Source organism: Gymnogyps californianus, chromosome 7, assembly GCF_018139145.2.
Source record: "Gymnogyps californianus isolate 813 chromosome 7, ASM1813914v2, whole genome shotgun sequence".
Classification (NCBI taxonomy): Eukaryota; Metazoa; Chordata; class Aves; order Accipitriformes; family Cathartidae; genus Gymnogyps; species Gymnogyps californianus.
Window position 1 is genome coordinate 27,439,065 of NC_059477.1, and position 121,896 is coordinate 27,560,960.

The 121,896-nt window shown below is 46.8% G+C and overlaps 3 protein-coding genes across 11 annotated transcripts in view; all 3 read right to left on the reverse strand.

Moving 5' to 3' along the window:
* The window catches only part of IGFBP2 (insulin like growth factor binding protein 2), a 63,487-nt gene extending 39,649 nt beyond the window's left edge, over positions 1–23,838 (reverse strand). Inside the window, exon 1 of one of the 4 annotated variants that reach the window (XM_050899654.1) lies at positions 23,436–23,838. In XM_050899654.1, coding sequence (XP_050755611.1) covers positions 23,436–23,838 — 403 coding nt within the window. Of the gene's footprint in view, positions 1–5,344; positions 5,439–23,435 lie in introns of those variants that run through there. The other 3 variants (XM_050899656.1, XM_050899657.1, XM_050899655.1) reach the window with 3 other exon arrangements.
* A 35,893-nt stretch (positions 23,839–59,731) lies between these two features.
* On the reverse strand, positions 59,732–63,275 carry RPL37A (ribosomal protein L37a). The gene is made up of 4 exons (XM_050899659.1): positions 63,215–63,275; positions 62,420–62,548; positions 61,124–61,206; positions 59,732–59,878 (listed from the first exon to the last, which is right to left on the reverse strand). Exons 1-4 carry the CDS (start codon positions 63,215–63,217, stop codon positions 59,815–59,817), a joined length of 279 nt encoding a protein of 92 aa, XP_050755616.1. The 5' UTR covers positions 63,218–63,275; the 3' UTR covers positions 59,732–59,814.
* A 4,049-nt stretch (positions 63,276–67,324) lies between these two features.
* SMARCAL1 (SWI/SNF related, matrix associated, actin dependent regulator of chromatin, subfamily a like 1) lies at positions 67,325–107,067 on the reverse strand. 6 transcript variants are annotated; one of them, XM_050899647.1, is made up of 17 exons: positions 107,029–107,067; positions 105,058–106,018; positions 104,328–104,378; positions 101,358–101,618; positions 100,092–100,142; positions 96,049–96,229; positions 94,941–95,091; positions 91,978–92,136; positions 90,105–90,170; positions 82,000–82,140; positions 76,168–76,386; positions 75,288–75,358; positions 72,952–73,054; positions 71,060–71,242; positions 70,455–70,555; positions 68,813–68,909; positions 67,325–68,424 (listed from the first exon to the last, which is right to left on the reverse strand). In XM_050899647.1, the coding sequence occupies exons 2-17, from the start codon at positions 105,926–105,928 to the stop codon at positions 68,218–68,220; spliced, it is 2,913 nt and encodes a 970-aa protein (XP_050755604.1). In that variant the 5' UTR covers positions 105,929–106,018; positions 107,029–107,067; the 3' UTR covers positions 67,325–68,217. The 6 variants fall into 6 exon arrangements, 5 of the variants coding, with proteins under 5 accessions (XP_050755604.1, XP_050755602.1, XP_050755603.1 ...); XM_050899645.1 differs by lacking the exon at positions 107,029–107,067 and adding an exon at positions 106,462–106,512; XM_050899646.1 differs by lacking the exon at positions 107,029–107,067 and having other exon boundaries at positions 105,058–106,067.
* Positions 107,068–121,896: the final 14,829 nt, after the last annotated feature.

The following is a 121,896-nucleotide window of genomic DNA, read 5'->3' on the forward strand; positions in this document are numbered from 1 at the left end:
CATCCCCAGCTCTGCCAATGTTGCCAGCCAGGGGCAGTTAATGTCAGCTCCAGGAACATTCCCTGTGCTCATGACAGATGTCCTTTACAATTTCTGCTTCACTGCATTAATTCATCACGCAACAAAAATCCCTCAATTGGCTTGTTTACACAGGGGAAGCTTAATCTGAATTCACTTTCACAGGAGAGTAGCTAAACTACATTAAGCATGCCAACTCAATACAGAGCATCCCTCCTTTGAGTTTGCCTTCTTATTTGCAGGGAGAATTCTGCTTACTTCAAACAAGGAGCATTTAAATTCTCAATAAGCATTAAACCTTCTATAGATAAAACTAATCCAGCCTATATACACATCATTCATTCCAGAGAGTCCCTGGGCATCCAGACTCAGCAGCCTCCCATCATGCCTAATCCAGCAGATCCCAGATGGGTTTGGTAAACTCCCCGTTTCCTTGCTGATGTGAAAGCACCCCAGCAGGTTTGACCAGGAGATGCCAACAGCATTGCCCATCTGCAGCAGCCTATGGAGGGTACTCAGAAGACAAAATAAGCATTTCTTCTGGAGCCCATCATTTCTCTAAGCTATGTTCTTTGTTAGGGTGACTGGTCACCTAGACCTTTTCTACTGAAAGCAAAGAAATGGTGTCCATTGAAACTGTTTATACACATGTAAAATACTAAAAAAATATTTCTTTTGCATTGCAGGGGTCATAGCACGGTCTCTCCATAGCCAAGTCTGGACAACCAAACCCAAGCAACACACCACTCAGGACACAGAGCTGTTATATACCTCTGATCCTAGCAGCAGTAGGAACTAGTTTCACCTTCAGACCTACCTCCTTTCAGGTAAGCTTTACAAATTCTTTTAACAAATGCTTAACAAAATGCTTTGAAGAGTATTTGGCATTTCAAACCCCAGCATACAGCATGGAGGCCTTCACTTGGCCATGCCATATTCCACTCCTGCTAAGGGCAATTCTGAGCTTCTCAGGACAGTTTTGCATCAGTACAAGGTCCTGGATCAGAGGCTACAGACCTCAACTGCTGTTCCTCTTTGAAAGAAGTTGAAAAACTCTCCCTTGCTGTATCATGAGCACTCTGCCTCCGGCCCTCCACTCCCTGGTGACTTTCGATGAAGACCACCCACAGACTCAGCATCCTCAGACTGCATCACAGCATCTGGCTGCCTAGTGAGGAACATTGGGGAAAAACCTCTTACAACAGCATGTAGGACCAAGACAGGCCGCAGTCCTCCTCTCCAAAACCTTGCACAGGACCAGCCTCACAAGCAGGGGACAGTCACAGCCTGGCAACACTCAAGGAGCGGCTACATTTGATGGCAACCACAGAGCCATCAGCCTTGGGAGCCCACAGGGCCAGCACAGCCCTTCTGCCACGGTGCAATGGGATTGTCACAAATCCAGCCACATCGATGCACAGAGACATCTCAGTGCACATAGGGGTATAGGTGGCTGTGTGTCTGTCTGGACATATGACCTTGGTAATTTCATGCCAGATGCTCTGAAAACAGGAACACAGGTATGACAGACACAAAAGCCACATACCACAACTGTGTAACAAAGAAACTTCCCTAATCCTCCTCTGATATACTTTGGGTCAAATCCAACTGCAGGCAAGGATGATGGAAAGGCTCCCACTGACCTTTGGGAGTTGGATATGATCTTCATGTAGATGCACTCACACAGGGCACAGCTAGTTAAGCATAAGGCTGGTACGTTCAGTGAGTTTGCAAGCTTGGCTAGTGAAGCCAAAGGGTTTGCAATTTCCATAAATCAAGCCGCTCCCAGTTTTTTCACCCTTGCTCTTTCAGGTCTTAAAGACAAAAAAAGAAAAGAAAACAGATACACACAAAAAGCTCCTACATTAAAGTAGGAAAAATCATGGAATACAATAGACTAAAACAACCATCACTCATTCATATGGATGACATATCCATAGCATTTGCCTTTGTTTTTCTTTCTGGTTAAGTATCTAACTTATATTCCTACTGTTGACAATAAGAAATGCAAGTCCTAAAATATGCAGGATGACAAGTATCCAGCTAGGGTTAGTGCACATGGCTGCACTGACTGAGCTGTTCAAATTTCATAATTATTCCAATAATACAATTTTGTCATAGACACTACAGTTTCAATTTAAAAGATATCAGAAATTAACTGTGAACTGCAGCATATAAAGCTAGAGAATAGCTAGCTGCCAAAACAAGACAAAAAAACCCCAAAACATATTCACCAATAAGACCTTTCAGGAGAAGATTAAGATTTCAGCAGAGTGATACAGCCAGTAAGTGATAGAAGGAAATTGCACTTAAAAAAACTCAGAAACTAAAACCAACAGCTTTCCATAATTTTTGTGACCCTACATTAGATGACTTTTTGTTGTGGCTCATGATCAGAGACAACAGTGACATATTTTCAACTTTTTTTCCATTTTGGTCTGAAAACTTTGAATTGTAGCAAAGACTTTAAATAAAAAGAGAACCTGCAAAAATTGAGACACAACGCAACCAAAGGCTTAGCTGTATTACAGAGCTGGCTTTGCTCTGTAAAAGTGTTGTTTCAGCAAGAAAACTAAAAGAAAAGATAATAAGACATTTATTCTGACTACTGGAAAATACAGATGTTAGTCCTAGATTATATCCTGTTAAAAACAAAAGCTATGGGAGGTGGAAAAACTTTTTAAAAGTATTGGAGTCCCAACAGCATTTTCACAGAGACAGAGAGAAGCAACTTGAATATAAATAAGTGTCCAAAATAGGTCAGCTCTATTTTCTTGGCCACTGAAGTTTGATACTTTTCACTTGAGGTTAGCCTGGACGGTGGTGGCACACACGCTGCAGGGATGGAAGTTGAGCCCACAGGCAGCTCCTAGCTTGGTGCGAGCCCCAGTGCCCCAAGCACAGCCATGCGGTGATGGGTCAGGGCTCACACACCAAGCATCACCAGGCACACTCCAGGCAATGGCCACACACTTTGCAGCGGTACCTGCATTTCCCCCAATTGTACAGGTTTCCAGTACAACCTCACTCCCGTTCCAGGAGGGTTTTGAAATGATGTGTGTCCACAGCCAGTTTTGAGCTTATCAAGCAAGAAGCATGATAAGAGACAGGGGGGTTTCCACAGCCCCCGCCAAGACCTACCAGCTCCATGCATTCAGCCCGAGCGTCCCAGCTGCAGCCTGGCAGGGAGCAGCATTTTGTGCCAGGGCAGGATTGGGCCCTCCACGATCCAGTTACGGTAGACAACACCATCACCTCCCTGCCAGAGGTTACAGCCCCTTAAACCAAAGCAGAGAGCAGTTTTAGACCCAAAAGTCAGGCCATGAGGTGCAGAGCATGCACCTCAGCTGCTCTGCCGCTGGTTCCATGGGGGAGGCTGGTGGGAGCAGTAACATTAGGCTGCAGGAGAGCCACAGGTTTGTTGGTTGTTTTTTTTTTTTTAAAGGAAAAAAGTGAACAAGTTACTTCTACAGCACTGAGAGGCAAGCCTGCCAGTCCAGCCTCGCCAGCATTCCTGCCTAGCTCGGCTTGTTTACCACCAATAAAAAGCCCATTAGTTGCACAATGCGCCTGTTAAAAATAACTCCAAAAAAATCATCACTGGCAAATTAGTAAGACAGCAGGACGCGCAGACACCTCAGCGTGGTGTTATGGAAACCACAGAGGAGTCAGACTTCCCTCAGGAGCTTTTCCCAAGGAAGATGAGCCCAAAGATTTCTCTGCCTTTGAGTGGACCCAGCTAATTTGAAGGGCTCGGGACCAAAATACAGCAGTCACCCAGCCAAGCAGCCCAGGGTTTCCGATCAAGTGACTTCCAGAGAAAGTAAACTCACCAGGCTCAAATGCCACCAGTTTGTGCTAATGAGAGCACAAGGTCCCCCTTGCACAGGGGCAGCCAGCGGAGGAGGTTACGATGATCTGGGGCTTCCCCAAAACTTCACGCCTCTGCCCAGGGTCTGATACAGCAACAGGTGCTGACTCAGCACACCCCCTCCCTGGCCACCCAAGGACCCTGCTTTAACAGCATCGCTGTATAAAACCAAAAGGAGGCATGGGGTGAATCATAAGCTGCCCTCCTTTAGGGACTGGTCACTTCTCACCAGACTCCTGTGGGCACTGCTGGCACAAGGAGAAAGACCTACATTTTCCCCATATATTTTAACATAACTGCTTTAAAAAAAATACCCAGCTCCCAGCCCAGTCCCTGACCAAATGAAACACAAAACTTAGCCTTGCCACCTGCCACACACACCATTACTCTCCAGCTAAGGAGCCCACAGCGGCACAGCTCAGACCTTGCAGACAGGGCTTAGAGTGCCTTTTCTGACCACTGCCCCCAAATTTGGGCAATTCAGGGGTCACTCCAAAGCTGACCTGGGGGTTCACGCAGGCAGTGGAAAGAGTGGAGGCACTGCCTGGCTTCCCACAACCCTCCTCAAGCACCCAGAGCCAAGGACATGAGGGGACAGGTAGAGCAAGTTCAGGAAGGTACTGCCCTGTGGGTTGCAGGCAGAAGAGCTGAGGGTTTTTACAATACTGTCCGCCTTAGCAAACCCCTCCAGAGTCTGAGCAACCCTGGGAGTTGCTCTAAACTCAAAAGCAATGTTGCTTTTCCTCTTGAGCCCAGCCAACTTACACGGAGGCTGCCCCAGCCGAACAGCCCAAATCCCTAGCATTGCTGCCAACCCCACTGTTAACTAGTTAGGGAAAACCTGAAGATACCACTTTGCAAGGATGCAACCTAATTTTATTCACTGTCTCTCCCCGCAACAGTGGGGTGTCTGTGACTCCTCTGCAATCAGGGTGTTTCTGCCTTTCCTCCACGTGAGCACTCACAACCCTTCCCACGAGCCCAGCCCCTCCGCAGCCCCTCAAGAGGAAGCTCCTTTGGGAACATGCCAAGTAGAGACACACATTGAGGACACTGCATTTGTGAAATAGGATGAGGATCCCCTTCTGCTCACAAGGTGATGAGAGGGGACTTCAATATCAGCTGCAAATATTCAAGGTGGTGATTTAGACTGACCTTTTCACAAGAGAAAACTTTCTCTTTCAATGCCCACACAGGAGAGCAAATGTATTTTTCAGACATGCACTCAATCCTCCAGATTTGTAAGAATGAAAATGGGGTCACACAAGCAGGTGAGCAAGCACTGGGCTAAAGCCTGGCTGAAAATATAATCTCTGGATATAAGAAATAAAAACATCCATCAGCAAAGAGAGTCCACAGTATCTGCATTACTACTGTTACTAACAATTCTCCTACAGAGCCCTGAATACTGAAAATTCCCAAGCAAGACCCAAATCCCATGCCAGAAACACTCACCATTCTCAGACTGGAGGATAACAGTTGGATAAACCACACTAATAGACTTACATCCAGAGGAAGAAGAGCTCCTCTCAGCCTGGGAAGGAGAAACAAACAGCCAGCTTTACTCCCACCTAACATTTAAATTCAGGTGGGACTCAATGGAGACAACAGAGGGATAAGAGCTACAACCAAATTAGTAGCTGGTGTTTTGGCCAGGATGATGAAGATACTCAGCTGCTTCAACTGTGACCATCTCCAGCTGGAAATGGGTGAGAGCCACTCCCCTCACAGGGTCTCTGTTTCTGAAACCTGCGTTATGATTTTAAAGCTATGCTCAGGAACAGCTTTCCCACTGCCGACAAGCCCCTACCACAATGACTAAACCAGTAATGCCAGTGAGGTCACGCTGAGGAAGAGTTTGGCCTGTTGAGGTCCCTACCAGATATGTTTTTTAACAAACAGCAAAGGAACTTCTTCAAACTGAGCCACCAAACCGCAGTGTGCTTCAAACGCCTTGCAGGGATGGAGGTGGATGTGGCTACGTCAGAGCAAGCTGCAGCAGAGCTCTGCTGGACCACTCTCTGCATGGAGATCTCATTGGCCATGGCTCGTGCTGGAGTGCCATCACCTCCAGCCCCACTAGAGTTAAGTATTCCTGCATCATTTTAACTAAATAGCTTATGTCAGGGTTTCTGAAGATGCTAACTCCATCCTGAGGGTGCTTAAAATCAGACCCAAACCACGATGGCCAGTGACCTGCTCCGCACTCATCCCTGCTGCATCCAATGCGTCCAAAACAATTTTGGGGGAGAGGGCAGGAGGTGTGACTCCGCTCCAGCAGATTTCACGCCAGATAGAGTATCGCATCGTCTGCGCCACTGTAATGTGACGCCGGCAAGGTACTGTCAGCCCTGCTGCTGCAAGGCAGCGTGCCAGCACAAACACCGTGTCGGGTGCTCCGGCTCGTTCGACAGCAACGCAACCATATCCTCGGGCCGGATCCAGACTGCGGCCTGCCAGCTGAGCCGGACACGCATATCTCCGGTGCCGATGGCCACGGAAACCGGGCATCGGTTTGCCCTCCTTAAGCCATTTCTGGGTGTGGGGCCGCCCTCCAAGCCAGCGCAGGGGAGGTGGGGGTGCAAGCCCCGGGAGTTTGCAATAAAGCAGATCTGTGTGGCTGGCGAGTGCGAGGTCTCCTGGGAACGGCCCTTTTACTGGGCTCCAGATGCTGTGGAGTGATTGCTTATATGAAGGCGGGGGAGGCCTCTTTACTGTTTCTCATTTCCTCCTTTTTTGCTTAACCCCCCCCCCCCCCGATTTCCTGGTTTTGTTCAGAAGCACAAGAGAGTCATTCATCATTTTTCTTCCAGCACAAGGAGCGCTCTCACCTCCCCCTCACCCCTAAATCCCTCCCCACCAGAAAAGGGCACGCGTTCGCCAGCCAAAAAGGCTCACAGTGGGGAAGGCAAAGCTCGCCGGCTCCTGCAAACAGCTCCAGCACAAAGGGCCACATTCTCAGCTGAGTTCAGTGGGTGCCAGCCCCCAAAGGGTGAAGGCCAAAACTCAACGACAGCAGAAACGCTAAGTCAGAAAACGGATATCAGCGGCCGAGGAAAGCAATTTGCACAGGTTTGAATTATGGGCGATGCAAAGCAGAGAGGAGTTTGCATGCTGAGGAGACAGACAGCGCCTCAGGCAACTGGAAAAAAAGAGCTAAGAGATGAAGGTCTGCTTCCTTCTCAGCCCATGTGCCCTGATGGTCACTCGACTCATTGAAACCTGGGAAAGCTTTCCTTGTGGAGTTGCCCCCGCACCCTCTGGAAACTGGATGGGCACCAGTCCAAGTGCAGTCCAGGCACTGGATTTGCACTGCTCTGTGATAGCAAGCCACCAGCCCCAGCTTTGGGATGGGCTTCCAGGAAAGCCCCATTCAGTTTGCAGGAGGGGGGAAAAGGGGTGGCTACAGATGCAGACCCTCCCCCATACGGAGGGTCAACAACACCCCCAGGAAAACCTCATTGTAGGGTTTTGCTCCAACACCTCCAAGGGCCACTTGGGTTCACAGTCACCCTGCGCTCTCCAGAACTTCTTGATGGCCTTCTCCTTGCCCCATCTTGGAGGGAGAGAACCAGGACTAAAACACCTCAGTACAGCTGCAACGGAGAAGAGAAGCTCTCTCCAAATGCCCTTGAGAAAGAGGGCGAGTAGGAAAACTCCAAAGTAGTTAAAATTCTTGCACACGTTTTTATAAAGCAACTGTTCGTTTGTGTGAAAACCAGGACTGTGCAAACACCTGGGGTCTGTTTGGGGCCTTTGGGTTTGGCTGATGACCTGGAAAAACGGAAACAAAACCGAACATATAGAAAATGTTCCAGGTTTTGATTTTGTTTGGGTTTAATCACAGCAATAACAGCAACCAAGTCAAAAAGGTCTGCTTATGGTCAAACCCAAGACTTCCTTTTGGTGCTTTTAGAAGGAAAAGAAATAGAAGACTGTGATCAGTACTGGGGCCAGTGGGGTGGAGCAGAGCCCATGTACCAGCAGCTCCACCAAGGAGGTATAGTTATGGCACAATTTCAGCAAGAACTGGAAGAGCAATGAAAACACAAGCCACCAAGAGCCTGGCCATTTGGGACTAAACTCTTCCACACCCACTGAGCCAGAGATCCTGGGACTCCCGCAGCTGCTGCTCAGGAGGCTCACCAAGCCAAGCGGGATCGCTGCACTCCTCCAGTCTCTCCCTCAAACACCACCACCTGCTTAGCTTGAACTGAGATGTCATAGTTTGGAAAGACCCAAGCGTCACAGTGCAGGAGCCCAGATAGCCTGTGTTCACGTCTCGGGCAAATGAAGAGTTTGGGGCCACTTTTCCCACATCCTGGGTCACTGGGTAAACTGGTGGCATGCTCTTTGGGGCCACTTTTGAGAGTTTGTCTGTTCATTCCCTTTGCTTTCTTTAAAATGCTCAAACGGGAAACTTTTTTTGCCGGTGGTCTCCCTTAACATCTTTGCAAATTTGTTCTGAGGTTCCTTTGTGCTCCCAAGGAGAAACACCAATATTTCAGAGTTATCTGAATAAAACCTTAGATTTTGCTCTTTTTTCTCTTTTTTTTTTTTTTTTTTTAAAGGTTTGGCAGCCAAACCAAAATGATCAGTCCCAAGCAGGAACCAACACGTGGACTCCATCATACTCCAAACCCAGAGCATGTCACCTCCACAGCTCCCAGACGTGCTCACGCAGAGCTCTACGCCTGACCCTCCTACCCCGGCGGGATAGCCCCTGATGGCTCCTCTCTCTGGAGCAATGGCAGGTTTCAGCAGGTCTTCACCGAGCCAGACAGGTCAAAATGAGCCTGCTACCACCCTGCTGAAAATATGCAAAGTAAATCTGAGAGCAGGCATGGGGAGAGAAGGTGAGGCTGGCAGAAATGCAGCAAGAGAAAACAAGAGGAAGAAAGAGAGCACAGCACTTTATTGCAGGAAAAAAATAAACCTGCTGACCAAAAAAAGCAATGGGAAAAATGTACAGGGCTCTAGGGGAAAAAAAAACAAAGGAAGAGGGCAAGTGGGGCTGGGGTGAACACCCTGGCCTGAATGCACATGGTCAGCATGGCTATAATGGTGCATATGTTCTTCTCGGCACCAAGGAGATCCCAGAGGGCCCCCAAAAGCCTTTTGCAAATCAGGACCAAGCTCTTGACTTCTCCTGGGTGCAGCAGCTGCTAGATCATTCCTTATCCATTGGGCTCTCGTCCCACAAAAGTCCAGGCTTCTGCTATTGGAAAGAGTATTAAAATAAACTCCAAAAAATCCCAGGGGATTTTGCATTGGAGCCTTTTCAGTGTTGTCCCCACCCTGGCATCTTCAAACTAGGTGACATGTGGCACCATCATGGTTTCTGTAGTGTTCATCACTACAGATGTTGCAGAACCACCATCAGGGAGGGATGAAATTAATTACACAAATAACAAAAAGCCAGATGCCAGCCCCCACCTCACGCAGCTCAGACAGCAGCACAGGGGATGCGGGAGGGAAGCGAGTGGCTCAAAACCCAGACGAGCTCCCAAACAAGGCCAGTCTTACCCTATTCCAGCTACAGACCTGCATCTTGGCCTTCACAAGGGCCAGGAAAAGTCCTGCACATTTTCTTTAGAAAGGAGCACAACAGTGAAAAGCCCCCAGTAGGAGAGTTTTCCTTTCAGCCTGACCTGGACCGTCCTGTGTATCCGCCACAAGGGCACGGCCACCGGGAGCCAGCTTGCCCGCTCGGGGAGGAGAAAAGGGAAGTTAATTTTTGCAGCCAAAAGAAAACAGGGAGTTCTTTTCAGATGGCAGGAATGTAACCGTGACGTTTAGTCACTTGCTATTTCTGCTTCCCGGGTACATCTCTCTACAGGAAAGCCCCTGGATAGAAGTCTCTACAGGCAGCATTGCAACATGTGTTTGCCCAAACTTTGGTGTCTAAACCCGCTCCGAGGTCCCTGCGCCGGCTTCTTGGGGAGCTGTGGGGTTTTCAGGGAGGTTCAGTCTCGCCCGCTCTGTGCCTTGGCTGCCTTAAAACAGATGCATGTGTCTAGCTGGAAAAAGAGCAAACCTGCAACCCTGCCCTCAAGCCACTCAGGGTCTGACTCACCAGCTGAAAACAGCAAAGCCCCGCTCTCCCTGCGACATGCAAGCCAGGACACGACGACAGCGCTGCACTGCACCAGCCCCTGCGCTGCGCGAGGCCGGGTTCGGAGCAGAGGGGAACCAATGCTGCGTCTCCAGCTCTGAAATGCAGCCGTTCACCCCTGTCATGATGGGGAAATTGCATTTGCTCCACGCTGAGCTGCGACAGTGAGTGACCCTACCTCATGGCATTGCTCCTGCAATGAAGCTAGCACCCCTAGCCGAACTCCCCAGCTCCATCACGGGGACAGTATCTGATCTGCCATGTCCCAGTCCCTGCCAGGCTGTAGCTACATGCCCTCCAGGCACCGTGCATGCTTCCACGGTTGGAGAGAGAAGAGAGCGACCTGTCTCGGGGTTACTCCAGTACAGGGCAGACTGCATACCTTGCACAACAAGCCCCAGGTACCAGCGTCAGGCAGTCAGCTCAGCTCGCGTCACGCTGCTGACACCGCTCAGCCCGTGACTTCAGGGATTTCCAAAGCACAGCCCAGTCTGCCAGCTGCTCACAGAGGTACCTTCTTCGTTGTGTTACCGCACTAATTGCAGTCTTGCATTGCAGATGCTTTCTGCCACACAGCCTGAAGTCCCACCTATTCACAGCTCTTTCTTGGACAAAATTTTGGGAACTTCCCCCATTAAAAATTTTTGTAAATCTGATGGGAGTCACTGCTTCAAGAGAAGAGCTGCAAAAGCTTACTGCAGACTCTGCAGAGTTTCTCAGGATGTAATTTGTATGGCAGTGGGCAGCCCACAGTGGGTTGTAAACACTCGCACAGGAGCATTCACACACTTAACACTGAGCTCGATGTCAGTCTTGAACATGGGTAACGATGACGGGAGACAAGCAAGATGCATAATTTAACTGCCAAAAATGCAGCTTCATCACAGGATGTCATGGAGAGGATATGCATTCAGTTGACTATCCCCGCATAGGCAAGGAAAATAAAAGAGAAGAACTGGAAAAAAAAACCCCAAACACAGACTCAGTTAAGTACTTATAGGGGGCTGCTGCATTTCAATTGCAAGCAGTTTTTTAGGTCAGCTGGGACATTTCAGCTCTGCTAGGGCAGATCAGTTCCAGGGGGTAGGACACTGCCGACAACCACAACCCGGAGGCTGAACTCTCCTAGCACGTAACTCAGGGAAAAAACAGACCTGGGCAGGGTTGTGCTTCCACCGGGCACAGCCCAAGTGATGGGACCTGCCTTCTCGCCACGGCTGTTGCTCCCGGATGCACGAGGCGGCAGGAGATGGGAACAGGTAGCAAACTGTATTTGTAAGAGCAATCCCAAATTGGTCTTATATGTAGAGGTGTTCCTATCCCGAAGCCTCGAGACACTGCAGCGATGTACACAGACAAGGGTTTGCTTGCCTCCCCCAGCGCTTGAATCCCCACTGCTAGAAGCCAGGAGGGCAGCTCACACAACAAAGAAGGTACCTGTGTGAGCAGCCAGCAGACCGGGCTGTGCTTTGGAAATCCCTGAAATCACGGGCTGAATGGTGTCGGCAGCGTGATGGGTTTCCATAGCACTGTTCCCACCTCGCAAGGCTCACTCCATACTCTTTTCATAAATTCCCAGTCTGTGCACCACTGGCTACCCCCTAAGGCAGGATTATGGGCTTGATGGACCTTTGGCCAGGTTTGGTCTGCTGCCCGGTCATATCTGCACTGCCCAAGCACTTTCAGCGTGGTCTGAATTTGCAAAGGTCAGTTTCAGCACGTTCAAGACCAGCCTAATGGCTAGGGGTTAAGGTAACAAATCCTTGAAACCAGTCTGATAAAACGAATAAACAGAAAAATGGAGGAAAGCAATGACTGAAATCGATAACAAACATTACTAGAAAGACGGAAGCTTTCCAGCTGTCTGAGATTAGAAGAATCTATGTCTGCGTTATCATTTTTTACTCTTTTTTAGCAGGCACATTTTGTTAATGCTGAAAATTTTGTGTTTCCACCTTTTGTCAGCTCAGCTCGCCTTAGTCCCTGTAGGACGACAGTCACAGTTCCCAAGAGGGCTGAGCACCAACCAAACCACGCTTTGTGCAGTGGGACCTGCAGGAACTTTACCACCTCCCTGGTCAGCTTTGCCATGTTGAACTCACTTCATCCAAAACAAGGGGAAAAACCAGCAAACAAGTCAAACCCTGGTTCACAAAGGTGGGGTTGAGCAGAAAGGAGAGGTTAGATTCAAAAGGAGAACCCCCTCTCCAAACACAACTATCTGAAGCAATATTCGTAAAGCAAACACTGGAACGACCAGCAAACAGTGTGCTTTTTGCACACCTGCCCCTTACTAGCAGGAAAATCTCAAGATAACATCAGCGCTTCTAAAAAGGATTAAAATAAAAGCACACTGGGTCCACGGACAATCTTTGTTTAAAAGCCACGTGAGAGGCGATAAGTTTCTACAGGCTGACTCCCCACAAACGTAAGCAAGGGAAAGTTATCACCTCTGGGCTCCCAAAATATTTACTCAACTTAACGTTATTCTGACTACTCCCGAGCAGACCTTTCCAAAGTCCCATGCTGTCATTTTTATGGCATACCCTTGACCAAAAGTCGAATGCAGAGCACCCTTTCCCAAGGGTATTTCCAAGCACTTTACTACCATGGAAGCAAACAGTGTCCTTGCAAGGTAGGAACAGTGCTATGGAAACCCATCTATGGGGAGAGGAGGCTGAAGGTGTGCAGCCTCCACAGTGCAACATGCAAGGGTCAGATCTGAACACTGCATCAAACTGAAACTGTGGGAGTAATTAACAAGCCTAGATGAATGGCTTAAGCTGAGCAGGGTCCAAGAGGCTGAGAGAAGACACCACTGTGGAGCAGGCTGGGGCGTTTTAGTGGCTGCAATTGATCTAAAACTTGGGTTTAGATCTCATCTGGCCAAAAGCCACAGCTTGGGAAGCACGTCTGCTGGAGGATGTCAGTATACTCTGTGTGTTTCCTCACAAAGGCTTGGGATACCAGTTCTTATTTTTAGTACTATTTTCATTTCTTCATGTAATGAGTTCAGTGTTTCAGGCAGCCCTGGAGGAGCAGGAAGGACATGTCCCGTAATAAAACTAATTAATTCATGTGGAATTTCTAGCCCTTATTGTGAAAGTGGCCAAATTCCTCACTCCTGAAAAGCTGCCAAAACGGCCATTAATCTGGCTGTGGTCACGAGCAGGATTCCTGTGGCCTCCTGCAACACCCAACTGGCCCCCGGGACAGAGACTGCAGAAACCAAAGTGGATGTTATTATTTCCTCACACCGACTCCCACAGCCCAAGTTTTACTAAACAAGACAGTTGCCTCAGAGGGCTCCATGCCAAATTCCTCCCAGTGCCCCCAGACCAAGCATGCCCCAGACACGTGCACAGAGGTCTAGACCTTCCTAGACCTCCAAAATCAGCCCGAATCAGGCATTTTGGCATTATTCAAAGCTCTGCGGGCCAACCGTTTCCACCTGCCCAGCCTTGGCCATGCTCTCAGTGACAGGTGCCCTGAAAGGCGCAGGGTACCGAATTTGTCCTGGAGACGTCAGAAGTTGTATTCCCACCACCCAGCTGGGCGTGCTAGGAGGCTGAGCTTTTTGGGTTCCATCTGCAGGCAGTGGGAAGCCGGGCTCCTCCACAGAGAAATTCCAGGCAAGAATCTCATCGACCGAAATCCCTCAATAATGCACAAGAATTAATGGAATCTGTCTCACTCCCTGCAAGCTGGGGGTGACAGGGTCTGTGGAGCCTGGCAGGGAAAAAAAGCATGGAATAAACTTATTTTAGTCACTAAAATCAACAACAACAAAATGACTCAGAATACCCACAGGGAGCTGACCTGTTGTGTAAGAAGGTACCATTTTGCCATAGTCTCGTTTTTCTCTCCCAATTCTGGACTGCTTTTTAAATTCAGTGATGGATTAGAGGGTTAGCCTCTAAACAGTACCTCTAGTGCTGTCCCACCATCCAGTCCTAGGAATGGCAATATTCCCTGAACACCACTAGAAATCCAGACCTTCTTCCCCAAATGTCCTGTGTAATGGACTATCTGTAACAACCTGGATTTCTAACACTCTAAACAAAATCCTCCCCAAACCACCTCTGCATAAGCCGTGGAGGCAGCACTGTTCACCACGGCCAAAGGAAGAGGTCCCCTACCATGGCCAACCATTGCTTTAGGCCTCCTCATCGCAGTTTCCATCATGGTAGATGATTTACCCGTCCATTCACACCACAGTCAGATCAAGATGGTGCAGCAGTGATTTGCCTGCCATTATATCAATCCGGCTCATATGATGTTCAGAAGAAAGGAAAGTGCCCTCTACACATCAGGGATTGTATCAAACTCATGGCCCTTGGTTAGTGGTGGGTACTATGCTAGAAAAAGAATGGCTGATGGAGCCCAGTAGTGCAGAGAGAGAGAAAGGTTCCACCACAGGAACATTGTCCTTGACCAGCTGGACTAAGAGATGCCTTGTCAGAGCCTGGGATGGAGCCTGGAGCAGTTCTTCCAACCTTCAGAAAGCAGTGGTAAGACTCATTATAGTGTTATCACTCAGCATTTTCCTCACACTGGTTCAGCTGCAAACATACAACAGCAAAGCAGCTACCGTGTGGATGGTGGATTGCAGCACCCCTGACAAGTGTCCCCAAGAAGCAAGACGTAATTCACCAATATAACTGGAATTTGTCTTTAGCACAGGCACTGCAGGGTGAGCGAGGAGGACCAGGAGGAACAAAAAACAGCCACGGAAAGCCCCAGGGTGGTTGGGTTAGCCTCACTGCGAACAGAAACACCATGGTGGCCAACCACTCCAACCCTACAACCTCCACACCAAACTCTCCCAGTGGCCAGGACCCAGAGGACACAAACCAGGCACCCCGGGGAGCCCTCGAGCCAGCCACCTTGGATTATCCACAGCCTCGGTAGCTACACATCCCTGCCAGGGCTATGGGGCAGAGCCCCAGCGCCAGCTCTTGGCTCCAATGGCGTGGGAGGATGGAGCCCCACGCCGGCCACCCCTCCCACTCCTCCTCCTCATGCCATTCCTCTTTGCTAAACCTGAGTTCCTCTCCCCATTTCTGCTTGCTTTTGAAGTGCCAGATGAAACAGCACCAGATGGAGGCGAGCCGCTCGCCCGCTGAAAGCAACGGGAGGCGAGCGTTTCCACATGGGCTGCGTGGGAGGGCTGCCATCGCGCTGGTCGCAAACCCTGCGTCTCCCCCCAGCTCAGCTTGCAGCCGAATGGCGCGCCGAGCACCACAGACAAAACCTCCTGGATTCAAAAAGAAAATGACCCCCGAGCAACTTTCCAGATGCAAAAAACGTCAGATTCCGGCCAGTTTCACTGCTTCTGCTCTTCTGCCTTCACTGGGACTGCTCAGGATCTGTCCTGCTCCCCTCGAGAGCAAAATTTGGGACTTCTAAAATACAGGGCACTCCCTACCCTACAGGAGACAGGTCACACTGGGACACACACACCTGATCTTTGCAGGTATCAAAAAGGTCTTGGAGGACACTCAAAACCACAAAAACACCTTCAACAACTCACTGCACCTACCAGTCCCCCCAGCCTGAACAGCAAGCACTCCTGAGACATGGACATCAGGTGCCCACCCTTTTCTAGTTTTAAAACAGCAAGAGGAAAACGTGGGAAGGTTATCAGACAACCTCCTCACCAAGCCAAGAGAAGTCCATTAGCATGGACTGGGTCTTCTACAACTAGCCAGAAGAGCTGAGAACAGACTGCCCTGGCTGAAGTCTGAAAAGCAAAATCTTACAAGGAAATCTTGCTGTGGTCTCAAGCAAAAATACTGGACAAAGCTTCATGAATTTTCCCACCATTACAGGACTACAGGACTTTCCCACAGACGACACCATGCAAATCTCTGCAACAGCATGTCACTGTTGTAGGCATCCTGCATCACCTGGCTACAAGGACAAGCTGCAAGGAGGCACAAAAACTCCTCTCTAAAATTGCCTCCAGCCAGTAAGGTGTTGGAAATGTTATTAATTTCAAGGGCAGAGCATTAGAAATCCCGTCATCCCACCTGAGCTGGTTTATCTGCAGAAAATTGTAAGGAAAAGCAGGGATTTCAACACGGTCCAATTCCCACCAGTGCTTTGTGTCACTCTCAATTACAGTTCAGAATGAAATACCAAGAAATCGTTCCTTGCGGCCGGCAGAATTAATGGGATCTTTGACTACAGAGAGCACCAGGCAGTGAACTTGTTCCCTTACCAGCCAAGAGGCACAGTGCAGCTTTCTTCAGAATAAAAGCTGCAATGTCAAAGGATAGTTTAAGGCTTATAAAAGTGACCTGATGTTTCCCAGTATTCCAGTCCATAAGAAAGGCACATGATTACTGACCCTTTCCTTTCTAAAACAATTTATTTCTACCATAAGCTGATGCAGCAAGAGACTTTATCTTCCCACTGGTATCTAACTAAATTACATGTGGGGCAAAACACTGAACAGAAGACAACCAATAATGCAGTTACAACAAGCTGTCAAATGCTGGGCTGCAGCAAAGCTCTGGTAACTGTGCACTAACCCCTTTCTCTTAAGCCTTTGCCTAGGATAGCCACCACATCACGTTTGCTTGTAATTAGATGTCAACTTGCACGTTCAATGAGGTCATGCTTGGCCAGTTCGTGAATGAGAAACACCCCCCAGCTTGCTAGCAGTGACTGCTGAAAGTAGGCAAAGATGTTTCAGTCAGGCTCAGTCTGCTGAAGGTAGTTTGTCTTTGTGGACATAATACTAAGACTGGATTTGCAATCTGCTAAACTGGCAGAAAACTCATCCTTCCAGAAAAGTGAAGATTTGGTTGGGTTAACTCCCTACCATGGCTCACTTGCGGTCCAGACAAAGACTAAGCTCTGTATGACGGAGCACGAGGATGTGCACCAGGACAGGGAGGGAGTGGGGCACGACTGCCACGAGATCAGCTCAGCAGGGATGAAAGGCAGCCAAGAATAATCTGCACAACATGTTAGGACCCCCAGCAAGGATTTTTCCTTCTCTCTCAAGTCCACAGCAGGAGCATGCACCATGGTTAGCCTCCAAATCCCATAGCACACTCAGCATCCATGAGGCAGCATGTTGTTGCATGGCACACAGCAAAGGGACACATAACACAACTCCCTCCCCCAGGCAGACACAGGGCACTAATGCAGCTTTCTCCGCAAGGCTAATGCCATCAGGTAAAGCCTCACTCTTCCACTGAGGACAAACCTGCCTCTTCTGGCAGATGCAAACAGTCAGCAAGGACAAGTTGGAAAGCCAAGCCCAATGTGTTCAGTATGTGCTGCTAAAGGACACCCTCAAAAGCGGTCACACACGCACCGATTCAGGCAGCACCTCCCCAAGGAAGAGCCAAGGGTGAAGATGGGTGGAAGCGATAGTGGAAGCGCATGCAATGGCAATGGCTTTGCACCCCTCTGATACGGAAGGGGTCTGCTAAGCAGCCACTGGATCGAAGTTACGTATTTCACTCTGATTCAAGGAAAAACATCAGGAATTCTTACACCTGGAAACTCAGTACACCACCAAGCTCAGCCCTCCTCCTGTAACAGAAATGCTTTAAAAGCATCTTTACCTTTTACCTTGGCCTTCCTCTTACTCTGTCTGCCTAGAGCAAAAGATCCTCCCTGAAGGAATCAGAGCCCCAGCAGGGAAGGCAGATGTGACCATGCCCAGAAAGCTGGAATTGCCCAATCCAAGCAGAAACGCAAAAAATCCACCAGCGAAACTGCTGTTCCTCCTAGCTCCTTAGTGCTGAACACGCAACCAGGAAAAGCAGGTACAGGAGTGCTGCTGGCCACTGGGATGAAACCCTGCCTTCACAAATGCAGTTGTGTTTGTGGGTAACAGCGACAGCTGCCCATCGGGCAGATAAATTAGCCCCAGCTAATACTGCAGCCAGGTCTAGTACAGAGCCATATACAAACACACCTCTCACATTCCAGTTTTCACTGTTTTGCCTCCCAAATTGTTTATCTCGGCTCAATTCCTGGATGTGGATAAAACAAACGACATGGACTTTCTCACAGACGGGACTTCTTGCTGTTCCCTTGACAAATACCATGCTCAGCGAGTATGAGCCTGAAACCCAGAGGAAAGGAAACAACTGCAAAGGGCAAGAAGGAAACAGATCATTTGCCAAGGGACAGCATGAAAACACATTTCTCCTTTGGGCCAGAGCCTTGAAATCTTCCCAGGCTTCCCCCTCCCTCCAAATTACCATTTTCACACCACCATCACCCCCACCACAGCAAACTCCAGTGGGACTGGGGCAGGGGGTAGCATTATTTTCAAGAAGCTGCTCCACAAGGTGTTATTTATTGTCGTAATACTTAAAGATGACAGCCAGCCCAGGGTCCGACCAGGTTAGGTCTTGACCAGACACAGCTGCCGCGAAGGAGCTTGGAGACCTGGTCCACCTACCGGCAAAGCCCCAGAGGCAGCGAGGACAGATGAGCTGTGTGGTTTTTTCATTCATGTATCATCCTTAGAGCTGTTATTAATTGTATTTCACTTTTAATAATTTCTTCCAAGGCAAGGAGCTATGCAGATGTTCTGTTTATCCCGGGCAGAGCCACTGTAGTGGCTGTGGACATACTAACATGCTCCTGTGGATTTGGTTCTTGCAGTTGGCTTCTCTGGTGTCTAGTAATGTCCAAGCTTGCATAAGCCAGGCTGAACACCTGGCTGCAGCACTCATAACTAACCTCTCTCTTGCTCATGTGCTTCTGCCTCAAAAGGCGTCTAGCACAGGATGAGGGGGACATTCATAGCCTGGCTCTCCTCTGCCCCTCACCCACTTTTTAGCAACACAGTGCCTTCAGGACATCCACTGCTGCGTTAGATGTGGCCGACTTGACTGACAGGGTCAGAAGTTGTGGGGGCAGAAGGACAGATACACACATGCACATGCAGATCATGACGGATGCTTCATTTCCTTATAAAAGCAGGAGAAAAGCAGAAGTCTTCCTGGCAATTCAGTGGACATGAAAAATGCACTCATAGCATTACTGGCATGGTTTTCAAGTTGCCGTTAAAATTCCACTTACATTATGCTACCTCCAACCTCAGTCTTCTGTGTTTTGGAGCAATACATTAAATTGTCTTTTAGCAGCTGCCTGCCAAGGGGAAATGGAGGTTTTGACATTTGACCCCTAAGGAAGGATGTGTGGTATTTGGGGCTACCCAAATAAGGATTTTAGTTGGATGCTAAAACAAGCTGCGTTTTTAACAGTTAACTATTTTGACGCTGTTTTGGTATCATGGGAGTACAAAGTGGAGTCCCTGACCAGGTGAATGAGGCAACCCCAGCCCTGCAAGTTCACGTTTGCCTGGGGCCGCATTCTTTGCACAGCTCTCTTTCCATTTGGAAAGGTTACTTTGCACTGGCATGGACTAAAAAAACCACATTTGTTTTAATAAAGAAGTGAGATTCCAAAGCAGGACTCAATAGCCAGCAGTGGGTTCTGAGGCAGATCCCACGGAATTAGTACAGATATCCCAACAACAAAATAAAACAATACTACAAACCCAACTGAACTGCACTGGCAAAGGGAAAAAACATTCCCTTAACTGGTCAGCTTTGAACTGTGGCTCAAGAACCTTTTTTTCAGAACGGAACAAGTTTTATTCCTAGGACCTTGTCTCCACTAGGAGAAAATAGATGTTCTTCAGCTATTCTCATAACTTGGGCAAGACAATTTAGGACATTTGCTGACATCGCTAAGATCTGCCCTGCTCCACCTCCTAGCACAAGTTCCCACCTTGGAGCAGCACTGGCACCATGCTGCACCTTGAGCCAGTTCAGGTCATTGATCTGACAGAAAACCATTGACTTGTTTCCTGGGGCTGGCTTTCTGCAGGATTATCTCCTGAACCAGCCGACTCTGGCACAAGGTGAGAGCTAAACCCAGCAGAGGGAAGGGAGAAGGACATTGCAGCTGAGAGCTGGACAAGACCACGCAAGCCCCTGATTCCAGTTAATGATGGCCAAAGCAGAAGGCAGCATCCCCACCCTCCGGCTGAGATTGGAGAGGTTGAGAGACCCTAATGGTACCTGAAATGCCTCTAAAGCACGTTGTGTCTCCAGGACCCATTCGGTCCTGGGCCACCCTAGACCTGCTTGGAGAGAAGATGGCTATCGGGGACTGGGACGTTATCTGCCAGGACACAGACTGCTAACACGACATACAGACAGCCCTCACTCTGCTCCCTGTGTCCTGGTGGACCTCGGGCACATCGTTTAGTCCATCTGCAAAACAGCGTGCCGATCTCGCTGAGATGCTGAAAGAATAAACACACTCGAGACTGGCATGAACTCTGCGAGCTTTGCGTGCACAGTAGCAACCCTCTGTCCCCAGTTCAGGCAGTTCCAGTCAGCAGTACGTGAAGTTTGTTATGTGATGACCTGAAATAAACTGTAAAAGAGTGTGGTCCAGTGGCATCGAAACTATTTCAGAGGCCCTGATCCCCGGAGGTGCTGAGCCCCCGTCTCGCTCCCACCATTGGTGGGAGTTCATGCACTCGCCTCCCCAGGGGGGGTAGAAGTTCTCAGCCTGATTTCCACAGACTGTTGCTATTTTGTTCCAACATTCCCAACATCTTCAAAATACCCAAAGCCTCTTGTGCAATGAGCAACATCCCCTGCTTCCTAGCTACATGGTGGTTTATGTTACTTTCCGCCTACAACCATTTCAGGATTGGCTTTACAGACCTAAGTGGAAGACTAAACAATGCTGGAGCCACAGCAGGAGAATTTGCAGAGTTTTATTCCTTGTTTCATTTGGGCAATCCTTCTGCCTCTCATCAGGGACAAAAAAACTTGCCAAACTCTTAATTTAGGAATAGTACGAGCTCTGCATTCCAGTCCTGAATCAGCCAAAGGAGCCTTTTCAAGCTGGAAAGGAGAAAAAGGGCAAATACCTTTAAGCACATTAAAAAAAAAAAAAAAAAGCCTCAACACCTGTCTTTTGCAGGCAAAAACCTGCTCTCGGGGCACTCTTGAAACTAGCTTGACATCAGCATTTGAAAGGGAATTCCAATCCCTGCTCTTTCTGTGCCAGACTGCTTTTCCTGTCACTGCTTTAAACGAAAAGCAAACTCTCCCTCGAAAAGCAAACTCTCCCTCGTATATGTTTTGCAGGCACGCTGCAGATGGAGGTGACAATGTGAGTCTGAACAGAAGAGTATCAAGTGAAGCTGGCAGATTCGGGTTTTGTTTTTGTTGTGGGTTTGGTTGTTTTGTTGGGTTTTTTTTTTTTCCTAGTGGCTACAACAACCTGTTAAAAGTTTTGTAATCTGAAGAGAGCAAACCCTTTTCTGGATGTCCAAGCTCCTCTGCCAAGACATGCTCGACTGTGAATATTCCAGCTACATGTTCCACATCATGCTGGTTAAGGATGTGCCAGTATTTTTATTATTCACCCCCTATGGACATTACAGAGCACCACATACATTAAAGTGTTCTTAAACTATGCTATTTACATGTGTGTGTATTACACACAGCCATACGGCCAAATAAATCACATCCACTGTAAAGGAATAAAGATAAAAAAATCAAGCAAAATACCCAGTGAAGTAACATAATTCTGAAATAAAGACCATAAAAGCAAAAAAAGCAGCATTAACTCAGAAAATCATCTCTCAACCCATCACTGCAATGTTCTCCTCCCCACCCCCCAACTTCTTGTGAAAGCATAAGCCTGGAAGTCAGCGCCAGATTCCTTAAATCTAAATGCCCTTGGCTTCTTCTGGAGAGTATAAAATTAATTCCCTTGACACTCATATTCTGTAGTCAAGCAAGATTTCTCATCAACGTGTTCTCCAGACTCCCGGCTCTCCACAGCCCTTCGCAGCTGGGCAAAGGAGGGGGGACAGGAGTGGGGACAGGAGTGGGGACCACAGCAGCCGCAGCCTGGGTGCACGGAAGCAGCAGCTTGCAACGTGGCAAAGTTTTCCCTGCTGCTGGTTTTTCTTCACTCCCCTCTCTCCATCTCTCCCCCTCAAGCAGAGCAGCATGCGCAGGTACCCGGAGCAGCGTGCGCAGGTACCCGGCTGCACTCCCATCCTCCCAGGGAGCGAAGCCGAGAGGTACAGCCCGGTTCAGAGCACTTTTAAGTAAAGCCTCAACAAGAGGGAAGGGAGGGAATTCAAAGTCGTGATGCTGAACTAGTTACGCAAACAGGGTCAGAGCCCCAGTCGTAGCCAGGGGAGCAAAACCAGCAAGGAGGCAGAAGTCAAGGAGGGGTGATTTCAAAGGAGAAAGTGCTGGTTTCTACTCCCAGACCTGATTCGGCAATTTTCAACATCCCACGGAAAGGGAAAGAGCTTGCGGCCGATCGCAAGGGAGGCGTTAATAAAACTAAGCTCTGCTGTATCGGCATCCCCGGGAGCACTCCCTCCCACAGCAATCGCAGCAACAGGTCAGGAGCCTGTTGGCGTCCCCGTCCTCGGGGCTGTGCCCTCGGGGGACGCTCCTCTTGCCCCGGCACCCAGTGCTTGGACCAGGGTGGCCAGAGGGGGTCAGGACCCCCACGGGAGCCGGCAGCGGCCACCCCAGGTCCAAGGTGGGCTCTGCTGGGAAGGTAGCCATAGGGAACGGGCTCGACACGTAGCAGGGCCCCTGCAGTCCCTCAGCCACCCCCTTCCCACCAGGCAGCACATGGTCCTCCCACACCGCCTCTCCCCGTATCTTTGGGGCATCCGTCACCCTCCAGGGTGATTTTACTCCCCCACCAAACCCAAATCTGAACCTCCACCTCCCTTCGCTCCCCGAAGGACTCCCCCTCCCCTCAGCTGCATCTCCCCAAACTTCACCTTTATCTGCCCCTGTGGGTTTTCTTCTCTAGAAGACCCCAACCTCCACGCTGCCCCCCGAGGAAGTCCCTACATTCCCCGCCGTTACACCCCACCCCTGGAGTTCCTGCCCCGTGCCAAGGAAACTCCTCTAACCCCCGGCGTAGCTGCACCCCCAAATACCCCATTTTCCCCACACCCCCAGGGATGCACTCACGCTCCTTCCCCCCTCTCCAGCGCCCCTCTCATTCCTGCTCCCTTTGTCCCTCCCCGGACTCTCTCTCTCCCCTCTCCCGCAGGGATCCCCCTTCCCCGCCCTCCCGAAGGGTCCCTCTGCCCCGGGAGGACCCCCTTTAGGCCACCCTTTAGGATCCCTTTGTCCCCTGGACGTGCCGGTGCCCCGCTGCCCCGTCGCTGCCCCCTGCGCTCGGTCGCGGGTGCGCGGCGCCCAGTGCCCCACGCCCGGTGCGCAGTGCGCCCAGTGTCCCCGGTGTCCGGTCCCTGGCAGGCAGCGCGCCCCGCAGGGCGCTCGATGCCCCGTCCTCGGTGCGCGGCTCTCCGTGCGCCGCGCCTGACGCGCGGTCCCGGCTGCCGGCTGCGCGGGGTGCGCGGTGCCGGGCGCTGCTCACCTGCGGGGCGCTCGGCGCTGGCGCCGTACTCGGCCGTGTCGCGGCGGCGGGCGCAGGTGCCCTGCCCCTGCACCAGGGCTTGGAGGGGCAGCTCGGCGCCGGGGTCGGGGTAGCAGCGCAAGCCGGCGGCGCAGCGCGGCGTGTAGACGCCGCACGCCTCGGCCTCCAGGCGGGCGCACACCGGGCAGCAGCCGCAGCCCGGCTCCCGCACCAGCTCGGGGCAGGGCGGGCGGGCGGCCGGGGGGCAGGCGGCCAGGCGCTCCGCCGTGCAGGGCGGGCAGCGGAACAGCACCTCGGGCAGCGCCGGCCCCGCCAGCGCCAGCGCCGCCGCCGCCGCCGCCACCAGCAGCCGCGGCCAGGCGGCCCGCGCCGCGCCGCCGCGACCGACCCCGCCGAGCGCCATGGCGGGACTGACGGGCGGCGGGGCCGGCAGGTGGACACGCCGCTCGGCCCCCCGGCGGCGCGGCGCGGCGCGGCGCGGCACGGCGCGGAGAGGAGCGGAGCCGAGCGGCGCGGCACGGCACGGCACGGCACGGCGCGGCGCGGCGCGGCGCGGCTCGGCGCGGCGCGGAGCGGAGCGGGGACGGGCGCGCCGCGGCGCCGCCGGGTCCTAGAGCCGCCCCCGCGCCCGCCCCCCCGCGGGGGTCGGGGCTGCCCCGGAGGGGAGAGGGGGGCTACCCCAAAGGAGAGAGGGGATCAGACCCAGAGGGGTCGGGGGCTGCCGCACAGGAGGTTGGGGGTGCCCCAAAGAGGAAACGGGGGGGGGGTCTGACCAACACGGGGCGAGGGCGTGCTGCAATGGGAGTAAGGCTCTGCCCCACGGGGGATGGGGATCTGCCTCGCAAGGAGGCCGGGGTCTGCCCCGCTGGGTAGAGCGGGGCCAAACCCAGAGGGAATCGAGGCCTGCCCCACAGTGGGGATTGGGGCCTGCCCCACAGAGACACCAAGTACAGGGAGGGATGGAGATCCTACCCCACAAGAGGGTTGGGGTCCTGCCCCACAGGGACACCCAGTGCTGGGCAGGGAACTGGGTGATCTCCACACCCCCACAGAGAGCCGAGAGGGGGGCTGGCGGGCAGGTGGGGGGGGCCTGCTCTCACCCTGCTGCCCCAGAAGTGCCAGGCCAGGCACGAGCAGCCACGTTTCAGGCCAGGTCCCGCCATGGGGACGGGGAGGCAAAACCTGGGCTCGGGGACAGTCCTGCCATCCAGCCCCCCACCAAACGCTGGGCCTGGGAGCCGCCCTGCCTCCATGGGAGCAGGACCCTGAGGTCGGGTGAGCCCCCTTGGAGACACAGGGCTCCATGCCCGTAGGGCTGCCCGCATCTCCAGCCTGGCTCCCCACAGGGCATTTACACCCCCAGACCAAAGCCATGTGCAGCAGGCTCAGGGCCTCCCCTGCGGCACTGCCTCGCGAGGGTGCCCAAAAGCCGGGATTCAACTGGGGGTGCAGAGGCAGAGCTCTCCGGGCTTTGGGGTTTTGGTGTGAAATGCCCATTTCAAACCCTATCACACCCCTATCCCTGCTGCCCGACTGTCACAGGCTACTCAGAGGATTTTAATTACAAGGGGTATTACGCAGAGGTGATTTTTTTTCACTAATAAAAAATAATAACAACAAAGCCAAGGGAATGCAACCAAGCTAATGAAGCTGGAAAACTCAGTTAATATCGTTGTGGGGTTGTATGGTTAAAGTCAGGCACTGAGGCAGCCTGAGTTCCCTCAGCCACGGGAATGTCAGCTTTGGGGCACTTAATGTTTGCTGCTGTAGTTTTTTGTTGTTTTGGTTTTGGTTTTTTCAAATTAAGAAAAAAGCAAAAGGCTGCTGTTGATGACTTGTGCAGCACAACTTTCGGCATAGGATTACTCATGGCCCTGGAGTTATACAACAACATGTTTGTTTGTGGGATCGACGAGTGCAGGGTGGGACAATAGTCTGCAGTGTTCAGCACGCTCCGTGAAATCCCTGTGATACATCCTGGGACCAAGCACGCGGTCCCGTCCTGGTCCCTGGGTCTTCCCAAGCGATAACTCAGGTTTTACAAGAGCTTAATCAAGCATGGTCCCTTTCTCTGGCTGCCCATCACGCTGCGGATACCTCATTGTGGAGGAGCTGCCCATTTGCTTTACTTTTTAAAATGTACCATTGCTTCTTTGCACCTCTGGCTCAAGCTGGGCGGTGATTTTAACCATCCCCATTTCACTTCTGGAGGAATCCAGTGAGTTTTGGGGTCCCTGTGGCAGCAGCACTCATTGCTGTTTGCAGCACTCATTGCTCTGGGTGTAGGGGACTCCGAAACTCCAAGTCAACGAAAATATTCCCCTGAAATTAGAAGCAAATAATGAAGATATTTTTATTCCACTTCACATTACAAAATCCCTTTTTGTATTACAGAACCCGAATTTTAGCCTGAGTGACTCAAGGAAGTCTCTTCAAGAAGACAAAAAAAAAAATATAGAAAAAAGCCCAGCACAGATTTTGCATTCGTTACTCCCACAAATCGCAAAGTGGGAAAACGGGATGCACAGCCCTGCACACAAGCAGCCCCTCAAAAGCCTCCCTTTAAAACAGATTTGCCAGCAGATGTTCAATAGAAAATGGAGCGAATTATTTTCACCGCACACTCACGACTTCTCAGGGATGGGGGGAAGGAGGCTCTCAGTACCTTTTTTATGATCTGCCGTTGACTTCACTAATGACTCACATTTGGTTCCAATGAGATATTTTCATATGACTAATGAATCTATATTTGGAGGCGTAAGAGGGTTTGGCTAATTATCTGTTGCAGTCAGTTAAATATTCCAAGTATTCAAAGTAGGTTTTCTTCCAGTGGCAAATGTTATGCCCCCACGGTCTGTCTTCTCCTGGTGCTTTAAAAGCAGGCCAGTACTTTGACTCGTACCAAGCTGACATCTGGGTTTCTGCATGTGTAAGCAAAAGAGATGGCCTGAACTTAATTATACAGCGAACCAATCCTGCATTTTTTAGGTGGCCAACAGGTCATTCCCCAAGGGACGATTTAAACCCGATTTTTCAACACGCGCTTGATGCTTGCAGTGGCCTGTTTTGCTGGGGGCATTTACTGGGGTGCCATTAATAACTCCTGGCAGGGGCAAATTCCTTATGAGCACCGTTGTGTAGGCTGCTTGTGCACAAATCATTTTTCCACAGGGAGGGCTCGAAATCTGATGAGAGAAGGGAAGGGAGAGAGGAGGGGGAGGGAAGGGGCTCCGTCGGCTCAGCTGCCTGAATTGCAGGAGGACATTAAACATAATGATCCTGGAGGGAAAGAAACCGTACGCAGCTCAGATGTGGGAACGAGCCAGGATTTCCTGTTCATATGCCTCTTTAGTAGGTGCTCAGGCTGTTCTCCTTCTTTTATCGCCGTCATTTTCTTTGTCCGCCACCGAAGCAATAACGCCAGTGCAGATACAATGGATCAGATGTTCCCCCTGCCCCTGCTGCTGCAGCCCTCAGCCGGGAGACCTCTCTGTGCCGCTCTCCAAATCCAGCAGAACAATAAAGAAGATTTTACAGCTGTTGTGGGGATGGGGGGAGGCGGGGAGGCAGAGGGAGAACAGCTTGAGTGCCCGTGGCCAGCTATAATTTCTCCAGTGGGTCTTTGCTGACAGTTTTAGGATTAACAAGTGAGCTCTGTTCCCAGGCATTTACCCCTCTGGATAAGCTGGCCTGTTTGTTCTCAAGGGTTTATTTTACCCTACAAAATATGGCATTGCCAAACAGATGTAGGCTTGTTCCTAGAAAGGCAAGTTATAGCTGAAGCTGCATCTCACAGAGGCTTTAGCCCTTGGAATTGTTTGGAAATGCTACAGTATTCCTCCGACCCTTTTCAGGGCAGTTTTTTCCCACAGACGTGCTGGTCGATTCTTTTATGGCTCTGTCCTTTGTCAAGGATGAATTAGGAAAAATAAACTCGCAAACAAAAAGTGGAGGCCCGGCACAGAGATCCTCTTGCTCCCAATGATTAAGAAGTATTTTACTGCTCTGGGTGTGGGGGGGGAGAAAACAATGTGTCCTGCATTTTTCTTGCCCTTGTTTTTAGCTCAGTGGGTAATGGGGGAGCGGGGGGGGGGGGGGAGAAAAAAAAAAAGAGGAAAGAAGAATAAAACAGTCTTCTTATTTTTAAAGGCCTCCTTTTCAATAGACTGACACAAAGTGCTTTACGGCGAGTGCTGGAGAAAGCCTCCCATGTCCCAGAGCTGGCATGGTGAGGGGCAGGTGATGAGGAAGGGAAGGCTGCGAGGAGGAAGGTTGCGAGGATGCATGCTGGGCTTGATGTGAGTATTTGGTGGCCAGCATCTTGCTTTCTCCCTGGAGATTCGGCAAACTTCGGCCATGAGTAAAGGTTTGCCGAGGGGCTGGGACCTGGGAGTTGCCACCGACTCACAGCGAAGCGCATCAGGGGTCTGCCCTCCCTCGCCCCCGTCCCTCCCCGGGGGGTGGCAGGGGGACATGCCCAAGGTCAGGGTGAGTCAGTAGTGGGGGCAGAAGGACCTCTGCCCCGATCCCTGTCCTCTGTAGGGGGGACCCCGGCTCCCCCTCAAAAGGAACAAAATAGCCTTAAAATCCAGTTGTGGAGGTGCCAAGTCTCTTCACGAGACATGTGTGCGTTCATGGTCTCGGGTGATGCCCTGCCATTGCCAGCCAGCATGTTTTTCCCTTCAGCAGCAGGTCAAGCATGCTGCCAGAGCTTTGGGGGCTGGATCCCCCCCTCGCACACTCTTGGAGGGAAATCCCACCTCACCTACAAACCCAGCTCCCCTTCCCTACGCTAGCATTTGGGAAATGGCTGCCTGTCCCCCCCGCCACGGTCCCTAGGACTGTAGGTCCCTGACACTCCAGCCCCACACCACCTTGCCCCCCGGCCACAGGAGCAGGGAGGGTGAAACTTAACCTGCCTCCAGACACCCCAGTTCAGGACCTTTGCCCACCGAATCAGAGTGGTGGGAGTGAGCTGAGCAGGGCACTGCAGGGAGGAGGGAGGCACTGTGAGATCCAGCCTGCTCACAGTGCTAGCTGCTCCCCAAGGCAATCACGCTGAAAACGGCAAGCTTTCAAGGAAATAAAAGAATAGCCCAGAAATAAGTTGCCAGCATCACCTCGTCTTCCTCCTCAGGGTTAGGTGCCCAGAGGTTTGCTGCAAACCTTACCTGTGCTGCCAGAGCATGCAGGAGGGAGCAAAGGTTCAAGTGGTGCACGACCGGATTTTGCCCACCCACCAGGCTCGGTCAGCAGAAGTGGTTGAACATGGAAGTGGGAATGGTTCTCATCTGAAATGAAGCTCATGTTGTCTCACTTGGAGGAATGAGCGGGCTCTGAGCACTCCCCCTGCTCCCGCACAAGGCAGGGACAGAGCTGCACCACCTGGGTTGTTGCACGTCTCCCCAGCACACCCTCTGCCTGTCCCTGCCCTCCAGCCTTTGCTCCTGGTGGTGACTCGCTTTTGTTTGCCCTGCGGTTACACCTTCCCCCCCACCAAAACTCATCCAGCATGTTTCATGCTTCCCGCAGCACTTGCTCTCCGGATCTCGGTTGGCTCTGGTGTGAGGAGCATGGGTACCCCACAAGCTCCTGTGGCTCTGATCCACACCCTTAGCTCTGCTTCTCCACAGGTCACACTCAGAGGTAGGTCTGAACCTGCCTGATGCCCCAGGCCCCCCTCTCCATCCTCAAATTGTTTTCCCCAGGTGCATCAGCCTGGCCAGAGTTCAGATGTCAGCAGAAGGGTCAATTATAGGCCACTTTCTTTACATTTACCCTATCTGAGATGTTTTTAGAGCAGCCCTAAACACATTATCTATGAGCCTGATCCAGTAATTACAAATGCTTTGGAGCGGTCCAGGCTAGTTTGTTTAGGTTTCTCCAGCACTGATTAGAGATTAGCAGAGATAAAACCACCTATTAGCTGGAAGGCATAAAGCAGTGGTGGTTTTCAGGCTCAGGGGCCAGGTGCTTCATACCCGCCCGTCTCCCAGGCACTGCTGCTCTCCAGCAAGGGTGCAGTGGAGGGAGGCAGGGTGCTGTGAGTTTGTCTGGTCTGCAGTTGCCATACATAGCAGAGGCTTATAGATGCCATACATAGCAGAGGCTGATGGATTTGGACACCCTGGTAGCCAAACTCCTTGCTCATCCCTAAGCATCCCTCAAAGATGCCTTCATCAGTCTCAGGTGTACAAAGCAGTTTGAAACCAAGCAGCTGACCAGGAGGAGGTGATGCAAAAAGGGCTCAATATTGACCTAGGCTGGTCATGCACAGTAACTCGGCTTATAGGGATGATAAAACAAGAGCAGAGAGGATTTGTGTGGAGATTGTCCTTGACTTCAGCAGGTACCAGGGTTAATTGCTGTTGGAAGAGGACCTGGTGAAGATGAAGATGTAGCCGAGGGAGGGGAAGGAAGAGCCTTTATCTCAGTCCAAGGTAGCAGCACATCTTTGCAGAGATAGTCCTACTTTAAACAAATCTCTGTTTGAAGCGTGCCTTGGGTGGCTAAAGGACCTGGTACTACCCACAGCTTCTGTATTACAGTTTCCCAGTTGCAGTCCTCAGGATATCAGCAGAAGGTGACCTCTTTGCAAAGACCCTAAAACTTCAGCACCTTTTCAGACATCACAAAATCCCAGCCCTAACCTATAGGGAACGGGGATTAATACTCTCTGCGTTTGGTGGCTAAGAGCCCTAGCTTCTTACCTGAGGACCTGCTCCTCTGGCCTCAGAGACCTTCCCTCTCCAGGGCACTCAACCCTGATTTCCCTTCAGTGGTAGAAGTGCTCCCACAAACTCACAGGCCTGGGTGTAAGAGCCACCACATTGCTTACACCTACTGAGTCTTCCAGTGTGCTCCTTGGTTTCCATGGGGATTTACATCCCCAGATAAAAGTTAGATTCAAAATCCCTTTGTTTCAGTAAGTACAGATGCTATAGGGTCTGGCTCCATGACGAGGGCTGGAACAGCCTCCCAGCCCCATGACACAGTGGGAGTAGGAAACAGGCAGGATCCCCCTGACAAATATGAGAACCCAAAGATCCCTTTGACATTTACATTGACAGGCTTTCCCTCGGTGTTTGGTACCCCTTGAGCAGGGCAGCGGGATGAAAGCATTTCAAAGCACACATAGATGCTTAAGAATTTTATTAGCAGCATCAGCCAACATTTCCACTTGCTTTGTATTTGCTGTTGGAAAAGTAATAACAGCTTTGGAGAACCTACTCAGGAGAGAAAACAGCTCTTTCCTAGGCACCACGCTGGGATACTGCTTTGAGTAACAACATTGCATGCAGGAATGCAGTGGAAAGGGGCTGCAGCCCCAGGAGGAGCAGGGATTGCTTACACGAGCCCACGGAAAGTGCTTGGATGGAACAGGATGAAGGAAAGGAAAGTGTGGTGTGACTACATATCAGGAAAAGACTCCAGCTGCTGGTCTCTAGCTGCCTATGTCAAAGCCTCCTCGGGAAGTAACTTTATTCGTCTCCTCGGACAAATAAAAGAAGTACTGGAAAAAATACAGGGAAGAGTCTTGAGTTGGCTGGGGACAAGACAGACCATTCAGATCTTAACCCAGAGCACGGAGCTCTCCTAAGGCAAGAGAAGGATTTGAAGGTGCACTGATATTTACCTCTAACACAAAGGAAACCCCAGGCCCCTGCAATCTCCTGGCTGTTGAACAGGAGCTACTCCAGGACCAGGGAGCACGCAGGGCTGTGCTGTCTTTGACCCCCTACCAACTCCTAAAACAAGAATTTCCCCAGTCCCGTTTCCCTGGTCCTGTGTCTGCACCTCTCTTGGGTCTGACTCATTTTTGGAGACGTGGCAGAGGGAGATGGAGCCAAGAGCTGAGGGGACAGAGCATCTTGCAGAAACAGGTCCTCATCCCACAGCTCCGCTGGCCTCAGACAAGCTCTGTCCCACCTCTGTCCCTGCTCAGTGGTAAAGGCAGAGACCACTCATAGGGCATCCTGGGGCAACACCAACTCTGCCTTTCTGCCTCCAGACAAAACCCCTTGCCCTCCTCAGCAACAGCACAGGAGAGAGCCTGAGGAACCAACCCTGTATAAAAGTGTCCCTGTATAAAAATGTAGCTGCTAGCAGCTACAGGTGAACATCTCTGGTGAGCATCACGGCCATTCAACCAATAATGGTACTTAACCAAGAAGCCAGCAGAAAAACACAGGGCCTCAACTCAGAATATTTAATCATATGCTTTAAAGCATGCTACCTGTCAAGGCAGGTGTGGGAGGGGGTGATCTGGATGATCTCACTCCAAGGTAACGCGATGAGCCCTCCTGCACTGTTGCAGCCCTGCTGAGACAGCAAGGCAGCCTGCCGGGTGGGTTTCCTCTTGCAGGACACTTCCACGGCAGTGAGTCTTTCCATTTCTTCAGTATGTTTATATGTGCCAGCCTGTGAACACAAGCAGTGACATGCAGCCCACAAGGCAAGACCTCTTCCGCAACCTTCTGCCCAAGCATCACTGCTCATTTCTGACTTGCCCCTCTGGACCCTCACTGATTCCTGTTACACAGAATGAGCTGGACTAACAAGCTCTCCCCTTCCTTGCTGACATGAACACTCTGCCAAAGAAAATACATGACAAAAGTAACAAGGATGGGCCACCACTGCCCAAGGCTGTATATTCCTTCCATCCCAAGAAAAGGTCCCCTGGTGACCCCACAAACCAATACCTCCTGGAGCCTCCCACCACAAGAAAACAGATGCCATGCAAAGCAGAGGGTTTGGCTAGAGACCTCCAGAGGTCCCCTTCAGAGCTGGAAAAGGTTGCTCAGGGCCTGTTCCGGTCCAGTTTTTAATATTTCCAGGGGTGGAGATCCCACAGCCTCTCTGGGCTAAACCACTCTCCCTGTGAATTTATTTTCTTTTTATCGAGACAGAACTTCCCTCACAGCAACTTGTCCCTGTTGCTTCTTGTCCTTTCGTGATGCCCCTCTGAGAAGAGACCTGCTCCATCCTCTCTAAACCCTCCCTTTGGAGAGTCAAATACAGCAATTAGCTCTTGCCCTCTCTTCTCCAGGTTGAACAAACCCAGCACACAGCCTCTCCTCATCGCTTGCTATCACATGCTAGTTATTAAACAGACCTTTTATTAAAGAGTCTGATGTCTCACTCAGCAGTAGAGCGTGATTTTAGGTTTATAGCTGTGTGTTTATTTCCAAGAATATTTTACTGGCCTGATGTACAAAGCTACTTAAACCTTAAAATGAAGTCATCGCTGCTGCAGAATAGAGCTTGCTAATTAATCCTTCACAAAAACACTACAGCTAAGATCTCAAAGCATGAGCACCAGAGTAGCCCAATGAAAGGGCAGAGGGCTTTTAGGAAGATAACAGGAGGGATCCAGATCATGGGTTTGCCTGGGCATCAGAGCTGCATGAGCCAAGCTCTATCACGTTGCTTTGAAAGCAAGCGGACATTAAAGCCTAGGACGCTCCCACTCAAATAAACTAAATCTGGATTTTAAGCGCAGCCTCACTCTGCAAAGCAGCTCTATAAAAATGTCATTGTGGGACTTCCTGTTTATTGTTTCTCGCAGACTCCAGATGAAACCCATCCCACCAGAGAGAGCTGTTTTCTAACGAGCCTTCTGCAAACGCAGGTTCTCCTCCCTCACCCACCAGTTCTAAAACAAAGGGTCCAAATCTACCTCCCCAAACCCTATGCAACACCCTGACTTTTGGGATATCCGCCCAGTCAGAACCTGCTAATCCACTTTCTTGCTCTGTGCTGGATCCATCCTTCTCCACCAGCATCCGCCTCTCCCATGGGTCACTCTGTCCCAGTGGACACTGCTGGTGTGGCTGCAGGGGGGTATGGGAGCAGTCAAGAGCAAACACAGCCCTTATCTTAGGCAATAAACCAGTTAGTTACTCACTTTTTTACCTACAAGAACAGCTGTGAGCTGGAGTAAAGCCTACTTACCTTCATTGCTGGGATTTTTCAGAAGAGCCTAAGAGAACCAGGAGCCTGTGCACTACAGGCATTCAAAGGCAAATGAGTACATGATTTCTTACAGCATTTTTAACTCTCCCAGCCTGCAGCAAGTACAGCCCAATTCTGACCCTTTAAAGGAAGCGAATGCACAACAACGGGTGTTGTTTTTCCGCAGTGTCTTTTGAAAGTTGAACCACACTTTAAATCACTTTGATGATGCACACACACTAATTTGTCCTGAGAACAAAGAGAGAGCGTCCCCCCCAAAAGACAGAAATATCTGCTTCACTTCAAACTTGCTTTTTTTTTAATATGCTGGTTAAATCTTAACTCTTAAACCTCAGCCAGGTCGGAGGGTGAACAGTACGCATCCCCAGAAAGAAGGGGACTTGATGAGGAAAATTATGTCCTGCAGCACGTGGGACTGTATACCTGCCAGCTGGAACAGTAACAGGTAACAACATGAATGTATGGATGCACTATAGCTGTAAAGGAGCAGCAAGCACAATTTGAGCAATGTTTGTGCACACCTTGGGCAGAACTGCTCCTTGCTTATAGCAGGCAGGCTGGGGAAACAGCAGCTCTTCCAGGGAAACAGCTTTCAAGACCCCAGGGCTTGTGCTCCAAAGTGGACCGAAAAAAGAGGAAGATGTCTTCCAAAACAGCAGGACACAGACACAGGAAATAAAAACTGTACAAAAAATAGTTATTGTATCTAGCCACATTAGTAAGGCTGAAAAATAGCTAAAAATTCTGAATATAAGATCATGCCGGTACCAATCAAGACACCAATGCAGCAAAGAATAAAATATGGTGTTACTGGCCAGGAGAAATGGCAAGATGCAGTCAGGTGAAGAGGGGAAAAAGGGGTTGGATTATGTGATCTTGTCTGCTGAAGGCCCAAAACAATCCCAAAGGATCTTTCCTGAGCAATTTGCTGGATTTGCTGCTCTGGGCCTGACGTGAGCAGTGCCGGAGGGATTGCAGGGACAGGGTTGCTCCCTTAGCTCGCTTGCCCTCTGCTGGATGCCAGGAGCTCGGCCAGCCCAGCCCGATACCCAGAGCACCAGGGTTAAAGTCAGCTCTTTCACAGTCCAGTGTTGCATTTCTGCAGGGCGGCGTGCACTGGGAACTGCAAGGGAAGGGGGTAGGGAAAAGCTGAACACAAGGTATGGCAAAGCTAGAAACTGGGATACAGAAAGTGATGGAGGGCGAGTTAAAAAAAGAAGAAACATCTTCCTCTTGCCGCTTGTACCTCTCTGAATTGCCCAATGATGTCTCAATGAAACAAGCTTTTCTAGCTCAGGTTCTCAAGATTTGGGGTTCGTTCTTCCTGAAGGAGATTAATGCTGCTTTCTAGTGCTGCATTAACGTGCCTAGAAGAGCAAGAGGTGGATGTCAGGAGGGTACTGCCATCCTTCTGTCCAAGCAGGACTGCCTGGCCCCACGGAGACGAGATGGGGGCACAGCTGGAGCTATGAGAAGATGTCCAGCTTTCAAACTCCTCCAGCCACTTAGCCACTGCAGAAACAACCCCCAGCCCAATGGCTTTTGTGGGCCAGCCTGACCCAGCAGAGCATAAACACAAAAGATCTCCTAGGAAATAGATTCTGCGTCCCTTAATTTCATGGGACAGGTCAGGGCAGGGAGCTGCATGGGAGCCAGCCAGGATTCCTGTATACACACACCAGCAGCAGCCTGCACATGAGCTCCCACGAGGTTTAAATCATAGTCTGTGGGAAAACGTCAGCTTCTTTAGACAAACTATTCACATCAAAAAAATCAAAGGTAGTGATAAGCACCTGGAGAGGTTTGGAGAGGTAATAGCAAGCTCAGCATGATCCACATGGCACCGTGATATCTGCTGTTTCGTCTGCATCCTCCCAGACAGGTAGAGTCTTTCTTAGGACACCTTGCAGATCCCCCACTGCTGCGAATTCACTGGAAAACCTACCCTGGTGCGGCAGAGATGGGACCCAACCATGCGGTTTCTTATACCCAACACTGCTGCTTGTAAAAACACCACGGTTGCCCTCTACACCTGCTTTTCTCCTGCAAAAGCAAGTAGATGCTCACACTCCAGCATGATGGTAACGTCTCACATGAGGACAAAGGGTGTCACTGCATAGACGTTGCCATTTTGCCAATAAACACAGTCATTACTCAAAGAACGGCAAAAGCACAGTGAACAGTATGAATGCTCGGTAAACCGGTTCACCACATTGGTCTGAACTGGGAAGAGCTGTGAGAGATCAGCTTGCCAAATCCTCCACTGGAGTCCTTCCAAATTACCCAAGCCAGCCAGGACAGCGCAGCTTGGCCGGGAAGCTGATGGGATGGGGCGTTTGCAGGCAGCTGGACTTCCCCTGTGTCTAGACTGACTTGGGGGGGGGGGGGTTGCACTCCGTGACTCACCCCAGGCACCTGGCATCATGGCAGTGGCCTCCACTCTCCCCCGCAAAACCTAGCAGCCAGGGTGGAGGAGGTTGTGTGCATGATCCCAAGGAGAACCAGTCTGCAGCTGGGCCTGGGTGCTGAGATGCTCTGGCTGGGGACCAGGCAGTCTGGCTGCAACCTCTGCACCTGGCTCTGAGAGCACGGGCTTCACTGTGCTTCTGTCCATGCCCTGTTCTGTACCTAACTCGTGGGATCACAGGGGACATGACTACTCTACCTGAGCTTGTCCCCAAAATGGGACTTATCTGCTAGCCACGTTACTCGCACACGAACACATGCCCCACGTGAGGCCTGGAGCCCTGCAGCCGAGATCCAAGACTTGGTTCAAATGCTCTGGGTGATCAGAGACACTGCTCCAGTCCTGGACAGACACCCAGAGCCTGAGCTCTTTGGCAGGTCCTTTGAACATGAGCAGGTCAGAGCTCTGGGTATCTCATTTCAAACCCACTCTTGAACTGGCAGTATGGATGTCACAGCTAGTTTGTGGCTGCCACAGCCTTGTGTGAGCCCAGAAAGTCTAGCAGGGCTATACTTCACACTGGGTCAATAAAGCTACCGTCCCGTGGGACAGCAATAAACTGTCCCCAGAAAATAACAGCTCTGCTGGTGTAACTGCACTGGGGACTTCAGTGAGCCTAGCTAAAGCCACTCACAAATCACATCACCCCCCACCCCTGACCCGCATAGCTCTGCGGGTAAAAGTCTGTACCATTGCTCTGGCCAGAAACATTAGACATAACAAATGTATTTTTAAAACAAGGGGGAGGAACATTTTTCAGGCCTAGGGGGTAGAGGATGTTGGCTTGAACTGCAGGAGAAAGTTCAAGGTCAAATCCTCCCGCATGCAAACCAGCTCCTCCGGCAATGCTTTGCAGCAGTGCCAAGTATCAGCCCCTATTCTAACGTCTTCCACACAAGTACCTTTCTGCTTTGGGCACACACATATTTCTGAAAAATTCAGGCTGTAAATCAGTTCTGCTCCTAGCTGGTGAAGTCCTCAAGGTAAGGACAGTGTCCAAATAATACCTGAAAACTACATGACAGAAAGCTGGGTGATGCTGCCTTTCTCACACCAAGATGTGGGTGCACCGGCCCATGCTTCTCATTCAGGATCCCAATGGAAGGTTTGGGCTTCATAATTCTTGTTATCACCTTTGTTCCAAGACTGGGACAGACAGATGGACAGGTGGACAAGCGGGTCATATATCAGTAAAATGGATCACATTTAGAGCATCTCTGACTCTTCACCATGGCTTCATCCCACTGGGAAGCCAACCTGAAAGACCCTGGACCACTCTCAAGGGACGCCTATCCAAAACCCCTTTCCCAACACAGATTGCCCAAAGCCTTATTATTTGTGGTAGTTGAACCAACCAACCAAAGGGCTACTTTGTGGAATGAGCTCCAGTCAGCTGACAAAAGCAAGAGCTGAAACCAGACTGAAGTCCTATCATCCTGGGCCTCACTGCCAACAAATGTAGATTTATGAGCTGGTTTTCTTGGGTTTTTAAGTAGTTTATTCACCTCCTCATTGGAAGAGAGGCAAGTGGTTGACTGTAGGGAAGGAAGTGATGAAGCCAACCCCACTTACAATGTTTTGTTGATCTCACTCATCTCCCCAGCCTGAGCCACAGCAGATACTGCACAAGTTACATGTGTAAGACAAAGTTATCTCTTCAAATATGTTTAATTCGGCATTTTGGTGAGCAGTATTTCCTGCAATGAAACCTCCTCTTGTAGGTATGCTTCCTCCCCTGAAGAAATGTCCTGGTGTACCGCAGATTAATCACTGACCCCTGGGCATGGTGTTCCTTCATTTTTATTATAGTAAACTATTTTCAGGAAAAATACTGCATCAGGAAATTAACTGCACTACAGATGCTAAAAAATGTATCTTGTATGGCTCAAAGCAATCAGCTTGGCCATTTTTCTGCTGTACCCATTTTCAGTTCCTTGCCACCCTTAAAAACGATTGAGGAAGGTGCATAATAGAGGTGCTGAAATTTTGTCCTGAGGTCTTTACCTGCTCTTTAATTCAGCTGAATCCTCAACAGAATATTTTTCATGTGCCTGTCCAAAAGCAGTCCACCATTCAAGAGCTTACCCAGCTACCTGTGACTTCAAAGCACTCTTGTTAATGGCTTTCTTTATAGTGTTCCTCACTGCATAGGTGTCCCACGCACTTCCCAAAGGTTTTGGGGAGGCAGTCACCCTGGGGCAGCACTTGGCAGCCCCTCAGCAGGGCTGAGCAGAGCCCCGCAGCTGGAGGGGGAAGCTCTGGACATCTCACAGGAACACGCCGTCAGCGCGGCAGCATGCCAGAGTCAACACTTGTGCTGACCTTCAACTGCGAGCAAGAAAATCCTGTAACAGAGACCGTGCCACAAACATCTGTGCTCTCGCCGTGGCCAGGTGAAATTACTGTAATGGGCTGCTAATTGGCCTCTCCCTGAAACCGGTCCAGGGGCAGCAGCGCTGAGGATTGTGCAGTACAGGAGCAGTTGTTGCAATCCCCAACGTGCTCCCCATCCAGGCAGCCCCGCTCCTGGGGACTGTGTTCACCAGCTGAGCTTGCAGTGGGTCACCTTCACACCTCCCTAGATCAGCCAGGGTCACCCCATCTCCAATGAGGTCCTTCACTCCAGGACTCTCTGCTTGGAGGAGATCTGATGGGCTGAGCCATCCCGTCCTCCAGGCTGCCCGCAGAGATCCGCCAGTGGCTGACTGGCCCACAGGGAAGAGATCCTTCCCTTGATAGCTCTCCTTGCCCTACAGACACAGATCTCCTGGTGCCTGGTGATTAGAGAGCAGCTCCCAGTACCAGGTTCTCCTCCGCTGCCTGGCTGTATGCTGGGACACACTGGCTTCATGTCCAAATTTTTCAAATATTTTGCTTTGTGGTTTTTCATGCAGCGCTCAAGGTATTTTGCAAAAGACACCTTATAAATTGACTCAATAAATACACATAAACCACCATGTTTAATCCTTCCTTTCACATTCTTCTTTTCCTTATTAAAATGTCCCCAACCTACTGACTCCCTCCCCACCCTGTGTTTAGGCCAGTCCAGTCCAACTTAAAATACTTTTGGCTTCTACAGGAAGACTGGAAAATGACTATTTTATTTCAAGGAAGCTTGTTTTGGACTAAAATCAGGCCTTCTAAATGGTCGAAGCAAAGAATGGCTGTAAGGACTATCACATCAGGTGCACAAAATAACAACAGCGTGGTGGTGTTTTCATGCCAAGGGGCCCAGTACCATACAACAAGACCTCCACTCACCAGCCCTTCCTCATTGGAGCATCCTGAATGGGAAAAAGTACATACAAAAAAAGAACAAATTCTCAGGGATAGAGAGGCTAAAGGACACCCAGACATGGGTTGAGCAGTGTGGGTGCAGCCTTGGGGACAGGCAGGACCTGCCCACACCAATGGTGGGACTGTCTCCCTTGTATGGGTCAAAAAGGTGCCTGACTGCAGTGAATGACTCCTAAAAGGCAGGTTCAGCCCCTCCAAAAACCAGATCAGATGGGCACTGGTTTGGAATTAACTTTAGAGGAAGATCCATCAAACCTGCTTTGGTTTCCTTGTCGCCATGGTGTTTGCATCATATCCAGCACCAGGGATACTCAGCCACCCAACAACTGTCTGCTTTCATCAGCCCCCAGCTCCCATCTTCTCCTTGCAGCACAGCTCTGCTCAGCACTGATGGACCATCTCCAGGCCCTCCATGCATTAAAGAAGTAATGGGACAAGCCAACAAGGAGAAGAAGCGAAGGTCAAATTGTGATGATGGCAGTGCAGCCTGCACTGGCTCATGCTCTGCACCTCATAGGTTTCCTCCAGCAGCTGAGAGATGGAGAGAGAAGTACTAGAAGAGCATTTTGTACATCACCAGGTAATACCCGAGCGTTTAGGATTTCCCCTGCCACCAGGTGACAGACCCTCATCTGAAAAATGAGAATTAAGCTTTGTTACCTGCCTCACAGCCATGGGACACAGTGGGAGACTCATGCCATCTGTAGGGGCAAGGGGGCACCTTCATCTGACAGGGCTCTGGGTGACAAGCCCCAGAGTTTAATATCCATGCTCTTTAAAAAGCACAAAGCTTCTAAATAGAGTCTTATCAGCCAAGAGGTCAGAGCAGCTGAGAGACCACACTAGCCCAGATTTTGTTCCTGGAGCCCTAACCCTGTGGTTTAACTTTCTTAAGATTCCTTTAAGGATCACAATGTTCTGGCCAAGAGACCTTTGGGACCTCTTGGATAAACGTGGGCATTTCTTGTATTCATTACCAGCCTCTGGCTGCATTAATACCTTAGCTATTTCATCACAGGCCTCTCATGCCTGTTAATATGTCTTTTGGACTCATTTCAGCCCGCAAGCCTCCCAGTTCCACAGTTTTGCTGAACAGCTTCGTCCTTTTTCAGAAGGAGCTGAGCACTGTGGTCTGGAGGTTAAAGCCCTGGAGGCCTGTGCATGGGACGGCTGGCCTCCATCCCTGGCTCGCTGCAGCCCGGGCACCCCTTTTACCCTTTCCATCCCTCTGAGCCCAACGGAGAAAACCCGGCGGCAGCAGGGTGACCTGGCCTGTGGTGTTTGCGGGAGTGGGAATTACCTGTGTACGGGTGCATTCACGTGCATCTAATGTTCTCACTTCTTCACTGATAACCCAAAACATCATGGCAGCAGTGAGGCCAGGCACGACGCTGGCTCAGCCAGCTGCATCCAACACTTGTGAAGCTTTACTGCAAGACCTGAAAGGCAGAGAGATCAGGCTGTTTTGTCCGAGAAGTGAAGGGATAAACCCAGCTTTTGACACAACTCTAATTATTTAAAGATGGCCACAGGCCCAAATGGAGCTTTGTCTTCAAGGTCTAAAAGGGGAAAGACCTAAGAGTCCTTTTCATGGGATTTTTCTGGGTTTTTCTTTGCGGAAATAGGGGTCAGGGAGAGCCTGCAAGCAGAGCCAGAGAGAGCAAACCCAAGCCCATGTGCTCAACGAAAACCAAGCCTTGAGAAGTGGGCACGGCAATGACCTTCAATGCCTTCTGCGGAAGATGCACAGAGCAGATGAGGACCAGAGTCCAGTCTCTGCTCCGTGCGCTCCTGGTGGCTTCCCTGCCCATCTCCCAGGACAGCCATCCTCACCCCCTTTCCCTTGGAGGTACAGAAAAACTGGAGCTCATGTGCAGCCTGGGGTTTCTCACCTCTGTGCAAATGAATCCCACTGGGGCCAAAACCCCAAGACTTGGGTCATGGGAGTTGGCAACTAAATGAGTCAGGCTGGCCAGCTTGCACTGGCAAGGTTGTGGCACCGTCACCAGGCTGTTTGAGAGGGACCTTCCAGGCAGCTGGCTTTGGCCACCTAAGCGTGGAGGTTTTGTTCGTCTCTAAGGCTTTTAACAGTGGTTTAATGAACAATTAGCCAAGCTGGTCAGGAAGAAAGGTTGTTCAAATGTTGTTGCTTTTCCCTGCTAAAAAATGTCATTATCCTTGACTTCTTTTTAACATGTTTCTCAGGTTTAGGATGATGAAACAAAACCTCCAAGGCTTTCAGCAAAGGCCCATAAATTTGTTTTAAAAGAAAATAACCTCAGAGTTGGGGTTATTTGGTCAGTTTCCCATAAAAAATCTAGGAAAAAAATCCTCAGAGAGAGATGTGCGCTGTTTGAAATGCTCAGTTTCACAAAAAGGACTGGTTTTCATTGTAGAAAAACAATTTCTGTAAGAAAATTGGAAGCACGTCTGATGAGATGGTTCATACGGGTTTGGTTCAATAGGAGCTACTGGATCTGGTATACTTATATTCTTACCTTGTCACACTCTTTCTGAAACTGTCAGTAAAGGAACCTGCATCCTATAACCAGGTAACTAAACAAGATTGACACATCTTTGCTCTTTTCATTTTAGACAGGGATTTGTTGTTGTTCTTGAAGGCCTTAATTTGCAGTATTCAACAGCTTAACAATTTCCTCACGCCTTCTGCTCATTAATTGCATCAATGAAAGGAATGCGTTTGATTTATATCAATCTACGTCAAAAACCGTCATGAGTGACACTTTTTAATAAGAACAATGTATTCAGCAATAAGAGAAATGTCACAGTGCTTTCCAGGATGACAATAAACTGATAGATCTTGGAGTTTTTAAAGCAGGGATAAGGTAAATTAATTCGGATTGTTCCTCCTGGTGCCAAGTCTGAACCTGATGCCTTGCCAAATCTACTATAGAAGTGCAAATTGGTGAGGAAAAGCAATGAAAGATATGAACTTGTCACTTACTTTACTGTTGCTCCAGACAGGATCTCAAACCACCTTCTCCAAAACAGCTGGCTCCATGGCACACACATCCTACCCAAAGAGAAATCCTTGAAGAAAGTCTTCCACCATGGTCTACCCAAACACGCTTTTTTTCCTCAGCCCTTCAAGGGAGCAAGGACAGGTCTCTCCTGAGTGTGAGTTGCAGGTGATGACTTCAAGGACCTTACCTATAGGTAGGAGAGCAAGGAAGGAGGAACTGGAAAGGATATTGACACTTCTGCAGGCCCAATGAAACCTTTCACAAGGCCAGAGATGCAGATAAAGTGTCTTATTGCTATCCAAAATATATAGCACCTCTCCTGCCCTCACATTTAAGGAAAGGACCAGAGGTTGCATTAGGCAGACAATGTCTGGTTCAAAAGAACTATCTGACCATGCTTTTACCTATTGGCAAGCCCACAAAATACCCAGATCTGCTTGCCTTTCTTCCCATAGATGTTGTTGTGCAGGTCTGATCACTGCAAACAGTTCCACACTGGTGGCTCTGGAAACTTCATCCATTTGTGCCTAGAGGAGAAGCCAGCCAGCTGAGCCAGCACAAGCTTCAGTCCAGACAGGAACAGAGAAAGAGGAGCCTGTCTTTTACCAGTGCCCTCTGCAGACACATCTGTTGAGCTGAGTTTTGGAGCTGGGACTGAAGTATATGGGAAAGAAAATGACTGAGAACGAAAGGTGGAGGGGGAGGACAGGTTCAGAGATGTAACTTCAAATCTGAAAGTGTGACGTGAACCATTCAGCCCGTCAATGACACAACCCCAGGGTGACTTGGTTGGGGCGATAATTATGCACATGGAGAAGAGAACAGGTAGATGGGGGCTTTTCAGCCTGACAGACTGCATCATAATGCAATCCATGGTATAGCAGCAAAACTGGCCAAACGCAGCCTAGAAATAAGCTTGGTAGAAGAAATCGCCCATTGGCACAACTCACCGATGGCTGTGATGGCTTCTCCATCACTGATAGTTAAGAACAGCGGGTGGATATTTTCTTATGAAACCTGCTCTTGCAGTCTTGAAAAATTCTAGCACTAGGACTATTCCGGAGACTGGATGATCAATATCCCCTTCATCTTACCTGAGCTACTGCTCACCCAGCTGCTGTGGACCACTTGAGATGACCAAGACAATCAGTTCATAAAAATGAACTGATGACCTACATTTCAGTGAAGGACTCTCTGCTTCAGCACCAGGCTCCTGAACAATGCAACTTGCTGGCCAGATATTTCTCTCCCTCTGCCTAACCCATCAGCTCAGAAACCAGCCAGAAGAGACCAAAATGATCACTCAGTCTGAACTCTTGCACAAAACAGACCACAGAGCCCGCCCCAGTAATTCCTGCATGAATACACTGCAGTCCTCCGGAGCCACTGGGAATACAGGGCTGGAAACAATAGCTTCGAAAGAGCAAATCAAACTTATAAAACAAAAAAAAAGGGGGGGGGGGCAATAAAAGTCATGATGAGGCAAGGAGGTAATTATATGTGATAGCAGGGTTTCTTTAGCTGGGGACCAGCAAGAGACACTGTCTGCATCCTACCCCTGGGATGAGCATGACAGAGCAGTTTGTGCTGCAGAGAATTAAAAGTCTCCAGACGGGAGAAAGGTGAGGGAAAAGGCAGCAATCCGAGATGGGGCCGGGCCTAACTCAGACACGCACAAGTCATTAAGCTAATGTCTCTTAGCTAATTGCACGCACAGAGACATATCCTGCAAGGAAAACAGCCTGAGAAACAGCCTCATGGAATGGGCATTAAACAAACGCATTAAGCAGGGGAACAGTAATCCTTTTTCGATGCCAGCAGGGTGTGAGGCATTTCTCATCCACAGGACCGCAGCCATTAAGTCACGCTCAGCCCACGGGAATCCCACAGAAGCAAGAAACTGCAAGAAGCTACAAGCCCCCCCATCATTGCTTCATGTACAAAGGCTCAGGGCAAAGAGGAAGAGATCTGGCTGATGATACGTGTGTGCTGTTAAACGTACCTCCCTGGAAAGGACTGCAAGCCCTAGGTTTAGATTTAGTAATAAAATCATGAAATGGGAGCAGAGGAAGGAGGCCAAGACTTCTGGGTATTGTTTGCAGCTCTGCCAGTGTTTGCTCAGTGATTCAACCCAGCGTTATTGGGTCTTTTAGAAACAGGCCATGAGTTATCCACACCATTCGTTCCTTCCCTCTCTAGAAAACCCCCAACCCAGGAGGGTGAACATGGGGGAACAGCATTTTTCTTGATTAAACCGTTCAGCCTCCCAGGTTCCCCTGTCTTTTCTCATGCCAGTTATATGTAAGCCTCAAGCTTCTCCAAGCAGAAATGGAAGATGCATAGCCTGATGCCCTCAGACATCAGTGCTTGAAAGGTAGGACCTGCTGTTTTTCAAAGCCAAAGCCTGAAGGGACATCAGGAGAACAGTCTGCTTTCACTCCTCCAAACAGTGTCAGCTCTCCCCAAGCCATTTTTGTCAAGCGTTTGCCTAATCTCCAACTTGTAACTTCCAGAGATGACATTACTACCACCTTACTTCATCACTATGTGGCCATCCTTGTTGCAGGGAAGCTGTTCCTATCGCAGAATTGTAGAATTTTGTAGCTGGAAAGGACCTCTGGAGGTCTCTGCTCCAACTCCAACTCAAAGTAAGGCCAACCAGATCTACTTGGCCAGACCTTGTCCAACCAACACCTAACCTGTATCTCTCTTGCTGCAGTTTCAACCATCACTTCTTGTCAGGTCTGCAATGGATACAGAGAACCGATGAGACCCTTTCACCTTACAGCAAAATCTTTTGTGTATTTAAAAAAATGTTTTTAAAAAGCCTTTCCTTCTTCAGATCCTTTAGCCTTTCCTCATACGTCATGTTTTTGAGAGTGCTCATCTTTTACGCCTGCCTCCCACAAACAATTGCTAGTCTCCAGCCATGCAGATTGTGGAGCTGCCAACCTCATGAAGACTACTGTGGTTGTAAATGGGAAGAGTTAGAAGCACGTGCCTCCACAGGCTTCCTCCATGGAGAGGAGAAGACAGAAGAAAGGCAGGCAAAGCAGAAACAGCTCATCAGATGCTCTGAACACCAGCCTTCCCTTGGGCCCCTTCTCCTCATGTCTCCAACAACCTCGAGCATGAAGATGCAAAAAAACCCCAAGTGCTCAGTTCAGCTGTTGATAGCTGTGGTACTTCTTGCTGTGCCAACAATGTTGCATGCCCCAGCTCTTCCCCAGGGCTAGCAGCATAAAAGAGTGGAAAACCTAACTCACGAGACATTACTGTTATTGTTTTCTAACAGGGATGTGCTAAAAAACCCTCCACCCAGAGGAAAGCCCTTTTGTGCCATGAAGAGGCCAAACACAGTCCAACTGCTGACCAGCAGACTGGGAGGAGAGGCTCATGGCGAGATGTGTTCCTCAAGATCCAGAAAAGTTAAGACCAGGTCTCCCTTGGCTATAAGCCCACTCTTGGGTATCCTCTGCTCTACAAATCCCTTAGCTGCATCACCCCATCCTCTTCCCAGTCCTGTCCTGGGAGCTCTGCTTCACCATCCTTCCTTGCCTGTCCCCATCCCCCAGAGCATTTGTCACCTTCCCAACCACGAGAAAACCCCTCATTCGACTTCTCTTCAACCTGCCCTAGTCCCACATTCTCCCCACGTCCTACCCCTCCCCAAACACACACGCATTTTAGGGTTGAGAAACTCCAGTCAAACAGGAGGTGCTTTAAGAGAACAGGGCTTTGAAAAGAAAGGGCCTTGCCATGTTAACTAGAGGCGCCTGCCAGCCAACAGCCCAGCCCCTGAACGCGCAAGGAATTTTGACCTCACATAGTGAAATTTCCTAGAACTTTAAACCTTTGTTGTTGTTGTTGTTGTTGTTGTCGTCGTCATTTCTTTGGCTCTCTCTTGCTTTTCAATTTTCCACTTGGCAACCGCGTTGAAGTGATGCAAGGAAGTAGCCGCTGCTTAACTGCAAATTATTAATTAGATGCCAAGGAGTCTGTGCATGACTGCACGCAGGGCAAGGGGGGCTGTGTCCTACATTACAAAATCAACGGACTGGCTTGGCATTGCTTTTCTGCCCAGAGATATAATTTAGTGGTGAGTCTCCATTTACTCCAGAACTGATTCCTAAAAGAGAAGGCACTTGCACAGTCTATTGCGGGGGAGAGGGGGAGGGAAAAACCAAAAAAACTCCCACCCTTGGTGACCAAGGGCTGATCCTTTAGCTGGTGAAACTCTTTGCTAAGAGCCTCAATCGCCGTTAAAACAAATACTAATTGTTCTTAGCTAGGAGCTGGCTATAAATAGCCTGACTGAAGATGTTCTGCTGTAAAATACCAATCTGATGAAATTGAGAAAGACTTCAGGTGCTCAGGGCTACCCAGCTCTCCAGGTTTTCCTAGGACTTACTGCCACCCCAGTGGGAGCTGACACCCCTCTGCTGAGACAGCATGTCTGGCCACACGCGTCCTCCCAGACTGCTGCAGCGCAACTGAAAGTAGGTTTGCACAAGCCGTGGCTGAAGGCGCTGTGGTTTTCGGTGCTGTACGTACACTTTGCCCTAGACACGTCTCTGCTCAGAGGACCTCATAGTTTAAATACTCGAGACCAACAAACATCCCGGGGGGGATCTGTTCCAATGGGTAATTACCCTCATTGTTAAAAATTAACAACAAAACAATAATCGTAGACAGCTGGGCCTTTCGTGCCTTTTATAGCAACATTCCCACAGCTCCGCGAGAGACATTGTTTGGGATTCACAAATAAATTTTCACCCCAATTCAGGATAAATCCTTAGTCGACTGTTTCAGATGTTTCCCAAGAGGGAACAGCCACTTCCCATGTGGCTCTAGCCATGGCACATCTTCCTGGCATGCATATCCCTGGCAGAAGTGCTGGGGGGCTTCGATGCTTGTAGGAGCCGAGCTCCAGACCGTGCTTGTGCACCCGAAGTTGCTGCATCCCTCATTTTCTGCATGTTTTAACTCACAGCATTGCCTGGCCTTGGCACTGACAGAGACTTGGGAGCCTTTGGTTGCCTCCTCCTCTCCAAGAGGTTGGCTGGTGGTAGATGGCCCAGGGCAAAGGGAGGCTCAAGGAGAAGTGTAAGCATGTAAAAAGCTGCAGCCAGCTCATCTTCAAGGGGGTAGGCAGAGGTGATCAGGAGATGGACTTAAACTGAGCAGAGAAACAACCCCAGCTCCTGCGAGCCAAGCTGATAACCCAGAAGAGTGGCAGAGGCCTAATGGGAAGGCTGGAGGGAGGTTGGTCAGCTGTGATGACGTGCATCCTACGAAGCCAAAAGAGCATGCTTGGCTTGGAGTGCTCCAAGTGCCAAATCCTGAGTGGTCTTGGGACTGTCATTTGAAGGCAGACCTCAGCTGCACCCTGCTCATCTCAGGCTTGGGTGTCCCCTCCCTCTACCACCCATAACAATTCATATTTCTGTATGCCAGAAAGTGCTAACCAAGGTCAAAGGTGCGGGCTTGCAAGTCGCAAGAAAAACCTTCTGCAGCTCCCCTAGACGCTGTGGCTGATCACCACCACTCCGCAGCCTGACGCGAAACCAGAGCAGGATGATGCAAACCATCACATAGACCCTGTCAGGGTTAGCAAGAACAGCCAGTGCTTGATCCCTGCCCTGAGAATCAGAAAGTGTCAGTAGTCCAGACAAAGAAACATCCCTGGGGAATCTGCTCCACTGGTTAATCACCATCACCCTTAAAAATTAACAGCAAAACAGTAATAGTAGACAGCTGTGCTTTTCCTGCCTTTTATAGCAACGTTCCCACAGCACAGTGAGGGACATTGTTTTGGGTTCACAAACAGCTTTTGGGCCATGTTCGTGCCTTCATCTCTTTTTCCATGGCCTACCTTTCACCTACTGGACTCCACTCACCAGAAGGCAGCCAGCCTGCCACTTCCACTGCAATAAAACCAAGCAGCCAGCAGAAAAGCACATGGACTGTATTGGTTTTGCATGGCAAGGTTTTGGTAGCAGGGGGGCTACAGGGGTGGCTTCTGCAAGAAGCCGCCAGAAGCTTCCCCTGTGTTCAATAGAGCCAATGCCAGCCGGCTCGAAGATGGACCCGCTGCTGGCCAAGGCCGAGCCCATCAGTGATGGTGGTAGTGCCTCTGGGATAATGTATTTAAGAAGGGGGGGGAAAATCTGCACAATAGCAATTGCAGCCGGAGAGAGGAGTGAGAGTGTGTGACAGCAACAACTCCGCAGACACCAAGGTCAGTGAAGAAGGAGGGGGAGGAGGTGCTCCAGGCGCCGGAGCAGAGATTCCCCTGCAGCCCCTGGGGAAGACCGTGGTGAGGCAGGCTGTCCCCCTGCAGCCCATGGAGGGCCACGGTGGAGCAGATATCCACCTGCAGCCCATGGAGGACCCCACGCCAGAGCAGGTGGATGCCCAAAGGAGGCTGTGACCCTGTGGGAAGCCCGCGCTGGAGCAGGCTCCTGGCAGGACCTGCGGACCCGTGGCCCCGTGGAGAGAGGAGCCCATGCTGGAGCAGGTTTGTTGGCAGGACTTGTGACCCCACGGGGGACCCACGCTGGAGCAGTCTGTTCCTGAAGGACTGCACCCTGTGGAAGGGACCCACGCTGGAGCAGTTCATGAAGAACTGCAGCCCGTGGGAAGGACTCACGTTGGAGAAGTTCGTGGAGGACTGTCTCCTGTGGGAGGGACCCCACGCTGGAGCCGAGGAAGAGTGTGAGGAGTTCTTGCCCTGAGGAGGAAGGAGCAGCAGAAACAACGTGTGATGAACTGACTGCAACCCCCATTCCCCATCTCCCTGTGCTGCTGGGGGGAGGAAGCAGAGAAAATTGGGAGTGAAGTTAAGCCCAGGAAGAAGGGAGAGGTGGGGGGAAGGTGTTTTTAAGATTTGGTTTTATTTTCTCATTAACCTACTCTGATTTGATTGGCAATAAATTAAACTAATTTCCCCAAGTCGAGTCTGTTTTGCCCATGATGGTAATTGGTGAGTGATCTTCCTGTCCTTACCTCAACCCGCGAGCCATTTGTTATATTTTTCTCATCCCTGTCCACCTAAGGAGGGGGAGTGATAGAGCAGCTTTGGTGGGCACCTGGCATCCAGCCAGGGTCAACCCACCACACAAACACACACAGCAAGCTTGGTCCTAGCCTGAGTGAAGCTTAGCATTCCTTCACATTCTTGGTTGTGGAAAGAGTTGTTCAAATCAGGCTCATAGCAACCTTTTAGATGTCGCACTCAGAGTTATGTAAAATATTTTCCCTGCTTTGGTAGTTGGCAAAGTTTGTTTTATAAGACAAATGGAATTTATTAATGCAAAATATTTATCAAGTATTTGTACTTTTTTTTTTTCCAAGGGAGTAGAGAGGTTGACCAGGAGTCTTTCATCTTTGTTGGCTTCTGAATGTTAAAAATGCAGCTGATTTAGAGCATGACCACAAGCCAGAGTCTCTCTCATTTCCACAAAGCCCTTTTTCTGCAAGTGATGGCAAGTTCTCCCTTTGACAAAGGTACCATCTTCCTGCAGCGATGGCAGGGAATGCTCCTGAAATGTATTCTCAAAGGCTTGGGTGATCTCTATCCTACAGATGAACAGCAGAGGTAAAAGGCAGCATGCGGGGTCCTCTGTGCTCAGCTCCACAGACGGGCAAAACAAGAAGATATTCCATACCTCAAGCACCTCACATCATCCAGAAGGGTGCATGTAAGGTAAGAATACACCAAAAAAGAAGGGAAGTAGTGGGAAAGGGGAGGACAGTACATTGGCCAAATGAAGTAGCCTGATCCCCACATACAACCACTCTGATTGCTGATTTCCACCCCTTGGAAACAAAAGAAGTAAAGCAGCTGGTAGCTCTACCACCATGCCTAATGCCTTGGATTCTCCAAGTGAGCAATGTGAAATGACTTATCAGTGCTTAAGGTCCTGTTGTGAAAAGGTGAAAAGGTGAAAGTGCTTAAGGAATGTTGTGAAAACCATCACTGTCTTAAGCTGCTAAACACTGATTCGGTAACAACAGTCCAAACCAAAGCTCTTGGCCATGGCCAGGCTGCTGATGGGCTCAGATCACAAACCAGTTTCTTTAGGCTTCCATACCTGTCTGATTGTTTATCATCTTCTATCTTTTCCTTTGACTGTTTTCTTCTTTGTTTTGATAGGTACCAGCATAGTCTTCATCTGAGGCCCATAAGGACTATCATGGCATACACAACATTTTTGTCAGAGGTGGACCTACTTTGGAATAAACATCTCTGCTTGCTACAGGAAGTTGCATTTAATTCTTTCTTATTCTTCATGCACAAAGAAGAATATATCTTCAGCTGACTAAAGTTAAAAATCAGTTGTTTAATGCCTAAATTATTTATTTGTTCCCCTTCTTTCCTTGCATGACTTGGGTCTACTCTGCATTTAAGAGTTTTTTAAATGTTCCCTTTACAGATTTGCCTTTTAATCTCAAATCCAATCCATTACAGTAAAAACAGTTTCAAATCCAACAGCCTGAATGGAAACAGACGTGATTGATAGAGACCAAGATCCTACCTTCAAGCAATCAATTTGGCCTCACAGCTGGGATATTGGAGACAATCTTGCTTTGCATCAAAACTTCTCCCTTCAAAGGTGAGGCCCAGTAGTAGGTGGTGACTTGGAAGAACTATATTCAGTGAAAAAGGCAAGTGCCCTCTTGGTCCACCACTTAGCATCGCCCATGAAATAATATTTATTTGGAGGAATCGGGTCCTCTCTCCACACTTTCAAAGAACTGGAGCCGTTCCAGAACTGCCTGAAGGGGAGAGCAAAGCAGCGACTTGCAGGACATTTGTCTCAGGGTGGGCAAGGGCTGCAGAATAAAATGTGCCTCTTACAATATGAGATTTAATCAAAGAAATGGAGAAGGGTCACAGAGCAAATTCCTGAAACCAAACTCATGAGTTATAAATATTCCCTGGTGTGAACAGAGGTCTCTTTGGAAAAGCCCACTGAATCAAGGCTGAAAATATTCCATTTTGGTGAACAAAATACAAAAAAGAAGTCATCAACAGGAGAGCTACCAGGTCCAGGAGGGACAGTTCTCCACTCTCCAGGTTAATGGGCCCATTTCACAGGAGTGGGCCAAAGTCACAACACTCTAAGCAGAGAGAGTGTGAACAAGAAGCACCTTAGTGGAAAAGTGGGGAGTCATCACCTGGCCTGGACTACCCTTCCAGTTGTCTCAAGTATGGCCTCTTCTGTGCCAAGGTCTGCCCTTGGCTTTCCAGCTCTCTGCTCATCCCAGGCTGTAATGTGATGAATGCAGGCTCTGTGGCCCCACAACTCAATTTCCTCTGCATCAGCTTCCCTGCGTCCCCTGCTGAGCTCTTTCCATGAAGAGCAGGTAGAACTCTGAGCACGGGGCAGGAATCTAACATCCCAGCCCAAACACAAACGCTTGCTCCCAAGGCATGTCCATCAGATGACCAAAGGCCAGGAGAGTACGTTGGAGGCAAAGCCCAGGGAATCTTTTACAAAATTCACGTTTTAAAAGCGCAGCCCAAAGCCTCAGCTGGTGTAACCTAGCAATATTGTGCTTGTAATTGCAGAAAAATAAGAAACCCAGGCCAGCTCTTCCTCTGCTGCCACAGGGGCAAGGGGCAGCCGTGACCGTGCACATCACAGCACAGCTGGTGCGGGCAGCACCAACCCGTTTTGTCTCCTGAGAAATCATGTGGAGGCATACTCCCAGCAAAGCCCCAGACGTGCAGCCCCGTGGGGCTGACTGTGCTCTTCCCCTGACTGCGCACCGGGAAGCTCGGACACTTTCCCACAGCGACACTGCTCACACTCTGGGTCAAGAGGTGAGTAAGAGAGGACAAGAGAAGAAACAAGAGGTGGGCAAAGGTTGAGGGAAAGCCAGCCCTTCGGCTCTCCAAAGGGTGAAGCTCAAGGGAGGTTTGTAGCCTGACATATCGATGGATGCCAGAGTCCTAGGAGAAGGTTTCTTTTAGGGAGACATTGGGGTTTCAGCGATGCTGCGCTGGCTTCTCCCTCCTTTCTTTGCTTTGGCAGTTTCAGATGCCAGAGCAGCACTGCCCTTTGCCTGGGGCAGAGGGAGAGAAGCAGCCCAGGCCTGAAGCTCTGATCTGTGGGTCCCTGCCTGGCTGTAGGCACCAGCTCCAGGGCTGCTTCTACACCAGTATAAGCACTGAGGGAGAAACAAAAGGGGAGCACGACAGCCTCATTCACTTGCTAATAGGCTACTGAAAGAAAGACATCAAATCTACTGATCGCCATGCAAGGATACAGTCCAACTTGCTAAAAACAGAGGAAAAAGCAAGACAGGGCAAGGGAGGAGAGGAAATGGATTAGGTTTTCCAGAAGCACCCCAAAATCCGCATACCCGACTCAACAGGAACTCCAGGAGGCTGAGCAGGGCAGTAACACCAAACTGTTGAACACCAAACAAGCACTTTTTTCAGCTCTGGTTAGAAAAATCCTTTCTTGCAGAGCTGCCATAGTTCATATGCTCAGAGCAACAGTGTACAGAAAGGAGAAGGGTTGGGGTTTTTTGGGAAGGGAGGTGGAAAAAAAAAAGAGCACAAACCCTGCACTGGGAAAGCCACACCGATGAGCTTGTTAACATTTGAAGAGACTGCTTGGCGTGATTCCTTACACAGATTCCTGCCAAGAATTTGCAAGAGGAAAGTATATTTAGCAATCCAAGGCATGCCAAAGCCTTGTCAAGAGAAAAAAAACATTTTGAATATGTGGAATAGCAATTAGACATTTTCTAAGCAGCCATTTTCAAAATGCATCCAGGCATCTAATAAGGGCACCTGAGGCATATCCACAACTCCGCCACACTCCATGCCTCAAAAGACATCCACTAAGGATCAAATACTCGGAGGAAGGATATGTTACCGATGGCAACTGCCCACTTCCAGAGCACTGGAGCCGGTTTCAAGCAGGCGATTCTCTGTCACCCTGAGCCACTGGAAATACAGAGTCTCATGCCACTGCATATCACTCTGTAGCATCCTTTAAGGAATCATTTCTCCAAGAAAAGCTGTGAGCCATGCTGCATAGCTGGGAAGCAAAGAGGTGTTGCCTGCCCACTTGTTTCATAGGAGCTGGACCACCAGCTCTGCAATGCTCTGTTTCCCCAAGTGGAGCTGCTGAACATCCAGGTGAGATAAGCAGCAGGTGGAAGCTAGGACAATATGTAAAATCAGATGGTGACTTGCAGCCCGTTAAAGTGGTGTTCACATCATACCCCTGCTCTGGCTGATTCTCTCATTGTCCAATGCTCTGAACTGCAAAGCCAGCAATAATCTTCATCACTAAAGCTCCTTTCTCTCTAGGGAGAGACCTAGAAAATTGTCCCAGGACAGGGTGTATCTGCCCCAGGAAGGTGACTCACCTGCATCAGTCACTCTTGTTTCTGAAGTACCTTTGGGAATCTCCCTGGCATGCAGCATGGAGGAAGAGGCATGAAGGAGCTCAGGAAGGCAATGGGCAGCCCTTGATTGTGCACAAGGATGAAGGCAGTTGACCATACAGCAAGGCCAAGACATTTGCTGTTCATGGAAGTTAGAAATCACACTGAGATATGCCCCTTAAAACATGGTGCCCATCGCTTATAACTGTCAGGCTATATTACGGTCAAATCCCTAAGAAAGACACAAAGCCACAAGGGAGTACCTGCACATGGGGTGAGTTCACACCGCCTTTAAGTCAGGGCACACAGAAGGGACAACCAATGCCTGTGGCTGAGGTTTCTCATCCCTGTGAGCCCTAAGCCCCAACAGTCTTTAATATGTGGCATAACACAAACACAAATAGTGCCCCCAAGGCTTAGTATCGTGATCCCCTACAGACCAAACAGGTTGTCAGTGAGCAGGAGAGAGCAGGAAGTACAAATGGGGTAAAGCAGAGAAATAGGAATGAGGATAGTTGCCCTGAGCTCTTTCAGTTTTTAGTTTCCAAGTTCCTTTGGGCTCCTGAAACACCTTTGGACACCTGAAATGCCACTTTGATTACAGCCACCATCCCCTTGGGTTATATCCTCGATCCTGGAAAAAAAAGCCATCGGACTGACAGATTGCTCTGAGAAAGAGGTCTTCTTCTCACCTGCTCTTCAAAAGCAACCAAGATCAACCAACCTGCTCAGCCATATCTACAGAACATTCAGTCAGATTCAAAGTCTCCGTTTCCATCAAACCCTCCTCCAATTCCCGTAGCTGTAGCAATCCAGACGGGTCAGACACTGCCGTAAACTCACACCCTCCAAGACAGGTGCCAGCACTTTGCTCTCTGCTTCTACAGCATCTAAGATGACTCAATCCAAGTTCCTGACTGAGGCTTAACAACAAGTATACTGAAAGCAGTAAGTAATACTGCTAGGAATTCCTGTTTTCACCCTAGACTCCCAGAGGAAACAACAAATTTTGAGGATCACCTGGGCAAATCACATAGTTGTTGATACAACAAATTATCCTAGGATATATACAGGGTTTGGACAGAGCAACGACACAAATTCAGCTCTGTTAGAGGCGACAGGTGACCACAAAACCCCCTTCTCCAACCCCCCCATTCCTATTTCTACCTCCTGATCGCTTTTGGTACAGACCCCTGTTTCAGTCTAAAATCACTGTCATGGTCGATTTTAGAGGGGGAAGCATGAAACGCTGAGCTAAGAAGCTATAGTAGGCATACAGGTGAGCAGAGCCTTTCTCCTGGATGGGAAGGGAAGCTGAGAAGACGCAGCCAAGCAGCAGCCCTGCAGCACTGAGCAGCAGAGCGGCAGTGTCGCCCGCTGGCCGCTCGCAGCATTGCCAGCTGACAGTGCTCTGACCACAGCATCCTCCCTCTTTCCTGCCCTCTCCACCTTCCTCCCTGCTCTCACTTTGGGGAAACGTGCGGAATTGGCAGCCCTGAAGGTTCACCAGCACAAAACGCCTCAGCTCAGGAGTGGGCCAGGGTACCACGGCGCTCTTGGGAGAACACAACAAGCCCAGGAGCTCTGCAGGCACAGCCCATGCAGGGATGCAGGTAGGACCACACAGTCCAGATCAAAAAAATCATCTCACATCCTTATCTTCTCTTCCTGTTTCCACCCTGCCCAGCTTCCACCCTCTGCAAATATTAATCCTAAAGGTAATTAATAACTTCCTCACAGGAACAGAAGTCACCTTAGATAAGATACCTGTGCAATCACCCTGGGATATCAACATAACGAAACGTATCCTCTGCACCTGTTAATGAACGGCTACTTCATAGCAGTTGAGTGGGCTTTAATCAGAAACCTGTACTTTAATTATGACCCCTGCAGAGGCGTGCAGAGTCATATCTCAGCACCCAGAACTGGGAGGGGAGAGGGACATGGAAACGTGACCCAAGCACACTGAGTCAAGAATAAAAAGCAATATGCAGAACAACACTATCCTGCTTATAAAGGCAGCGAGAGCCGGTAACACACACACATCCACACAGCAGCTGTCACAGCCAGCTACAAGCCTTCAAGGCAGCACGTAAATCCGAATTTGTCAGAAGCACGCTCACCAGCTTGTCACTTACATCTGGTTTTAGCCGTTCAACAACTCCAGAAGAGAGAAGGACATGTTTAACCAGGGGACTGGTTAAACACCTGCAGCTGTTCCAAAGACTGAGCAGTACTTTTCTCTGACAGATCACTGAGGCATAGCAGTGACTTTCCTGTGGCAGATGAGCCACATCCATGGCCCCTGGATCACTGCAGAATCCTGTGAACTTTTGCTCCAGTAGGAACACCTCATGCAGGTGGTGCTCGAGTTTTGGACAACTTCTGCAGCTTCACTGAAAACAGCATTTCCCCTTCCCATCCTCAAGCCCACCACCCAGGAAGCTGGGCTGCTGTTTCCAAGCTGTCAGGCCTCCCCTGCCTCAACTGGCTGCATGGTGCCTCCTTGTAGAAACGTGCACCTCCACAGAGCCACCCAAGCCCCTCAGAGCCCCTTCTAGAGGTAGAGCTGTACGGCCACATCACCAGAGAAACCTCCCCCCAGGCACATCGCGTGTTTTACCAACAAAGGCTTTCACACGATGAAGTAGCAAGCAAAGTAATCAGTGCTCATGTGGTTTCATCAGTTTCCCAACAAAAGGACTCACATGAAGACACCTTCAGCATAATGGAAGTTGTCTTTATTTTGATGCAGTTTAAGAAGTGTTATCATTGCTCAGAAACCTTTTCAAAAGCGCTCTCCCAAGGTGATGCACAGATGCGTGGCCAATACCTCCTGAGCTCGCTCATCTCCATGTGAGCTGGCAACTGAAGCAGCTGCCCCCATCTGCTTCACCCCTTTTCCTGGAGGTCCAAGCAGGACACAGAGCTGTTTCTGGACATCCAGTCTATACCAGCTCCCCAACCCTTCCTTCTCGCTGAGATTTCCCTAAAGGATGGCTCAGTTACCCGCAAAGCAGCTCCTGGACCACAGCACTTCATAAACCTACATAGGAAGGTAAGCCAAAGTCAGAGGCAGTGCCCCTTAATATTAACTCCCTGAGGCAGGTCAGCAGCTGTTTTTCAGGCAGCAGAGAGATCCTCACAGTAGCATAAGCCATCCCCATGCACCATTCACCCTATCTTCAGTGGGAGCAGCAGCCAGCAGGAGAAAAGCTGGCTCCTTGAGCTGTTCCAGCTATCCACACACCAGTATGCAAGGCATCCTCAAGGGAGCAGAAACATCTTAACTGAAAAGAAAGTTCAAGGCAGCTTGGAGATGGCATCCCAAGAAAGCTGGTTAGCGTGAACCAGGACCAGCAATAGCAGTGCCCAGGACTTAGCTGGGAGGTCTGGCAAGTACCTAGAGAAAGCTGCTGTGGGCATGTCATGTAAGAAAAGCAGCAGCAAAAATGAGACAGAGTTGAGCTAAGAGTTTCTTGAACCCACAGGTTTCCTTCATAACCCTGCTATAACAGAAGACACATGTGCAGAAGGCCATGATGGTATTCATCTACATATACAAAAATGAGCCATTGCTTCTAAGGGGAGTCACCCACTGCCACCTCCACTTCAAGCCTGTCACACAACTCTTTCACCCTGCACTACAGGCACAACAAGGTGTGTCAACAGAGAAATGTGCAGTGATCTCTCTCCCAGAAAGCAGATTGTCTGAGTCCCAGGGAATAACCCTCATCACTGTTGGGAGGTGACATGAAGGATATGCAGGTTGGTATGAATGACACTGGATACCTGAATACATGAATTTACTTCAGTAAGGGAAGTTTAGAGCACTGAATGGGAAAAAAAAAAAAAAAAAGTTTAGGAAACAGGTTCAGGGACACTGCAGTCAAACTTCCGAGCCACAGACTTTTTGCAGCCTGGGAAAAGGTTCCTACTTAGGTCCAGTTTTGAATCTATCTTTCAAAGATGTCAGGCTCATTAATGACATTATTGCTGTAGCTCATCACCACCCAAATCCATTTAAAGCTTAAGTTGGAGCAAGAGCAAGCAACCACTGTTCTACCTGCTTACTATTTTTCCTCCAGCAGCTATCAAGTTTATTATCAAGACTCATGTTTTCTGACCTGCATTGTTAAGGACAGGAGAGGTGCTGCAGTCACCAAAAAACCCAGACAAAAATCAAACCTCAAACCAAATTGAAACTCACCTAACAAACAGACCATAAAAAAATGTTCCAGCATCTTAAGCTTGACAGTCTAAAGGGATAATTTAGAGGCAATTATTAACTCAAGCAGCAGCTTTTCCTCCAAGACTGAATGTCCCAGGAGTTGGCTCAACATGAAAATTTGTTGCAACAGTATGGATTAGGCAACCTGAACATACACACATGGGAGCCTACTATCAGACCTAGGAAGAGCAAGCCATAGAGCGCGTTCAGGTGGACTAACCTGGAGATCTGCAGACAACAGAACACACTACGGGCTGTAGGAAGCAATCGTCTGTAGCTGGCGCTGGAAAATCAGCAGCACTAGCCAGCAACAGAGGATGATAGCTGCTCTTTTACCGTTCCGATCTCTGGCCCCAAGCCAGTCACGATGCTCTCTTTCTCTCCATCTTGCAGCACTCACCTTACTCCCCTGAGCCCTCCTCAAAGGCAAATGGGAAGAGGCAGTGATGTCTTCCATGTTCTCTCCTCCCCCCTTACATCCGTCCCTTCCTCCACTCATGGAGCTCTATGCTATTCCTCAAGGCACAGACTTGAAGGACACATCAAGATGAGCCAGGCTTCTTCAAGCTATTTAAGCTTTGTCAGATTCACCTCATCGCATTCAAGCAACAAAGTATGCAATTAACTCGAAAGGAAAAGTGGTTTTTAATGGATTCACCAGCAACAAGAGCCACTGAACTACTGGATAGCACTACTAATGACTCCATAGTTATACCTATAAATACAGTACAGTGCATTGGTTTTGCATGGCAAGGTTTTGGTAGCAGGGGGGCTACAGGGGTGGCTTCTGTGAGAAGCTGCTAGAAGATTCCCCTGTGTCCGACAGAGCCAATGCCAGCCGGCTCCAAGACGGACCCGCCACTGGCCAAGGCTGAGCCAATCAGCAACAGTGGTAGTGCCTCTGGGATAACATATTTAAGAAGTGGGAAAAGCTACTGTGTAGCAGCAGTTGGAGCCGGAGAGAGGAGTGAGAAGATGTGAGAGGAACAACTCTGCAGACACCAAGGTCAGTGAAGAAGGAGGGGGAGGAGGTGCTCCAGGCGCCAGAGCAGAGATTCCCCTGCAGCCCCTGGGGAAGACCGTGGTGAGGCAGGCTGTCCCCCTGCAGCCCATGGAGGTCCACGGTGGAGCAGATATCCACCTGCAGCCCATGGAGGACCCCACACCAGAGCAGGTGGATGCCCAAAGGAGGCTGTGACCCTGTGGGAAGCCCACGCTGGAGCAGGCTCCTGGCAGGACCTGCGGACCCGTGGCCCCGTGGAAAGAGGAGCCCATGCTGAAGCAGGTTTGCTGGCAGGACTTGTGACCCCACGGGGGACCCACGCTGGAGCAGTCTGTTCCTGAAGGACTGCACCCTGTGGAAGGGACCCACCCTGGAGCAGTTCGTGAAGAACTGCAGCCCGTGGGAAGGACTCACATTGGTGAAGTTCATGGAGGACTGTCTCCTGTGGGAGGGACCCCACGCTGGAGCACAGAGAGTGTGAGGACTTCTTGCCCTGAGGAGGAAGGAGCAGCAGAAACATGTGATGAACTGACCGCAACCCCCGTTCCCCGTCTCCCTGTGCTGCTGGGGGGAGGAAGCAGAGAAAATTGGGAGTGAAGTTAAGCCCAGGAAGAAGGGAGGGGTGGGGGGGAAGGTGTTTTTTAAGATTTGGTTTTATTTTCTCATTATCCTACTCTGATTTGATTGGCAATAAATTAAACTAATTTCCCCAAGTCGAGTCTGTTTTGCCCATGATGGTAATTGGTGAGTGATCTCCCTGTCCTTACCTCAACCCACGAGCCTTTTGTTATATTTTCTCATCCCTGTCCAGCTGAGGAGGGGAGTGACAGAGCAGCTTTGGTGGGCACCTGGCATCCAGCCAGGGTCAACCCACCACAGACAGCAAGAGAGACAGGACTTTTTGCAGAAAGACGAACATGATTCCACTCCATTATCACCTTTTTATTAAAAGGACAGATCTTGACAGTGGAAAAAAAAGGATGTTTCACAAGGAGAACAGGAAGTAGCTTCTACTGGTCTTTCAATTCCTTCAGTCTTCTGATCGCAGATTTGACTGTCACTGCAGAGGTGGTACTGGAAGAAGAAGCAGAGTCATTTGCACTCGGCAGTAGAACAACCCGTGCCAGTGTTATTTTTTTGAGAAAGCACTAGTCATTTGAAATAGCTATCGTTTGATCGCATTGTCAACAGGAGACTAACTCCACTTTGACTTTCATGACAACAAAGCGTAGGCCTTTGTCTACAGAAGCACACACAACTTCACAAGCTACATCTCAACCCAAATTACCCAGTCATGCATCGACTACATGCACAAGCGCGTGGGCTCAGATTCCTAGCGACTGTTATGCGTGGGGCAACAGTGTCTTCTACCAGAACTGGGGGGGGGGAAGGAGAGTAAAGAAAGGGAGTAAGCAAGGGCACCATCACAATAAGGATTATAATGATCCAATGCTTTTAAAACAAAAGCAAAACATGGAAATTGTTTTTCTTGGAGTAAACCTGGTTTTGCCAGTTGTAGCTGTGTCTCTGAACTGAAAAGGCTGGGGTAGTAACCACAAAAAAAATGCTGCTCAGGCTTTGAATGAAGAGGTAAAAGTTCCCTCACACAATGAAGATTTTCATACAGCCAAAAGAATCAAGGAAGGAAAAATAATCCCCAGGTCAGAGGCATAATTTATTAGAAGCTGTTGAAGCTCTTTTTAGAATAGCTCGGAGGGAGATCTGTCAGGTGTCATCCATACAGATGATTCCACCCTGAGACGGCTGGATGAACCAGCCATTCTCTCTGCTCCTTTTCTTCCAACATCACCAAAAAACTGGCCCAACTGTATGTAATACCTCGTACAAGCAACAACTGTAGTTCACATCTCCAGTAAGAAATGCTACTACAGCCAAGGCACAAAGAGTACTTAAACAAAAATATTTGTTCCAGCATTTGCAGATGTTTCAATTTCTTTATTTGAAGTTTGGGAAAAGATGCAGAGCTTGCATTTTTGAAGAATAAAAAAACCTGCTTTGATAAAGCCCAGACACATAAAGAAATTTTGGAAGGACCCACCAAAACCAGCAGCAGTAATATGACGGATAAAATGCAATATTCTCAGAAGCTGCACAACAGATACTTAAAAAAATAGCAATCAAATCCAATTTGATCCATTCCAATCAAATTTTAACAACGCAGGCAAAAAAATGCCCACATATCACTAACTCAAGACAGATCTACTTAATGGTTAGTAAATTAAAATAAAAAATTAAAAGCTGCATTATGCCTCAGCTAGGTGAGAATAAATGCTGATAGGAGCGTCTTCATTTCCTTACTTGTAAGTCCAGGCACCACCAGCAACTGTCTTCATGCAGGATCCACAGTGCCAGATACCCACAGCCTTCCTCTTCATTTTGGTCTGTAATAAAAGGAAAAAAAAAAAAAAAGCACTCTCCAACAGCTGAAAAAGCCAAACAACAAACTTCAGGCGAGGACTTTAGCATCACACCGCAGCATTACCTATAAGCCTAGCTAAGACAGGAAAGGATCAGGGAATGTTTTTATTCAGATTCTTCAGAACAGAGAAAGTCCTTCTGAAACACTTTTTCATTCAGATACAAAGTGGGTCATTTCTAAGCACATCATCAAAAATTCAGCTCTTTTTGAAGGAGAAAAATAGTAAGGAGTTACATTGGTCATAATAACTGATATTGTCACCTAGTTTGATGACCAACGTAACACCGCTGTTATTGGTGCTCCCTGGACATCCCAAGATTGCTCTAAACAGGACCCTCTTTGAATAGCACCTGAAGAGTGAGTGGTGGGTACTGAACTCCCTTCACCTGGGCAACTCTCCATCACCTTGCAAACATGACAACGGGTTTGCCTAGACCTATATTGGATTTAGGCAGCTCTGCAAATGGGGTTATCAACATTCTCACTTCACATGAGAAAGACACTAAATATAAAAAAAACAGATGGAAATTTTTTGAATTTCCAGCCACTTAAAGATAGCTACTTTACAGATATCAATAAAAATTATCTGGGCAAAGCACAAGCTGATGGGCTTCTCAAACTGTCAAAAATCAGATTTAAGAGTGAATTTTGATTATGTACATGAGCAGATTACTTCTTATCAGAAATTCTTCCCCATCCAGAGTTATACAGCACACAAATATAAGTAAGCAACTGCAATCAAAATTTTTAAGTGGTAAAAGCAAGCTCTCTTCCTCCTCCAAGCAAGCTGTAAAGTTACTGAAGGGAAAAAAAGAGGAAAAAAAAAAGCCTAAGTCATGCCTTAATTATCAGGATAACAAGTGTGTTGTTTTAATTCTGTCAGGTCTTTTTATTAGATACCTAAAACATATAGTATGGCAGCATTTCTCACTATTTTGTGTAATGAAATATAATTTATGTTTGTTTTCATTTAACTACCACTAAACGTGCATGTGAAATGTCTACCAACTCTTTTTATTTTATAAGGGATTCTCACAGTGGCTTAAAGCTCACAATAAACTAATCACTGTCCCAAAACTAGTCAAATGATCTCTTCAGTAAAAAAATTACTGAAGCATCAAATTGCATTTCTAGCATCAATAACAAAGTTATTTTTAGGGAAAGAGGTCTCTCACCTTGCCACAGAAGGAGCAGGTATACTTGGCATGCTGGCTAATTTCAATCTTCTTCACCATTTTCCTAAGGGACGCACCGTAACGGGTACCATATTTACCCACAATACCAACCTTCTTGGTGCGCTTAGCCTGTTGGGAGGCAAACCAGAACAAGCTTCAACTTTACTGAGATCGCCTTCCCCTCGGCTGCTCCCCTCTCCTGACACAACAGCGAAGCGCTCACCACTCCAAAGCGGCGCTGCAGCCGACCAACGCCTCTCCCTGACGTTGTAAACAGAGCATTAGTTATGAAACGGCGAGAGGCTCACGCTGCCGCAGTCTCCCAGCTTCTGCCGGGGCACTTCGGGCCGAGGGCCGCCGTCCGGCAGCCAAGCGCGTCCTTCCTCAGCGCCAGCCCGCTCTCACACGAAACGCTGCAGCCAGCGGAGCCGCCCACCAGGCACCGCCACCTCCTTACCGCGCAGTCCGCTGTGAACCCGGGCCCGGCCTCCTCCTGGGATGCCTATTCGGTCTTCCAGCGCCTCCCCACCACCCCCGCCTCGGCCTGCCATTCCCCTCACTCGGGCTGTCTCCCACAGGCCACCCAGGCGGGAGCGAGCCCCTCTCGCAGCCCAGTGCGGGGACGGGGCCTGCTCGGGGGCAGAGCTCACACAGGGTCCCGGCCCGCAGACCCTCCCGGTCCGCGCCCCGTCCGCAGCGGGCTCCGCACTGCTCCCCGCCGTGCCCCGCGGCCCCAGCGCGGCAGCCCCGGGGCGGATGGCGGCGGATGGGCCGCGGCGCCGCAGCCCCACTCACCATATTCCTGCTCGGCGCCGACAGTGAGAGAGAAACCTCACCTGCGCAGGCGCAGTATGAGCCGTCGCCGCCGGAAGTGACGAGAGAGGAGACAGAGAGTGGAGCAGATGGGACTCGGCGTGGGTCTGTCTGCACAGTGGTGGTGCGTAGCTCTATGGTCGCGCTGTATATTCTGTACATTTGTCCCACGACAATAGGTTTATCTGAAGCCTAAAGCACACAAACCGGAACGCAGTTGCAGCTTGATGTTGGAAGATGCATCGCTCAGAAAACACCGTGTATCAATGTGAAACCCAAGCTGTACCTCAGCCCCAGCAGCACTGACGGGAGATGTAGCGCGCGAGCTCAGATTCCTGGATTTCCACCCAAGGAAGTCGCACCAGGAAAGGAGATGGAGCAGCTACATTCTCTCACCTCATTTTTAAAGAGAATAAGTAGTAGGTAGATGTCAGAATTAAAAAAGGAACAGCAAACCAGACTGGAGCTGCGGAAGGGGTAAAAAAAAAGTACTATACACATATATAAATCAATGAGGATGAATTCTAGTCTTAAAACACACCAGCCCTAAACCCAGAGGTTTGAAGATAACCTGATCAGGTGCAACCACGGCATCTATCCAATTTCCTTGGGGTCATCCGGTGTTGAGACAAGCAGCCATAAAAGCCACCACGGAGGTGGACTCCCGACACCCAGACGGTGCCCCCGGACACCGGAGCTACCTCCGCCACCAGCACCAAAGCGCGGGGCCAGGACCCGGGAGGGCTCCTGCACCGCTTGGACCCGGCCTGGGCGAGCGAAACCTGTACCAAGGCCGCTGAGCTGCAATGCTCGTAATGGGATTAACAACCCATTAACCTCCATTAAGAAATGTAATCCGGTTAGCCAGAGAGCTTTTTAACGCGCAGAGCCGGCTGCAGCTCATCCCCTCCCACCAGGAGGGAGCCGGGGCTGCCCAGCCCACCCGGAGAAACCATCCCCGGGTACTTTTCACAGGTGCTTTTCCTCCCGGGACAGCCCCATGCCCACCCCGGCTGCCTTGACCCACAACAGCCCTCCTCTTGATTTGCAGTCTATTTAATTAATAGGGAATTAACGACTAGAGCATACCCTGCCACTATGTTAGCCTTTCCCTGGCTGGGGTCCGTACTTTCAGAGGTGCTGCTGACGGACAGACGCCACATCCCCTCTTGGCTCTTGCTTTCAGGGTTTGAACACTCACATTTTTAATTCCCTCTGTCATGCCAGGCTCCCTGTTCCCCGGCCATCCCTCCAAGCTCTCCTCCCATCCGAGCAGGTCCTCCTGGGAGCTGGTGGGCCAGAGCCCTGTTCCAGATGAGGGCTCAGTGGGGCTTAAGGCAATGGTATTTATATCTCCCTCTGTGGAGTCAAAATCTCATTTGATATATCCTAGGAATATATTTGCCCTTTTCAGATGCTTATCATAATGATGACTCACAGGATACATCTTTGATACCAATGTATTTAAAAAAAGAAAGAAAGAAGAAAATAAAAAGTTCCTTTGGCTGCTCTGTGACTATTTGGTTAAAAAAAAAAATTGTCAGCCAACACATTCAGGACAGAGGATCTACTGCTATACTCCAGTCTGTATCTACAGAGTTAAAGTTCGCTGTGAGAGTACAGCGCGTGATCACATCCTTCATCTCCCAGTATTACAGACAGCTCTGCCAACAACCAAACCCAGCCCCCTCAGATGACAGCCATTCCCAGCACTGCCAAAATAAACCTATGTTTCCAAGTGACTGAGAAGATGGACGCATGCAGACAGGCCAGCGCAGCTCCAAAAGCCTTGCCTCAACAGTCCACCACCTTGACCTCTTCTGCATGCCCCAGGCTGGCCAGCTTCATGTGCTGAAGACATAGTTTGAACGGCTCCATTTCATTGTTCAGGTATTTTTACCTGTTGTTCCTGGTTTGGCATCCTTCCTGAAAACATGCCTTTCTCTAACATGGGTGAGAGCACAGACGCAGGTGTACAAGCAGGCATCCAGTCACAGTAAGATGCTCTAAGATCCAGTAAGAGGGGTCCTTCCCTTTACTGGGCTTTAGATAATGCCAAAAAGTTACAGCTATACCATCTTCGATGGGCAGGTGTAAGAGTCCCCAAGAGCACTGTGTGTTCCTGAGCCTCCCTGTGGGTCTCACTGGCAACCCGCACGCTACCTTGTACAAATTCTCATCAGCAAGCCTTGGAGATCCTGTCTGAGCCTGCTGGCAGCTTCCCAGCCACCTCCTCATCGTATCAATGACAGACTAATGGTGTAATTGGGCTAAGGCCTGCACAGTCTTTCCAATCCCTTGATGTAATGACTAAAAGCACTTTCCTGCAAGGTCCTTTTCCCCTTTTTCATCTAGTAAGGATAAAGTGAACCTCAAGTGTACTTGAAGAGCCTTTGTAACTCTTTGCAAACCAGCTAAGATTTTATGGGTCCTAACAAAGAAAGAGTACATCTAGCATTCCTCTAACAGGGCTGGGATTTATCAATATATGGATAGGATAAATCCAGTTTATCAGAAGCAGAATTCTCTAAGGGTACTTTCAGCAGATTTCACAAAAATACTGTTTTTAAGCAGCTGTAGCTTTATGAGGAGGAAGAGAATTACTCCTATAGGAGATGACAATATGGGTATACAAATAATGTCTTCCATATTTTTTTTCAGTAGGCAGACAGCAACATTTCTCACCCCTTACTCAGAACAACCCTCTCCGCAAGTAGAAAGATCACGTGTCCTAGAAACAGATGAAATACGCTGTGTTCAAGAAGAAACACATTTAAAGATGTCGAAAAGTGTGTATTTATCTCCTGGCCAGCTGTTGGAGCAAGAGAAATGATGTTTAGCTCTCGGTCTCAAATCCAGAGATAAAGCATTTCCTCCAGTTGGCCAGTCACACGATCCTCGGTCCTACTCCTCTTCACTTGTGCACACACACCAAAGCACCTTCTGCAGTCATGAAGGAAAAGCAAGTCTCCACCCAGCGCAACTGCACACACAAACTGTAGGGCATTTCCATGATGACACTTGCTGAAAATGAGATAATCAAACCCTTCGATGCAGGAAAAAATATCCCAGTTATTATCAGGTTGATCTCGTAGCACAAACTTTCCTCCTTGACCATGGAAGAGAGGTCTTTCTGTCAGTGTCTGGTATCTGCACACAGCCAAGCATGCTGCCTGCACAGCATGTGAGCTCCTGGCCTCCAGAAGCTAAATGTAAGCCTTCAGTTTGCTTTTCCCCCCACTCCTCTCTACAGATTATGGCTGTAAAACATAGCTAACTGGTACCCCTGTGAAATTATATCTTCTCCTGTACTCCCTGGTCACATTTGCTTAACACTAGCCCATTTCCAAGTATCTTCTAGTACTAAGACCAGAAGCATGAAAGACTAACTTGGGATCATGCTACACTGCACTGGCAATAACGCACAAAAAAAATTTAAGACGACCATGTAGAGATGCCTGAAAAGACCAGCTGTGATAAACAGAGCCATTTGCCTTTACATCAAGCCCACATCAGAAGTGGCCTCTAGAGTTTTTGCAGAGGCATCACCGCCGTGAAGTGGAATCAGGCCATGCCCAAGGGACAGTGACTGTGTCACAAGCTCCTGAAAGGAACCAAAGAGCGGGTTTGGTCAGGCGGCACCGAGGCTGGGAGTTCAGGTCTCCCAGCTCACAGGGCTGAGAGCGTGATGGAGACTATCACAAATCGAAAACAGGCATTTTAATCATTGCATCAAGCAACAGTGCTGCTTTTGGCATGTGTAACCTGCACAGAGCTGTAATGGGAGCAAATAACAGGTCCTAGGGTACCAGCCTAAACGTCTTATGGAAGTAGCTGTTGATTCATCTATAAGCAAAGTATCATGGGAGTTTCCCTTTTGACAGTTGATGCATTTTAGAAAGCACAAAAGGAAGTGTCCCCCAAAAGACCTATCTTTCAGCCATTGTAAATATTTAAAAAAAACACTAGTATTTCCACTGCATCACATATTTCTCAAGCTTAAGGTCCAAGTGGGAGATGAAATTCTAAAATAGAAAAAGTACCAAAAGCTTGGGAACCACAACTTAAAACAACTTTTTATTTAAAGAGCTCAGTCCAGAATTGGTTTCTTACAAAACAAGAGCAAAAGTCCACACATGTCCCCCTCTCCTCACTCATCTGTGGAAATGAGTCTCGAGTCTTGAAGAAAACACACACACACCCCCTTCCTGAGCAGCCAGGCTTAATCCCTGGCAGTCAGCACAAGCTTCACCCTCCACTGACACCAGAAGCACGTGCCATGGAGCAGGTCCTAAGATTTAGCAGACGAGGCCAGAGATCAGTGTGCTCAGGCAGATATGTGCCTAACAGGCAATACACACCTCTTGGCAGACAGTTATATACTACTTAGTTTCAAGGTACTGACTGCTTTGCACAGACAAAAATCTGGGGCTCTCCCTCCTCTCCCCCACCTCCACAAAACATCAAGATCTGTCTGGATCTTTTCTCCTCACTGTCAAACTGAATACCAGAGAGCCAGTTTGTGAGCAACCCAAGTAAGGACCAAATTTTGTCAGTGAACTGACACGTATAAATAGAGACTAAAATTCTTGGAGATGGAAGACTGATTGTCAAAAGCACTCTGCAGCTGCTGAGAAGTTTGTTTTCACAACAGTTCTGCCTTGTGGACAGACAACCATTATCTGCTTTTTAAACAAAACAACTGTGGAAGCTGACGTGCTGAAACAAAGCAGCATGCTACTTGCCCACGGCCACTCAGTTATCAGCAAAACCAGGACTGCAAAACCTGCAGGCTGCCAGGTGTGCGCTGCTCATCTGTCACACTGTCAGATTGCCTTCGCATCCTTTGACGAAACGCACTAGAGATACAAAAAACTTAAAGTCTTTTATTTCTGAAAACTGAAAAAATAATACTTGATTGCTTTTGTTTTCTCTTTTTTAATTAAAAAAAAATCTCTTGGCCACCTTGTCTTTTGCTGTCACCATTACACTTTAAAAAACTCCTCAATACGCCGCTTTTTGGGGGGACTCACTGAACATGTCTCTCCTCCTGTATCTTGCAAGGCACTGCCAGAGTCAAACTCACAGCAAGCATCAGCTGCCTCCAAAAGCAAAACTTCATCAGTGTCATCTCTGCTCTCAGAGAAGGTCCTCTGGAAAAGGTCATAGATGGTCTTCTGCTTTGGATCTGGCTGAGAAATTAGAACAAACAGAATCTGCATACACATTGTCATATAAAAACAAAGTGAGCAACAATCAGAGGGCAATCCCCCCAAGACAGTGCACATGTGTGTATATATCATATGATATATCTATCTCATATATACATATATATCTCGGAGACATATATATGCTATGGAGGCTATCATGGCTCCTTGCATGCAGCAGGTTTGGCAACTCTCTGTGGAGAGTCCAAGTCAAGGCATGGATCCTGGGAGGAATTTGAGAATCTGGTCTGTGGCATTAAAGGCAGAACAGGTGTAAGGTCAGCCTGCCAATCACCTGACAATCTAGATGTACACAAGCCACAGCCCATTCAGCCTCTCCCAGGGACCATCCATATTCTTTTGGGTCAATTACCTTAGGATGGTAATTAGTGGATTCAGCTGTTTTGGAGAAATTGGTTTCTGAAAGACCAGCTTCCCCCAGCACTTTGATTTTCTCTTGAATCATTGGCCTAGGAGAGATAAACAGACATTACTGAAAGGAAGAAAATATTATGCAAGGACATTGTGTCATTTACTATGTGTAGATAAAAAAAAGATATAATGGGGTATAAAGATGGCTTTTCTACCAAAGCTTGTTAGTTCCTTAATTTGTCCTGCTCTTGTTTATGACGACTGTATGCTGTCTTGGGATATTAATCAATCCAATTCAAATAAGTATCAATCCAATTTAAATAAGTAACAAGAAGAGGATTTCAGGCTATAAATATTTGGAGAACACACATATCCAATACGAAAACTAGTTGACTGAGGCAATACCAATGGTATGAAGTCAGAACAAGAAGATGCAGCTAAAGGGAGTCCCAATAGCCTATGTGTTCAGTCTCCAAGGCAAGCAATGGTAATCCCCATCAACAGACACATCAGCATGTCATCTCCCGATGTACTGCAGGAGGAAGAATCCATCACTGGCCCAAGAGGTCCCAACTGCACCTGCAGACTGGACACTTTGAAAGAAGCAAAGGCCACAGCACAATAAATGCATTTACCAAATAGCCTTGTCATCTTGTTCTTTTTCTCGCCTTTAAAAAGGATGCCACTGTCCTTCTTTGAAGAGCCATATTTCCTTCCCATTAAGCATTAATGACTGAACGGACAGCATTTCACAAATAAAGGCAGAATTACTGTCATTAACTTTCCATGAAACGTGGGCGATGCATCTGTTTCCAGATCCCTGCATTGTAGGGTTATAATTATTTGCCATCATGATATTCTGGGAACTGCACAAGTTCACTTAGTTCATTTGTTCCTTTAAACAAGGTAATAAAGATGTAATTTTGGACTTTAAATGAACCAGCTGGTGGGTAATTTCTTTGCATCATTTGCAGGTCAGTTCCCTTGCAGCACTAAGGATTCTTCAGATCCTCCCCTTCCCCAGGATGTCAGATTCCCCAGCCCTAAGGACCAGTGTCCACTGATAGCTCTCACTGCAGCCAAAAAGGCTCAGACCACAACTCTCCAGAGGTGGGTCAGTAGCACTTTTTTAATCCATCCAAAGGGCTCACTGAAGAGCAAGAGGAAAGCAACAGTGCAGTTCTCCTCCACAGCTCCCTGTCCAAGCACTCAGCAGCCAGATTGCTCCTCAGACCTGATGCACAATACATTGAACCATCTCCAGTGTCTGTTGACTTTGCTTGCAAGTACTCGGCACTTTACAGTACCCCAGCACACAAATGTTCTGGGCTGTATCTAAGACAATTCCTTCTCCTTATACAGAGGCTGTGAAGGTTTCAGATGCATCACCTCTCTCCGATTTTCTCTCAACAGCCCTTTCTTTGTCAGATAACTACTTTTATTCCTCCTGCTCATCATCCACTTAGTTATGTCCACTGTGGCCAGGCCATGTCACCAGCTCACAGCAGCCCTGATTGCCAGTTATTGCTCCTCCCCTCACCGACTGTGGAAATCAGCACTAACATTAAGCACCTTACATCACATATGTATCAAACAGTGAAACCAGGTGGCAGGAGAACCAAAGTGTCTTTCTCACTTCCTACCATAAGTAGTCATCTGCTGTGCCTTTAGCCACCAGGTAGTGAACATTAACAGAGCTGGTCTGTCCAATTCGATGTGCCCGATCTTCTGCTTGGATCAAAACCTTTACGTAAAAACATGACACAGAAAATAAAGTGAGAACTGCAACATCTAAGAAATAGCGTAAGCACCAGAGAACAGGGAGATCTCGTTTCTTGTGCTTAGCAACTATTTCTCATCTGGATCCTGTTAACACCTGCATCCTCAAATACAGACTAAGCCAAGAAGTAATCTGGTGCACCAGGTTCCCAAAAGGCACTGAGCATTTTTCAAAAGTAGAGGGTCAGCACTGATGATGGACCCCTTCAGGTCTTGGCTGGGTGAGCGGCTGAGAGTTCTGTCAAATTAAGAAACAGGAGCATGTTTCCCTTTCACGCCATCTTCTCCAGCCAGCAAGCTGTGTAACCAGCCTCACTGGTTCAACCTGGGGGTGCACAGACAAGTAGCCATCAGAGAAAGAAAGAGAAAAACCCTCGAGAAGGTCCCCTGCCCATTACATCTCCTCCTAAGCACCTATGTTTCTGCTCTCCAGGGAGCATCCAACCCCTGTCCCCTCCAGGACGCATACCCCCGGGTTCCAGAAGAGCTCTGCAAACACCACCAGGTCCGCAGCAGACAATGTCAGGCCCATGTTTGCGGCAGTGAGGGACAGGACGGCCACAACCTGCTTCTCTGAGAACTGGAACTTCTGGCACAGAGACTGCCGCTCAGCTGAAGGTGTGGAGCCATCAATGCGAATGTATTCAACATGCTGTGAAAAGTGAGAAGAAGATACTTTTTAGAGGCCTTGTGTCCCCTTTCCTGTATCCTCCTTCCATGTTTTAGTGGATTCTGTTTCCCTTCCCCATGGCAGAACCAGGAAAGTAAAAAGACAACAGCTGTATTTTTAAGACCTTTCCTTATCTTTAAGGCAGAGGCACTGTAGCTCAGCATGTAATGTACCTCCCCTTTGTTCACAACGCACGGCTTGCTCTTATATCGATTGCTTTCCCACCAGTTCTGAGTAACAGGAAGGACAGCAACAAACTGGCAACTCAAGTACAGTGGAAAGGCAATGGGCTTAATACGAAGCTGAACACTGTGTGCTGATGTTACAGCTGCTACAGCCTCCCCAAGTCTTCCCCTGTTTGCAATGGGAGGAGATGGGATCCTACACATCTGAAGTTGCTCTGTGTGCTGGTTTTGGCAGGGATAGAGTTAATTTTCTTCATGGTAGCTGGTATGGGGCTATGTTTTGGATTTGTGCTGAAAACAGTGTTGATAATACAGGGATGTTTTCATTATTGCTGAGCAGTGCTGACACAGAGTCAAGGCCTTTTCTGCTTCTCACACCACCCCACCAGCGAGGAGGCTGGGGGTGCACAAGAAGTTGGGAGGGGACACAGCTGGGACAGCTGACCCCAACTGACCAAAGGGATATTCCGTACCATATGATGTCACGCTCAGCATATAAAGCTGGGGGAAGAAGAAGGAAGGGGGGACATTCAGAGTGATGGCATTTGTCTTCTCAAGTAACCGTTACACATGATGGAGCCCTGCTTTCCTGGAGATGGCTGAACACCTGCCTGCCGATGGGAAGCAGTGAATGAATTCCTTGTTTTTGCTTTGCTTGCTTGCGTGGCTTCTGCTTTACTTATTAAATTGTCTTTATCTCAACCCACGAGTTTTCTCACTTTTACTCTTCCAATTCTCTCCTCCATTCTGATGCAGGGGGAGTGAGCGAGCGGCTGTGTGGTGCCTAGTTACCAGCTGGGGTTAAACCACGACACTTGGTGGTAGGCTCAGGAGAGGCATGACAAACTCCGGTGATGCAGGGCCATAACTCTTCAGTGTCCAAACTCCTTGCTCTACTGGAGGATGCTGCCACAGAGGCAGCAAAGTCACCACTGCCACTGTAGTTTATAGTTTGGAATATTAACTCAAGCCATCCTTCACACTACCCCAGCATGACCCAGAACTCTTTAGGGGCATCCATGGAAGTCTCACATGAGTAACTAGCCAAACATTTTTGAAGACAGAAAGATGACTGGCAGGTCTATCAAGTCTCCCTACAGCTAGTTCAGAAATGTAAGAGTACTACAGAGATAAAGGAAGGCAGCCATAGCTGGACTTGGGTTGTTACATTCTCCCTCTCTGAGTAAAGCCTTGAGGACAAAGCAGAGATGGCCACACATGGTAACACTCCTCCAAGAATTCACAAGCTCCAAGGCAGACGATGGAGATTAAAAAACATTAAATACAACAAAAGCCATTCTGCTAATACAAAGTGCATCCTGTGAGGCATTCACCCTGACAGCTCAGCTCCCTCGGTGAAGGGCACGTTCAGAAGCACAGCAAGTAAAAATTATCTCTGCCACTAACTTTCATAAAATATCTGACTGGCTATAACTCTGGGGAGCTCTTAAACAGCTTTGAAGTTGGAATAGTGATAAAGTTAAGACGACTCAGTCAATTACTTACTCTCTTCTCCAGCTCTGCAACTATTGCATCCAGCACTATCTTGTGATGAGCAAACACCAGGAATTTATCATTCCCACTTTCCAGTAACTCCAGGATGTATTCTCTACATGAAAGAGGAAAAAAAACCCAAAACTCCATACAATTATGTGCTGAGAGAATACAGGCTTTGCTCACAAAAAATTTTAAAGATACTGCTCATCTATACACAGAAACTAGGAAATGGGCTAGCATAAAAAAGTTGCAGTAAAATGCAAGTAGCAAGTCAAGTCTCCTACAGATTAAAAAAGACATTGCAGGAAAATCCACTCATTTTTCTTCACCGCAGCTGGACAGCTGCCTACATTTATACTTGGGTATCACTGAGAATCAATTTATTGTATCCTACTTGAAACATGACATCCCAGACCAATCAACTGGAAGTCATCTATAGTTATTTGATGATCTCATTCACCCTTCTGTATTTCTAACTTTTGCACAATCACAATACACTAAGATAACCTGTATACAATTATCCTTCCTATGTTTACTTAGGATTGTTTTTATTTTAGAAGAAAAGGTGTCTAAAAGCATGGATCAGAGTATCCTAAAAGTAGGTTTTCTTGCAAGGGTTCACACTGACAATTTACTACAGCTTAACAATCTAAATACATCAGCTATTTCTAGGAATTAGCCATATGCATATAGGCTAATGACCAATGAAAAGTAACAAGACTCCTTTTAAATGCAGTTAAACAGTGTTAATTAAATGAAAACATCTGGCTTTTGCCATGGACTAATAGCAGCGCTACAGAACCCATTTCTATGTAGTAACCTGTGTTACAATCAGGTCAACTGGAGCCTGAAAAACACCTATAATCCTAAAATTTGTAATTAAGTATAGCAACAGCCATCAGAACATATGATACAAATGTCATCTTTTCTTTGGAATAGCTAAGTTGTTGCAAAGATCAGGAATACCAAGTTCTCTGCTACATACAACACAGCTTAGGTCAGCAGCAACTGCCAGAAACCAAGCAGGATTTCCAGCGCTGTATTAAGATTATCAGCGCTTTGCAGACAGCTCCCAGGGTTCGTGACGTTCAGATCCCAATTACGTGACATCATCATTTAACAAAGAAATCTGGGAGAGAAGTGGGATTACTGGATTTTAAAACAAATATCAAAGTGAACATTCAGTGTAGCAAGCAGATGCCAACACATTACAATTTTATATCTCATTCCCATATTCTCATATTCCATTTAACAAATGGCTAGTCATTTCAATGGAAGCAATGGAAGACAGTTATCAAGGGTGAGACATGGGAGGTGCTGATGATCACAGGACAGCACTATTAGCTAGATGGTACTGTACATTAGCAGCTTATAATAAGTGGTATTTTAAATGCTACTAAACCCCAGAAAAAAATGGACTAGTTCCTACCAGAGAGTCAAGTAAATAGCACTTCATGGTTTTACATTCAGTTCACACTTGCAACTGAAATAAAAGGAAGAAAGTCTTCTAACTGTTCGCTAACATAAAAGGAATAAACTCTTCTACAGAAATGAGCACTGGGACTCTGAAGTGCAGTTCTGTGCCAAACAGGCAAATTCTGCAGCAAGGTCTGAGACTGTGAAATCACACAGTGCACAAGCTGGTCCTTACATTCAGAGAGCTGCAGAAAAGTAAACTGTTTTCATGTAATTAGCATACTACTTATTAAAAAGTCATGCTATATGACCTAAAGCAACTCCTTTGCAGTCCCAGCAGAAAGGCTAAGGATGAAAGGGCACGGAAAGTCACAGAAGGAAATTATTCCTAGGGAAGACAGAGTTGAAAGCACACCTATGATAGAAAACTTTTGCTACTGAGGTCCTATGTGAGCTCTGTGGAAGAGCCAAGAACTTCAGTAGGGGCTGTGACATCCTTAGAGCACGCTACAACTAAAGCTCAGTCCATCTCGTAAGCTTTTTGGCTCAGGGTTCCTGCTGCAACAGGACTGCAGCATCTGTTTTCTCAAATTCTGTTGATACTTTTAGTTTCATTAGTCCCCCACTCCTTAAACTGAAATAGGGTCTGGACCAGGGAGCTTTAAACAAGTCCCAAAACCCAAGTAATTTTAGGTGGTTCAAATGACAGTTTAGATCCATATCTGGAATGAAATCAGAAGACCTATTCAGCCTAGGAACTCCAAGAGAAGAAAGTGTTTAGTGCATTGTAATTAAAATCAATTTTTTCTAAGCTGGCTTGAGGCTATGCTTCATGTCCCTGCACTGTTATCTCTAAGGCACCGTTTTCCTGTTCTCAGCAGAAAAACACATTTTACTAGGCAAGAATGAAGCATTGACATGCAGCTTACACGACTGAGTGGATTTTAGCTTCGGCCGTTCTGCTGTAGAAAAGGAGAAGCGCTTCCTTCTCCTGTTGTTTCTGCAGAGAGAAAGATAAATAAATGTGAGTCTCAGAAATGCCTTTTCTCCTTCTTGCTTACAGATCTGGGATGTCTGCTGTTGCCAATAAACACTTTGCTAGGAAAAAAATCAGCCTAAAAATGCACAACAAAAGGGGACTGGAGGGGGAAGGCTCCTACTCACTACTGGGTATGGCAGATACACACTCCTATTTCTGACACCTCCCTTCCTGCCTCCTACTCAACTCCTACAAGCTGGATGACAAGCATATCACAAATGTAGTTTTAGTTGAGGAAGCATTTCCCAACTAAAATGGCAAGGAAAAACTCCTAAGTTCTTACAGAACTGTATTAGCAACCTAGGAGCCTAGAACATGCGTTTGCTGTCCATACAAGAAAAACAAAACAAAAAAAGCAAAAATACTCTCTTCACATTTTTGGCTACTGCTGTGTTCACAACACAGCTTCGACAAGGCTGTGTTTGTAGGGTGAATGGGATTACAAGGCAAGACAGAAGAGTAAGTACAGAGGCAGCAGGTACGAAAGACAATTAGAAAGGACTAACGAGAGAGGAAAAAAGAGAGAGGAAATGGTATTTCACACAAAGGGACAAAGTAGACCACTTAAATCAAAAGAAAAAAAGCTGAGCTGTTTTCATTGTGTTGTACATCCATTTAAAACTGTGCCTTCAACAGCCTTCCACTGCGCCTTCACATGAGGTGTGGCTCTGACCTTCCTTGGAACTCAGGGTACTGTTTTTCCACTGATGTTTTTAAATAAAGGTACCTGAAATACCAACGGCTCATCATGAAAATAGTTTCTGACTTACACTTTCATATCCTTTGGCCATCTTCTTTGCTTCAGCTGCCAAGACAGCTTTGGTCTTTGCACTAATGCCTTCAGGAGCCACCACAACCATTTTGCGTTGCTTTGCTGGAAGCTGGGAAAGCACATCTGATTTCAGACGTCGGATCATGATGGACTCTTCCAGCAAAATTTTCAGTTCAGTTAAGTTGGATGATCCAGAGTAGTCCCAACCCCATGGCATCTGGGAAAGATCAAAGCAGTTATCAGTGTCAAACTTGCAAGAAACTGGTCCACAGGCGATCCAAGAGTAGAATAAACTTCCAGGGAAACTGGACAAGGCAAGAAGTTAAGGGTCACTAGGAAGAGAGATTTAACAAAAACGGCAGTAAGATAGAAGTGTACAAACTAATCCACCCAACATGAGAAGGTTACTTATAAACTTCCGTTTTTCCTATCTACAAGTGCTCAGCGAGGTGCAGGGAAGAGGACTACGCAGAAAGGTAAGGATCCCTACCACAGCACTGTGCCCTGGTATTCATCCTCACACAGCAAGGTGTTTCTGCTCTCCTCTTGCAGGTTTGGGCAGGCCGACAGAACTCACTGCAGTTCTGTGCACACACATTTACCTCAGCTTTAAGCAGAGAGGGACACAAAAATCTTCTCTAACAGCATGAGGACAAACATCCTTAAACCAAACGCCTTCAAAGAGATGTTACACTTGTCTGACATGCCTAGTAAATGCTACGTCAAAATTGCCTGTTTTCCACTGTGACCTGTCTCTTGATCCGCTTCCTGACATACTCTGTTTCTGCCATTACCATGTTTGGCTCAGACTCAAGCAAACCATAAATAAAATGTGGCCCAAAATACATCACTCCAAGCATTGTCTCTTCAAAGCATCATCACTTCAAAGCTCCTCTGAACAAACCCTTAATTTACTCCTCCTTGAAGCACTCGCCTCTGAACCTGCCCTATCCTCCAAGATCCTGTGTGCAGACAATATATATCTGTTCAGTTAATCTCAGCTCATCACTTCTCCTACTACTAACCCCACAGCCTATCATTTGTTCTCCAGGAAAGAACAACTAAGCTGACAAACAGTGGCATCAAAATTGGTACATTCCCCAAAAGAAACATCTTTAAACAACTTTCATTTGGAGAGGAAACCAATAAGGTTTTTATGCTGAAGTAAAGGATAAAGAGATACCTTTCTGCTGAAGTTTCACAAATAAGTGTATGAAATACAGTTACAGTAATACTGAAAACTAAGGCAGGGGGGAAGGAAAACCTTCCTTACAGCTCTAATCCCAAGTCTTACCAGCAGAGTCACCAAAAAAAAGCCAAAAATACAACCTCTGGTCTTGGAACAACAACCCAAAGTAACCCCCTACATATGTATACATACACCCTCCTGAAATGCATATAATGGAGATGTGAGGACCCTCAGCACCAACCCCTTTGATCTGCTGCTCCACTCTCATTCCGCCACATTAATTGCTAAAAAAGATTTAACCTTAAAAATCTGTATGTTTTATTTGCCTTCCCCAAGAGAAACCTGCTGCAACACAGAAATGGAAGTAAAATAGGAAAGAGCTCCAAAGTATTCACTGCACCTTCCATCCTCCTGTAGAATGCATGAGACAAAAAATAAATCATACCAGCCATGAGGTTAGTCACGTTACTGACTGTATTAAGGGATGGTGCTTTGATGGAACAGGGATGAGAACATGCTATGAGACAGAAAGAGGAGGAATCATACAGCTTATAGGCAATTAAGACTTCTCTGATATCTGAAAGTGAACATTTCTACTTCAGGTTGAGACATAACAGGACAATCTGCAATTCTATTGCCATGTTGTACTGATGTGAACCATTAACTGACTTCAGATTCTGGCACTTATGCCCACCATTAAAACTCATTTGACTTAATCTATTCCTACATAATTATGGTACCATCTGATTATCTATAGTTGGTTCATTAAAGCAGGAAACAATTCAAACCCTAGACACAAAGCTAGTTTGGATCCTGTAGAGTTAAAACTCTGGCTCTGACAACAGCACAGTGGTATACAGCCAGAGGTAATAAGCTCACCTGGATCTAAGCCAAGCCCTCAAAAAGCCAACATGGGTATTACTGTTCTGCTTCCCTGAAACCAGGAGTGCAATGCAGATACATCCCTCAGGTCCGTGAAAAGCTGGCTCAAGTCTAGCTGGGTTCATTAGCTTTAGGCATGCTGCATGAAAGCTGACAGTGCTGAGCCCCAGTCTTTGTGCCCCCTTTCTGCATTTCTTCAGGCTCTGTGGACCCAGCAGAGCAGATGTATAGAACCAAGGACCCTCCTGGTGCTGCACCCAGCCTCATAAGCCCTCTGCCCACACTGCTCAGTGTGCTGGTAGCTAAGTAGCAGGGATCAACACTGACTAGGTTGCTGAGCAAGGCCTGCTATGGGGCCCGGACGCTCTCCTCAGGCTACCTCATTCTACTCATGCAGCCCATGTTTCCCCACTTTCCACTTCCATAACAAGCAAGTAATACACGTTTTGTGTCCACGTAGCACAATTCATTTCAGAAGAGTAACATCATCATAACTGAAAGAACAAGGTCCAAACAGAGCCAATATACTATCTACTGTCATATTAAAAAGCATATACAGGCAGAATCCCTACAGTACGTTCAGATTACTGTATTTCTTTTACGTTGACTGTTGCTGGAACAATTTGCAAACAAGGAAACATGCTAGTTCTGTGCTGCATCTAGCTAGTGATAACAAAGATGATTATTTTTTGAATTATTAAAATATAGTTTAGTATATCCTATTGTGGAAAAGAAGAGAGAGAAAAAAGAGGGACATCTGTTTTGCCAAAATACACATCTGGCTTTGATCCATAACATTCCAGACCAAATGCTTCCAACTGTGATTTTCTTACCAAAGTGTTACAGCATCATACATGAGTCAGTAAACTTATTACAGTGTTAGCAGAAGCTGCCAAACTCTTACAAATTCAGAGCATGTGCTCATAGAGAAATTATTTAATATTTGCCAACATCACCCAGTTTGAAAAATGAATTCACAGCATGTATTTTGGGAAACAGACTTGAGATATTTTGTAAATAAACAGGTGACACTTCACTTGCATTTTTAAGAGTACAGATGCTGGGAGGCTGAATTACGAAATGATAAACTTTTATTTTATATCTTTTCTAATCACATCTGCCAGATATTTACAATTTTCTGTCATAAAATCTATTATCTTCAAACACAAACTAGTCAGGTTTTAGTTTTAAATTGAATGGTTCAGGTTTGTCAATTTTTCTTTAATCTTATAATGCAATCAGATTTATTATTAATACCAAAACATTTTTACATAGCACCTTTCATCCTGACAGATCTCCAAAAGCCTTGCAAAACCTCTCCGGTTCTGTGCAATTCCATCCCCGCTCATAATGCTGCCACTTTCAGGACAGAAAGAAGAACCTATTTAAGTAATGACAGCAAAAGTACCGCAACAGTTCTTCAGAGAGGATGTAAGTCCTAACACAATCTCAGGTTAGAGCTGCAAAAAGGAACGAGGGACATACTACAGTCATGAGGGAACAACTACAATCATCAAAATACCTTTTAATTTACTCATTGCTGAGTGGATCTATGGCAACCCAATATTCAGCAGTCCCATTTTCTCCTCTAATACTACCCACACCTCTTCATCTCCAGCAGCCCCACTTCTCTAAATAACCAAATTCCTTCCAGGTTTACTCTATCATTTACTGACGTTAACTGTAGCAAAATGTCCCAGGCAAGCACTGAGAAGACCAGTAATGTTCAACTGTCTAGTAGAGGCAGGTCAAACAGAGAAACAAAATTGTACTAGAAACCCTGCAGAGGTTTTGAAGGGAAGCCGATACAGACTGTGACGTCCGTGCTGAGTTTCATTGTCGGTTGAAAACTCATTTACACAGAATACACTGTTACAACCTGGATCGTGTAAAACAATTTTATTTCTTTTATCCAATTCAACATCTTACCTGAGGTCCATAAGCCTCGTAATTGAAGCAACAGCTAGTCATGCAGAACTTTACCCTCAAAGGGTTTATGAAACTCCAAACCTATTTAGACTCACACGTTGCAATTCAACTTTCCTTTTTACTGCAGAAAACCAACAAGATTAAACTGCATCTCTTTATTTCCCTCTAGGAAGCATTCTGGACACTACGCAGACAGGACTCTTTCAACAAAGATAATGAACCTCAGCAGAAGATGCGGCCCTCTCCCTCCATATGATTCCTACTATGGATGGAGAAACAGTAAGTTTATCCTCTGCCAGAAAAGCAGTGCTTTGCTAACATGAATGCTATCATCTTCCAGAACTCAAGCTCAGTATCTGTGATTCTGCATGCTAATGGCCTTACTGTAATCAATGGCATCAGCATGTGAGTACCAAAGCCAATGAATTGCTCATCCAGCTTGCACATTTGGACATACATAGAACAGCACTACATCAGCTATGAAAGTAAAAGTAGGCATTCAGGTCTAGGAAAAAGGGGACTTGAGAACTTTATATGAGACTGCAATATGAATCTTCTTGATGGAAACTTGGCATATGTTAGCTACCCCAAACAGAGAAAAGAAAACAAACACAAAAGCCCTACAAATAGCTATAACTATTTTTATGGCATACGCTGATGATGTTCAGTTCTTCTGTAAATATTTTTGAGCAGTGAAACGGTCATTTGGTGTTTCCAACCACTCTGCTGAAACTTATTGCCCAGTCTTGCAGAAAATGAGGCACAAGAAGTGAAATGGATTACTTGAGAACAAAGCAGAGCGAGCAAGTTCATGCACTACAGGTCTGTGATCACACCGCCAAGCCATCCTGTGCCACATGCTAAATGCTACATGCTTGTCCTGGAGGAACTGGAAGGCAAGCCAGATTAGAGGGCTCTTTATCCAAATCAGAACTCAGGGGAACTTTGGTCCCCCTTTTTGTGTCTGTGCAACCAGCACAGAAGATCCTAGAGCCTCCCTGTACAACAGGCAGCAGAAAGAGCTCTTCTCTTAGCAGTGTGTGTTCCAAGAGACACAGCAGCCTCAGAGATTGCAAATCCAAGCATAGTTCAGTTGCCCATATGTTCAGAGCAAGACAGACACCTGCCATCATGGCTGCAAATGCTGGCTTCCTGCAAAGCCAAGATCTTGCAGTGATTGGACTCAATGACTCTGCTGAAACCACTGCTGAGCAGCTGACAAAGACAAGAGAAGTTAATTTATTTTCAAGATATGCTGAGGATCACATCCATTTCCTGAATTAGAAGAGGGTCGAATACAAAGATGGACTCTAAGTCTTCATTTTTTACTTCCCTGGAGGTATAAAATCCAAAATCCCAAGCAACAGAGGCCTTACTTTGTTAAACAGTCACTAAAGCAGACTAGAAACTGGTTTTTGCAGGTGTTTTTTTTTTTAATCAATTAGCCCAAACCTGCAGCTGCTTAAAGGCCCCATAGTTACTCTGCCCATTTAAAACACTCTGAGGCAAGTTCTTATTAGAATAGGCTCCTTTCCCCAGCTATGGCCTTTTTTTTTTTTTTTTTTTTTATTTAAGCTTTTTACTTCTGTAGCTTTCAGGGCAGATTTTGACAAGAAGCATTACTGCCTCCATGTCTCAGGCCCACCATTGCAGCACCTAGAGCTTCTCAGGTTGAGAGCTTTCAAAATGTTACTCTGCAGTGAGACTTTCTCAAAAAAGATGTAACATCAGATAGAAGGAAGGAAAGAAAAAGCCCCCACATTTTGGAAAAAAACCAAAATAAAATGCTGTTTGCAGAGTCCCAGTCTGCCACTTCCCCCACTGAAGTACCTTCCTGGCATCACAGTAGCGTAGCCCAAAGGAGTGGAACTGTGGGAAGAAGGCTGGCTGGACAGCAGCGATCTGCGTGTAGAGCTCTGCAGGCCGCGACATGGCAGGGGTTCCCGAAAGCAAGATCACTCTCCTGGCAGCCTGGGAAAGCAAAATAGAGGATCATTATCATACAGCTTACCATATAAGCAGAACCTGCTACGAAGTCACTCCCAGTCCTGAAAGAAAATCTCAGAGCCATTGTCCAAGCACCCTGAACGGAAGAGTACTTCACGTTCCACAGATACTTTCAGCCTTCACTGCCTGAAGACACTCAAGGACAGTGCTTAAAACTTCTAGGAAGCAGGACAAACCATATTGTTTCTTATTCATCATCCACACGCTGTAAGGGAAGGGGACATCAATTTTTATGACAGTACTTTCTGAATTGGCATTTACCCACTAGACACGTTAATATCTTATGCCTGGCTCAATATTTCATTTGGCATTAGATGTCACAGGAAAATGACACACCCTCTCAGGTACATCCTCACCTCCAAAATAAATTCTCTTGTAATAAACCTGCCACAGCAAGCCATAAATAGACTGTCTTCCTCACAAAAGCAGAAGAGATCCAGAGAAGTAGGATTTTTTTTCTTACTTTTTGTTCATTTTTTTCTTTTTAAATTCTACTAGCAAGGAGAGATAGATGAAGCTGCCTGAAGCAGGACCAGAAGATGCCCATCTGACAGCCATGGTGAGTCTAGGCACAGCTGGCTGGATGCTAGAACATGAGTTAATAAATACAAATCATGTAAGAAGGTTGTAAAACATGTTGTAGGGGAGACAGGAATGGGGTGGGAAACCTGTATCTAAAGTAGGTGCTCCCAAAAAGTGGGGAAAAAAATTACACTATAGACATAAAAGCCTCCAAGATGCATTTCTACCCTCATACCTCCATTATTATCTAATTCTGTTATGAGATGAGAGCTATGAATTTCTACTGCTGTAAATTCACATATAGTAGTTAAATTATACATGCCTTGTAATTTCCTGCATGGTTTAATGCAGGTTCATTAAAATAACAAAGAGATTCTTAAGTGACATCTGTACCAACAGCTCATTCACATTTAAATGAAAAAGAAAATGAAATTCTTTTATCGTTTCACTGAGATCTACCAGTCACCCAAATCTGTTCAGCTGATTCATCCACTCGCCAACCAAATCTGGTGGAAAAAGAGTTCATAGATCAGATACCGGAAATTAATTTCAGGACTCTTTATCAGATATTTATATATAGGTTGTAATCAAGGTGGGACTTGCCTTCTCTCTCCATCACTATTAAACAGATCAGAAGGAAATGTGATCACCACCAGGATCAGACAATTCCCATAAATATTTAAAAAGCAGGATATTTATTGAACTAAAGAGGAGAGGTCGAACCTTTGGACATGTCGGAAGGTGACAGTTCGTTTGCACAAGACAGAGGTGCCTATGCTACTCAAAAGAGGGAGGAGTCACAGAGACCAAAGATATCAGATCCCATGAGGAAACAAAGTGATAAAGCAGAAATTAGGTCAGTTTTCAAAATTAAGGTAACAGTGGAGGACAACTGAGCAGAACCTAGACAATATCTGATGCCTTGCAGAAGCCTTTGAGGAGTAAACTGACACCACCCTCAGAAATCTGCTGAAATGCAAGACAAGCCAATCCCACATGTGCAAGAAACCTCCAAATTAAACTTTTTCCTCCTGGACTAACAGAAGGCCACTGCTAGGAAAAAGACAACATGGAAGTCATGCAATTACAGACAGCTCATTTCAAATAACTCTGGATCAAGATAAAGTAAGAAAAGTTCATTCAAAACAGACCAGGGACATACTAAATGCAACATAAACCCAACTGTGTCGAAAGGTTTTATGCCATTCTCAAGGCTCCTCCTCTTTGGAGGGTGTTCCCCAGGAGCTACATGAGATGAGGTTGGAGCACTAATTCCCTAGTAGTCAAAACAATTAGTCAGGCTCCTTCCCCAATCCCTAAATAGGTATCAAAAGAGAGAATGATGAAGTTACAGGTTATTTGAATTCTAAACTTGTCCAGCTGCTGCTTTGCTGTGCACAACTTATTTCTGAACAGAGGGTATCTAACCACTGCAAGCACTTACCAAGGGCTGTGATACATCTTCTACAATTAACCATTTTAAACAAATCAAGAAGTAAAAAACAACGACAAAAAAAAAAACACAACAAAAAATTCAAAAAACACTAGCTCTACAAGAGCTGTGAAGAACTTGAAGAAATTAATTCCAGAAAATTGTGTGGAACATAGGTGGTCTAACTCAGTATCCCAAGGGTCCCTTTCAGTTTTAAAATCCATGACAGAAGGAGCCCAAGAAAGAAAAGGAGGGGGGAAAAAAAAAAAATCCTAGGAAGACAAGTTTCCGAGTGTTGAAGGCTTACTTAAATTCTGGATTAAATAAATGGCTTTAATTCACATTTCTTTTTCTAGTGGCAACTCGTTTTGAATAGATGCCAATAAAGATTTGCTCCTGCAGAGAAGTCTCTGCTGATCACTGCTTAATTCTTGTTTCCTGCTGAACCTTCTGTGCTGTCAAGAGTGAGAGCTTATCCTCTTTCTTCCAAGGTCTGTAAGAGTAATATGGAACAACAGCACAGAAAGTAAGATTGCAGAGACCAGCAAGGACTTCCTAGCAAAACCAGATCTGTAATCAATTGATACATATTTCCACATAGGAGAACTAACATTAGCTGCTCATTAGCATTTAGGCATGGATTTTAATGTTCCCCAGAAGCACTCCTCTCTCTCATGTGTTCTTGTGACTGTTCTTACAGCTACTTTCTTGTGAGATTGCTTAAGGGAAATCTGACAGTGACTTGACTAGTGAAGACCTGGTCTGTAGCCCTCATTAACTAAGTAACATAAGATAATTGTGGCTTTGTAGCATTACACTTGCACACACAATACACCAGCAAGAATTAATTCCACAGCTGTGACAACATTTAGAGAAGTCACTTTTGAAAGTCAAAGAATAATTTATGAAACGGTAACCCCCGACGGCACTTACTTTAGAGGTCAAAACCCAGCACCCAACTGATTTGAAGGGGAGTAGGTGAGGAAGGGGGGTTACGCCACAAAGAAATAATTGAACATGCAAAGAGCCTCATTAACATACAATGACTGTCTCTGTTAAATGAATTTCACAGCATGAGCTCTGCCATATGCTAACAGACTGACATACTTTTTGAAATAAGTGTGGCTGGTTCTGGCTGTACAATTACTTCTGTCCCCAGTTTTTGCTTACTCTGTCATTTTGAACTGCTTAGCATAAGAATACCTTATCCTGTGAAATTAAAAATCTGAGAGTGGCCATAATATAATAGAGATAATCACCTGATTAAATAGAAGATCTGATAAAGGGAAAGGGTTGCAGCTGTTTTGAGGAGTCTGTTTCTGTACTTGGGTAAGATAGATAGGGCTCTGCATTTCATAAGATGATCCTACAGTGGTTATTCCAAAAAATATAAATGCCTCTCCCTATTCTTAAGTGACACCTAGACAGAGAATGTGTGTCAAATGGCAACGATCAGCTACGACAAGCAAATTACACTACCTCCCTATTTCGAGAAGGAAGGGAAATTGGAAGGTAAGAGCAGATCTGAAGATGCAGCCTTGAGGGCCCACAGCTTCTCCAATTTCAAGATGAAGCTCCTTCTCTCAGCAGGTGACAACAAGCAAAGGCTTATTTATCCAATCCATGTAGATTTGTAATGCTTAAAGACAGCTGCCATTTATTTCCCACTGGAAAGGGAGATTTTTGTGTTCTCTCCTCACCTTCTACCTTCAGCATTGACCTACTTCCCTCCATTATTTTTAAGCATCTCTTTATTAAAAGAAGTACACAGAGTATTAGATTCCAGCCACACAATGTATTTGGACTTCCATAATAGAAACAAAGACCTTTAACCCTGCAAACATCAGGATGTGCATCATGCTATTAACCTGAACAGCAGCTCAATGGGAACAATCACATTAGTAATATTACCCAAATGTTGTGGAAGAAAGCCCATAGAGAGCACTACAGGAGTAAGACCATTTTATGCCACTGGAATCTTTGATTAGATACTACTTTTTATTTCTCAGTTTCTAACCCAGTTCTTCACTAAAAACTTACTGTCGTGCTTCCAAAAAACCCATCCATGTTCCATTGGGACCTTCCCTAGTTTCCACTGCCTTGCAATTACAGAAGAACAAAGACCATGCAGCACTTCGGCTGGTCAAAGGATGTAGAATCCTTTTCACTCCGATCCCCAAGAGATCCCACCACAGATCAGTGAAAAACTTCCGTTTTGTTGTTTATTCTTCATCTGCACCCCTGGGGCTTTGCTGTTTTACAGATATTGGTAGCGTGTATACTCCCTCTCCTACGTTCATGTCTCTGGGCCAGCCTAATCTTGGAAGGAAAAAACAAAATGCTTACAAAAGGTCTAACATCATGACACTTTCTGCCTCTGAGGGAGGCAGATGCAGGGCAGAGGTGAAGGGAACAACCAGTGTCAGTATGCCCTGGAGAACTTAGTCCCAATCGTGAGACTAAAGAAAACAGCAAGGTGACAAGTAGGTCCTATTACTGATTGCCACAGCTCTGGATTAGGGGCAGGGACAAGCCAGGCCTGACCAGGCCTTTTGGTGACTCAACCAAAGCCCAACAGTATGAGACTATTCTCACTTTGATGTGTTAGGAAACAAGATAAAAGGACCACTTTGAACACAGGAAGTCCTAGCCCTCTTGAGTACCATGAGAGATGCTGAAGCTGGGGACAGATCTCATGCAGCTGCTGGCACAGACTGGCCAGTGTGAAAGCTGGCTGAGCTTGAAAGCAGGACTTTTGCCACACACCAAAACATCAAAGGACTGTTTTCTACTATGGCTTTCAATCTATCCGCCTCCATAATTTTGCAGGGATGCAGACAGTGTACAAACTCTGCCACCTGGTTCCATGTAGGCAGATGAAGCATTCTCCCCCATGTACAAGTCTGCAAACCCACAAGTTTGCACATCCACTGGGAACGTGAAGGGAGTAAGAAATCTGGCCTAAACATTTTGCTGCTGCTGCTATTTCAGCTCACCTTATCTTACTGTTCATGTAATTATAAGTTCCTCTCAAAGTTTTGTCCAATAACAATAAATTGGGCACAACATGTCTATATACTTACTCTAAACTAATGACAACCTGGGGCAAGCTACCAGGTAGCGAGCATGGTCATTGCATACATCCAGCCATTATAATAAGTGCACTAAAAAGTCTTTCTGGTCACACTTCCCACTGTCCCAAGCAAAACTTTCCTAATTCTCTGTCAGGGTAGCAGCTAAGGATGTCACAAAAGATACTGAATACTACACACACCGAATACTGCACACATACACACAGCTTGTGGGTTTTTTTAATACTAAAAAAATGTCTAGAAGTTCCCAACTGACAGACTTAGGCCATATGTTTAATACATGGTTCTGCTTGACAATTCCATACCACACTTGCTCCGCAATATATACACGACAGCAGGAAAAGATGAATTATTACTGAGTGACTAAAAATACCACTTCATTTTGAAAACCAATCAATGTCAGATATTAAAACTAAAATGAGGTTTTAAATGCTGTAACCATGGGTTAAATATTTCAGAGGTGGAGATTCAGCTTGGCTGTCTAACAAGGCAGATTCAAAATTAATATCCAAGGTAAGTCATCTTTATTATGAATGTATTGATTTAATCTGATTATTGTGCAGTTCTGTCTAAACACTAGTAACAATTTTTATATTTTACTTATTATTCAAATGGAGAAGTCACAGGAGCAGATCCTATCAAGATAAAAAGAATCCATTAAGTATGGATGGAAGTGACAGAAACATTTCAGGCTCAGAAACATTTTAACTTAGATCTGTCCAGTGTCATTATGGACTGATAAATCTTTGTAGCATGTGAGGACCAAGGATCACATTTCTTCGGTGTTTTTTTTTTTTTTTCTTTTCTGTCCCCAAAAGCCAGTTCAAGGCTAAGCTTTTGTGCTTTAGGATATTGGGAACCTCGTAAGAAATATAAGCAACTATGGCAATTTCAGGAAGTTTAAAGTAGTATAATGCTAACAACAGATAGAAGTGGCCACGCCTAGAAGGCAGACAAGGCACGAGCTGGCTCCAGAGGCTCTGGTTACAGCACTGGCATGGCTTCACACTGTGACCTTAAGGTAGGGACTGAGGTGCTAGAAACAGTGTACCTATCAAGGGCTTGCCTATGGATACGCCTGCTTTTGGTCTCATCTAAGAGCCCCAGTACTGCTCTAATCCTTTTAATGTAAAGAAGGCAAGAGCAAGAATATGATCCTCAGCAGCATGTTTATCAATGCCTCTTATTCAATAATCTCAAAGTATCATGTAAAATGCTGAAAATACTCCCATTTTTACCCCATTGACTATTTACTACAAAGATGACACAGTATAGTTGTTAAATCCAGTATTCAAATGATGAAAACTCCTCATATTTTGGCAGTTCTTTCAAATACGAAAGCATTGCTGTGATGTACCATGCCAGTAGTGAACACAGTATCACTCACTAGTAGCTGAAGACAAAGCTGCCAAAGAGGCTAGTTTTAGAGCAAAATGCCTTGTTGGAAAGCAAGGAGGGCAGAAGAGTGGCTATTACAGCAAATACTCGCTTCAGAAGTTATAGTCAGCAAGCAGGAGAATAAAATTTACCTGAACACCTAACACAAAACATCTGGTACTGTATGCTGTTTGCAGGTGAGACAATGCATGATATGAACATGAAACTCTTAATGCTTTCAGAAGAGTGAAATTCAGTTTCAGAAGCACCAGTTCTCAATTCTCGAAGACCAGTGATGTGACAGCATAAAACTGTAAATTCTCTGTAAGCGCATACAGGCAATTAACCTCCGCTTAACAGCTACCAACTTTCACTCTCGTATCTTGTAGCCTGCAAATAATTTTGACAAGCTGATCCTTACAAAGCTACAAGTAGGAAAGGATGAGACTGCTTTTTGAGCATTTAGCAATGAGGTAGATTTGTTATTTTCCACCATTTTCAGACATACACCCTAATTATTGTACTTCGAATTGCTCATAAAATTGGACCTCCTACTTAGTTTCCAAACATTAAAAGCCTGAAGTGATTTGAAAACCAAGAGAAGACAAGAGTCAGGCCTTTAAAGAGAACAATGAAGTTATTCAAGGACAACCACCTTCAGCTTGCCATTAAGAATCTTGCATATAAAAGTTGGTTGCTATAAAGCCATCACAGATCGAATCTTCTCTTTATACACACTTGCTGACAATTGCTGAAGAGGAACTGCACTTACCTTGTCCTAATGTACAGACTCCGCAGTGTCTAGAAACTACTCGTAACTTTAATCTGCTAGAGGCTACCAGGGAGAGTTTGATTCTTTGATCCCAGGACAACAGGCAGACATTAAAATTTACATTTCTCCTGTTATCGCATAATGAATATCACCTACCTTCTGTGGGCCACTTGTCTTGCTAACTTCACATTCTGCCATTTCCTACTGGTTCTGTACATTTAACCAGCAGGAGTGCTCCTGAACCCCAGCCACACAAATACATCGGAAGCTTGCAGTAATGGAGTAGAGCCCGAAACCAAAGCCAAGAAAGGGACCTAGGTAATGTCATTTTGATATACAGCAGTGGTTTGTGTGTCAAGAAGTAACTGATAATGATTATTTCCATTAAACAAGCTACTTTGACACTACTATATTCTTTCTACTCTCCCTGAATACATTCAGTAAGTTTTGACATTCCCTTTTTTGCCATCACCATAAAACTCATCAGTGGCAGTACCACAATTGGATCTAGGGAGCTGCTGAAGTTCTTTTGTTAGGTCTTACCATCTAACATTTGTATGGAAACAAGTGGCTAAGCCAGAGACAATTTTGCTCTTGGATCTACAACGTTACCTGGATTTCCACTTGCACAACAACAGAATCCAGCTGCTAGCTCCTAAACCTGGTAAATGAAGCAACACTGCTTTGGGAGCCTGATCTTAGCTGCTGGCGGTTTGGCACCCAGCATACGCACCTTGAGTAGAGGCATGGCAGCTCGGCATCGCGCAGTTTTTATGTTCTTTAGGAAATGAGATTCATCCTGAAACAAAACAAGCATGAAAGTGAAGACAGTTCTGATCCATAGTCCAACTGCAGGCTACAGAACAAATGCCCAGTATTCTCAGCTATGTAGTATTACAAGCCTATCATCCCAGAGGACACTTCAAGCACTGGGATAGTCACATCAAATTCTAAAAGAAAAGACAGCATGGAGAGTAGCAGGATTCCTACATTCAAACCCACAGCTGCAAGCAAATGGAACAGAACTCAAACCTTAAAGCCATGAATCTCAAACAACCGCAAACAAGTGAGCGGAGGGGGCTGGAGAGGGAAGGAGAAAGAGGAACATTATTTCCACCACCAATACTCATTTGCCCCTGTGCGTCCTTTAAATGCAGCAAACATAGGAGGCCTATACAGTGCCACTTCCCTAAATAAGGGGTTAATGAAAACGATAGGGAAAAAAAGAAATCTAATTAGGATCCAACTGTTCTGCTGATAGGGCTCACCAGGTGGATAATAGCCTCCTACTTGAGACATCACCCCCAAACAGGCTTCATTTCTACTGCTGTAGCAAGGCAGAACCTAGACACAAAAAGTAATCAGTGCCCTCCAAGGGTACATTCTCATCTTTTCACATGTGGATGAGCAAGCAACCATGCATGCAAAGACAATACAACTGCTTAGCCTCTCAGGCACAGCCTCCTCCCTCCTGATTAACAAATAAGCTACATTAATGTTCCCAGCCATCAAAAGAAGATTGGAAGAAAAAGCAGGGAAGCTCAGCACTCAGTAGGACTACTCTCATCTGTAAAAACATATACAGGGTCCAAATTTGAACATATAAACATACAGAAAGAATGTCTACCAGCTCAGGGCTGGTAAAAGGTTCCAGGGCAGTAGCCCTAGAGCCCAAGGCCCTTTACTCCAAGCACCAGCATACAAAAGCAACAGCCTGCATTTCCACCCTGACAGAATGTCTTGTCAGAGAGTGGGCAGGGGAAAAAAAAAAAAAAAAAAAGTTAAAAAAATCAATTCCCCCAAGAGTAGTTTGGTCTCCAAAGAACTCCATCTATTCCCACATTCCCATCTGATGCTGAGAAACAAAAGGATTATTAGGTTCCAATTGTCATGATCCTAGGGACAGGTGCATATGTGTGCTGAAAACTAGACTGAGAACATCAAACACTGATAGTAAGCCATGTATACACTTTTGGTCTCTATTGATGCAAGCTGGATTTGAAACACTAGAAGTTTTGAATTTTTAGTGACTGAACTCTAGAAAAATGCCTTTTACCATGGCTCTGTAAAAGGTTAAAAAAATGGATTTCAAAGTAATTTACAAAAGAAATCATAAAAGTTATCAAAGAAGGCTTAATGCAGATTGTCAGTGGAACACAAGCAGAGGGAGATTTTTTGATGCTTTACCCACATACTTGATGTTGAGAGGTTATCTGGTTTACTGGATAAACACTAACTCCACCCTGAAGTCCAATCCCCTTAAAAAGATACAATTCCAAGACTATCGTATCGACAACACCACGTTAAACCCCTTTCTCTCCAGCAGAGGACATGCCCAACCACAATGAAATCAGAGAGGCACCATAACCAGTAAAAGAGAAAACACAGCCTCAGGAATCAAAAAGGAATTAAACTCTATTAGTTATCTCAAAAGGTTTCAGAGAAACCTCCTGCTTCTACTAATGGAGAGAGCTGTGATCACAGCCACAATTACAAGATAGTTTCAGTCCTAAATAAGGCCCACTTCACACTTCTCTGCTGTACAACACAAAAGCTACCCCACTTGCAGCGCACAATTAACTGCAACATTTTAGTGTACCACTTACAATAATAACTACTTGGAAAGTGCTCTTAAGTTGCTTGTCCATCTTGCTGAGGAGGTCAAAGCTGACGATGTTGATCAAGCTTGCTGTTAGGTTGTCTTTGCCAGTCACTATGACATTGGTGCTACCTGGACTCAAGGATGGAAGCCACCTGTGAAATGCCTGGAAGAAGAGGAAAGCAATTAAGTGCATTCTGGTGCTTACGTCCTCTGTCAGGATCCCCAAGTACTTCACAGAGCATCCTCATGAATGCTTAGAACATGGAGCCGCCCCACCCACCATTAGACATCAGCTGGGAGCACAGTAAAGGTAAGTAGCCTTCCCAAGGCAACAACCCTAGTAATGGGAAGATCAAGAACAGAACTCAGGCTGTAAGGCCAAATCTTCCTTCCATAGCTAGGAAGGCTGAAACATGCTCTATTCTTGCTTCTTCCTGAAAAAAAAAAAAAAATCTGATCTGTAACAGAAATGTGCACAACCTCCTGACAGTGTTACCTGCTATGCTCAGAGCCAGAGAATGCAGTGACCACTACTGACAGGGAAATTTAGTTTTCCCACTCAACAGGAAACCTCAGGCTGTGAAACACAGACTTCTAAGCAGTAAACATCTCTCACAATAGCAATGTTTACTCCACAGTGAGGATGAAGTACAACTCATCCAGATCAACAAAAACTCTTCCACTACCTCTCCTTAAAAAGTCTACCAAAAAAACCCCCAAACAAACAAACAAAATTAAAAGATCAAGTTGACAACACACCAGCTGCTCTATGACAGCAGCTGAAATACATGCGGTGATAGTCATTCAAATCAACCTCTTGAAATGCTACACACACCAGAGCAAGATATCCTCCCCCAAACCCATCTGTTAGCTACTGAGCACCCACCATTTCCCTTGCAATTGTGTCCCCAATGACATCAACCTCTCTGCAACATTTGAGTTCTGCTGATGTTGGTCTGCAGAGAACTGGCTGGGGCTTTAGCAATCCGGATCTGGTCCCTACAGAAACGTATCCAACTGGTCATGAGAAATGGCATCTCTGTCTCTAGGCCTTTCACTTGTGGAAATCCCCCAAGCATCATTCCTCTCCTCTGTTCATCAACTACATGCAGCAGCCAGAAGAGTTCAATGTGAGCTTTTCACATTTCTCAGTATGTGAGAAACTAACAATTAACTATCCTTCACCACTTATGGTAAGCACCACAACCAAAATGGGCCAACATGCAGGCAAGGTTAGATCCCAACCAAAAAATATGTGGCTGATGCTAAGCCAAAACTTAGACAAAGGTGGTAGCAATGGGAAAGTATCTGGAGGCTCCTAGCTGTACTGCCCTCGCCTTTTATAAAGGGCATGTGACTAATTCACACCGTAAAAGTGATCCTATATTTCTCACTTGATGCTGACCTTTGTCCACAAGAAGTGCTTTGAAACTGCCCTGACTGTTAATTAAGTTTCAATGCTGAACTCCAAATGCACATGGCTGCAGTACTTCTCAGAGTACCTCACACCTTCCCGCTAGCTTCCTATGGCACCTTGAATATAAAGGCACCCAGTGGCCTGAGCCCAGCAAGCCAAAACAAAATGCCGACAACTCTGAGATGAAGACAACTTCTGGCAATTCAGCTCCAGAGACACCACAAAAGCTTCTACCATTACAGTAAAACACATCTGTACAAGAATGAACTGAGTAGATTACAGACCATAATAAACTCCACCTTCTTCCACTTTCTGTGACACATTTTTCTTAGACCCGCATCCTTTACATACCCAATAAAGTAACACAGATCACTCTAAAGCAAATGTCCTAACAAAACATCTCCCACAACAGCCTCCGGGGGAGTCAGGAGTAGGGGAAAGAAGAGGAAATCAAGCACTCAAAGAAAAAAAAAAAACACCTTATATTGCTTAAATCTCTTGAAGCAGGATGTAGGAGTTTAGCTGCAGGTGCCCAGCACTTCAGGAAACCAGGCCCAAATTGTTCCCAGTAGGTATCCCACAGAAGCCATGGATTCAGGCTAGGTGTTGACCCAACGGTCTACAGGCCTTTGAAATATCAAACTTGACAAGCATCACTCCCTTGTTCAGTAAGCAATTTTCTTTTCTTGTTGCCCAACATTTTGTTGCACTACTGGACGTGAAAACACATGTCAAGATGTTCTAACAACCTGGTTACAGCACAAAACCAGCAAATCCCAATCAATACACTTCTCATCAATGCAACATTCCAGGGAAAGCTAAACTCCAACCCCCTCCTGGCTCAGGCATGAAATTACTGACCTAAAACCTCTGGCTCACCTTTTTCTCCCACAGTGAATATTTCACTAGCCTATGGCAACCCAACAGTCTCAGTGTACAAGCCATGACAGTAATTTATTTCAAGATACATTTCCCAACCATACAAGCTTTCTTGGGCTTCTGATCAACATTAAGAAAGGACTCAGAGGAGTCAGCAGCATACAGTGGACAGGCCAAAAGACGTATTATGACAGGCATTTAATGATGATGATAATGGGGCCTCTTGAACAGAGCAGAGAATCCCAACATCTGGGCTTCTATTCCAGCCAAGGAACTGGCAAATACTGCTATGAAGGGCTTGAATACAACAGACAATTGCTTGAATGCAACTATTGTCTTTGACACTGATGAGTAAAATGCCCCCTTGGAGCCAGCTGACTTGCAGGAACAAAGTTAACAGAGGGTCAGAGGAGATACTTTCTCTCGATCTCCCTCTTTCCAACAGATCAGCTGGACAACAAAAAGAAAATCAGCCAAAAAAGAAAATAGGCGTATACCATACAGTCAATGCCACGCAATTTCCCCTCCTCAAGTTTCTAAATGAGTACAATTTTTAGTTTCTTCCCCTTAATATACATCTTTTCAAAATTTTAACTTGTACAGATGCAAGACAGCATAACCATCACACATGCCCTCTACTGGCCACCTGCACACACTCAAGCTCACAGTACCTCTGCCCATGTAAACCTCACAGAAGAAGGAGTCACCACCAGCAAGGGCCATTCCTTTCGGTAATACGCAGCAATGCAGATCGCCTGGATGGTCTTGCCCAAGCCCATGTCATCCGCAAGAAGTAAACGTCCATTTCTTAAAATTGCAAAACTGGGGAAAAGAGAGAGGGGAAATAAGTAAGAGTCAAGAAACAGACTACTATCTGTCCTGGCAGCCAAGATGAGCGCAACTTATCACCAAGCCTATAATGTGGATCACCTGGAAGTGATCTGGGTTCTTCAGTAAACCTGGATCATCTTCTTTAGTCTTAACACAAGCGAGCAACTCTCACAAATCTCTCAGAGCTTGGAAGCTCCTGAACAGAGTGGTTCAGCCCAGTCCTTAGAGACTTTGATTTCATATGAGGAGTAGTCTCAAGACCTGACAATTATTTAAAGCACTTTCTTTTCATGATATTACTCACATTCTGTCCCAGAGTTCATCCTGGCTGAGCTAAGAAAATATTATTAATAACAATGCCACTTTAACACCAGTAAATACCGACTTTCCTGGATTACATCTTGAAGTCAACAACTTATGACTATATATGATGGTCATTTAAAAGTTTATCTCTACATACAGTTAGTCATTCTAAATCTTTCAGGGCCTGGGTCCCATTTCCTGGCACTTTCCCACGTGTAGTTAATATTTTAAAAACAACAACAAAAGAGATGCACTTGGGGGGAAAAAAAAGATGACCTTACAAAATAAAAAAAATCATATGACAATTAGGCACATACTGAATCACAAGAGGGAGATCAGAGATGTATCATTTGAACAATTTTCTGAGACTAGCAAAATGCTACTTTCCTCCTGACTCATGACGAAGAATTCTAGCTAGAAACAGAATAGATGTGTCGCTCAAAGAAAAAAAATCCACAAAGAAAAACCCCAACAAAACAAACCATACCATACCAAACAACCAAGAGCCCAGAGTGCCAGTGTAACAGCCCAAGACTCTGGAGAAATGTGGAGCCCTCCATGGAAGAGAATGCAGCCTGGGCACCAATGTGAAGTACACAATTCTAGGCAAGGACTAGCTCTTAACAGCATGCAAAAAGGACATACTTCACACCTTCCCGCTGAAAGGGCATGAGGCTCATCACAATTTTGGAGTCCACTGCGGAAAGGTCAGCATCAGGAATGTCTGTCTGTGAAGTAGATCTCTGTATTTGAGCAGCAAAGGTTTGTATTACTGCCTCAGGCAGTGGCTCCACTTCTACTGATGCAAGGCTCTGTAACACTTCCACTGCAAAGAACAGAGCAGTTTATTATCAGAAGGGGCAACATACACACAACTTACATTATGGATGTCAGGGCACAACCCTCGACCTCATCAACAATATTATTTCCTTTCCTGAAACAGCTCAAGAAAGCACTGCATCATGCACAGGTGTTGGCCTGGCCTCTTCCCTGAAGTCTATTTCAGAACAACATGATGAATCACATCTCCTCCCCTCATATTTAGACTTGGTTATAAAAAACTGAAAGTCTGATGCCATCATTCAGAGATGATTGCTACTAATACAGCTGGAGCTGGATTATTCACACTGAGGGCAGTTTAGGGCACACTTCACTCAGAAATAAAAGTATGGATTTCAACAAAAGAGCTCCTGAAGCCTAGAAGGCAGGGGCATCTTTATCTTGACCTTGGGATTCTGCATTAAACACCTCGGAGGTCTCCACCATCCCTGAGTGATCAGGAGTGACCTGAGACACAGTTACCTAAAGAATATCATACATCTTCAGCTTTGAAAACTCTCTTCTCCTCCTGTTCCCCAAATTCACACAGGTTTGGCTCTGTCTCCACTTTATCACCCCTCATTTACCACATCTGGATAAGAAAACAGGAAGCACCTCAAGACTCAGAGAAACTGCTCTTGTACCACCATCAGCAGCACTCTGACAGCTGTCCTTCAGGCACATGGTACCAACAGTAACTCCCTGCTCAGCTGGTGTCCACTGCTGTCCTCCTGGACAGAAGTAGCTTGCGGGCCAGAACCAGCCCACAGGCAGCCACTTGAGTCCCTCACCACTACTGTTGTTTCACCCATGAAGCCTCTAGATTTTATCTGCAGCATAAAACCTTCCTAGTCGAACTAAAGGGACCCCCAGCCTCCATTATGCAAAGACCTCAGGGCCTTCATCCTTTCAACCCATGCATCACAACAAGCAAAGCATCAGGCCAATTCTCCTCCTAGACAACCTTATTTCAGTCCCCTCCAGCAGCCTCTCTATCCCATCCCCAAAAGATAAAAGTATTTCTTGTTAATCCAACAGTAAATTTCTGTGAAAACAAATACCAGTGTAAAACATGCAGTGAGCTGGGACTAGGAAAACATGTTTAATAATCAATCTTTGACCACTGACTGAGAAACTAAAGACACCTCTACAGGAGGAACACAAATGCATGTGCACAGATCCTTTATTGCAGGAAGCAACTTTTTTTTTTTATTTAGTTGTTGGTTTGTATATGAAGTCAGGAAGACATATAACAACTCTGTTTGCAAAAATAACTGAAATAAGAACTCACTATACCAGCAGTAAATGCACCTCCAGAATTCAGTCAGGTATTTTTATTTCAGTTATCTCCAAGAGGAAAGCAGCAGGATGGACCCCTGCCATATGAAGGCGGAAAGCAATTCTAAGAAATATACATATGAAAAGATTTCCATTTGTGGTTGGGCAATGACCAAACTTTTTAAACTCTCCAGTTTAATTTATACTTCTCCAATAGCAGGAACTCTCTCCACCCGAAGTACAGCACAAGCTTGTTATTACACTCACAGACTAAGCTATGTGTTAGCATAATTGCTACAATTTGCTCACTGATAATTCTGTTGCTATTGTTCTGTACATGAGCTGGAAGAGTGATTAAGATGTATCTGCCACCAGCATGATTCATCCAACAGACATTTTTTACTGAAGTGACCTTTATATAAAGATGACTGAGCAACTAGGTAAAGAGACATTAACCTCTACAAACAGTTCCCAGCTAACAGATATCTCTGCTGGAAATGGCAACTAGCCTTTTAAAATTATTTTTCTTTTTTTTTATTTTGACATAGGTAAACGAACAGGTACAAAGCAAATGCTGTTCCTCAAAAAGGCATGTGCTAGAAGCCTCAAATGCCCTCACAAATTACACCCTGCAAGAAGACTTATGGAAATTTTTTTTGCTTTCCTCAAATCTGTGGGATTCTGAATACTTCATGCAATGTATACAACTGCCAGCCAGCAGGGCCAAGAGAGTGACAGACTGGGAGATGATGTGTTTGCTCAGACTGCCTAGCATGTGCTACAGGATCAGGCCCTTTGCACGTACAAAAGGCCCTTTTAGCAAATTGTGAGAGATCATCAGCTCTCACTGAAATCATCACTGTCAACATCCCAATCCTGGAGTTTCAAGACACACTCACTTGTTTTCAAGATCTGGCATTCCTACAAGGCCCCACCACGTGGCTTTCAGCCCTACAACCATTACTAATGTTATTAAGATATGCATCATAGGAGCATGCAGATACTTAATTATTAAACATGCTTCGGTATCCCATGGAAGCAGGAGCCCATGCTGGAGAAAAACTACTCTGAGCAACAGCATTTCAGCTCTGAAACACTCAGTCACACTTTCTAAGGATGTGCGTAGAGCACCTTGCTTCTTATTTTTCTGAAGCTTACCCCAATCAAATTGCACAGCCACATACCCTCACACAAGTACCAAGGCAAACACAGCAGGCCGACTGGGATGATAAATAATAATTATAATACTTACGACTTGCGTAATGCTATTCATCTCAAAGCACTCTATAAACTTAACTAAACATAAAAAACTAAGAAGCAGGTGTGCTAGGAGCATGCTGCTGAAACTGGATTATTCTGCAAAGCGGCATCCATTTAAAAAAAAAAAAACAAAAAACCACCCAAAACACAACAAATCACAGTTCTACATTTCAGTTCAATGAGTCACAGTTTCACCAGCATTACACAGATGCATAAAGGTAGGAGTCTACTGGTCAACTTCTACCAAGAAATGAACATTCTAGCAACACTATGTGCTTAGATTCCACTTGCAAGGGAAAACATGATGCTCTCTTAAAAAGACTTTTTTGCTAAGCTTTCTTTTAAGCATCCATCAACCAGCACCAAAGCATTTTAGTAGAGTATGAAATTCTGCTTCAAGAAGAATGCCTCTGCTTCAAGCAGATCTGCACACTTCTGCAAGAGAAACAAGCAGCTCTTCTTGTTTGCCTCAAAACCAACTCAGCTATGGAAGCAACCTGAATTCTAACCTGCCTCGTACATCAATTAAAAACTTAACAGTTGTGTGCTGCCTGCAAAGCCATTATTACCAGCAGTAACATAGCAGGCTGAACAAAATCAGCTACAGCACCCAGACTGTAACCGTGGATGAACTGGTTGTTACAGAAATCATCAGTTGACTTGAAAACCTAGCGCTCTGACCTGAAAAACAAAATTTGCTGGGTGTGAAATGAAATAGCACAACACCGTGCACACTACTTAAAGAACTGAAAGTAAAACAGCCTGATACGTGTTTGTTTTCTAAGCAAGGGGTGGCTGTGCCAGTTTATGAATTGATATACACACAAAAGGAAGCAAGGCAGGCTGGCACTGAGGATAAGGGGAGCACAGCTAAAAAGAGTCAGTAAGACAGAATTTCTGCAAGGACAGGAAGGCTTGGCAGCCACCATGCCAACCTCTTCAAATCTGGCAAGTGGGAACAGAGAAATCCATTCTCCTGCAACTCCTTAGTTCAAGTAGAGGTGCTGTATGTTATAAGCAATAAAAATAACTTTGTGATAGTAAGTACATCCATGTGCTCTAAGAAATGGCACAGAAATTCAGTGCAGAATCTGACAAAACAGAGCCACCCTCCCGATAGGCCCCTAAAGGACTGCCATGAATAACACACATTTACAAAGTTTTGAGTCTGGGCAAACAGTGTAAATGTCTGACAAAACAGGAAGACACCTGCTTCGCAGTTCTTTAGCAACTTATCTTCCCATAATGAAAAGGCTTAGCCCAAGAAATGAAGTTAGAATTCATTTGCCTTCCCAGAAAATAGCCCTAGTCAGGAAAACACAGCTACTCACTTAGTTTGGGATAGTCCAGCAGCAGGAAATTCCACTTCCTGGTGTTCATATCTGCAATAGTTACAAACAACACTGTCGTAAGTCTCTTTTTTAAAAGGCTCAATTCTCTGTCCATAAGAGCATGGCTATCCATCCATATCCTCCACATTTCAGAACTGCTTTAAAAGAACTCTTACCTTGTCCAGCAACCAATTCTCCCGTTTGCTTTCACGTTAAGCAAACAGTTTGAAGAAGACTTAAAAGTATGAGCATACATCTAGACGTGGTGGTATCACCGGAGCAAGCCAAGGTCAGCTCCCCTAATGAACCACTGTAATGAACCCACCTGGCCAAGGATTTTGGCAACCACTTTCTCTTCACTGCAAGAAGGGATGAAGAATGTCTGTGAAGGTTCCTGTTTGTTAACCAGCAAACTCTGACTTCACTCAGTAACACAATCACTTTCAATCGTACCTCTGTACCCTACAGAGGATGTGCTTAGGACGGTACAGAGGAAATTCACCAATTCGTCAATACCCAAAATGTAACATGAATGCCAGACTTGTCTGGCAGGTTTATCCCTGGGTAGCACCTGCCTACAACTTCCAGGGAAGGCAGAGTGAATTCAGAGTAAGCTGAAGACACAATGAGCCAGGTGGGGCCCTGCCCAAAGAACAAGAGCTCCAGGATTTGTTCCCCATGCTGTCACTGACCTGCTGTGACACTGCGCAGGTCACCTCATCACTCTGTGCCTCATTTCCCACATTACAAGTGGGAAAAACTGATATTTACCATTGAAATCTGAATGCCAACATAAGAAGTGCTCTACAGTTCCACTTGCCTCAAAAACATCAGTAAAGCTGCTGGCAAACTCACTCTGCTCAGGCAGTTGCAGCCATTATACACCACAGTAAAGCAGGAGAAATATAAGAATGTCCAACTGCATTTGATAATAAAGACAAGAACTTACGCAAGGTCTCCTTACTGCTGGCAAATTATCAGCACATCCCACCTCAACAGTAAACGTAATCATGCTGAGTCCTGAAATATCACCTTGGCTAACAGGCCCAGAAGAGGACATGTTCTGGCATGGAGTAAAGTGCAGGACATAGATACAGCACTATACCAGAACTACAGGAGCTCTGAAAATCTTCACCAAAGCACACCCTCTCATGCTCTTTCAGAGGGACAAAATCTCACAATCTCTCTCCTCTGAAGCATTCACAGCACTCCAAGAGTAGCCCCAACAACGTCATTAGAATAAAGCAGGAACAACCAGAGACTCACCATAATTTCTGGACTCCATCTGTTTGAACACTCCAATCACTTCTGCAGAATACCCAATATCAACCTCAAACCGCAAGCGAGAGATCAGCACGCACTTCCCTTTGACGAGGGCTGAGGGTTTCTTCCAGTTCCGACACATCTTCAAGAGGGATTTCACATCAACCCTACTGCCAACAAAATGAGAGCCTGATGCCAAGCAAACTGCATTTTCTCCTTCCAGTGGTGCCAGAATTACTGACGAAAGTTGGTTTGCTGCTTCCACTAGGGAGAAAAGCATGAGATACACAGAAAAGAATCAATAACAACACAGACAAACTAAAGATGCACAGGATACTTTGGGAAGAGAAGGGACAAGAGGATGACAAACAAACCATGCACCTTCAAGTTTAAAAGGAATGATGATTCCCTGCTTTCACTCACAGGGACAAAGAACAGAGTGATGGCCTGGAGGAGCAGGTTGGTAGGATTTTCCACAGAGAATACAACAGGGGCAGAGGGAACATGTGACAGTAGGTGAACAAGGGCCTGTCCAGCATTGTCACTGCATTAGGCTCCCTCTCTGTCAGCAATCCCAAAACATGGCTCACTAGGCCAGGGCAAGCAACCTGCAGAACCACATTCAGTACCAAATTGCTCAGAGCCATACAGCATTTTCACTTACAAAGTTTCAGGGACAGGGGCATGGTGATCAATAGTATGTGCCTGAAAAGATGGGAAGGTGTTTCTGCAAACAGCAAAGGAGAAAGATCTAAAAATATCTGCCTCTTGCCTCATGTCAAGGTCTGATATGCAATCTCACGTAGGAGGAATGCTGTATATCCACGATACTGTAGGAAGGATATCAGGAAGGCATCTAGTCCAAACCCCTAAATCTCCTTTGTTACAATTTAAGTTCATCACCCTTTATTCTACTGTGTCTTACAGTTAGACTTGTACTTCCCCCCAGCCATCTGCACTCCTATCTTACTAATCACTAGCAACCACCTCTGTCATGATGCCAGGGCATGGGGAGAGAAGGGACACAGCATTTTACAGCTGTTAGCCTGAGACCACAGCTATCCACACTAATAAATGTTCCACTTTTCCCTCTGTCCCTCTGCCAATCTATCCATATGTTGTCTTTATTATTATAGCTGAACTGTGATGGTTAAGGAACAAGAACCATTTTTTCTTGTATTTTTACCAAAATAGTGAAGTTCGTCCTCAAGACTCCAACTCATAGGTACTACAGTAATACAAAGATTCACGAACATCTCCAAAGTCCATTGGACTCAAGAGCAGGGGACCACTAAGCACATTCTGCCTCTATGTATTTGTAGAGAGGCAACCTCCCCTATCCAGTAGCTGTTTAGAGTAAATCCAGGTGAATCCAGTCCTTTGAGCGTTGAGCTGCACATTATGATCCACTCTGCTTCTTTTTAAATAGTCCAGCTTACTGATATGCAACAAAAACGTATAAAATTTAAGTTCAGTGGTTAAGATTTGAAAACGGAAGAAAACTGAGAAAGAAAGAAAGAAATTCAGACACTTTCTTCCTAACCAGTTAATAAATAAACCATTTGGATTTCATCCCACTTTATTTTAAAATAAGTGACTTCCAGAATAAACCCAAGCATTTGAGATTTCTACTCCAAAGAAAAAGTTCAAGAGCATCAAGTGAAAGTAATTTTTAAAGTAGAAGACTAGGAAACCACCAATTTAGAACTTCTCCTGCCAATGCATCAAGCAAAAGATTTTAGATGCTACTGTTTTAGCATTGCATAGTTTGATCTCACCTCTACAACTAATAGTGAAAGAAATTGGAAAAAAAACCATATTTTACTCTTTTATTTCAACATCTGTTTGTAGGCTTGTCTACATGTTTAATTTATAGTACAAAGAAAGAAATGTAATACAGGACAACATTATTCAGAACAACAAAATTAACAATGGGAAGTTTTAAAATAATTGTTTTTACACTTACAAGACTTCAAACTAAGGCCCTTTTAAGTCAGTTCTCTTTTCTCAGGGTATTTTTTCCCCTGATATCATTGCCCATTGTTGATCACATATTGTCTTCACTTGTCAACAGGAACTTTCAACAGAGAATTCATATATTTGATAACTTTAAGGAAAAAAGCCTGATTTTTAAAAACCATCCTCTTCATTTGCAAGCTCCTTGGTGCAGAGACTCTGCTCTCATCTGTACTCGATACGCTTCAAGCAAACCAGCAGCATTTAAATTATAAATGTGTGGCAACCCACATGGGAAGCTAACATACCAGCACTCAACTGTGGGTTTTTCAAAGTGCTCAACACAGGCCTAATTCTGTTCCCCTTGAAATCAATAGTGATTTATCACTCACTTCAATACAATGTGCTTTTGAAAAGCTTACCTGAAGTGTTTGCCTCTATCATCTCTCAATCTTTCCACAACAAAATGACAGGAGAGGGAAAAAAAAAGATAAAACCATCCTTGTTATGCCAAAAAAAGGCAAATCCATTTTCAGTCTCATTCAAAGCCCTAGACAGTTACCTTTTTTCCTTTTCCAACACCCAAAATTAACAGGAAAAAATGTAAGAAAAAAAAAAAAGAGCTGTTTGAAAAAGAAAATACATGAACGGACCTAGAAATTAAGCATTAGCCAGTGGAACACACTCAGTTGTCAATACAGATTCATATGAAGTACCTGCACAGCAGATTTTTTTAATATGATCAAGCTTGTTGGTTGCTGAAAAATTCAGCAATGGCAGAAAAAGTTAAACCTATGCTTGGTATTTAGATTACATGAAAAACTGAGTTATTTCTAATCAACTACAAAGTGTCAGAAAAACATTATGAGCTAGATGCCTCAAAGATGGGTGTTTTGTTTGAGCAGCACTACTTTTATTACTCCAGACAATAACAAAGCTAAATAATAACTATGGAAGGCAGGGGAAGGGGGTCAAGATTTGGATTCTTTTTTATCATTCAACAACCCATTTACTTACTGAAACTGCTATAATCTTCCAGGCTGAAATTCCATTTTTTCATAGCAGGATCTAAAATAGGGCAGAACATGAATCATTTGGGGTAGAAAAAAGTGGCGTTGTGAAATGTTCATGCAAGGTAAGAGAGAATTCAATCTACTCATGCAAACTTTTTAACACACATCTGACAAACAGTATGCCCAAGCTACGTGACACCAGAAAAGCCATAGGGCATATCAATACTAAGACAAGAATGCAGCAGCCATTCACAGGGAGCAGCAACACATGGGGGGAAACAGAAGTAGAATATAACAAATAAAGGCAGGGAGAAAAGATCAGAAGCAAGCCAAAAAGGTGGAGGCTCCACTGCTCTCAGTAACCCAGTTAACAGAATCAGCTCATCAACTCTGAACTACATCTGAAGTGACCCATTTTCCCATACCAATTTATGAGTAACTTCTCTTCCTTCACTCCCAAAAGACTCTGACCAGCTGCCATCACTAAACTTCTTAGAGCACTGTTCATAAAGCAGAGCTTCTGATTTCTTGGCTAAATCCAGGCTCAAGCTATTTATGCCCAGAATTTCTTTCTAATTTCAGCCGTCTTTACTTTTCCAGTCCCCCATTAATACCACATATTCCACGCCAGCAATAGCTGCACTGCTAAGAGCATGTAGCAACTACAGTTCCAGCAGACGCTGAAACTTCGATCCAACGTAAAACAGAAATAACAGCAAACAATCATTTCTTACCATAGCTTTTGCTTGGTATCTTCTTAAACACAGCAATGAGTTCAGCATTATACCCTATTTCAACCTGGAATCGGTCTTCCCCATATTTCACACATCTTCCTTTTGTAACACTACTTGCTTTCTTGCAAGAGACAGCTTCAAAGGTAGAGCCTGCACCAGTAGAGCTGGTCAGCTTCTGCATCCTACCACTGGCCTGAGAGGCACCACCTCCCCCTTCTCTTTCCATTGGTCTGCTTGTGTTTATCAGCATTTCTGAATCACTCGGGGTGGTGCTGCTTGGTGCTGAAACATATTTTATGGCAAATTTGTTCTGACTTTGTAAATCTTTACTACCGTCAGGGTGCCCGTTATCAATTAATCTAGGATGAGATGGTTCTGTAGGGTTTTTGAAAGCTGGGTAGCATTTGGGCTGCTGGAATGTATGAAGATTAATTAAAGCTTGTTGTCCATGTTCCTGACCACCAGCATCCAAGTAATGTTTATGGGAATAACTCAGAGAATTTGGGATCGTTGTAGGGAACTGCTTAATGCCACTTGCTTGTTCCAAGTCCTCTGAACAATTCTTTTGTTGCTCTCCATGTGAACCAGCCATCTGTTGGTTTGCAGTGTAATGATTATAATCTTTCTGAAGATAGCTCTTCTGCTCCACAGGACTGTTTGGATTCTGTTGGTGCTGGCTAATGAACCTGACATGATTGTTTTCTTCCTTCAAGTTTCCCTGATTGCCTGGACTCTGTTGTTTCACCTGAGGTCCAGCGATCCCCACCTGCCCACCTCTCTGGGCTGCTAGCCTCTCTGCTCTCCTAGCCAAAGCCTTCTGGCGGTTCTCTTCAATTCTTCTCTTTTGTTCCTCTGTAAGGCTTGATGACATCTTTAACAAGTCAAACAATAAATCTGAATCAAAACTGCATTAGGAATTAATCACAGAGGCACCTGCTTCTTTACAGGAATGGACGCCAGTCTACAAAAAGAAAAAAAAAACAAACAAACAAACAGCAAAAAGAGACAGGAAGTGTCAACTCTGTTCCCCCCCCAAATGCTTATTGTATTGATAACTCAGTATTATTAGTGATTGAGTATTACTGTAGCTGATCCTACACAAAAAACTAGTAGTACAGCAAAGCCATCAGACCAATGCTGAGCCATTATCAGCAAGCAGATGCTGACAACCACTGCTGGGGCTTTGCATGCCAGTCCCACATAGATAAAAGATATGGAGAAAGGAGAAAACCCCCATTCCACTACAGTTCTGAGCACTCTTCTCTGCAAATCCCAGCAGAACTGATAAGCACTGCTAAGCACAGGGACATCGTGCACTGCAGAGCCAGCCCTGCAAAGGGAAATGCAGGCAAAGCATTACATCTCTGCACGTTCTTGTATGGAAGTGTTTCATATTTCTGGTACCTAAGAGCAAAGATGGGACAACACCCCGTCTTTCCTGATCATCTTCCAGTTCTTGGGCATCTCGCAGCGTGTAGCAGATACATACTCAACCCCAAAGGGCAGTCAGCTCCTGCCTTGAGAAAGGTCCACTCACAGGTCAAGGACCTTCTGATAAAAGCGAGGACCCGGCTCCCACCACATCTCCCAGGAGCTGGCCTCACTCCATCTACTCCCTGCCTCACAGCCCGGGGGCTGCCCGCCTCGGCCAGCACTGACGAGACCTACTTTCCCCACCACCCTGGAAGAAGTGAGGCTCACTCCCTGCCCCGCTCCTCTCCCAGGCACCACGCTCCCCTGCCCCAAACTCCACTGACGTCCCGGCCCCCACCCCGCAGCCTGGGGTCCCCCGCCGTCCTCAAGGACCACCCGCCACCCCACAGGGGCCCAGCACTACCGCACCCCACTGGGGCCCGCGGGCCACGCCGCAGGCCGCGGTCCCTCCCCGCCCCCCGGGGGCTCCACTATAGCCCGCCCTGGGCTCAGCCCCGGCCCAGCCGCGTTCCCCCCGCCACAGGCCCGCACACCCACCAGCCGGCAGAGACCCGCTACGCCGCCACAGGACGCGCAGCCGCGCAGACTACAACTCCCAGCAGGCCCCGCTGTACCGCCCGGCGGCATCAAGCGGCCGGCAGCACGCAGCATGCCGGGAACTAAAATAACGGCGCGCGGGGCGCTCGGCACGCTGGGAAATGTAGTCTTCCCCTCACGGCGCCATTTCAGGGGCGCTGAGAGCTGCGCGGTCTCGCCATCGGGGTCGGAGGGGCTGGAGGCCGCCCCCGCCAGCCTCTCGCCGGGGTTCGGCTCAGGCCCACATACGGGGTGCGGGGACCCTGTTGCCGGTCACGGGCTGAGGCTTTGCCCCAGACAGCTTCCAGTGCTGCACGGCTGGGGCACAGCTCCCTCACCGGCTGCCGCTGGTGTGTGGGGCCTGGCACACCAAGGTGTGTGGCTTTTAAATGGGTGACTATGAGTGGGGAATAAAAAATGGTGGTAGTTCGTAAGAAAGGGTGAAAACACTGTTGTCAGCAGTGGGGAGGGAATCCACCCCAGGGTGTTAAGAGCAGTGGCTGACATTGGTGCAAGGCTGCTGTCTGTAATCTTCAAAAAGTAGTGGAGATGAGGGGATGACCCTGGCGACTGGAAGAGGGCAAATGTCAGAGCTATCTACAAGAAGGGCCCAAAAGAGGACCCAGGAAACTACAGGCCCATTAGTCTTACTCCAGTCCCTGGGACAGTAGTAGGGTGAGTCTTCCTAGAAACTATCACAAGCCAAATGAAGCAGGTGATTGGGAAAAGCCAGCACAGATTTACCAAAGGTAAATCATGCCAGACTAACCTGATTACCTTCTACAAGAAAATAACATTTTCTGTCTACATGGGGCGAGCAGTGGATGTTGTTAACCTGGACTTCAGCAAAGCGTTCGACCCTTTTTCCCACAGCCACCTCCTGGATGAACTGGCCAGATACAGACTGGAGGGGTGGTCTGTGAGATGGGTAGGAAATTGGCTCACAGGCCGCATGCAGAAGGAAGCGATCAATGGGTTTTACTCAGGCTGGCAGCCTGTCACAAGTGGGGTCCCTCAGGGATCGATACTGGGCCCCATGCTGTTCAACAAGTTGCACTGGAAGAGGTTTCATCTTGAATTAAGAAATTTTTTACACTGAGAACAATCAATCACTGGAACAACCTCCCCAGGGACATGGTGGGGTCCCCATCACTGGAGGTTTTCAAGATGGGATTGGACAGGGTGCTAGATAATCTCATCTAGGCTCCCTTTCCCACAAAAGGTTGGACCAGATAATCTTTCAAGGTCCCTTCCAACCTGGCCTGTTCTATGATTCTGTGAACGCCTTCATAATAAGGTAATTACTCATATTTGCATCAAAGTTCTGAATAAAAGGGTTTCCCAGGGTTTTAATTATACATGGGGCTTGATTATACACATCAAGCCACCCTTCCTGGACAGTCGTGATCCCCATGTGCGTGACCAGAGCGATACCTGGGGAGAAAGCAGAGAAAAGGCCCTGGGGAGCACCATAACGCCCTCCCGTCTCTGACTTTCACTACCCTGCCCAGTGGCAGGTCTGGAGCCACCATCCCTGTCCCCAGATGCCATTTTCTCCCACCTGACAGACCTTTTGGCTGGGGACACCGAAGCCAGCTGGCTGTTTCACAGTTTATTCATTCTTCTCTCTGCTGGTTAATTAGAAAAGGTTATCCTTAAATTGCTTCCTGATTAAGCAGCAGTGACTGCCATTAGTCAGGAGCTCGTCAGCCCGAGAAAAACAAGGCAGGCAGCAAGAACGAGGTGCGACTCAACACACAGCACAACCCTGGGAGCGCTGTTACTCACCTGGGAATCGCACATGCACAGACATGAGCACGCCACATGCACACAGGCGCTCGCAAACACGCCACTTTTAAAGAAAACACAGGGCTGAGGAGAGGTCCGAGCCCAGGGTTTTGTCCCAGCTTCTCTTAAGAAAAAAAGTCGAACCGTTTTCCAGATTCCAGGCCCCCTCACTGCAGAGCAGGTTTGCTAGGAAAGGATGCTCAGCCCCATGGTCTCCGTTCAGATCCTCTGCTGTTGCCCTTTCTTCCCCTGCAAGCCAGCAAACTCCAGCTGGCTACGCAGCAGAGAGAGAAAGGAACGGATGAGAGACCTTTTTTTTCTCCTCATTGTCACACTTTTAACTGCCCAAAGCTAAACCAGATCCCAGTGTCACATATGGGGGAGAGAGAGAGAACATGCAGAGCATAACCCTGCAACTGTTTCCAGCCACCTTCTTCCCCCCAGCAGCTATCCAGTTCCAGGTGTCTGGTGATGGCTCCTTATGCTTTGGGAAGATCTGGGGGAAAAAAGTAAACTTGGGCAAAGTGGAGAAAAGCCCCTGTCGGGGACCGTCCCCAACTTGTGAAAATTATGAGAGTGGAGCATCGTTTGCAGAGAGCTCTTGGGCTGCATGATCAGGCGGACACACAGACAGACGTTGAAGCATTTGTTCCATATGGCACAGCTTCAGCGAGGCACAAGGAACAGCCCAGCCATGCAGAGAACAGACCTACAAAATGAGAGGCCGTTTGCAAGCAGTTTGCTGGTAGCACTCCAGGTGTCCTTTCAGTCAGAACATGCTTCCAGCAGTGGCTTGGACTCACCCTCCACATACTGGGTCAGGGAGCAGAGATGCAGTACGAAAATCCTGGGAGGACTGGGAGGGTTAGCACACCCCAGCTCTGCTGCGGAGGAAATGGTTCACCCACTTCAGAAGAAATGCTCCTATCATTGAAAAAATGTAAGGAAATGGGGTTCTCAGTGCTGTTCTTACCAGGATCTTTCCATCACTTGGATCATGCTCTAAACATCCTCTCATGGGCTGGGCTGGCTGGTCCTGACTGCTGGCTCCCAAATGAGGACAGAACTGCCTGCGTTGTACATCTTGTATAAGCAGCAGCTAACACCTGAAATACAAGTGACCCAAGACCCCAGAGCTATTCTGGAATCTCATGGATTGTCCTCTGAGGGGTTTTGAGCTGCTCTTAGGAGGTCCTACTGCTGTCATATTGAATGTATTCGCCCCACTCCACCACCTTGCCAACACACCATGGTGGTTCTCCACATGAACAGAGCTGGCTGCCTTCGTCCTGGATGTGTGGCCAGCCTGCACTCTCTGCTGGGGCTTAATTGCATGCAGAGCTGCTGTGTGTAGCAAGGCCATCCAGCAGACAACTGGAAATCAGCCCAGGCTAATGGCCCTCAGATGCCCCAGCTTCTTGGAGGGTTTTGGTAGCCCACACTGAGCTTAGAGACACCATTACCAGTGCCCAAATGTGCCAGTCTTTGACCAGCTGTGGAGAAATTGTAGTTGCACCTTCTAAAATAAATTAATCTCATGCTCATGAGCCTTATCAGTTCCTTCCCAGGTAAAACCAGTCAAGTGGCTGGACTGGGGACAAGGTCTTGGGGAAGGAGAGTCCGAGAAAGGCCCCTGGACTTGCAGAGCTTCTTCTGGTTGGAGAAGCACTTTCTTGTGGGCTGCTAGGGTCTGACCTGAATACTTTTTACAGCACCTGTCCTCTGTAGGCTGTGGGGCTGTGCTTCCTCTGCTCTGGTTTGGGTCCTCAGCAGGGTCTAAGCTTCCTAATGGGGAGCGAGAGCCCCGGCCTTGGAGGGCCAGGGAGTGCTTGGGTTTGGGGGGATGCTGACCCTGCATCCCTGCCACCCCCCTGCCCATACCAGTTTTCTCTGGATTTCTTTTCTTAGACAGCTGTTAATCCTCTCTACTTTCCCTCTGCCACCAAGGCACATGAAGGACCGTGGCCTGCTGGCCCATTTGACAGCCCAGCTACTACTGCAAGTTGACTCTGAATCAAGCCCTTTCCTCAAGCATCTTTGTAGCACCAAAGACAAAATTTGGAGTTTGCTGAATCCAGCTGCCCTTGAAACTCTGATGAAAGAGGACCTGCAGAGGCTTTTCTGTGAGCTTTTCTAGCATAAGAAGGTTGCTCCCCTCCTCTGGCTGCCAGCTCAGTGAAGACCACTTCTTTTTCCCTGCTCTTTGGCCACCCGGTGCAAGGAAAATTAGTCACCCTGCACTCTTTTGAAGCAGCCTTTTTTATCTACACAGCTTATTCTTCCCTGGCACGCTGAAGCCTTTCTGAGCTTTTTTATAGTACAACCCCTCCAACAGATTGCAGGGTCTCTTTTCTGCCTTCTGTCCCTCTTGGCTGGATTCCTCTCCACAGCTCCAGTCCAGAGCAATGGTCTGCACAGCGCATGGCCTCCACTTTGCTGCCAGGCTGCTGCCATGCTCACAGGGCTGCTGCAAAGCTGAGCCGACTCTTGATCTTTTATGCGATGCAGCCCAGGTGTGGGGGGCAGTTCATTGGCACCCAGAACAAAGATTTAAAAGAGAAAAAGAAAACCACAACCTACAATGAGATGCAAAAAGTCTTTCCAAAGCTTCTGTGTCGCCAGCATTTAACACAACGTGAGCTGTGATCCAGCTGGGGTGTGGGCACCAGCAATGTGGACTCTCCAGTGTCTTATAATATGCTTAAGATCAGGGCAGAGCACATCCCTCTGCTCTACACAACTGGGTTTCTTTGTCCAGATGCTGTACAGAACCTTATCTTGATGAAACACAGTTGAACTGGCATAAGAGTGCAAAGTTAGAAGGAAAGGCTTGTGTGCACACACAGAGAATTTAACTGCATAAGTTTTATTTCCTTAGGAAACCAGGCTAAACAAACCAAAGTTGCATTCCCAGTTCTGTGCTGGCTCTTAAATTACTGGCCTGGTTTTCAAGTTCAGAATAAGCAGCTAATCCTATGGCCTTAGTATTGATGTGAAGCCAACTTTTGAGATCCTGTTTGTTAAAGCTAGCCACAGTTCTCTGCCCTTTCTCTTCCTGGTGCATGAGAGACCCAGAGGTATGGAGAAATCCTATAAGCAGGAACATCAGAGGTCATTGATGTTAAATAATTAACCACCAATGTAATATTAATGGTCCTTTGCCCTTGCACAGGAGCAGCATGTCCCCTTGGAGGATCCCAAAGCATACTCCAGACCAAGAGGAGTTGGCGCAGCAGCTCTGGACTTCTGTGGAATGCAAAGTCTGATGCCAAGGGAGTTTCCAAGAGACAGACCCAGGGTTGTGGCATGCCCAAGGCTTTTCTAAAAGCCCTGAACTTACAGTGGGTTCTGATACAACTGTTTGCCATCCTCTGCTGTGACTTAGATGGGAGCAGTATAAGACCACTGCTTTAATTAGGAACAGGGACTCAGCACAGGACTCTCTTCTGCCTCAGTCTTCACTCAACCAATGATGCCAGAAGGTTGCTCTCATCTTAGAAACCTCTGTGAATGCAGTGCATGAAAAGTGAGCCAGAATCTGGCCTTGGCAAACAGCACACTTAAGCACATGCTTAACTTGAAGTGTGTGCTTAAGCTTGTTAAGCTGCCTCCTTCAACAGAGATGGTTTTCCTTGATGTTGGGAGTCTCATCTGCTACAGAACTGGCGAGTCACAAGGTGATGTGTTTGTTGTATTTTGTATAGCAGCCTGATCTAGAAAACACTTGCTGTCAGCTGCAGTATTTTGCTACCAGCTTGTCTCAGTGACTTCCAGTGGGCTCCTTGGGATAGCAATTATTCCACAACAGGGAGTGCTCTTGAAGTGTCAGGGCAGCGTGCTCGCAAGGCGCTGCTGCAGTCTGCCTGGGCGGTGCTGTACGTCTCTCATTATAAGTAACAAGGGTCATAGGCAATGGGGATGCACGTGCCTTTATTTAGGGCGGGTATTTCCCCATTTTGATCACAGTAAAAATCGTGATAGCCAGATCCTGAGAAACAGCTACAAAGGTTCTGTTTAAAAGAATGTGACTACAGAAAGCAGATGCTCATCAAGTTAAATAAGGAATTTAATTAGCCTGCATTTTATCTTGTTTTCAGCAATATGATGACAAATCGCATCTTAATAAAATAACATTAGGGAGCAGCACAATTCCAATGCTTCAGGAAATGAGAAGCAGTATAAGTTATAGGCCTGTTCCCACTGAAGAAGTCATTCTCATTCAGAAATCTGACATGATGTTAAGATGGATAATGTTTTAGCAGAATGGTCCTCTGGCATTTAGAAAGATTTACAGCCACTTTCAGCTTTAAAAGGCTTAATATAGGGTGGTGGGGAAGAAGGAAGTGGCATGAATAGCTCAAGGGACTGGTAGTGCAATTAATATTTTTTTATTCCTATGGTGGCACAGGCATGCAGCGTTCTTTACAGGTGAATAAAAAAAGTTGTCCTTTCCCCAGTGGGGCTATAACTAAACATAGGCATTATACATTGTACAACAAGCAGCGGGTTTAGTGTTTGTCGTGTAGTCGAATATGTCCAAATTCAATTACAAACTTGCATTTGCTCTAGGAAATCAGTTTTGTGTAACATCGTGAGGACAGGTCTTGCCTCACCCTGAGAAAGGTTCATGAAGGATCCACAGGAAGTTCACTCATGTCATGGTCTGAGGGCTGCAAAAGTTTGTCTAAGCTCAGTTGTAACTTCTGGGACTCAAGAAACTAGCGTTCTTTGGAATATTTCTGTCCAGTAAAAAGGATTACAAAACAGAAGAGTTACAACAATAAAAGATGATGAGATTTAGCTTCATTATACAAGAATAAAGGAACTATTCATCCCATTCAGCATGGTTGTCCACTGAATCCTTTCTTTTGCCTGTGCCAGGGAGCAGACCCATGTTTTAGGTGATAGATCATGGGATTATCACATAGCTGTCCACTATAAAAAGCACATTTTGATCCTGGGTGATATCTTGAGGCAATATATTTCACTTGCTGAACATATGTTGTAACAACAGTTATTCCTGGTGATCTGTTTGACATTTTCCATCTTTCAGCTTCAGTGGTTGCTCCATAGCTCTTGTATTAGGAAAGGAGAAAAGTGCAAGAGTTGTCTGACTGGATCTCTTGTCATGCGAGGGTGCACGCATACACAGACAGTACACACATTGAGTTTATACATGTATACATATTTGTGCATATACAAATATATATATTTGCTGATAGAGTAATTTTCTGGATTCATGATTTAATGTATTAATCTGAGATTATGCTGCTATTGCTGAGGACAGAAATGCTTCAGAAGTAGTCGATGAATTGGGAGTCTTCTGCCAGTAACTTCTTGGCCTGCATTTAGTTTAGGTTGATGAGGGCTGAAAGCTGTTGCTCTCTGACAGCTGTTCACTGGTGTATGTGAAATGAGTTTATGATTCTTGATCCAGGTCCTAGAAAACAGATGTCCATGCTACAAAACCCACCTTTGCTATTTAGACCCTCACTAACACCGCCTAGAGGGATGGTGATGAAGCTCTGCTCATTGCTATGGGGCAGCCTTGAATCAAAAGACAGTGCAGAAGTATGGGTTGGGAGTGGGTGTCCTCTTTTAACAGGCAACAAATTCCTTTTAAAATTATCTTGCAGGAGCTAGATTTAAGACTGAATGTGGAAGGGTGGGGTTTTCCCTTCTCTCTATCAGTGGAAAAAAATTTTGAAATGTATTGACCTGGAAAATCCAAGCTCAGAAGCAGCAGCTGGGTTTTCAGCAAGTCCCTTGTTTGCTTCCCTGTTGTCCATCTGGATTCACTGTAACACAGAGGAATCAAGCATTGCCTCTGGGATCAAGTAAAGTTTGGAAATGGCCACCATTTCCATACAATTTTGCCAGCATGGGTGGTGCTCCCCGTGCTCTTAGAATGCTGCTTGCTGGATGTGAAGGTCTCGGGTCTGTAAGCAGTGGTGGGATGACTTTTCTCGTTTGCAGAGCTGTTTGCAGAATTGGACCCTAAGCCATCCTGGAGCAAATTGTGAAGCAATGCACAAATCAAATCAAGATGCTGACTGTGACTGCATCACGGCACAGTATCATGCTGACAGAATTTGAAGCTAAAAGCAGTGACATTCATGTCTAGCGATGTCTAATACATCATATGGTTGTAAAGTGACAACTGTGTCCTGGAGGACAAAGACTAACCCCTGTATGCCCTGCAAATATTTTCCAGTCCACAGACAAGTTAAAGACCAGGTCTTGAAAATCATTTGATGCAGCGCCTGAACTTGATCTCTTAACAGCAGAACAGGTAGTTCCCTCTGAATTTGCACATGCTGTCAGGTTTTATTTGTGGTCATGACACCATGCAGTATTAATGTTCCCTGTGGATGCAACCAACTTTTTTTATAGATTTTCCAGACTTTCATTAATTACTTAGTTGGTGCACAGTAATCTAAGAAATGAAGTGTATTCCTATAGGGCAGTTGTACTTCAGACAGGCACCAAGCTATTTGCAAGCAGAATTCAAACGGGAGAAACATTTTCAGTTGTCCCTGCTTCATTCCCGATTTCAGCAACAAAGCTGATATATTGCCAGGTACTGATCCCACTACCTGGGATTTGTCCAGGTTGAAAACTTACTAGTGCTCTCCTATGAAGACAGGCTGAGAGAGTTGGGGTGGTTCAGCCTGGAGAAGAGAAGGCTCTGGGAAGACCTTATAGCAGCCTTCCAGTACCTAAAGGGGGCCTACAAGAAAGCTGGAGAGGGACTTTTGACAAGGGCATGTAGTGATAGGACAAGGGGTAATGGCTTTAAACTGAAAGAGGGTAGATTTAGATTAGATGTAAGGAAGAAGTTCTTCACTGTGAGGGTGGTGAGGCATTGGAACAGGTTGCCCCAAGAGGGTGTGGATGCCCCCTCCCTGGAAGTGTTCAAGGCCAGGTTGGATGGGGCTTTGAGCAACCTGATCTAGTGGAAGGTGTCCCTGCCCATGGCAGGGGAGTTGGAACTAGATGATCTTTAAGGTCCCTTCCAACTCAGACCATTCTATGATTCTATGATTCTTATTTGAGGGAAGAGGGGGGGAGAGAGAGAACACAGCTTGTATAAATCAGATTAAAGTATTGACAACTCCTAAGAAATGCTCATTCCAGGAACAAGCTCACTATGTGATAACACCACTGCTATAAAAGAAGTGCATTTTGAATGCACGCCACTTTGCAAATACCTGGTGGGTCATGAGTTCCTGAGGCTTAGTTCCTAGAAGAGAAAACAGGGTTGCTGGAAAAGTTAAATACTCTAGATGGAGATTATCTGAATGATTTAATAGGTGAGAGACTGAACAGCCACTGGATCTTGTTTTGCCTGTAGTTGATGGTTCAGAACCATCTTGGGTCAGAGTAGAGTAGAAATTGTTACAGCTGATACAGACTAAATGAAAAAATCAGGGTCTTGACCCAGGCCTAGTGAGCAAAGAACTCCGCTGTGCTGTGATTAGCCTTGGCTTGCACATTCAGTGGGAAGGGCATGGTTAAATGCGAACCTAGAAGAACAAAATCCTGTCTCTGCTGTGAGTGTGGTTGCTGGACGTCAGGACCATGAAATATTAATAGTCAGTGTGTGTTAAGAGTCCCCCTCTCTGCCTGATCCACAGATGATGTGCATCTGTCTCTGCTTTCAGCCACAGAGCTCAGCTCAAGCTGCGGACGCTGGTGCTTTTTGCTTGGGAGCCCTCAATGCACCTGGCAGCAGGGCAGCTTTGCCACCGGTGTTGAGTCTGGGCTTGGCAGATGGCTCCAGCTTCCTGACTGTCACCCTGGCATCTTGCATCAGCGCTAAAAACCCCTGCGTTGTTTTTATTTGATACATTAGTCCCTTTTTTGCCACAAAGCAGAACATGAGCAAAAGGTTGGAGGCAATGTGAGATGACCCTCCAGTCAGGAGGGATGGATAGCAGGGTAGTAGGAAGGAAAGGGGAGAGCTACAGTTGCAAGCAGAGAGATCTTCAGTGGCTCTACCAGTATCTCATCCCCTTCCCCCCCGCCCCGACTGGAGCAGTGGCAGATGCGGAAAGAAAGTAGATAAATAAAAGTGTCAGTAGGATAGATTGGTTTGCACTTGGTCTCCTCTCTGCATATGTCTGCTGGTATGTAAAGATCACACAACCAAGGGAGTTAGCACTGACCCGGAAAATTTATACCACTGTGCTGGTTTTGGCTGGGATAGAGTTAATTTTCTTCATGGTAGCTAGTATGGGGCTATGTTTTGGATTTGTGCTGGAAACAGTGTTGATAATACAGAGATGTTTTCATTATTGCTGAGCAGTGCTGACACAGAGTCAAGGCCTTTTCTGCTCCTCACCCCGCCCCACCAGCAAGTAGGCTGGGGGTGCACAAGAAGTTGGGAGGGGACACAGCTGGGACAGCTGACCCCAACTGACCAAAGGGATATTCCATACCATATGATGTCATGTTCAGCATGTAAAGCTGGGGGAAGAAGAAGGAAGGGAGGGATGTTCGGAGTGATGGCATTGGTCTTCCCAAGTAACCGTTACACATGATGGAGCCCTGCTTTCCTGGAGATGGCTGAACACCTGCCTGCCGATGGGAAGTGGTGAATGAATTCCTTGTTTTGCTTTGCTTGCATGCACAGCTTTTGCTTTACCTATTAAACTGTCTTTATCTCAACCCACGAGTTTTCTCACTTTCACTCTTCTGATTCTCTCCCCCATCCCACCAGGGGAGGAGTGAGTGAGTGGCTGTGCGGTGCTTAGTTGTCGGCTGGGGTTAAACCACGACAACCACTGAACATAAAAATGAATCAAAAAGAAAAATGTAGGAAGGGGGTGGTCAGGGAAGAAAAGAAAAGGAGACTGATTTTTTTCCTATGTACATCAGGATTTCGTTGGGATAGCAATTTCATGGGAGCACATATTGCCAATGCCACCACAGGAGCTGCTCTGCCTCAGAGAAAAGAGACTGGGTGGACAGTTTCCTGTGCTGAGATCCCTCATGTTTTTGATCCTTATCTGCCTAAATGAGGGCTCCCCAAAGGGCATCAAAGCTGGACAGGGGTGAGCTCAGCAGCAGAGGCCAAACACATGATGGCTTCAGACAGAAGATACACCATCTTCCTCTCCTAGCTCTCCTGATATCACACACCCAAACCACATCAGGGAGGGCAGGAGAAGGATATATCTCAGGGTACTCTGGGCCAATTCTCCTGTCATTTTCCAATTTTCCGTAAGCTAGTGTGTCCAGAGGAAACTCTTCCCCTCTGTGTAGTGCCACCATGTAACTGAAAAAGCAGCATTCCAAGGAAGAGATTGTTGGTCTGCCTGCTCTGCCTTTTGCTTGGATGGCCAGGCCTCCAGCCATGGGCCTCGTTTAGCATATGTCAGCAGCAGCTCCTCATCGTCATATACAGAAGCCCAGTCATTCCTGCAGTCCTGCCAGCTTGTGATCTTCCTCTGGCTCTCATCAGACCCACACCTATTCCCAGAGTTACCATGGGTACGGCAACACCATGCCCTGCAGGTGGCAAAAGCTGGTCCTGCACTGGGCTAAGTCCACCTTGCCCCATGCACCCTTCTGTGCAGGGAGCCTGGGCAGAGACCCACAACATGGCCACTCTGCTGGGGTAGGGTGATGGTTGGGAGCAGGGGAAAAAACAGCCACCAGCTCCTCCGGAGGGGCCACGGCAAGCTTGAGTGCCCATCCTTGCTCCTCCAGGGGTAGGTGGGGAGGATCTGGGGCACCATGCTGCTGGCTCTCCTGGCCTCCATGCCCAGCATGGGAGCCTTACCCAGGACCACAGGCAGGCTCAGGGGTAGGATGAGGTTCAAATTTGGCCTGTGTCTTATGCATGGAATCCTTCCTTTTTAGAAGATGCTGGAAACTTTTTCCTAAGGCACTATCTATCCTCCAGGGCATCCTTTCCTCCTCATTGTTAGTTTCTACACAAATGCAGGATCTTTGGTGCTTAGTCACTCTACCGTTCCTGCTGTTTATTGCCTCCGACGGGCATAATTCTCTGCTTGGGAGACCTTTGTGAGTTGCTGTGGAGGAGCCGTGGGCTGTTGTCATCCTGTTTCCAGGGGGCAATAAACAGCAGCAGTCAAATTTCCATGGAACAAAAATTGTGTGATTATTCAGTCATAAAGAGAGGGAAGAAAAACAGATATATATTGCATGTGTGCTTATTTGCACATCGCACGAGGATGTGCAAATTGCTTTCAGAAGAGAGTCTTGCTATGAGGTAAAATAGGTCCCCATGTAGCGCTTCGCTGCTGACTCAAATGAGGGAATTCTCCTGCCTGTGCCTCAGTTTCCCTATGCAAATCAAAGGGCTTGTGGCTCTTCCCACCTAGCTTAAGTGCTTTCAGGGCCAGGAGTTTATTCATGCCCTTACAGGGCAGGTCAGGAAGGCAGGGATGTGAGTTTGGGGGTAACACAGGGAGGGAAGTGTTTCCTGGGGTTAACGGCTTGTGTTTTCCCCCTCTTCTTCAATGAGAGCAAGCGTTTGTCTGGGAGGAAGATCCAGAGAAACCACATTAGTCTTAAGATGGAAAGGGCTGTTATTAGAGCCAGCCCATCACCACAGTCACCTGCATCTGACCTGAGGGTTAAAAAAACACCACCAGCGAGAGCTAAAGCCTGTTAGGAAGGAAAAGCCCCTTCAACAGCAGGGAATTGCTGCCTACATGCAGACACTGGCTCAGAAGCAAGTGCTTTTGAGGGTTTCCTTTTGGGGACTGTAAGACTGAATACTTCAGTCTAGTGGGACCAAGCCATTAAAAGCTGCATGACCGCAAGGACCAGAGGGGATTTCCAGCTCATCGGCAGCGAGGGTTCAGCCCACTGGGAAACCCAAGCGCTCAGCACCTTCATGGAGGTGTTCGGCACCTGGCAGCATCCATCCCTAAAATGCTTCCCCCGCCATAAAATGTAATTACAAAATCCTTTAACTACATAAACTTCTAAATCAATTAATTATCTTGGCAAGAAAATTTATATGTTTTTGAAATCTCCCTTTAATTAACATGAAGTCCATTAGGAAGCGGTAGATCTAGGCCATCACTTGGATGTAACAGCCTCTCACTTCACATGCTCCTGAGGCCCTGGGAGAGTGTGTCAATACGATGCTCAAGCTCTCTTTCAAATGCTGTGTCTGGGCCACATGCAAGGCCAAGACCTCCCTTTCAGAACAAGGTTTCCATTCTGATGTACTATTGGGGGACCCTCCTTAGAAGTGCAATGGTCAAAAATCAACTCCTGTTTCCACTGGTGTAAATCCATTAACTATTCCCACTCACTGCTTTTCCGTTTCTCTCTGGTTTCATCATCGGCAGCACTCCATCTCCGACAGCCCTGCCTTTAAATCCACACTTATCCTCCTATCTCTGTCTTACCTCTTCCTGATGGAGCCCTCAGTTGTTTCATCAACAGACACTGCACTTGTCGTTTGTGCAAAGGTGTGGGGAGAAGTCACCGAGGAGAGTGATATCTGCCAGTGAAATCTTCATGCACTTATTAGCGACAGTTGTGAGCTTTCCTGTATTTCTGATGTGCATTGGAGCATATTCAGGGCAAGAGAGAGAGGCAACACAGTATCTTAACAGGCTGTGGGTTAGCCCAGTGTTTTGTACCTGACATTTCCAGGCAGATCTGGAAACCTACTGACTGCTCCTCTTGTGAAAATCATGTGGAGCTGGTGCATGTGGTGGGTGCTTCTTCAGCACAGGGAGAAACTAGGATGTCCTCCTACAATGTTCTTCACTGTATGCCTTTCTCTGATCTCCAGTGTCCCTTCCCTTCTCAAGACCCACTATATGCAACGAGGGTCACTTAGGAGACACCTAAAATGGTCTTCTCCTCGTGTCTGGACCTTGGCCTCTGCCAACATGGAAACTCATCTACTACTGATGAAACTAAGAAAATTATCTGGCTTGTAAGTGACTTCACTGCCTGCACTGTATTTATGCAGCATGTGTATATTTGTCTGCTGATCCAGAAACAAGCTGCTGTAGCTGAGGAAGTTATCTGGGCAGCCCAAGATGTTAAATCCTAAGATACAGATTTGTAAGAATTTGGGGAAACAGTCTCGAATGTTCAAGATGTTTATTATACTGAAGCAGAGTTGTAGCTCAAGAGGGATCTCAGCACAGGGTTCACAGGATTCATCTCCTGGACATCCTGGCATGGTGTCACCACACATGACCCCTTTGTGCCACGAATGGGTCCTCCTGAGGACAGACATTCAGTCTTCCCATACAAAGTTGCTCCTGTTTTCTTAAGCTGAGTATGGCAGTGTTGTGCCACAGTATAATCATGACGGCCCTAAGGGGAATATCCTCAGTGTTACTCTGTCTGATCATGAATCCTGGTAGCTAAGCAAATGCCTGATGACATGCTAGATCCTCTTAGTTCACCTTGATTTGGAGAGCATGGTGTGTATCTCAGGATCAGCCCCTAATGTGCTTGTTTAACAACATTATTTTCTCTCTAAATCCCATGTCAGACAAGTGAAAGCTAGTTCTAGGAGTGTTGCATGTCACTAAAATAACATACATCTGAGAATGCATTAGAGACTTGAAACAAATTTGACTTGACTCAGGAGAGTAGTGGAAATATCCAAGGGACCTGTGATTATATACTTTCTCTTTTTTTTTTAATGTCTAAATTCCAGGTCCTTTTAGCTTTGGGATTTCATGACAATTACTACATTCCTGGATAGCTAAAACCACTCAGCATTTGGCTAAATGCCTTCTGAAGATATCCTGAAATGCACCATCTATTGCAGCTGCTCTATTCAAGTCACAGTTCTGACTAGTCACCCAAGGGGACAAGGAATTCCTTTTGTAGGAGTTAGTGTAGGACTTGTTACCAGAAAAGCTCTATGTTTGGGTTTGTCTAGTCCTGAAGAGAAGTGCTGTGGCTTTGCAAGTTTGAATTTGAAATCCAAATCCTAAAGGAGGAAAGGTGGGGGCTGTCCTCATCAGCAATTGTATCATCTCTCTCACATACTCCTGCACATTGACTGGCCTCAAGACTGTTTGT

Coding starts and splice junctions, on each gene's coding strand:
- SMARCAL1 (XM_050899647.1), bottom strand. CDS start 105,928: ATGTCATCAAGCCTTACAGAGGAACAAAAGAGAAGAATTGAAGAGAAC. Junction 92,137..94,940: donor TGAGGTTTACATGGGCAGAG/GTACTGTGAGCT, acceptor CTCTTCTTCCAG/GCATTTCACAGGTGGCTTCC. Junction 68,425..68,812: donor CCACTAATTACCATCCTAAG/GTAATTGACCCA, acceptor CTAATTTCTCAG/CCAGATCCAAAGCAGAAGAC.
- RPL37A (XM_050899659.1), bottom strand. Junction 61,207..62,419: donor CCTGCTCCTTCTGTGGCAAG/GTGAGAGACCTC, acceptor CTTTTATTACAG/ACCAAAATGAAGAGGAAGGC. Junction 59,879..61,123: donor GGTGGTGCCTGGACTTACAA/GTAAGGAAATGA, acceptor TTCTTCTTCCAG/TACCACCTCTGCAGTGACAG.